Source organism: Oryctolagus cuniculus, chromosome X (assembly GCF_964237555.1).
Source record: "Oryctolagus cuniculus chromosome X, mOryCun1.1, whole genome shotgun sequence".
Classification (NCBI taxonomy): domain Eukaryota; kingdom Metazoa; phylum Chordata; class Mammalia; order Lagomorpha; family Leporidae; genus Oryctolagus; species Oryctolagus cuniculus.
Genome location: NC_091453.1, coordinates 132,109,298 through 132,233,028, shown reverse-complemented (window position 1 = coordinate 132,233,028; position 123,731 = coordinate 132,109,298). Strand labels below are relative to the sequence as shown.

The following is a 123,731-nucleotide window of genomic DNA, read 5'->3' as shown; positions in this document are numbered from 1 at the left end:
GCACTGCAGGCGGCAGCTTTACTTGCTGCGCCACAGTGCCAGCCCCAATTGTTGTTCATTTAAAACAGTAAATTTGAGGGCAATTTGGGGCCGGCGTGTGTTAAGCTGCCACCTGCGGTGCTGGCATCCCATAGGAGTGCCTTTGTGAGTCCCAGCTGTGCTGCTTCCACTCCAGCTTCCTGCTAAGGTTCCAGGAGATCGGCCCAGGAGTTTGAGCTGCACTGGGCGTGGCGGGCGTGGCCGAGGAATGGGGGTAACACAAGCGGCTCTGGCTGGCCGTTCTCCATGTTACTCGGCACCAAGGCTCTGCCCATATGGGCTCGTCACTGTCTTTCTCCAATGCCAGAGATGCGGGAGCCAGCAGGAAGCAGAAAGTAGAATGGAGCAGCAGCAAAGTAGTTGCTGCGTGGACAGAGTCGCCCTAATGGCCGCGCTGCGGTAGGAGGCTGGCAGTGTGGACCCGAGACCCTGGCCCCGCCTCCACTCTCTTCCTCATTCGCACCGACTCCCCTTCGATGGAGACACCGCAGCTGATGTGCAAGAGAAAGCAAAGCGCAAGCACTCCGCAGACTGGCCACAGGGCTCGGGGCACTGGGCAGGCCTGGGCAGGAGTCCCCAAGGGCAGGGGACTGGGCAGGACCTCTCAGAGGGAGGAGAGGCCGAGAATTTGGGGGCTGACGTCAAAACAACCACACTGAAAGAACAGAAACAGGGCCCACACCCACCTGCCCGCAGAGGGTGGCTGCGCTTGGCTGTGGGCACAGCAGCTGGGCTCGGTGGGCAGCTGGGCCAGGCAGGGGTGCCCACAGGAGAGCTGGGCAGGGCCTCTGGGAGTTCCGCGTGTCCAGCCGGCAGTTCTTGGTTGTTGGGACTCTTGTGACAGAAGCCAGGAGCCCGGAGCTCCTTCTGGGTCTCCCACGTGGGTGCAGGGGCCCAAGGACTTGGGCCATCTTCCACCACTTTCCCAGGCCACAGCAGAGAGCTGGATGGGAAGTGGAGCAGTCGGGACTCGCCCATATAGGATGCCGGCACTGCAGGCGGCAGCTTTACCCACTATGCCACAGCGCTGGCCCTGCAGCGGTATCTTTTTGAATTCAAAGGTGTCACTGGTGGCACAGGCAGCAGCTCCCTCGTGGAGCTATTTCTGCTGGAGCCTTCTGGGGTCCCGGCCTGGCGCCCACTCCTCCAATGCATCCAGCCACTGACTACACACCTGATGCTCCGTGTACACAATGCCTCTCTGCGCATGATTGCTTGGGGAATGTCTGCTTCCTGCCACCAATAGCCAGGCATACATAAGCCCAAACAGAAGGGCAGCCATCGCAAGTGTCAGGCACGGGGGCCAGCAGCACCCTCCCGGGTGGATGCACACAGAAGCCTGGGTGTGAATGCTTGGAACAGCTAGAAACCACCTAGCAGTCTCACTGGGCAGCTCGCTAAACAGCCCACGATGGAGCCGAACAATGGAGTGCTATACTACTCAGCAACAAAAAGGCACACACACAAGGCCATGCACTGCACAACACGCGTGTTGTGTTCAAGAAAACACAGAACGCAGATTAGTGGGGGCCAGGGACCCGGGGCGGGGGGAGGCCGTGGTTGGGTGCAAAGAGGCAGGTGGGGGCTGACACTGTGGCACAGCAGGTTAATTTGTCACTTGTGACACCTGCACCCCGTATTGGTTGGAGTCCTGCCTGCCCCACTTCCCTTTCAGCTCCTCGCCAATGCACCTGGGAAGGCAGCGGGCTCCCTGGTAAATCGCACTTCAGTTCAACTGATTTTTTAAATAGAGCTACGCCTAAGCCATGAACACATGGAAAGAGGCACTTGACATTAACAGGTGGGTGGGTGGGCCGGCCGAAGCCATCTGCCTGCCTAGTGACCCCAAAAGTCCACAGCAAGCATGAGGCAGTGGACAGATTAAAAAATTATTTATCTGAAAGGCAGAGTTATGGGAGTGGGGTAGATAGAGAAAGGGATCTTCCATCTGCTGGTTCACTCCCCAGATAGTTGCAATGGTCAGGGCTGGGCCAGGCCAAAACTAGGAGCCGGGAGCTTCTTCCAGGTCTCCACATGCGTGCCGGGGCCCAGGCACTGGGCCATCTTCTGCTGCTTTCCCAGGCCATAGCAGAGAGCTGGATCGGAAGAGGAGCCGCTGGGACTGGAACCGGCATTGTACGCCTCCGTTTTCTCATCTGTGAACTGGGGACGTGTGTGTGATGGGCTCAGGGAGAGCAAGTGAGGCTTCCTGGCGGGGCTTGCTCGTGGAGTTCCTTGAGCTCTGGGCTGCAGCCTCGTGGTGTGCAATGCAGGGCTCCTGTCTGGAGGGAGCTGCGCTAACACAGGAAACGTGCTCAGAACAACAGCAGCCCCACAGCAGTGCTCACTCACTGATTTACTGTAATGGTAGTAATGAATTCTTTTTCGCATAAACACAGACTGCGCCCATCATTATGCATCGCTCCAGCCGTATGAACGCCATCGCGGTAACCGGCATGAAGTACTAGGCTAGGTCAGCGATTTGCAGAAGTTGGGGATGGGGAAAAGGCTGGGAGCGGAAGGTCGGGGTGAGGGGAGTGGAGCAGCAGCTGGGAAGGAGAGAAGCCCAGGCCGGCTTGGCCGCAGCCTATCAGAGCCTGGATCAGCGCAGGAGGAAGCAGGGCGCAGCTCAGTGCCTTGTGGAAAATACCCCCTCTGCCCAGCTCATGGCCCCTGCCTCTTGACCCAGGTCAAGAACCCTGCCCTACTGGATCCAATGGAACCAAAAGGTGGGCCATGGGCAGTGCCCTGGTGCCCTCTCTCGCCGCCCTCTCCCCGTTCTCAGTCTTGTCTAGTCTAGGTGGGCCACCCCAAGCCTCCCCTGCCAGGGCAATGGGGGCTGGGCAGGAGGTGATCCCACGGGGGGCGGGGACTCCTGCCTTGGGGGTTCTCAGGAGGCCAAGCCCAGGGCCTCAGGAATGCTTCACTGGGCAGAGGCATGCCCATAAAAATACCGTGGCCACCAAGGCTGCAATCTGCCATCTGGACCCTAGGGCTTCCTTGCCCTGAGGCTGCGGCCGGCTCGGCTCGGCTCGGCTCGGCTCGCTATGGAATTCCTGCCCCCTCTGCCTTGCGTCGCCTCGCTCGCCTGCTAGGTCACGGCCGGGAGCCCAGGAGGGGCGCTTCTCTCCGGATGCTTTCCTAGCGGGCTGAGATTGGTGCTGGCGGCAAAGGTCGCGCTGAGGCCAATCGCGAGCACAAAGAAAGGAGACACTGGGCCCGGGGAACCCGGCGGGGATGTGCGGAAAATCTGCGAGCCGGGAGTGGCAGCCGGAGGGGCACCCTTTCCGAAACCCTTTCTCCCCTGGGTTCTGCCTCGCCGCCCGCTGCAAGGATCTGGCCTGAGCGCTTCCGGGCGCGCGCGGGGTGGGGGGGGATTCGGCGGAGGGTCGGGGACTCGGCAGCCCTGCCCAGTGTGTGGACGGACGACGAAAGGCACGGACATCAGGGCGCGGCCCGGAGCGCGTTGCGTACGGGTGCCCAGCGTTGGCCGGTGTCCTCTCTCCACCGCTCAGCTCTGGGTCCCCAGGAGCGCTCCCGCCCCGCGATTCCCGCTCCGCGCCTTCTCGGCGGGGGCTGCCTGGTGGTCCGACCGGGGCGCTCTCGGGCTGGGGTCTCTGGGACTGCGAGTGCGAGTGCGGTGGGACCTGGCAGCAGAGACGGGGAGGCTCCCTTCGAGCTCCAGGAAGGGACCACCGAGGGAGTCCCTAGTCCACGCCGGGGTCGGCGGCCGGGCTCTGCTGGGACGAGGGGCGACCGCGAGGCGGGGCGGGGCCGGTGGCCGGGGAGGTGATCTCACTCCCCTCCCCCTCCCCTCCGCGCACGCCCGCCCCGCCCCGCCCCGCCCCGCTGCCGCCGCCGCCGCCGCCGCCGCAGCAGCAGCAGCATCGGCACCGGCCTCGCAGACGCGCTTGGGCGGCGAGTCCGAGGCCGGCGTGCGCGGAGGCTGGGCGGGCAGCCCGAGTGGCGGCTGCAGCGCAGGTAAGGCGGGCCGGCCTGCCGTGGCGCCGGGGCCGCGGCTGCTACCCCCTGCACCCCCGCCCCAGCCCTGGCCCCGGGCGAGGACAGGAGGGGGCACCGTCCGGCTCTGTCGGTGGTAACGGGCGGCCGGGCTGGAGCCCCACCCATGCCAGCCCACGGCTGTGGGCACCGGGGACGGGAGCGGGGCGGGGGACGAAGGCTGGGTGCCAGAGCCCGGGCAGGTGAGGGGGTATCTGGGCGGCGCCCCAAATGCAGACCTAGGAGGCTCCCGGAAGGAGGTGATCAGGCGGGGTCTATGTGGACAGGTAGGAGCAAAAAGTGGCGTGTCCCCACGGGTGTGTGCGCGCGTGGGAGAAGGAAAGCGACACCGCGACCGAATGCCCCACATCGGCCGTTGTGGGGTGTGGCCCTGGGCGTGGCTGCCCCTCATTCCCAGTCCGGGGCCCTGTTTGCCTGGCGGAGGGAGACTGGGCTAACCTGCCCTTGCACTGGGGGGAGGGGAGGGAACCGGGCAGGGCGCTGCCGACTCCTCCACCCCAAAGTGGGGAGGGCTTTGTTCTCCGCCTCCTTCTTTCCAAATTCCAGCCGGGGCTCCGCGAGGCTCCCCTCAAAGCCTGCTAGGGAGCCAGGGTCTCCTCCCTTGAGGCGCAGGGGCGCCTGGAGCCTTCTCGTAGGGGCTCTGCGACTCATAACGGGTGCAGCGGGAGAGGGCACCCAGTCGTGTGCCTCCCGTGCATGGCTGTAGCATGTGAGCCCGCCAGGTAGGGGTGAGGGGAGGGCCACCGTGCAAAGCAGGATGCTGGGGGCCCTGGCCCTGCCCACGGCGAGTCTTCCTGTCCCTGTCACTTATGGCAGGGGCCTCCATTCCTAGTGCCACCTTCCTATGTCAGATGTTGGGGCTCCTGTTGATGGGCACGTAGCACAGCCCGTTCCCGCTGCCAGGCCTTGGCACCTGCAGTGCCAGCCTATAGCTGTCCTCCCGGGGAGGCAGGCCCAGGGCCATCCGCTTGCCCCAGGTGGATGCCCTACTTCTGCCTGACGCCACCCAGAGGGCAGGGGCTTTTGGACCGGCCCAGTGCCGTCTCTGCTGACTCACGTGGCCATGACGGCGAATGAGCCCAGTGAGACTTTCCCCTACAGGAGCTCCTGCTGAGCCTCCTCTTCCTCGCCCCCTGCTCTGGCCGCTCGCCTCGACGGGCTCCCTGCTGCAGGTGCTGGGACTCGCCCTGCCTGGCCTCTCAGCTGGCGCAGCACCCAGGCAGCGCCTGCACATGTGCGCCCCTAGGCTCCCAGTCCTGCCGGCGCTCTCTGGCAAGGGCTGGGACCGGAACTGAGACCTCCCCAGCTCCCTGGCTTCTGGCCATTTCTCTTTGCTGCATCTCAGTCTCTCTCTCCGTCTTTATTTATGCTTGTGGGTATTTGATCCCAACAGTAATACATCTTGCTGTGGTACACTTGAGACATACAGCGAAGAACAAAAGAAATTAAGAAGCGCCGGTGATCTGACCACCCGGAGGGAAACGCGTTCAGCCTCCCTGGTTTGTTCTAATCCACTCTCTAGAGGCTCCTCCCTCGGTGCCCAGCCCTAAGCCCCCTGCAGAGCCGCAGGAGGGCCCACAGCGCCCCAGGGTGGCGGATCCGGATCCTGCAGCCAGGACCTCAGCAGCCTGTGGGTGGGCTGGCTGGCATTCGCCAGGCAGTTAGCCGGGGCAAACCAGCCACAAATGGGGCCAGCACTGTCCTTGTCTGCATGGGGTGTGGACTCATTTTTTTCTTTTTGGTTATCTGAAGGGGAGAGGAAGGCAGGGAGTGGGCAATGGCCTGGGCCGAGGGCTACTCCAGTGAGCTGTGCCTTCCTGATTGGCCACCCCCTGCTCCGTGCTTTCTGCTATTGGCCCAACAAGCAGGTGCCTTCCATGGCACGTACTTGGCCAAGACTGGCAGGGGAGGGCGGAAGAGGCAGCTCCGTGTGGTGCCATATTGGCCGCTTCCCCAAGCCAATGATTTGGGACAGTCGGGCCCTCGCTTTTTCTGGCTCCCACGTGACGGGCACACTCATTGATTCGCAAGAGCCCTTTCAAGAAAGCCAGTCCCTGGTTGGTGAGGGCAATGCGGCCTTGTGATGGGGCACGGCTTGCAGCACTGGCCAGCCGCAGGAGGGCCTGGGGGGCAGTGTGGAGAGGGCTGCCAGGCTGGGGATCCCAGCCAAGCGTGCGTGGGGGGCCCCACCTCGCAATTCCCACAGCAGGGCAGGCAGGGATTCTGAGTCCCCCTTGTAGGATCCCAGGCCAGCTGTGGATCTCCCTGGGGGATATGTTTCCGCTTTCCACTTCCTCTGATCTGACCCATGCCAGACACCACCCCCCCCCTGCTGCCTTTGCTCCCACCTGTCAGCTGCCACAAGCCGTCACCTTTCCTTCCTGCTCAGTGGGGATTTGCTGCGGGAGTGGAGACGCCCCCTCCTCCCTCTGCTTGCTGCCCCCGCCCCCCAGCCCTCCGATACCCAAAGCTCTCTCTGCTTCCCCTTTTGCCTCTGAGCTCTCTGCCCTCTCCCCTAAAGCCCCTCCCTCTCTTGGGGGCCCTTGATGGCCCTGACCTTGGCACTGAGCCGTGAACCCCAGCACTGGGAGGGGGGAGGGGTGACCTCAGTGGGGCTCCACACTTTTGGTTTGGGCCCAGCCTGCCTTGGGAGCCCTGTGTGACCTGCAGAGCGAATGGTGCACCTGGTGGCAACCAGCGCGGCCCAGCGGCCTCCCGAGATAGCAACAGAGTCTGTGGCTTCCTAAAGGCTTCGGTTGGAGGGGAAGGGAGGAGCCCGTGGAGGGCGGGAGTCTTCTGCGGGGGGGGGGAGGTGCGGGGGGGGAGGGGCTGGATGATGGGCTTTCTAGAAGCTTCCCTTTGTCCAGTGCCCCTCACCCAAGGCCTCGGGAGCTCGCCTTGGCCCTTCTGTATTCTCCCAAGGTTGGAAAGCTACAGAGGGGGTGTCCGGCTAATCGCAGCACTTGGCAGGGGCTTGGGTGGAGCAGGAAGCTGGCAGCTGGTCAGGGGGCACCTCTGAGCCCACGCGTCTCCATCTCCGGAGCGTGAAGGTGGAGTGCCCCAGGAGCCCCGGGAACTCAGCTCTCCCACCTAAAGCACCCAGGCGGGGCCGCGCGAGGAGAGCAGGAACCAGGCTAGAGATTTGCATGGGACGTGGTGCTGCTGGGAGTCTGGGGCTGTGTGTGTGTGTGTGTGTGGTGGTGGGGCTCCTAGGAGCCTTATTTGCGTGTGTGGGGGGGTGATGTATATGGTTGCACGTGTGTGCGTGCGGGAGCAAGTGCGCACACACATCCTCCCGCCCCCACGTGGGTTCCTCACATGCCCCAACAGGGCCTCTGCCGGGAAGGGAAGGGGTGGGGCTGCGGGTGGCGGCTGCCTGGCATGGGGATGGAGCAGTGGCTGCAGTGGAGGGGGTACTGCCTCTGGCCCCCTCCCCAGCCGGCTTCCTTCATGCTTTAGGAATGCCAAGGCCTTGGGGAGGACAGAGGCCCCATTGTCTGCCCCAGGCTTCCTGTGGTCCCTCGTGCCCTTTAACCCTTTGCGAGTGGGGAGCCTGGCCATGTCTGAGCTGTTTCCAGGGCCCCCAACGCTTGAGCCAGGTGTCCTGGGACCAGGCGGTCTGCACGGTACACCGCAAGAGGAGGCTCCTCCTTGGCTGCGGGCTCTGTTGCCTGCCCGGCCCTTCCCCACCTCCTCCTCCACAGGCCTGCCCCCTCCCCTGAAGCCCCTTTCGTGTTACACTCATCTGGCTCGCGGGGGGAGGCACTGTCGCCCACTGCTTTCTCATGCCCCGGGAGGCTGGAGCCTTGGCCCGGCTGGCCTCGGCCTCCCTGCGAGCACAGAGCACAGCAGTGCGCCCTTGTTGTGCCCTCCGAGGACGAGAGAAAGGGGTCAGAGCCGGCCGAGGTTGTGGCTCGCAGGGGAGGGGACCAAGCAGCCCAGCCCGTCCCTGGGCTGAGGCCTCTATGTTGTGGAAGCCCCCAGAGCCCCACGCTGAGGGATGGGGATGGCGCGGATGGTTTGGGGCCAGGCCCCTGCTCCGGGCTGAGTCGCGACGTCGGTCACATCCCACTTCTGTGTGGCCTCCCTCCCAAGGTTGCACTGCCTTCTCCCCACATTTGCCTGCCATCTGCCTAGCAAATAGGCCGCTGGGAACGCAAGCAGGCACAGGTGAGCATTGCCAGAGTGCCTGGGGGTAGGGAGGTCACCCAAGAGGAGCCTTTGGCAGCTTCGGGAGCCTCGACCTTGCTAAAACCTCACCCCTTCTGAGCGCCAGTGCACTTCCCGGAGCCTCGGTTTCCCTGTCTGTAAAATGGGAGTAATGGTAGCACCTCCTCCACGGGACAGTGTTGAGGATTAAACGTTTAGGAGAGTCCCTGTGAATGGACTTAGCGCAGCGGGGCCATTACAGGTGAGCTGCGGTTGCCTTGGAGACCAAAGCCTCAGGTGGGCTGAGCGCATTGGGGAGGGCTGCAGTGGGGAACCCAGAAGCCTCAGCAGCACTCTTAAGACTTCGGGGCCCCCAGGTCCCCCAGGGGCTCCCTGGAGCAGCCCCCTTCACGCAGGAGTATCTAAATAACTCAGCGGGCTCCAGCAAGGCTTTCCCGCACTGCTAGCAGAGAGCTGGGCTCCATCACCATAGAAACCCGCCAGCCTGGGGAGGAGGGTGAGGGAAAGCCTTAAAGGAACACAGTGCAGGGGTGCAGGTGAACCCATGGGCCTGGGGGCCACGCTCAGCCTGCGGCACACCTCCCAGCCCCGCCCCTGCTCTAGCCCGCAGGGTCACGGGCACCCAGAGAGGGCCTGGAGGTCCTTGTCTCTTCTTCAAAAGCCCTCAGGGAGGACCTGGGAGCCGGTGGGCTTGGTGTGCTTCAAGGTTGCAGGTGGCATTGCAGGGGCTCCAGAGGGACCTAGGGTGGGGCTGGGGGAGAGTCTCCGCTGGGGCCTGCAAGGAGCCCCTCCCTCGGTGCCTGACGCTGGTCTCCTGCGCTTGTCCCCCTCGGTTCCTGCTGTGCCCTTTGTCCCTGCCTGCGTCCTGTGTGTGTGTGTGTGTGTGTGAGTTCCCGATGCTAGGTTGGGGGCTGGAGCGACTTGAGAGCAGCCCCACCTTTGTACACAGTCGGCGCACAAACACACCCACACGGACACACGCTCACACGCTCGCTCGAGGTGGTGCCTGTGGCTGCGCACGCACCTCCCCCGCCTCCCCCGCCCCCCCGCCGGGCGGCTGTTACTCACTGCTAGCAGCAATCTTGGAAGGATCCACTGGGAGCCTCTGGCTGCTTCTACCCCTCCCCTCGCTCTCCCCACCGGGTCCCCACCTGCTCCCTGGCATGCCTGGGTATGCCAGCAGTGGGCCATTCATCTTGTCTTACAACCAGCCTCTGGCCCCAGCGCCACAAGTGGGCAGGGTACTTGCCGCTCTGCAGCTGAGGGGCTTTGTCTGCCTGCCTGCCCTTCAGCCCTGCTCCTCCGTGCAGCCTGGACTGCAAGCCTGAGGAGCCCCCTTGGCCGCCCCAGACCCATCTTCCTCCCTTCCCTGCCCCTTGCCTGGCACACCCCCTGGGGACGAGGACGCTGCGGAGGCGCAGGCGCAGGCGCACGCGCGGGGGCCCAGCCCTCGCTTCTCGCCGTGTCTGCCATTTCTCAGCGGTGCTTTCTGCGGCTGTCTCTCACCCTTTGTGCTCCCTTTTCCTCGTCTCTCCGTTTCTCCCCTGCCCCGGTCTCTTTCCATATTTCTCCATTTCCCTAACAGCTCCCATCCTGGGTATCGAGCTGCCTTTGTTTCCTCTCGGCTCCCGGCCCCAGCCGCTCCTGTCCCCTCCTGCCTCTTTTCTCACCCTGTCTGTCACCTTTGGCAGACCTGGCCTTGACTCCATCTGTAGTACACTTCCCCCTCCCCTGCTTCCTTGCTCTTGGTGGTGCTGATGGGGGGTCGGGGGCCTGCTGAGCTGACAACCTTAGCTGCTTGCTCTGTCATTGCCTGAGGGGTGGTGCAAGATCAGAGGCCCAGCAGCAGTGGGAGGGGAGGAGGGGGAGCCCCGCTCAGCTGTCAGGGGCTTCTCAAACCTTCTGGCTCCTTCCTGCCTGTCGCTAAGTGCTCAGGGTGGTGACAAGCTGCATGGCAAATGCCAGGAGGCTGCCGGTGAAGCCAGGGGGAGTTGAGATGCGACAGAGAACGGGGACCGGAGGCTTGGGAATAGTGTGTGTCCGCTGTGGGTGCATGCAGCACCCCGTTCTGGGAACCTAGACTTGGAGGACAAATGGAGGAACCGGCACAGGCACAGCAGGAGCGGTCACTGCTACACACAGCACCCAAGCTCCTCGCGGGAGGAGCAGCCTTCCTCCAGCTTCCCTCCCCTCCTCCTCTCAGGACCAGAGCTCCCAGCTCCCAAGGCTGCTGCTTGATCGCCTGCTCTCTGATCTGAGTCTCCTACTGCTTCCGACAGGCCTTGAAGTCAGGCCACCTGGGGCCCACCCTGATCGTACTGGTTTTGTTGGGGGAGGTGGGGGCTGAAGCAGCCTGGCTCTTTGCAGGTTGGAAACTGGCCATTCGTGCTCCGCTTCCGTTCTCGCTGCCCAGGCCTCAGGCAACCTGCTGCCTTCACTGCTGTCCTTGGGTTAGCCCCTTACATGAAATGATCTGCGGATCCTGGTTGGCCGCTTTCTCCCAGTGTCCAGATGTCAGCATGGCATCGGAGGCCACTGGACCCACTCTTCCAGTGTTCAGCCTGATGCTTAGTCCCCCTTTCACAGGTGCCTGGCTGGGATTTAATAAGGGCATCTGGGGTGGAGCTCTTGCTGGAGCACTCACTCTGCCCCCTCCCTCCCCCTTTTTGAAAAGATTTATTTCTTTATTTAAAAGACAGTGTTACAGAGAGAGAAAACACGAGAGACAGACATATTCTATCTGCTGGTTCACTCTCCAGATGGCCACAACGGCCAGGGCTGAGCCAGGCTGAAGCCAGGAGCTTCTTCTGGGCCTCCCACATGGGTGGCAGCCACCCAGGAACCTGGACTACCTTCTGCTGCTTTCCCAAGTGCATTAGCAGGGAGCTGGATGGGAGGTAGAGCAGCCGGGACTCCAGTCGGCGCCACTGTGGGATTCCGGCATTGCGTGTGGCGGCTTAGCCAGTGCACCACCGTGCCGGCCCCAACACTCTGGCCTTTTCTGCACACTCGCCACTTGCCTCTCTCCCACACCTGTTCCTATTCCTATCTTCTTGGGGGTCTCTTTTCTGCTCATTGTCAGAGGAAACTCCTCTCCAGACCTGCAGGCTTTGGGGTCCTTTAGGCATGGCTGGCCGTGCTTGGGCTCGGAGTGGTCACATGCGTCAGCTGAGCCCTGGAGACTCAGGAAAAACCTGTAAGCTAGGACTGCCGGACACTAGAGAGGCACTAGGAATGCTGCCTTGGGAAATGTCCCAGAGCTTTCTCTGACCTCTGCCCCGACCCCAGCTGGCCTAGAGCATCTGGAAGCAGAGGCCACAGTGGCCTCTAGTATTCCCCAGGGCACTCACTTTTTTTTTTAACTTGAGAGGTACAGTTACAGTCAGAGAGAAGCAGAGAGAGAGAGAGAGAGAGAGAGGTCTTCCATTCGCTAGTTCACTCCCCAGTTGGCCGCAATGGCCGGAGCGGGGCTGATCTGAAGCCAGGAGCCAGGAGCTTCTTCAGGTCTTCCATGTGGGTGCAGGGTTCCAAGGACTTGGGTCTCTTCCACTGCTTTCCCAGGCCACAGCAGAGAGCTGCATCAGAAGTGGAGCAGCCGGGACCAGAACCGGCGCCCATATGGGATGCCAGCACAGCAGGCAGAGGCTTTACCTGCTGCGCCACAGTGCTGGCCCCTCCTGTCAAATCTTGAGGGCAGGCTTCCTTCCCCATTTTTTCTTCCTTCAACTGCACTTCAGAGAAGTGCAGCCATCTTGGGGCCATGTACTCACTTCTCTATCAGCTTTTTAGGTCTGAACAGCACCCAGGGATCACTTGGCTCTAAAGGCCATGGCAATGAGACTATGGGAAGACTTGTCTTCTGCACATGTGTGCATGCATGCCTGTGTGTGCACACGGACATAGAAGACATAGGGATTCTGCACAGCTGGCAGACACACTGCATCACACACACCACATTTCTCCAGATACACACCAATGCACGTCCAGTTGTGAGTGTACCCCACCCCCCAGAGAAGACATCCAAGCGTGTGCATGGCTGCACACATGCCCTGTGCGGCTCCACATCCACACACATTCCCATGGACACCTGCTCACAGGCACATCCAGACACACATGGGAATGGCGCGCATGGAGTGCCCTGCAGTAGGCACAGTGGAGCCGATGGGGGCAACAAGTTGGTGCTGGGGAGACAGCTGGTGGGAAAGAGGCAGACAGAGAGCAGGGAGGTAATGAAAGGCAACCTGGAAGCCCAGCCAGAGCTGTCTCTTCCAGGTTTCTCCCTCCAAGGTGGGGGTGGGGTGGGGGAGGCAGGGCGAGGGAAGCTGGCCAGTGGAGGGCGGATCTGTGGGCGGGGCCAGGAGCTCGGACTCGCCCAGATGTTAGTCACTAACGTCCGTCCCTTTTCTCCTCCCCCACCCTTCCCTTCCTTTCTCCCCTCTCCCAGTGCCTCCACCCGCAGCTCCCGCCCCCAAGCCGCCCACCAGCTCCTTTCCCTCCGGCTAGAGCCTGAGCCAAGCCGGGTGGTCTGTGCCGTGCGGAGCCGCCGGCGCCGCGGGGAAGATGGTCGTGGCGCTGCGGTACGTGTGGCCTCTCCTCCTCTGCAGCCCCTGTTTGTTCATCCAGATCCCGGAGGAATGTGAGTAGCTGAAGGGAGTCTCGGCGCCTCCCTTTGCCGCCGCGCTGGGCCGCTCTTTATCTTCTGCCACCTCACCTTCTCTCCGCTCCACAGCCTCCCCCTCCTTTCTTGGGGCGTAGCGCGGGCAGGAGATACCCAGGAAATTGGATGCTCCTCGAGAAAAGGGCAGGCTGGAGGGCTCGGGGTGTGTCAGCACCGCGGACAGTATCCAGAGCGGAAGCCAGGGGCGTTTTCAGCACCGCGGACAGCGGCGCCAGCAGGGCTCTTGGTCTGGGGCCTCTCCACCTGTCCTTTGCTGGCACCATCCCCGCCCTAGGGGTGTGGTGGGCAGAGAGTGGGCCCGTTCCCAGTCCTCAGCCAGCTTGTGCAGAGATCTGGATTCAGGTGTTGCGTGCATTTCTGACTTGTGTGGTCACATCTTGAGCCCTTCTTAGCTCTGTCTCTGAACAGAGACAAGGAAAAGCACGTGGGTCTAGCCTGGTAACCCTCCGGATCTTTTCACTGGGCAGTTATTTGGTGGGGGTGTGGTGGAGCTGCAGGAGCATGTGTCTGTGGTTCTGAGCTTTGTGGGGGGAGGTCACGGGTAGGTGTGTGGGTTTTAGAGAGTTATTGAGCTTGAGTTTTTGTGTATACTTGTGAGTCTCAAAGACTGTATTAGTATGTGTGAGTGTGTGGCATCATGGTTGATTAAGAGGGGGTATTTGTGAGTCTGACTTTGACTTCCTATACAGGTAAGTGTATGCATCACTACAGCTGTTAGTTACTGATCAGCTTTGTGAAGGTCTGTGGGTTGTGTATTTTTGTGAGTGGGGCTGTGGCCACATGGTAGGTGTTGTTAGTGTGATGGTGTTTTCTGTTGTGTATGAGGGAGAATTGGAAACTCACTGCACTAACGGATCCTGTTGGAACTTGTTGGGACATTTCCAAGGGTATCATGGGGTGGGGAAAGCTGTGCCAGGACAAGAGCTGAAGGATGTGGACTTGGGAGGTGCCTGGTAGTGGGAGGACTCAGTGAGCATTTGAAGGAGGTGTAGGGGTCTGACGGAACCAAGGTTGGCTATGCCCTCTGAAACACATCCGTGGAGGTCTACACAGCCACCCACCACAGGTTCCCATGGATCCTCGTACCCGCTGGTAGACACGGATACCTGTATGCAACCAAGTGCAGAGCTAGCAAAGGTACAAAGATGCTGACTGGCCACACAAACAGAAACACAAGTACACAAGCGAGGGTTTTTAAAAGATTATTTACGTATTTATTTGAAGGTCAGAGTGACACAGGCAGAGGGAGAGAGAGATCTTTCATCCACTGATTCACTCCCCAAATACTCACTGAGGGCATCAGCCAGATCTCCCATGTGGGTGGCAGGAACACAAGTACTTGGGCCATTGTCCATTGACCCCAGACTGGACTCTAGCAGGAAGCTGGATCAGAAGTTTGAGTAGTCAGGACTCTAACCAGGCTCTCTGATGTGGAATGTGGGCAGCCCAAGAGGTGGCTTTACCTGCTGCACCACAATACCCACCCACCCACCCACCCCAAATTAAGCTTTTATTTTTTTAATTTTAAAAAGATATATATATATATATATATATATTTGAAAGGCAGAGTTACAGGGAGAGAGAGAGAGAGAGAGAGAGAGATCTTCCATCTACCAGTTCACTCCCCAAATGGCTGGGCCAGGCTGAAACCAGGAGCCAGGAGCTTCTTCTGGGTCTCTCACATGGGTGCAAGAGCCCAAACACATGGGCTGTCTTCCACTGCTTTCTCAGGCCATTAGCAGGGAGCTGGGTCAGAGCAGCTGGGACTCCAACTGGTTCCCATATGGGATGCCGGTGTTGCAGGTGGCGGCTTAACCCACTGTGCCACAGTGCTGGCTGCCCAGATGAAGTTTTTAGATACAGAAGATGCAGAGGTGGATGTACAACACAACACTCCCCGCTGAAAAGTAAGCGTGCAGAAAGGCCTGCAGCTTGCTCAGGGAAGGTAGAGCCAAGTGCAGACAGACACACGCTGCAGTGCGTACCTCCAGGGCATCCGCAGATTCTTAGTCGTGTACTTGCTTCCCTTCCCTCTCTGCTTTTCAGGGACTGTCCCCTTACCCCAGGCACGAGCCTGCCCTCCTACCAGGTGGGCACACACATGTCTGTGTGTGGCAAGGTTAGGGAGAAATTACAGAAAGATGGTAGTGGGGACAGAGAGAGAACTAGGCCAAAGCCCATGGCCCGGGGCATGGACCCGCACCTGCTGTTGACCCCAATACAACCCAGCAGGCTGCTGGGACTCTCCCTGTTGAAGCCAGCCTTCCCACTCTCCCTCCCTCACCCCTCCAGCCCCCTGTCATTTTCTGCTTCTTCTACCCACTTGATTTTCCCTCTCCTGTCATTCCTGCCTCTCCCCAGCCAGAGCCTCTGCCTTGTCCCCAGGGAGCGCCCACCTCCTGCCTGAGCCCTTACGCTGAGGACCTCTGCAGAGACAAAGCGCCCCTCCCCCTCTGCTGGGCTGAATCCCGGGGCTGGGGCAGGCGCTCTGGCTGGCTGGGAGGAAGGAAGTGCAGAGAGTGCTGTGGGCCATGGAAACTCCGATGCAGCAGGGCCTTGGGGAGGGGCTGGAGCGGGAGGGGCAGCGGCTCTGCAGGCTGGGCCTGGGTAATTGAAAACACTGAGCTGTGCTAATTGGATTAGGAGCTGGGGGGGGTGCTCTGGCTGCTGGCGTCCTGGGTGGGTGGGGTCAGTTCTGCAGGCCACACTGGGCCCTGCCTGGGAGCGGTGAGGTCACTCTTGTTAAAGAAAAGATGTTTTTCCTGCCCTTGCCCACGGCAGCCCAGGGGCAGCTCTCCCCCTGCGTGTCTCTAGGCAGGGGAGCCCTCTGCGGGTCCCAGGCCGGCCCAGGAGGAGTTGCCCAAGCCCAGTTGCCACCACCACAGCCTCCTCTCCTTCCCCTTCGTGCGTGGGCCCTGCCGAGGCTGCCTGTCACTGTTTCTCTCCGTTCTCTCCCTGGCTGCCGGGATGGCTCAGATGAAGGATACCACGGTGAGTCGAGGGAGGAGTGGGTGTGTCTCACAAGGCCAAGGCACAGCTGGGTGCGCGCCAGGCCGGTCCCAGCTCTCCTGGCTCTTGGGTCCTCTGTGCCTCTTGCTCTGGGGCCCGCGTGCCGCCCCACCTGGGTTTCTGTGTGAGCGCACACTGTGGCCCTCTCCTTCTCCCTGTCAGGGATGTGTGCTTCCTGGTTGTCGGGCCTCCGGCCTTTGCTTCGCTTGCGGTCATCTGTCTGTCCCTCTCTCTTCCTACATGGGGGTGTCTGTGTGCCCTTTTCTCCCACGCTGATGCTAACCCCTCTGAGGGCTCCAGACCCTGCTTCCCCGCTCACGCCAGGACGGGGTGGAGGCAGTGATGCCAACACGCCACTCTCCCCGCTGTGTGTCCGCAGTGCTGGAGCCGCCGGTCATCACAGAACAGTCGCCACGACGCCTGGTTGTCTTCCCCACAGACGACATCAGTCTCAAGTGCGAGGCCAGCGGCAGACCCCAAGTGCAGTGAGTGACCGTGCCCCCGCCCTCGGCCTCCGGCTCTTACGACTCCCTGCCCCCCCTAAGTTCTGAGCCCCGAAGCCTGCAGACCTCCCTCAGGGCCGGTGGTCCTTGCCTTCTCGCAGGGCAACCCTTGGGGCCCCTGGCTGCCTTCGGCTGTGCATGCAGCCTGTCCCAGCTGCTGTCCCCGGTGCCAAGGCCCTCTGCCTGCACAGGTTCCGCTGGACGAGGGACGGCATCCACTTCAAGCCCGAGGAAGAACTGGGAGTGACTGTCTACCAGGCGCCTCACTCCGGCTCCTTCACCATCACGGGCAACAACAGCAACTTCCCCCAGAGGTTCCAGGGCATCTATCGCTGTTTCGCCAGCAATAAGCTGGGCACGGCCATGTCCCACGAGATCCAGCTCATGGCCGAGGGTACGGCGCGGCGGTGTGGCTCTGTGCTGCAAGCTACTGTCGCTCGGGTGGCTGTTGAGGGTGCAAAGGGTCTGGGTGGCTGCCAGCCCTCAGCCCAGTGGCCTCTTCCTCTTTGGCTCCAGCCACGTCCCTTTCCTCACTCTGTCTTCTCCCCTCTGTGCTGGTACTCACTTCACGCGCCTGCCTGGTGGTGGCTGCTGGCGAGCTTGGGCTGCCAGACTCGTCTCAGCGCCTGTTTGTCCCTCTTTCTGGCCAGCCCTGTCTGTCCGGGTCACTGCTCTGGCTGGGTCTCTGTCCCTGTTTCCTCCTCCATCACTCCTGGGTCCTCTCTGCCCACGTCTGCAATCTGTCCGGCACCTCTTCCCTCGGCTTTCCCTCTGCAGGCTCCTCCGCCCCTGCGCCCCCTCGGCCCCTCCGCATGCCAGCCCCCCCTCCAGCCCCCTCTCCTGCCTGCTCCTGGGCTCCATCTTTATGTACGCAGTGCTTTCCCTGGGGTCTTCCCTCTGCATTCCGTCCTCCCTGAGCTTTCTGCCTCTTGAACACTCTCCCCTCCCCTCCCAACCCCTCTGGTTACCTTGGGAACCGTTGCCATGGTTTCCGTGTCAGGATGATGGAAGGGTCTGTGACTCCCAGGCTGTCCACAGCTCCCTCCCCCACTGCTGCACCTCAGCCTCCCCCAACCCGTTCTCATCCTTTCTTTGGGGAGAGGCATGGAGGCTTAACCCTTGATGGCCACCTGGCCCCCCGCTCGCCGGCTCCTCCTGCCCTGTCCATCGCGGGCTAGCCCGTCCTGCTGCTCTCCCCTGCCCTGCACTGCCTCTCTGTGCCCCCTAGGGGCCCCCAAGTGGCCAAAGGAGAGGGTGAAACCTGTGGAGGTGGAGGAAGGGGAGTCGGTGGTGCTGCCGTGCAACCCCCCGCCCAGCGCGGAGCCGCTGCGCATCTACTGGATGAATAGCAGTGAGTGCCAGCGAGGGCTGCCACGGGGGCTTGGGGTGGCAGCGGGGGCTGTCCCCGATGGAGCCCCTGACGCCTGCCCCGCCCCGCCCCGCCCCGCCCTGCAGAGATCCTGCACATCAAGCAGGACGAGCGGGTGACCATGGGCCAGAACGGCAACCTCTACTTTGCCAACGTGCTCACCTCGGACAACCACTCGGACTACATCTGCAACGCCCACTTCCCGGGCACGCGGACCATCATTCAGAAGGAGCCCATCGACCTCCGGGTCAAGGCCAGTGAGTCCCAGGGGCTCTGGAAGCCCTCTCCCACCTGTGGCTGTGCCCGTTGACCACACAACCTCGAGGGCCACTTGGCTGCCGTGTCCACCCCGCCCGGGCCCCTTCCCGGGCCAGCAGGGCAGAGCTGAGGCTCTCCCCTTAGAGAAGCGAGCATGAGCCAGGGGCTCAGCAGGGGGTGAGCAGGGTGGGATGCGCAGGGTGGCCAGGCCACCCACACCCTCTCTCCTGGCAGCCAACAGCATGATTGACCGGAAGCCGCGCCTGCTTTCCCCCACCAACTCCAGCAGCCACCTGGTGGCCTTGCAGGGGCAGCCTTTGGTCCTGGAGTGCATCGCCGAGGGCTTGTGAGTCCGGGCGCCTGGGGCAGGGGCAGGCCAGGCCGAGGCCACCCCAGCAGGGCCCCAAGACAAGCGGCCTGTCCTCTCTCCCTCCCTCTTTCCTCCCTCGGGCAGCCCCACGCCCACCATCAAGTGGCTGCGCCCCAGCGGCCCCATGCCGGCTGACCGCGTGACCTACCAAAACCACAATAAGACCCTGCAGCTGCTGAACGTGGGCGAGGAGGACGACGGCGAGTACCGCTGCCTGGCTGAGAACTCGCTGGGCAGCGCCCGGCACGCCTACTACATCACCGTGGAGGGTACGGGGCTGTGGCGTGCACGTCCCCCTGTCTGCCCCAGGCCCCCCACAACGGCCGCTGGTGGAGGGCAGGCCCCACGCTCAGCACGCCTCTGCCTTCTTCTCAGCCGCCCCGTACTGGCTGCACAAGCCCCAGAGCCACCTGTACGGGCCGGGGGAGACCGTCCGCCTCGACTGCCAAGTGCAGGGCAGACCCCAGCCAGAGGTCACCTGGAGAATCAACGGGATCCCTGTGGATGGTGAGCAGTGCTGCGGCTGGGGCAAGGGGTGCCGTGACCCTGGGGCTTTGGGGAAGGAAGAGACATGTGAGGTGGGGCCTCTACACAGCTCAGTCTCTGGCCTGGGCCCATGGAGCGCTCTCCCCCCCAACCCGGCTGCCCCCACAGAGCTGCCCAAGGACCAGAAGTACCGCATCCAGCATGGTGCCCTGATCCTAAGCAACGCACAGCCTAGCGACACCATGGTGACCCAGTGTGAGGCCCGCAACCGGCATGGGCTCCTGCTGGCCAATGCCTACATCTACGTTGTCCGTGAGTGACCCCCTGGGGCTGCCTTTCTCCTTGCTGACACCTTTGCCCCACAGCTACCCGGGGGCGGATGGCAAGGGCAGGGGCTTGGCCGCTAAGGCTTTTGGGAAGAGGCAGGCTATCAGCTGTGCCTGAGGCACGGCCGGTGGGGAAGCCCTGTACACTGGGCTCTCAGGCCGAGCGTGCACTGGTCGGAGCATGGCTGGTTTCTCTCAGCAGGGCGGCCCTGAGGCCAGCCCTGTCTCCCGGCCCTGTTCCTCCCGCAGAGCTGCCGGCCCGCATCCTGACTGGGGACAATCAAACATACATGGCAGTGGAGGGGAGCACTGCCCACCTGCTCTGCAAAGCCTTTGGGGCGCCCGTGCCTACTGTCCAGTGGTGAGCACCCCGTTCCGTGGCCATGCAAGCTGGGGAGAGGAGAGAGCCCAGGCTGGTCGAGGACAGCCGGGCCCCCACCCCCACCTCCAACGCGTGCTCTCTCTCCAGGCTGGATGAGGAAGGCACCACGGTGCTGCAGGACGAGCGCTTCTTTCCCTACGCCAATGGCACTCTGGGTATCCGTGACCTCCAGGCCAATGACACTGGGCGCTACTTCTGCCAGGCTGCCAACGACCAGAACAACGTGACCATCATGGCTAATCTGCAGGTCAAAGGTCAGGCAGGTCCCCGACGGGACTGCTCAGGGTCTCTGCAGGACATCAGAGTGACCCGCTTCCCCTTCCTCGCCCTCAGAAGCAACTCAGATCACACAGGGGCCCCGCAGTGCAATCGAGAAGAAAGGCGCCAGGGTGACGTTCACGTGCCAAGCCTCCTTTGACCCCTCCTTGCAGCCCAGTATCACGTGGCGCGGCGACGGGCGAGACCTCCACGAGCTTGGGGACAGTGACAAGTGAGGCTTGGTGGAAGGGGCCCAGTGGGAAAAGCTGGAGGCCCACACCCCTCGGCCGTGGCCATGAGGAGGCGCTCCCCTGCTTTGAGGGGGGAGGTTCTGCAGAAGGAGGAGGAGACGGAGGGGAGGGGAGCCCCCGGGGCAAGGCAGTGGCGGGTCTGCTGGGCACCAAGGGACACACAGCCCCCTTGCAGGTACTTCCTAGAGGCCGGGCGCCTGGTCATCCACAGCCTGGATTATAGCGACCAGGGGAACTACAGCTGCGTGGCCAGCACTGAGCTGGACGAGGTGGAGAGCAGGGCACAGCTCCTAGTGGTGGGTAAGTTGGAGGCTGGTGCCACGCCTCTAGTGGGGGGCAGTAGGGGTGGCTCTCCAGGGGGCCAAAGAGTGTCCCTGCTTGGCCCCCCAGGGAGCCCTGGGCCCGTGCCTCAGCTGGAGGTGTCAGATCATCACCTGTTGAAGCAGAGCCAGGTGCGCCTGTCTTGGAGCCCCGCGGAAGACCACAACGCCCCCATTGAGAGTAAGAGAGCTGAGTCTTAGGTCCTCCCTCCTAAGGCACTTGGCTGCAGCATCGCCCTCCGCCCTGGGACAAGCACGTGTGTTCCAGGGGCTCAAGGCTCCTCATGGGAGACCCAGACTTCTGCCCCGTCGCCCCTTTCCCTCGCCCTTCTCCCAGAAGCACACAGTGACAGCTCTGTGGCCCATTCGCTTCTTGGCAGAGTATGACATTGAATTTGAGGACAAGGAAATGGCGCCGGAGAAATGGTACAGTCTGGGCAAGGTGCCAGGAAACCAGACGTCTGCCACCCTCAAGCTGTCGCCCTACGTCCACTACACCTTCCGGGTGACCGCCATCAACAAATATGGCCCTGGGGAGCCGAGCCCGGCTTCTGAGACCGTAGTCACACCGGAAGCAGGTGGGATGGGTGGCGCCCGCTCCTGGGCCCCGTGGACGCAGGTGGAGTGGGCGCACGGGGGGCTGTAGTGCCGATGGCTCCACGTATTCCTCTGCAGCCCCAGAGAAGAACCCTGTGGAAGTGAAGGGGGAAGGCAATGAGACCAACAATATGGTCATCACGTGGAAGGTGAGGGGCCCAGGACTCAGCTGTTGGCTGCTGCCCCTTGGCTATGCTAACGAGCAGGGGGCCGGGGGCGGGCGGGCCCCAGAGGCGGGAGCTCTTGGCCAACCACTTCCTGTTCTGCTGCTCCCCTGCAGCCGCTGCGGTGGATGGATTGGAACGCCCCCCAGGTTCAGTACCGCGTGCAGTGGCGCCCTGTGGGGACCCAGGGGCCCTGGCAGGAGCAGATTGTGAGCGACCCCATTCTGGTGGTGTCCAACACGTCCACCTTCGTGCCCTATGAGATCAAAGTGCAGGCCGTCAACAGCCAGGGCAAGGGCCCCGAGCCCCAGGTCGTCACTGGCTACTCAGGCGAGGACTGTGAGTATCGGGGCCCCGCCCATCTCCGGACACTTCAGTGCGTGCACCCTAGGCTGAGGATGTGCCGTCACCTGCACGCATGGCCATATGAAACCCCAGAGACTCCACAGCGGCGCTTTTTGTGACTGGCAGTCCAGGCTCCACGTGCACCTGCTAGCGGCAAAGCCCACCGTCCCTGTGGGGGGCGGACCTGGGACAAACACCCAGTCCTGCTGCCTTCCTTCTCTTGAGTCTGGGGCGATGTTTCCACATGTCAGCTTTGATGAGCGTCAGGGTTTCCTCTGTGTCAGCTCCTCCCAATAAGTGGCCCATACAGAGACCCTGGTACCATGCAAACGCCCTGGCCCTCATCCAACTGCCCTGGCCCCATACAGCAGCCACACCCACCTTCCTGTGTGGGGTGCGGGTGGGAGGGGGGCGCCTGGCTGGCTCAGCGGAGTGGGCTGTGGCTCCCTCCGAGTCCACTGGCTCTTTGCAGACCCACAGGTGGGCCCTGAACTGGAAGACGTCAAGATCCTCAACTCAAGCACCGTGCTGGTCAGTTGGTTGCCTGTGGACCTGGCCCAGGTCAAGGGTCACCTCCGGGGATACAATGTAAGCGTGCAAGGCCTGGGACCCAGGGAGCGGAGCCCCAGGGTGAAGGGATGGGACCGAGGGCACAGCTCTGCCAGCTGGCAGCCACTTTCCTGGGAGCCCCTGGGTTGGGAGGCGAGGGCCCCCTGCTGGATGCTTCTCTCCCGTGAGCGCTCCTGTACACTGTGCAGGTGACATACTGGTGGGTTGGCAGTCAGAGGAAGCACAGCAAGAGGCATGTCCACAAAGGCCACGTCGTGGTACCCGCGAACACCACCAGTGCCATCCTCAGTGGCCTGCAGCCCTACAGCTCCTACCACCTGGAGGTGCAGGCTTTCAATGGGCGGGGACTGGGCCCTGCCAGCGAGTTAACCTTCAGCACCCCGGAGGGAGGTGCGTCTTGCTCCCCGTTCTCCATGCCCCGCCCCTCCTCCCCGGACGCGCGCAGACTACCGCCCGTCTCTGCCCACAGTTCCCAGCCACCCCGAGGCGCTGCACCTGGAGTGCCAGTCGGACACCAGCCTGAAGCTGCACTGGAAGCCCCCGCTGAGCCACAACGGCGTGCTCACGGGCTACATGCTCTCCTATCACCCTTGTGCGTGCCGCACGCCGAGAAGGGCGGCCCGGGGCGGGGCGGGGCGGGGGGGACACAGCTGGCAGCTGAAGCCAGCCGCCCTCCCGTCTATCCTCGCAGTGGGGGACGGGGGCCAGGAGCAGCTGTCCTTTGATCTTCCGGATCCTGACCTTCTCACGCACAACCTGACCAACCTCAGTCCTAACATGCGCTACCGCTTCCAGCTACAGGCCACCACCAGGGAGGGGCCTGGCGAGGCCATCGTGCAGGAGGGAGGCACCATGGTGTCCGGTGAGCTGGGGGAGGGTCGGCCTGCGGCTGAAGGGGCTGCGGAGGTGGGGAGGGGGCAGTGCTTAGGCAGCCTTGCAAGGCCCACACCCGTGCCCCGGGCTCCTGCATCCCCCAGGGACCCAGGACTTCATCAACATCTCGGCCACGGCGGGCGAAAACTACAGCGTGGTCTCCTGGACCCCCAAGGAGGGCCAATGCAACTTTGGCTTCCATATCCGGTTCAAAGCCCTTGGGGGTGAGCAGGAAGGGATCCCGGGGGCGGCACGCGTGCTCTGGGCCCCAAGGGGTCACCCAGCGCTGCCGCTCACCCTGCTGCTGCCCCATCACCTCTGCAGACGGGAAGGTGGGCGCCTACCTCCCATCACAGTACGTGAGCTACAACCAGAGCTCCTACACGCAGTGGAACCTGCAGCCCGACACCCACTACGAGATCCACCTGTTCAAGGAGAAGATGCTGCTGCACCAAATGGCTGTGAAGACCAACGGCACGGGTGAGGCACCCGCCCCCCGCACAGCTGCCACGGCCCAGGCCCCTCCCTCCCCCACCCCCGTGCCAGACAAGGCCCAGCCTCTTCGCTCACCAGAGGCCAGGGCACAAGGCCAGGACTTGGGAGCGCTGTGCCTCCCGGGGGCTGGTGTCTCACTCCAGGCCATCTCCTGCCTCAGGCCGTGTGCGACTGCCTCCTGTTGGCTTTGCCGCCGAGGGCTGGTTTATCGGCTTCATCAGCGCCATCATTCTCTTGTTCCTCATCCTCGTCATCCTCTGCTTCATCAAGCGCAGCAAGGGCGGCAAATACTCAGGTACCCGCCTCCTGATCCCAGCACCCCAGCACGGCTCTGCGGGAGGCGCGCGGGGCTGCGGGAACAGAGGAGCGCCCAGCCACCCCGCTCTTGTCCCCGTGCTCTCCTCAGTGGGCTGGGAACATCAGTCGATGGCGGTTAGGCCGGTGCCACCGCGGCGGGGGTGGGGTTAGCCCTTGAGGGTGCTCGGCACCGAGGGTCCTGGGGTGCGGGAGGGTGGGGTCAGGCCAGGGTGGGAGAGGAAGCTGGCTCCTCCCTGTGCATCTACAGTGAAGGATAAGGAGGACACCCAGGTGGACTCTGAGGCCCGGCCAATGAAAGACGAGACCTTCGGCGAGTACAGGTGAGCCGCAAGCCACAGCAGGTGCACCGGCCCCCGCCCCGGCCCCAGCCTTGCTTTCGTATCTGACTCTCTCCCTCTCTCCTCTCTGTGCTGCGGGTGACGTCAGGTCCCTGGAGAGGTAAGGCAGCCCACGCCCCGCAGTCAGCGTGTGCTTCGGGGTGCCGTTTGCTCCCCAGCTCTGGGGAATGCAACACAGCCAGCTGCTCCAAGCAGAAGGCGCCTCCAGCCAGTTGCTCGGCAGCTGTCCCACTCACAACCCCCCCCCCCCAATCTGCCCCTGCAGCGACAACGAGGAGAAGGCCTTTGGCAGTAGCCAGCCGTCTCTCAATGGCGACATCAAGCCCCTGGGCAGTGATGACAGCCTGGCCGATTATGGAGGCAGCGTGGACGTCCAGTTCAACGAGGATGGCTCCTTCATTGGCCAGTACAGTGGCAAGAAGGAGAAGGAGGCGGCGGGAGGCAACGACAGCTCAGGGGCCACCTCTCCCATCAACCCTGCGGTGACCCTAGAGTAGTGGGGTCCGGCCGGGCAAGCTGAGGAGGGCTCGGTCCAGGGCCAGGTGTGCAGGAGAGCCAGAGGCCAACATGCCCCAGCCCGATGCCTGGGCGGTTCCCTGACCTTTCGGTCGAGGCCCCTCCTCCCTCCTCCCTCCTCCCTCTCTCTCTGTCTCTCTGTCTCTCTCTCTGCCTCCCTCCAGCAGGCCCGGGCAAAGCTTGAGTTGGGGCAGAGGAGAGGAACTCACTGCCTCAAATCCCCTTCTTACCACCTGCGTCCCACTTGATTGCCAAAACCCAGCCACACCCCTTCCTGGCCACATGCTGCTTCGCCCCGCTCACGTCAGGGGCCTTTGGGTGCTGCTTTACCTGTCCGTCTGGGCAGAGGCAGTGGCTTGGGGGAGAGGAAGGAGGGTGGCCCGGGAGCATCTCTGGGCTGCTGTCCTTCTTGCCCCCAGTCAGGGTGGGGGGCGGGCCTGCTGGTGTCTCTTCTGGACCAGGGCTGCCACCTCCTCCCCCTCCCCCAGCCACTCCCTGACCAGCCTGGCTGGGACTGGGGACGGATCTCGGTGTCCCCACCATCTGTTCCCTTTTCTTTGCCATCTCTGCTCCAACCGGGCTGAGAGCTGTTCACGGGTGCGAGGGAGGCCATCTGGAGATCCCAGAGTTTGCAGCCTCCAGTGTCACACACAGGTGCACGCCCCAGCTCCATACACACGCTGCCTTCGGTGCCCACCAGACAACGTCCAAGTGGCCTCCATCTCCGCCGGGCACGGAGCGGGCACACGTCCCCCCGTTGCCTACCGCCCGGTGCCTCCCAGCCGCCAGCCAGCGCACCCCAGGACCCCTCAGCAGCCCTGCCCTCGCCCAGCCCTCCCACCCCGCACCTTGGGAATGTAAATACGCCGTGACTTTGAAAGTGTGTGCCCTTGCCCTTTCCCCATATGCCACTAGTGTGTAGGCAGATGTCTGAGTCTCTAGGTGGTTTCTAGGATTTCTAGCAATTAGCTTTGATGATCCCAGCCCAGGAAAATTTAAAACAGACAAAAAACAAGGAAAGATTGGTTCTCCCAGCTCCGCTGTGCCCCTGCCCACATGCCTTTGCTTGGTCTGTTGATGAGCCGTCTCCAGAAAACAAAAGTCTCTATATATATGTACATAAATATCAGAACTATAATAGGCGAATAAAAAACTGCAAACGCACAGACTCTCACGTCCTTTGCCCTGGCGCTTATCTCTGGGGCCCTGCTCCCGACTCACTCCCTGTCTCCGGCTGCAGCGGCTGGATGCTCCACGCACCCTTCCGGGCCTCACTGTCCACCGCATGGGTGCTGTCCTCCTGAGAGGAAGCCCTGGCTCTCGCCACAGCTGGGTCTCTCATTGCCACAGGGGGTAGGCGTGGGTACCTGCTGCCACCTGCCCGGGAGCACCTGACTTGCCTAAGCCACTAGCAAGCAGGGGCGTCCGTCTCCCTGGCTCTCGGAGGTCTCCACCTTGGCCCCACTACGTCTGGCCTGCTCTTTTCTTTTGCCATTGGATCAGTCCCGCCAGCATCCAGATCGTCCACTCGTAGCACCCGGAGCTCTGCTCCTATTCATAGTGCCCGTGGTCCACACGTGCTCACCTGGAACAGCACCTGCGGGCTCTCCCGCAGCCTTGTCCCAGCACCCTGGCCACCAGGACGCACATGCCATGGTCATGGTGGGGATGAGGGCATCCCAGGCACTGCGCCACACACCTTCTCCTGCCTCCCTGGGTGCTTGCTTTGTTTTTAATTAACACATTTTTTTAAAGATTTATTTATTTATTTGAAAGTCAGAGTTACACAGAGAGAGGAGAGGCAGAGAGAGAGAGGTCTTCCATCCGATGGCTCACTCCCCAGTTGGCCACAATGGCTGGAGCTGCACTGATCCGGAGCCAGGAGCTTCTTTTGGGTCTCCCAGGTGGGTGCAGGGCCCAAGCACTTGGGCCATCTTCTACTGCTTTCCCAGGCCATAGCAGAGAGCTGGATTGGAAGAGGAGCAACCAGAACTAGAACCGGTGCCTATATGGGATGCCGGCGCTTCAGGCCAGGGTGTTAACCCACTGAGCCGCAGTGCCGGTCCCAACACATTTTGTTTTTTAAGAGTGATCTTGGGTTTAAATAAAAATTAAGCTGAAAGTAGAGTTGCCTGGTGCCCCTCCCCCTACTTTTTTTTTAATCTGCTTAATCTGGAGCCACCTCTTTTATTTTTTTTTTAAGATTTATTTATTTATTTGAAAGGCAGAGTTACACACAGAGAGAAGGAGAGGCAGAGAGACAGAGAGAGGCAGAGACAGGTTTTCTATCTTCTGGTTCACTCCCTGAATGGCAGCAACGGCTGGAGCTGAGCTGATCCAAAGCCAGGAGCCAGGAGCTTCCTCCAGGTCTCCCACGTGGGTGCAGGGGCCCAAGGACTTTTCCACTGCTTTCCCAGGCCATAGCAGAGAGCTGGATCGGAAGTGGAGCAGCCAGGACTAGAACCGGTGCCCATATGGGATGCCGGCACTGCAGGCGGTGGCTTTACCCACTCCGCCACAGCGCTGGCCCCTGGAGCCACCTCTTGATCAAACCTGTGCCTGTCTTTGTGTTCTGCCACCTGCACTCACGGCCCACCCGCTCCCGAGGAAGGCGCTTGCTACTTCACCCCGAAGCTGGCAAGGCACGCCTTTGGCAGCAGCTGAATCCAATCTTTGGATTTTCCAACACCTGCAAAGCCAGCTTTGTGGATCCCAGCTGGGAGCACCCGCACCCTCAGCCCCGCCAGGCATCGGATTGCCAGCTCAGAGACGCCAGCCAGCCCCTCCCCTCACAGGTGGGCGGTCCCAGCCCCATGGGGGCCCTGGCTCCATGTCTGAGCTGTGTGAGCCCAGCGCCAGGTACACACTACCTGCCTCAGCGCTGACGGCCCCTTGTCTGAGTTGCTGAGTCGGAGGAGTTCCAGATCTGGCTGTTTGTTCTCCGGCCTGAGGGGCTAACAAAGCCCCCCAAGTCAAAATTGATTCTCTCCCACTTTTGGAGACCACAAGTCCAAGATCAAGGTACTGGCAAGGCCAACAGTGTTGTGAGTCAGTGGGTTAAGCTCCCACCTGGTATACCCGCATCCCTCTGAGTGCAGATTTGAGTCGCAGTGCTCGGCATCTGATCCAGGTCCCTGCTTATGCCCCTGGGAAGGCAGTGGAAGATGGCCCAAGTGCTTGGGCCCCTGCACCCATGTGGGAGACCTGGAGGAAGCTCCTGACCCCTGGCTCCTGGCCCCTGGCCCGGACCTAGGCCAAAGGCAGTAGCGAGAAACTCCATCCAGGTCTCCCACGTGGGTGACAGGGGCCCAAGTACCTGTCCATCTTACACTGTCTCCCATGCTGATCAGCAGGGAGCTGGATTGGAAGCAGAGTCGCACGGACTCTAACCAGGCACTCTGATAGGGGATGCGGGTATATGAGGTGGGAGCTTAATGTGCTGTGCCACACCTCCTGCCCCTCCATCTGCCCATTTATTTGCATTTTTTAATGTTTTCTGTATTTATTTGACAGAGAGCGATAGGGGAAACATCAGTCCTATCTGTCTCGACGGCCAGATCTTAGCTAGTGGCTCCATCCAGGTCTCTCACACCGGTGGCCGGGGCCCCACAACTTGAGCCCTCATGACTACTCCCAGGGTCTGCATTAACTTAGAGTCGCTTTCAGGTGCAGGGACTAGGACTGAATACTTGAACCACAGCTCAGCTGTGGCTCTAAGTCAGTGACACTGCCTTCGAGAAGGAAAGCGTAGCTGCTGTTCTTCCTGAGGCCTTGTCTGTGGCTGTCACGTCGCCCTGGTCTGCTCCGTTGATGACACCGTCCTCGCTGGCTCTGATGGGCGGCAGCCAAAAGCACATTGGAAGCCTCCGAAAGAGGGTGGGAAACACATCTCACGGTAAGTTGGGAGCACCAGACATCAGCGACGTTTCTGGGGTGAGAGACGGTGCTGTGTTAAGGAGGGTGCCGCCCATTGGCTGTGTAACTCACAAGGCCACAGTTTTCAGTGGGGACCAGAGCAAAAGACAGCAGGGGCGGGTTGCAGCACGAGCTGCTCCTCCAACTGGACCTTAGGACCTGCAGCATGGGCATCGCTGTGCACAGCCCTAAGGCTTTGTGGGAAATCCATGCCCTCTTCTTCCAGTCACTCTTCCCCCATGAGAAATAGCTTGGCTGTAGTAGCGGGCCCTGGGGGACCCTGAACCCTTCCGATGGCAGCGACCTGATGACCTGAGCGTCCCAACCCAACAGGCCATGGCACAGCACCTCTGAGCACGAGCCACACGCTCCGCTGGTGTCAGGAAGCAGAGCTGCACGAGCAAGTGCCTCTAGTTCCTTTGACATCAACTGTGCAGCAGGGCCCCTCTCCCTCGGTGCATGGCTGGGTCCTCCCAGAATGCTCAGCGGAGGAGGGTGACTCTTGATGCACAAGGCAAAGGATGCTCCTGCCAGTGGGCATGGCTGTGAGCTGTGGGCTCACTGCCTTGTCCTCTTCTTAAAGATGTATTTATCTGAGGGGCCGGCGTCGAGGTGTAGCAGGCATCCCGTATGAGCACTGGTTTGAGTCCCAGCCGCTCCTCTTGCGATCCAGCTCCCTGGTAACGCGCCTGGAAAAGCAGCGGGAACATGATTTAAATACTCAGGTTCCTGCAGCCACACGGGAGACCCAGATGGAATTCCAGGCTCCTGGCTTCACTTTGGCCCAGCCCTGGGTCTTGTAGCCATTTGAGGAGTGAACCCGTGGATAAAATATCTCTCTCTCTCTCTCCCTCTCTCTCTGCCACTTTGCCCTTAGAATAAATAATTAATTCCTAAACAAAATGAACCAAATAAAATAAAAATCAAGTTTGGGGATAGGCGAATAGCACAGCAATTGAGCGGTCTCCTGTGATGGCTGCTTCCTGTTTCACAGTGCCTGGTTTGAGTCTCGGCTGCTCCACTTCCCATCCAGCTTCCTGCTAATGAACACCCAGGGAGGCGGCAGAAGGCCGACCAAGTGCTTGGGCGCCTGCCACCCACGTGGGAGACCCAGATGGAGTTCCTGGCTGCTGCTGCATCCCTTGATGTTGTGATCATCTGGGGAGTGAACCAGTGGATGAAATTCTCTCTCTCTCTCTCGCCCTCTCTCTGTCACTCTGCTTTTCAAATAAATAAATAATTTTTTTAAAAATTAATCAATTGTGGGCTCCTAAACATTACAGAAAGAAGAAGTGTCGCAAGGGCTGGTTTTGTGGCACAGCAGCTTAAGCTGCACTTGCAATTCCGCCACCCCATAGTGGAGCGCCAGTTTGAATCCTGGCTGCTCTGCTTCTCATCCAGCTCCCTGCTAATGTGCCTGGGAAAGCAGTGGAGGATGGCCCAACTGCTTGAGACCCTGCCACCCATGTGAGAGACCCGGATGGAGTTGTGGCTCCTGGCTTTGGCCTGGCCCAGCCCTGGCAATTGTTTTTATCTGGGGAGGGAACCAGTGGATGGAAGACCTTTCTCTCTCTCTCTCTCTCTCTCTCTCTCTCGGTTGCCCTGCCTTTCAAATAAATAAATAAATACTTAAAAGAAAAAAAAGACAAGTGTTATAGCTTTGTATAATTTCTCCATTAATTATGTTGCTTTAAAATATAGATATTATGTATATATACATATATAGCTAACTAACTTCTTTTCCTTCCCCTATTTTGTAATGCAGCAGTTGGCTTCAGTTTCCTGTTTCGTCCTAGGTCACTGGGGCTGGCTCCCCGCACCCGCCTTGATTCTTTGATTCTGTCCTCTGCTAGGCGCCTTGAGAGCAGCACGAGACGGAGAGTGGCGGGCTGCCGGGCTGGGGGAGGCTCTCGCTCCTCCCTGTTTGCTTTTGCTCGCTCGCTCTTTTCTATTTTTATTTTTTTAAAGATTTATTTATTTATTTGGAAGACAGAATGAGAGAGAGAGATAGAGAGAGAGAGAGAGCTCCTCCATCCTCTGGTCTCAATGGCCGGAGCTGGGCCGATCTGAAGCCAGGGGCCAGGAGCTTCTTCCGGGTCTCCCATGTGGGTGCAGGGGCCCAAGGACCTGGGCCATCTTCCACTGCTTTGCCAGGCCACAGCAGAGAGCTGGACTGGAAGTGGACAGCCGGGTCTCGAACCGGCACCCATATGGGATGCCGGCACTGCAGGCAGCGGCTTTACCCGCTACGCCACAGCACTGGCCCCTATCTCTCTCCTTAAAATATTTACCGATTTGTTTGTCTGAAAGGGAGAGAGAGAGAGAGAGAGAGAGAGAGGTCTTCCTTCCTCTGGTTCACTCCCTAAAGGCCACAATGGCTGGGGTTGGCCAGGCTGCAGTCAGGAGCCAGGAACTGCATCCAGAACGCCAGCACAGGTGGTAGGGATGCAGGAAACTGAGACGTCATCTGCTGCCTCCCAAGCACATCACAGGAAGCGGGGGCCGGCGCTCTGACACAGTGGCTTGAGCTGTGGCTTGCAGTGCTGGCCCCCATGTCAAGCAACGGTCTGAATCAGGCTGCTTCCCTTCCAGTCCAGCTCCCCGCTGATGCTGCTGGGAAAGCGGCAGAGCGTGGCTCGAGCACTTGCGCCCCTGCGCCCGTGTAGGAGACCCAAAGAACTCCTGCCTCCTGGCTGCAGCCTGGCCTTGTTCTGGCCATTGTGACCCTTTGGGGACCCTTCCAGCTGATGGAAGATCTGGTCTCTCTGCCTTTCAAATAAAATAGAAAGAAAGAAAAAAATTAAAATTGCAAAATGTTGCTTGAACTGTACTTCTGAGAAGCATGCAATGTTCTCCGAGGTTACGTCAGCATTGTCCCCTCGCAGAGCTGATGGCAGAGTCACAGGCAAGGGATTGACGCTTGGAGCTCAGGGTTCACCACCGACAGAGACCCCAGAATCAGTGTAAACTGGCCCTGGCCCCGAAGGCACTATACTCACGATTTGGGCTATTTCAATCCCTGGAAACTGGACTAGGGTGATCCAGGATTTCTTTCTTTCTTTCTTTTTTAATTTAACAGGTAGAGTTATAGACAGTGATAGAGAGAGAGACAGAGAGAAAGGTCTTCTTTCCGTTGGTTCACCCCCAAAATGGCCGCCATGGCTGGAACTGCACCCATCCGAAGCCAGGAGCCAGGTGCTTCTTCCTGGTCTCCCAAGCGGGTGCAGGGCCCAAGCACCTGGGCCATCCTCCACTGCCCTCCTGGGACACAGCAGAGAGCTGGACTGGAAGAGGAGCAACCGGGACTAGAACCCGGTGCCCATATAGGATGCCGGCACCACAGGCGGAGGATTAACCAAGTGAGCCATGGTGTCAGCCCCTGATTTCTAGTGCACACCAGCCTTCACTGCGAATGATTTTTCCTTTGCCATACACGATGTCCAGCACACAATAGAAAATAAGCAGGTGATAGGAAGAGAAGAAAGTGTAATAAAAATCAAATTAGAAAAGCAACAGACAAAAAAAAAAAAAAAAGCAGCAGACAGTATGGGCCAGCGCTATGGTGCAGTGGGTTAAACAGCCACTTGTGACACCATTATGCCAGTTTGAATCCTGGCTGCTCCCCTTCTGATCTGGCTCCCTGCTAATGTGCCTGAGAAGGCATCGGAAGATGGCCCAAATCCTTGGGCCTCTGCCATGCATATGGGAGGCCTGGATGAAGCTCCTGGCTCCTGGCTTTGGCTTGGCTAAGCCTTGGCTGCTGCAGCCAGTTGGGGAATGAAACAACAGGTAGAAGATGGTTTTCTCTCTTTGTCTGACTCTGTCACTCTGCCTTTTAAATAAATAAATAATTTTTTAAAGCAACAGGTACAAGGAACAGAGCCACAGGGATTCCAAATAATGGCATGAACAGATACTTTAAAATATATTTAATACATTCAAAGAAACAAAAGGCAAAATTGAGAAATTTAGCAGACAGTTTGAGATTATGAAAAGAAGTCTCATGGGGCAGGGTTGTGGCTGAGCAGGTTAAGCTGCCGCTTGGGGTGCCTGCGGCCCTTATCAGAAAATTCTTTCTTTAAAAAAGATTTACTTATTCATTTGAAAGCCAGAGAGAGAGAGAGAGAGAGAGAGAGAGAAAATTGATTTTCCATTTGCTGGTTAACTCTGCAAATGGCCGCAACAGCCAGGGCTGAGCCAGGCTGAAGCCAGGAGCCAGGAGCCAGGAGCTTCTTCTGGGTTTCCCATACGGGTGGCAGGAGCCCAAGGACTTGGGCCATCTCCCACTGCTTTTCCCAGGCCATTAGTAGGGAGCTGGATGGGAAGTGGGGCAGTCGAACTTGAACTGGTGCCCATATAGGATCCTGGCATCACAGGAGGCAGCCTCACCCACTGTGCCAGAACGCAGGCCCCAGAAAACTCTTTTTATCCCTGGACACACACCTTTCATAATGGGAGTCAGCTTCTCCTAGGAGAGATAGGGGTCCTTCCCCCACTCCCGCAGAGCTAGGCTTTGGTTAATTGGAAATTAATAAACATGAGGATGAACAGGTGCTGGTATATTGGGAATTTCTCCCTTGCCGATCATTGGAATGCCGTAACTACCACCTTGTGAATCCATATGATCGCAACCGGTGGAGCAGCTTCCCCATCAAGGCTGTCACTCCAGCCACCCAGCTAAGCCCAGCTCATCCTGCCGGCCTACACACCAGCCAAGCACTAGCCGTGTTCTGTACGGCATCCGCTGCGGATCCAGTGAAATAAAGACATTTTCAGGGAAGGAAACCTGAGCCAATTGTTTCGTAGCAGGGTTTCCAGGAAAGAAAGCACTAAAGGGGCGGGCATTTGGTGCAGCAGTTATAGGGCACCTACTGCTCACATCCAAGTGCCTGGATTCCAATCTCATCTCCACTCCGCAGCCCAGCTGCCTGCCCGTGTGGGCCCTGCTTCCTGCCACCCATGTGGGACACTGGAATGAAGTCCTGGGCTCCAGTTTTGGGCCTGGCCCAGCCCTGGCTGTTCTAGATGTTTGGGGAGTGAAACAGCACATAGCCAATCTGTCTCTGTGTCTCTCACGCTGTCCCTCTGTCAAATAAAATGAAAATCAATCACACACACACACACACAGAGAGAGAGAGAGAGAGAGAGAGAGAGAGAGAGAGAAAGTACTGAAGGGCATTTGTCTCGCCTGTTTTGTGCTGCTATAACAATACCACAAATTTTGTAATTTCTAAACTACCAATGGGCTGCGATGATTGAGTTCCTCACCCAGTCCTGGCTACTGCCGGCATTTAGGGAGTGACCCAGTGGACAGATGGACAGAGAGCTCTCTCTTTCTTTCTGTTTCTCTGCCTTTCAAAGAAATGAAAAGGAAAGAAAAAAATTTGCTTTGTGAGTCATAGATGGTTTGAGGGGCATCTCGATCTTGCATAGTATGACCAAATTACAGTGTCTTTTTTTTTTCTTTTTTAGATTTATTTATTTGGGGCTGATACTGTGGCAAAGCAGGTTAAGCTGCTGCTTGTGACCCTGGCATCCAATAGGACCGCTGGTTCGAGTCCCGGTTGCTCTGTTTACAATCCAGCTCCCTGCTAATGCACCTGGAAAAGCAGTAGAGGATGGCGCAAGTACTTAGGCCCTGCCACCCATGGAGTTGGAGATGGCGCAAGATGGAGTTCTAGGCTCCTGGCTCTGGCCTGTCCCAGCCCCGGCTGTTGCAGCAATCTGGGGAGTGAACCAGTGGCTGAAAATCTCCCCATCCCATCATATGCCTCATACCTCTCTCTCTCTCTGTTACTAATCCCTCCGGAGTGGCAGAGAGAGAGAGAGAGAGAGAGAGAATCTTTCATGTGCTGGTTGTGACAGCTGAGTCTGGGCCAGGCCTAAAGCCAGGAGCCAGGAATTCCATCTTGGTCTCCCACAGAGAGTACTGGGGCCATTATTTGTTGCCTCTCAGGTGCATTAGCAGGAAGCTGGATCAGAAGCACAGGAGTTGGGATGCACTGTGAGATGGGATTCCAGAGTTGCAAGTGGTGGCTTAACCAACTGCGCCATGATGCCGATCCCCAGTGTGTCTTTATTTTAAGTGTTACTTATTTTTATTTATCTGAAAGGCAAAGCAAGATGGAGGGAGGGAGGGAGGGAGGGAAAATCTTCTGTCCTCTGGTTCACTCTCCAGATGCCCCCACAACAGCCAGAGCCAGGCCAGGCTGAAGCCAGCAGCCAGCAGCCAGGAATTCCATCTAGGTCTCCCACATGGGTGACAGGGGCCCAAATATTTGGCCTGCCACCTCCTGGGGTGTGCATTAGCAGGAAGCTCACTCGGAAGTGGAGGTGGGACTCAAAGCCAGGCACATCCCAAGGCCTGCCCCCAAAGGTTACTGAAAGTTGACTAACTGTGAAGATAGTTTTTTGGAATTGGCTATTGATGAAAGATTGAAGATGAATTTTGAGAACATAGCATCACTCCATTTTAGGTAAAAAGTAAAAATGAATATCCTGAATTTGTGAAATTTACCTTTGAAACTCTTTTAACAACTTGTTGAGAGGCTGGCATTGTGGTACGGTGGGTTAAGCCACCTCTTGGGACACTCACATCCCATATTAGACACGGTGCCTGGTTTGAGTCCTGGCCACCACTTGCTTCTGATGCACCCTGGGAAGCAGCACTGATGGCCCAAGTACCTGAGTCCCTGGCACCCACAGAAGAGGCCCAGATGGAGGGCCTGGCTCCTGCTTTCAGCCTGGCTCAGCCTTTGCTGTTGAGGGCATTTGGAGAGTGAACCAGTAGATGCAAGATGTCTTGCTCTCTGTCTCTCCCTGTCTTTGCCACTCTGCATTCCTTTTTTTTAAAAAAAAAGTTATTTATTTATCTGAAAGCCGGGGGGAGGGGGAAGGGCGGAGAGAAGGAGGATTGGAAGCAAAGGAGCCATGACTTGAACTAGGGCTCCTGTGGGATGCTTGGATCTCAGGAGGCGGCTTAACCCACCACGTCACAGTGCAATGTCAGCTCCTCTGTCTTTCAAATAGATATTTTTTTTTGCAAATAAATTTTTTAAAAGATTTATTTATTTTGAAAGTCAGAGTTACACAGAGAGAGGAGAGGAGACAGAGAGAAAGGTCTTCCATGTGGTGGTTCATTCCCCAAATGGCCACAACGCCTGGAGCTGGGCCAATCCGAAGCCAGGAGCTTCTTCCAGGTCTCCCATGTGGGTGCAGGGGCCCAAGGCCTTGGGCCATCTTCCACTGCTTTCCCAGGCCATAACAGAGAGCTGGATCAGAAGTGGAGCAGCCAAGACTTGAACTGGCACCTATATGGGATGACGGCACTACAGGAGGTGGCTTTACCTGCTACGCCACAGCGCTGGCCCCTGCAAATAATTTTTTTAAAAAATATTTTATTTACTGGCCGGTGCCGCGGCTCACTAGGCTAATCCTCCGCCTTGTGGCGCCGGCACACCAGGTTCTAGTCCCGGTCGGGGCGCCGGATTCTGTCCCGGTTGCCCCTCTTCCAGGCCAGCTCTCTGCTGTGGCCAGGGAGTGCAGTGGAGGATGGCCCAGGTGCTTGGGCCCTGCACCCCATGGGAGCCCAGGAAAAGCACCTGGCTCCTGGCTCCTGCCATCGGATCAGCGCGGTGCGCCGGCCGCAGCGGTCATTGGAGGGTGAACCAATGGCAAAAGGAAGACCTTTCTCTCTGTCTCTCTCTCTCACTGTCCACTCTGCCTGTAAAAAAAAAATTTTTTTTATTTACTGGAGAGGCAGAGTTATAGACAAAGAGAGATAGAGACAGAAAGGTCTTCCATCCACTGGTTCACTCCCCAAATGGCCACAGCTGGGCTGATCCAAAGCCAGGAGCCTCTTCCAGGTCTTTCATGAGGGTGCAGGGACCCAGGCATTTGGACCATCTTCTACTGCTTTTCCAGTTGCATTAGCAGGCTGTTGGATTGGAAGTGGAGCAGCTGGAACTCAAGCCAGCGTCCATATGGGATGGCAGTGTCGCCGGCAACAGCTCTGCCCACTGCACCCTAGTGCCAGCCACTAAGGGATAATTTCTAACCCAACCTACTATACCCTCACACTTTCAAAAGTCAAGAAGCTTGTTCCCCTAATCCTCGCAAATCCCGTGACTGCCGGACCATTGTCTGCCAGGCTTCCATGCATACTTGATGGATCGCCTGCATGGGCTTCCTCTGTTCCTCTATGGGATGACACTCAACTTTCATCGCCTCTTGCTTGGGGCAGAGGATTCGCCAGAGGTTTGGGACCATCGTTCTTTTCTCTGGTCTCACGATTCCATCCGAGAGAGTGACAGTGGTGCCACATGCGTAGCAGACTTTTTCACACTAGGTGGGACAGAGGTCTTTAGACAAATTGCAAGGTTGCTAAAGGCAATATTTAGGAAATATTTAGGGCATCTGTTGTCACCTGTGGGGCTGCTCATTTGGCAAATAAAATAGCTCCCTACCAGCAAAAAAAAACCCACAAAGTGGTCATTTGGTCTCTAGAATCTGAAGAGGTTTGGGACAACTGAAAGTGGCCGCAGCCTCTCCTCGGATTCCAGATTTGGTTTCCCTGCCAAGTTCTCTGTTGTCCCTTCCCATTGCACGTGCCATCACGCTTGCTCGCTGGGGACTGCAGTTGAGCCTGCACAAGCACATGGCTTAGTAGCAATGACTTGAGCTACAATTCTTGACAGTAGACTTAAAATGAATACTTGTGTATGGGGACTCTTTCAAAGAGTTCATTGAAATCCATATTCTAAAAAACTTGGGCATGCATTTCCATTGTTAATGTTTAATTTATTTCAAAGGCATAGTGACTGAGCCACAAAGAGAAAGAGATCTTTCAGCCAGTGAGTGGTCCATTCCCCAAATGCCTGCAACAGCCCTGGCCACAGCTAGGAGCCCAGAACGCTGTCGGGATGTCCCATGTGAGTGGCATAGACCTGAGTACTTAACCCATGAGCTGTTGCTTCCCAGGATACAGGAGCAGGAAGCTGGATTTGAATAGGAGGAGCCAAAACTCCCACCAGGCCCTGCGATAGGAGAGGCAGGCATCCCAGGTGGTAGCTTAACCTGCTGCCCAAACACACCTGTCACAAATTTCAACATTTTTTGAACTAAAATAAATTTACCTTTTTTAAAAAAAATATTTATTTGATAAGCAGAGTGACAGAGAAAGGGAAAAAGGGGCATATAGAGAGATCTTGGCTGTCTCCCCAAATGGCTACAATGGCCTAGACTGGATCAGGCCAAAGCCAGGAGCCAGGAACGGCATCTGAGTGTCCCATCCGGATGGAAGGAGCCCGAGTACTTGGATCATCTGCTGCTGCTGTCCCGGCACATCAGCAGGAAGCTGAATCAGAAGCGGAGCAGCTGGGTCTTGAACTGGTGTTCTTATGGGATGGTGGCATCACAGTGGCTTAACCGCAGCACTGCAACACTGGCTCCTGTTAGATTCGTTTTCATTGTCCCAATGTCTGATGACTTTTGAAACCAGGATAGGTCAGTCGGGCTGTGTGGCTTCTCTTGTATTTGCCTCGTGAAGTCCTGTTTACCATTTTTTGAAGGTTTGTCTGGAAGTCTCAGGGAACAGGTAGATTTCTTGAAAGACTTGAAGCAACCTCAGTGCTCTTCTCCCTGGTCTTCCTCATCAGACTTTATTTTTCTTTGCCTATTGAATCTGTTTCGCCGGTTTTGAAACCAAGTTTGAATTCTTGACTCAGAAACTCCGGTTTCTTTGGCAAGTTGTTCTCTGCAACCAATTCCCGGGTAAGGGTTTTCCGTAAATGCCTTGATGAGGGTGTGCAGTTGAGAGGGGCTGTAGTTGATACGACACCGTCTGGGTTCTCTTTGTACAGTAGAGAGATTTTGAACTTGCTCTTGAGGACAGTCTTCTCCATGGCCTTGGCTTGAGTCTGAAGCTTCCTTAAGCTCTGGTCTTTTCTGGAGTGGGTATCGTGCTCTTCGATTCTGGAACCAATGTTGGATTCTTGACTCTTCGATGTTGAAGTCCAAAGCAAGCTTCTGTTTGGTAGCGTAACCAGGGTATGGCTTTTGGTTGAAGACGTTGATGAGGATTTTCAGTTGCTCTTCTGTGAATCTTGTACGACTGCGGGGATTATTCTTTGATAGATTCTGGTTTGAACAGTTGTCTTCGGCCATGTTGGAAGACAATTGCAGACACTGCTGCTGGAGCCCAGCAGGTGAAGGAAGGCAATCCCAGGATCTAAGCACCTGTCTAGGACACCAAAAAAAATTTATTTATTTGACAGGCAGAGTGACAGAGAGAGGGAGAGGGACACATAGAGATCTTCCATCCTCTGGTTGTCTGCCCAGATGGCTACAATGGCCTGGACTGGGTCAGGTCAGACAGGAGCCAGGAACTGCATGTGAGGGAGTGTCCCATGAGAGTGCAGGGGCTCAGGGACTTGGATCATCTGCTGCTGCCTTCCCAGGCACATCAGCAGGAAGCTGGAGCAGAAGGGGAACAGCTGGGCCTTGAACTTGTCCTCATATTAGATGTCAGTGTCACACGCAGCAGCTTAAGCCACTGCACCACAATGCCCACCCCTCTATAAACCTTTTCAAGTACCCTCATGTATTTGGTGTCTGTCATACCACAGGGAAAATTTGGAAAACTATAGGATTTCAGGATTTCCATGGAAACTAAAACATCTCACGTAGAACTTGGTAGTTGATTCATCAAAAGCTATAGCACAGGGGCCGGCGCTGTGGTGTAGTGGGTAAAGCCACCACCTGCAGTGCCGGCATTCCAGATGGGTGCCAGTTCGAGTCCCGGCTGCCCCACCTCTGATCCAACTCCCTGCTATGGCCTGGGAAAGCAGTAGAAGATGGCCCAAATCCTTGGGACCCTACACCCACGTGGGAGACCTGGAAGGGGATCCTGGCTCTGGATCGGCACAGCTCCGGCTGTTGTGGCTAATTGGGGAGTGAACCAGTGGATGGAAGACCCCTCTCTCTCTCTCTGTGTGTGTAACTCTTTCAAATAAATAAATAAATCTTAAAAAAAGAAAAACTATAGCACAGCCTGCTCAGAGGTCAGTAGTAATTCATTACAGAGCTCACACAGAGAAGTCTCTAGAGGCAACAGCTATCTGCAGAGCTGCAAAGCACAAAGGGTTACGCCATCCCTTCTCTGAATCCCTCATGTTCCTTCTGGCTACTCTGCTTTTGATCCAGCTTCCTGCTCAGGTGCACCCTGGCTGACAGCAAATGTGGCGCATGTACCTGGGTCCCTGCCACCTACATGGGAGATCCAGATGGAGCTCCTGGCTCCTGGCTTTGGCCTGTCCCATCCCTGGCTGTTGTGGCCATTTGGGAAGTGAACCAGTAGATGGAAGAGTGTTCTCCCTCTCTCTCTCGGACTGCCAACGTTCAACACTGGAGTTCAGTCTTTACTAGATAATGACTGTGGGGTTGTTTGATCAATTACTTAAGGGCTGAAATTCTCAGGTATATGTGATGCCCTTTATCTGTTTGATGAAAAACTCCAGAAAATTTGGGGGGCCTTGCTATGAAAATTCTTCATCAAAAATTTAAATTGTAAGACTCCAGGGTTAATCTACTGCTTAGGCTTGGTTAGGGAAGACTTTACAAGGGTCTACGAAACAGTAAAACTGATGGACCGAGAATCTCAGCCATTGGAGCTTGGTGCCTGAAAGCAGATAGAATTCCCCTTCCTTCAAGAAATCAGCGCGATCCCTCCTGGGGGCTGCACTCCACCCTCTGCGTTCTTTTCCAAGCTTGACAGCCTGAGAACAGCTGGCTCAGCACCACCCCCTTCATTGTCCCTTACCTGGCTTCCGCGATATAAACTCACCCCGTCGCCACGCTCCTGCCCTCTGCCACAGGTTCTGTCTGTGCACGCTGGCAGTTGACCACCTCTTTTCCTCCTGGAATAAATTCGTTCTGGCTGTGAGTTCGAATCCTGCCTCCTCTCTGTTCTGCCCCGCCCTTCCTTAGAGTTCACCACAGCTCCAGCCTGCAGTGGTGAAGAGGTCACAGATGCTGGTGAAATGAATGTGCCCGCTGCTTAGCAAGGCTGTGATTTAACCTTTCCCCAGCGGTGGGTCCACTGAACGGGTGTTCTCCCCAAGGCGAATATTGCACTGAATTTAAACAGCCACTCTATTGTAATTCTGATCCTTGCTCAGGAAAAGGGGAAACAGCGGAAGTAGGAAGCTAGGCAGTTAGCCTATGCGTGTGTGAGAGGGGCCTGAGGAAGACAAAGCACCTGCAGAAGCCCACCTAGGAAGCAGCCCAGGACTTCACACTTCAGTCCTGCCCGGACCCTGATGACCTTCCAGGTGGTCTCCGCCTGCCTCCAAGGGAAGCTCTCCAGAGCACCCCCCAGCACAGCAGCGCAAGGGTTACCAGGCCTGCGAGCAGGCAGCTGCCCTAGGGAGGCACCTGCCGGAGCCAGGTGGGCTCCCCAGGCTGATAGCACCGAGTAGGAAAACCTGGGAGGAACGTGCTTTGTCCTGGAGGGGAAGGAGACGGCGGGAAGCACTGAAGCCCTTCTCCTTGTGAGAGGGGCCACTCAGCGTCCTGCTGAGCTGCCCGCCTGCCCGAGTGGCCCACCGGCAGGGTCTCTCTGTTCTGATGGATGCCCCGCCCCACCACCACTGCTCTCTCAGATTCAGAACAAGAGGCTTCCTTCTGCCCCCTCCCCTTTCCCTGTGGGCATTTCCATCTTCGTCCTTTTCAAATGTATGTACATCTTTTTAATAGCCAAGAAGAACTCTGTAAGCCATCATCCTGGAAGATGCTGTGTCTGGTCCCCCCAGTTCCTGGGAGGAGGTGGGCTCTGAATTGCAAAACCTCCCAAGTGGACAGGCTGGCACCTGCTTCTACTGGTTTTTTGTTTGTTTTTTTTTTTTTTTTTACATTTATTTTACTTATTTGAAAGGCAGAGAGAGAGAGAGAGAGAGAGAGAGAGAGAATCTTCCATTTGCTGCTTCAGTCCCCAAGTGGCTACAACGCCCAGGGCTGGGTCAGACCGAGTTGGGAAGGAAGTGTTGTGGAGCAGAATTCTAAGCACAGGCTCAAACATGGCACGCAGCATGCTAAGGTTTACTTACAAAGTAAGCGTACACGGGCGCCTGGGGCGTCATTTAGGGAGAGTGAGCTAGGAAAGGGAAAAAGGGAAAACTCATACCCTGCTCTGGTCGTCCCAGGTCCACAAGCTGAGAAAAGTAACCGCTTGCCCCTTCACTGGGCTTTTATTGACTTCAAAAAAGGGGCGTGGTTACATCGTATTCCCCCCCCCCGCCCCCACCGCCCAGGTCCCAGGTGAAGGGAGGTGCATCTTGGGTCATCTGATTGCTGATAGGCTTACATGGTGGGGTAGGTGTGGGCTGTAGCCCATGAACTTAATCTGTCTCCCTGAGTTTTCCCACTTCAGAACGGGGAGCTTCTTCTAGGTCTCCCACATGGGTGCAGGGGCCCGAGCACTTGGGCCATCCTCTGCTGTGTTCCCAGGCGCATTAGCAGGGAGCTGGATGGAGAGTGGATCAGCTGCAACTCGAACCAGCACTCTTAGAGGATGCCAACAACCCACTGAGCCACAACGCCAAAGCCCTCTCGTCTACTTGCAGAGAACTTTCCTGGTTGGGGAGATTTTGCTTTTGACCAGAGCAGTGGGGAGAGGCTAACATTTCACTACATGAAGCTATGTCAGTGGAATACCCACGTGGAGGGAAACCATTTTGTGCAAACCTTGATTCAAGCAGAGCATACAGAAGGAGAAAGTGCACAGATGACCAAGGCGCAGTGGATGCGTTTTCCCAGAGCGGATCAATCCACATCACCCAGAACCCAAATCAAGCAGTGGACCATCAGGGCCAGGCCTCGTGTGCTCTGGACACTGGCAGCCCGTGTCGCAGTGCCTGTTTGAGCCCTGGCGTCACTGCTGGCTCCAGCTTCCTGCTGATGTGCACCCTCGGAGGCAGCAGGCGACGGCTCAAGTGCTGGGGTCCCTGCCACGCACGTGGGACTCCTGGCTTGGGCCTGGCCTAGCCTGAGCTCTTATGGGGGCATTTGGAGAGTGAACCCCTGGATCAGAGACCTCTGTCTGCATCTGTCTCTGTCTCTCTACCTCTCAAATAAAGCAATCAAAGCCAAAATTAAAAAGGAAAAACAAGAAACAAAATATTAGATACCCATTAGGGCTGGCGCTGTGGCAAAGCAGCTTAAAGCTCCGGCCTGCTGTACCAGCATCCCATATGAGTGCCACTTTGAGTCCCGGTTGCTCCACTTCTGATCCAGCTCTCTGCTGTGGCCTGGGAAAGCAGCAGAAGATGGCCCAAGTCCTTGGACCCCTGCGCCTGCCTGGGAGACCCGGAAGAAGCTCCTGGCTCTTGGCTTCGGGTTGGCGCAGCTCTGGCTGTTGTGGCTAATTGAGGGAGTGAATCAGCAGATGGAAGACCTCTCTCTCTCTCTGCCTCTCCTTCTCTCTCTGTGTAACTCTGACTTCCAAATTAAATAAATCTTAAAAAAAAAAAAAAGGAAGCCCTAAGTGGACCTTGAGATAAGAGCCAGCAGCCCTTTCCTGGGGGGGTGGGGGTGGGGGTGGGGGAATCTTCTTTCTGAATTGTATTTATTTATTTATTTAAAAGGTAGAGTTGCAAAGAGGCAGAGAGAGAGAGAGAGAGAGAGAGAGAGAGAGGTCTTCCATCTGCTGGGTCACTCCCCCAAATGACCGAAACGGCCAGAGCTGAGCTGATCCAAAGCCAGGAGCCAGGAGCTTCTTCCAGGTCTCCCACGTGGGTGCAGGGGCCCAAGAACTTGGGCCATCTTCCACTGCTTTCCCAGGCCATAGCAGAAAGCTGGATTGGAAGAGGAGCACCCGGGTTTCGAACCGGCTCCCATATGGGATGCTGGCACTGCAGGAGGCGGCTTTACCCACTAGGCCACAGTGCTGGCCCCGCACACAAAATCTTGATCAATGGGCATCTTCTGTGTGCTGTGGGCCAGCACTCGGCCTGTGATCAGGCTCAGTCTCCATTGTGTGTTCCCTGGGCTCGGCCGCTCCTCTTTTATATCAAGCTCCCGTCACTTGCACGAGTGGCTGTTTCCAGTGCGCTCCCAATGGAGTTTTTGGTCCACTTCCTCCCGTCATCCCGCGAGTGCTGCAGCTCCTGTGGTTTGCCAGGTGGAGGAGGGCACAGGTCGGAGCTGAGAGACGCCAGCGTGGGCCCCTTGCCACCTGGCTGCACCACTGCTGAAGCTGAGTTGGGGGGAACCCAGGGCGTTGCTTCTGTGTGAAGTGCGGAAGAGTGGACGTGCTGCTTCTCTCGTTCCCACGGCAGGCTGCTCTCGGAAGCAGCGTCCCTTGTCTGTGCCCGGGAGTCCCTGTGGGAGTCCCACAGCCCTGTGCCTGTCCCACATCTATGCTCATGTGATCCGGTGACGCTCCTTAAATCTGCTGAGTAACGAGTTCTGTGGAATGATTGCTTAACATTGAATTATCCTTGTGTTTCTGCACTAGACCCATCTTTTCAGCTTGTAAATGAGTTCGGGGCTGGCATCGTGGCACAGTGGTTTAAGCTGCTGCCTGCATCGCCAGCATCCCCCCTTGGAGTGCACGTTCGAGTCTTGCTTGCTCGGTTTCTGATCCAGCTCCCTACGCGTGTGCCTGGGAAAGCAGCGAAGATGGCCGAAGTGCTTGGGAAGCCCGGGTGGGGGCCAGGATTAGGCCTGGAGCAGCCTTGGCTGTTGTGGTCATTTGGGAGAGTGAACCAGAGGACACAGGATCTTTCTGTCTCTCTCTGTCGTTCTGCCTTTCAAATAAATACATCTTTTTGAAAAAGTCTCATTGACACACAGTGAATGTTCATGTTATGGGTGTTAGGTTTTAGGGTTCATGGAAGGACAGAAGACTTTACTTTAAGGCAGACAGAGTAGAGGGGGTGTAAAGACAGAGTGGGGGTTGAGCCTGTGCGGACAGAGCAGAGGCTTCCTTGGCTCGGGGCAGCAGGCACAGAGCCTGCGGGGCCTGTGGGGAGCTGCAGGGCGCCACACGGACCTGATAAGGGTGGGGGACATTCCACGAGCCTGCACTGTCTCCTGGGCCTGGTGTTCAGGTCCTGTGTTCTCACAGGTATTAAGAGCTAAAACTGATGCTGGTGCTGTGGCGGAGTGGGTAAAGCCGCTGCCTGCACTGCTGGCATCCAGTAGGGGTGCCGGTTTGAGTCCCGGCTGCTCCACTTCCGATCCTGCTCTGTGCTGATGCACCTGGGAAAGCAGTGGAAGATGGCCCAAGTCCTTGGGCCCCTGCACCCATGTGGGAGACCTGGAAGAGGCTCCTGGCTTCAGGTCAGCACAGCTCCGGCCATTGCAGCCATTTGGGAAGTGAACCAGCAGATGGAAGACCTCTCTCTCTCTCTCTCTCTCTCTCTCTGCCTCTACCTTTCAAATAAACAAATCTTAAAGAAGAAAAGCGCTGTATGTTCTAACATAAGATCAGTATTTAAAAGGCAGCTGAGGAGATTGGTGGGGATGGCAAGATTCTGTGGGATTTGGATTCCAAGCTTTTGTATCTGCTTTAAAACGGCCTGGTGCAGACACCGTGCTGAAGAGGGTGGCTCCGAAAGTTGTTCCGGAGAACCAAGGGGCTTCTAACAGAAGCTCCGACACTGGGATTGCTGGTGACAGGATTCTAGGGACTATGGATTCCAGGGTTTGGATTCTAAGCCTTGTATTTGCTTTAAAAGCCCCTGATGCGGACACACTGTGCTGGACAGGGGAGCTACGGAAGGTGTTCCAGGTTAAGGAGTTGCTGACGAAAGCCCCATCAGCAGGAGTTCCTGGGCAGGCCGTCTCTAAGAAGATCCTCTTGGGATCAGTTGCAGCTTAATGAGAGGGACCTTACCAGGTGCTACTGCGCACGACTACCTCCGTGCAATCAGGACTAAACCTCTGCCTCTCGAGTCTTCACACGTGAACTCAAAGACCCACCTGATTACTCCTGTAAGCCAATCAGAGACCCTAAGTACCTCTTCAAAGCAGAAAGATAAGCAAGGCCTTTGCCTTCCTCACATCGGGACTGCTGCCCCTTAAGGCAGACGTGCTGTATTTGCCTCTCTCGAGTCTCTCTGGGAACTGTTATTAACAATAAAACTCCTAATGGGTTCTTCTATTGTAACTCTATGCTCAACCTAAATGGGTTAGAATCTACTCAAGGGTAGCCTATCACCACCACTATCTGGGAGTCTGAAAGACATGTTCTTTTCACCTTAACAGGTACTCTATTTGCAATTGGTTTGTTCCAGTTTTGCCTTTGCTAATTAACAAACTTACATGTTTCAGAATTCGACTTCTGGGAATAACTGGCTATACAGGGGACACAGCCATGGGCGGTGACGGAGACTGCTCCAGCTCACAAAGCGAATTTGTTAGATAGGATAGAGACTTCCAGACCCAGGACAGGCAGGGCCTGCACTATGCCGCTCATAAGCAGGAAGCAGCTCCAGAAGATGGATGAGTCCACGCCCTTAAACATCCCCTAGGATTAAGCGAATGGAGTCTCTGAGGGGGAATGATGTAAGCAGCACACAGGATAAAATTGACGAGGTTTCTGAGCTGGAAGACCACGCCTTCACCACGCCCCTGTGTGACCTCATGCCCCTACCTGACCACACCTGGGTGCCCACCTGCCAATCAGGCTAATTAACCACAGCCCTTTGGAAGTGGATTAAAAGCCTGGGACGCGGTGTGCCCCGCCCTCTCTCTCCTTTCCTTGGCCTTTCACCAGTGCGTGGCTTGCTGTGGCCCTGCGCCTCCAGGGCGTGTAGCCTCCAAGCCACCTGCCCCGTGCTTCCTGGCCTAGGTGCTCCTCCATGTGGCTGGCTCCTGGTGCTCGGTATGAACCCAGATTTACCTCTCTCTTGTAGACAGGCCCAACTCTCCTATGCATTTCTCTCACTGAATAAAAGCTTAAAGATGTAAAAAAAAAAAAAAAAAAAAAAAGAGAGCTAAAACTATACAATGGCTTTGTTCGTCTCCAGCTTCCGGAATACTGTTTGGTCAGAGGGAGCCTTTACCTCTTTGGCTATACTGCTGGAATACATTTGCTCATTGAATATTTAGAGTTGTTGCATTTGTGTTCCAAACTCGGAGTTCTTCCCCAGGTTTCTTTCTGTACTCTTTTTCGTAGTATTAGGGTTATTGTTGCTTTTGCCAAATGAATTAGAGGATTTCCATATTTTTGTATAGACTAGACTAGTTTAAATGATGTTAGCATTATTTCCTCTTTTTAAAAAGATGTATTTATTTAATTGAAAGGCAGAATTACGGAGATGGAGAGCAGAGGCAGAGAGAGGTGTTCCATCTGCTGGGTCACTCCTCAAATGTCCAGCAATGGCCAGGGCTGGGCCAGGCGGAAGCCAGGAGCCAGGAGCTTCTTCCAGGTCTCCCACATGGGTGCAAGGACTTGGGCCACCTTCTACTGCTTTCCCAGGTACATTAGCAGAGAGCTGGACCGGAAGTGGAGCAGCCGGGTCTAGAACTTTTGTATTGATAATTGCTACTATTTTATAGTTTTATTTTATTTTATTCATCGCAGTTTTTAATCACTATCCTCCAGTTCTTTTCCCCACCGTGGGTCTCTTCTGCTGTTCTTTTTTCTGGTTTTCCTTGAGATTTCATCCATCCTCCTCTTTCCTTTTCTAAGATTTACTTATTTTTTTGAAAAACAGATTTACAGAGAGAGAGAGATCTTTTTTTAAAAGCTTTATTTATTTGAAAGTCAGAGTTGGAGAGAGCGAGAGAGAGAGAGAGAGAGGTCTTCCATCCGCTGGGTCACTCCCCAATTGGCCACAATGGCCGAAGCTGTGCCGATCCGAAGCCAGGAGCCAGGTGCTTCCTCCTGGTCTCCCACGTGGGTGCAGGGGCCCAAGCACTTGGGTCATCCTCCACTGCTTTCCCAGGACACAGCAGAGAGCTGGATCAGAAGTGGAGCAGCCGGGGCTGGAACCGGTGTCCATATGGGATGCCAGCACTTCAGGCAGCTTTACCTGCTGTGCCACAGTGCTGGCCCCGAGAGAGATCTTTCAACTGCTGGTTTACTCCTCAAATGCCTACAATGGCCCGGGCTGGGTCAGGCCAAAAGCAGGAGCCTGGAACTCTCTCTGGGTCTCCCATGTGAGTGGCGGGGACCCAAGCACTTGGGCCACCAGCAGCTGCCTCCCAGGGTGTGCATTAGCAGGGAGCTGGGGTGGAGAGCGGTGCCAGGACTTGAAGCAGGCACTCTGGTGTGGGGTGTGGGCATCTCGACTTCTAAGGCAAATACCCACTTCTCTTTTCAATTTTGTTTTCAAAACTTATGCTGCAGAAAAATTGTAAAAATAGTACAACGATTGGTTTTATCCATGTAACAGTATACTATTTGGAAGTGAAATGTGGGGCCAATGTTGTGGTGTAGCGGGTAAAGCTGCCACCTGCAGTGCCCACATCCCATGTGGGCCCCAGTTCAAATCCCGGCTGCTCCACTTCCGATCCAGCTCTCTGCTATGGCCCGGGAAAGCAGGAAAGATGGCCCAAGAGCTTGGGTCTTTGCACCCGCGTGGAAGACCCAGAAGCAGCTCCTGGCTACAGCCTGGCCCAGCGGATGGAAGATCTCACTCGCTCCCTCTGTGTGTAGCTCTGCTTTTCACGCAAATAAAATAAATCTTTTCAAACAATGGAAAGAAATACCGATGCACGTTACAACATGGATGAACCTCGTGCTAGGTGAAGAAAAGCCGGAAGCAAGAGGCTGCATTTGAGATGTTCTCACTGCTCATGAAAGCTCAGAAGAGCAGAAAGGAGCCCGCGGGGCCCCGGGCTGGAGCAGGGCCGGCACGGCGCACTTCTCTTCCAGGTGGTGGCTGTATGACATTGTAAACCTACTTCCAGCCGTGTAGTGTCTGGACACTTTAAGGTGGCTAATATGGTGGCTTGTATGTTTTTGGTGGGATGGGGTACAGCGTTGTGGCGGCCCTGGCCATTGAGGCCGTTTGGAGAATGAACCAGTGGATGGAAACACGTGCTTGCGTGCGCTCTCTCTCTCTCTCTCTAACTCTGCGTTTCAAATAAAGGAAGAAAAGCACAGCACACCTATCCCTGAGCACCTGCGTGACCTTTATCCAGGCACACCGGTTGCTGCGTGTGGCTGCATTTGCAGGCAGTCACTAGGATATTTTTACCATCTTCTCCATTTGCATGGCTGCTCTCACACGTCTTTCTATTTTGCCTGTCTCATCTGATTATAACCAGAACACATGGCCAGATTTGGAGTTTGTGGAGATTTGTTTGTGGCCAAATACAAAGGAGAAGTGTCCATGCCCACAGCCCAGCTGGGAGTATTCGGCGGAGCCAAGGCTGCTTCTCCCCGAGCCAGAGGGCTGTGCTGGAGCTCCTCAACCGACTCTCACCATTCCCGTCTCGTCTCATCTCCCTGCAGGCCCGGAACCAAGCCTGGACCTCCAAGCAGGGCAAAACTCCTAGGCTGCATTGACCGTTAATTTACTATCTCAACGTGACAATGAACTATGTCAGAATACGGACAATATATATGTACAGCTTAAGGAATAAAAATAAACCGTGCACGCGGATGGAAACAGACATTCCCATGCAATTATTGTTTATGAAACCTGAGGAAAGAAAGCCCCGCAGCCCTGGGAGTGCTGAAATGACAACACAGATGGAAGCGGTAGTTAAAAAAAGAAAAGAAAGATTCTTCCTCCAGTGGAGCATTAGGCCCACGTGGTTTGACAGAAACTCTCCCGACTGTGCAAAGCAGGGCTGCTGCCCAACTCTGTCAGATCTTCATATTAGCCACACAGAGACTGAACACGCAAGGCCAACTGTAGGTCCATTCCAGGCTTGAAAACAAAATAGAAAAATATAGAACATCCTAGCAAACCAGGTCCAAATGTGTATCAGCATCTGTGAATGCCGGTAATGCGAGGGTGGTTACTACTAGAACATCTATGAATGGGCCGGCACTGTGGTGCAGCTGGTTAAAGCCCCAGCCTGCAGTGCCAGCATCCCATGTGGGTGCTGGTTCGAGTTCCAGTTGCTCCACTTGAACATGCTTGATTCCAGAAGCATTTTCTTTAGAATTAGCCCACTCCCAGGGCCTCTGTCCAAGCTTGCTCCTAGAGGTGCCAGCAACACAGTGTGAAAAAAAAAAAATTCCGTCATTATTGCTGATGAAGTGACCAGAAAAAAAAAAAAAGATTTAAAGATAAGTTGGTGGCGCCGGCGCCGCGGCTCACTAGGCTAATCCTCCGCCTAGCGGCGCCAGCACACCGGGTTCTAGTCCCGGTCGGGGCGCCGGATTCTGTCCCGGTTGCCCCTCTTCCAGGCCAGCTCTCTGCTGTGGCCAGGGAGTGCAGTGGAGGATGGCCCAGGTGCTTGGGCCCTGCACCCCATGGGAGACCAGGAAAAGCACCTGGCTCCTGGCTCCTGCCATCGGACCAGCGTGGTGCACCGGCCGCAGCGCGCCGGCCGCGGCGGCCATTGGAGGGTGAACCAACGGCAAAGGAAGACCTTTCTCTCTGTCTCTCTCTCTCACTATCCACTCTGCCTGTCAAAAAAATAAAAAATAAAAATAAATAAAAAAAAATAAGTTGGTGGCAATACCAAGAGAGTTCAGCACAGAGAAGCCAGCAGGGCTAGGGTGGGCGGGGGCTGCATTGTGGCACAGCAGGCTAGGCAGCCCCTTGCGTGCGGCCATCCTCCATCAGATCCTCGGTCTGAGTCCTGGCTATTCTGCTTCTAGTCCAGCTCCCCGCTAATGCACCTGAGACGGCAGCAGAAGATGTTCCAAGTGCTTGGGCCCCCGCCACCGCCGTGGGAGACCCGGGTGGAGTTCTTGGCTCCTGGCTTCAGCCTGGCCCAGTGCTGGCTGTTGCTGTCATATGGGGACTGAGCCAGCAGGTGGAAAATCTCTGTCTCTCCCTCTCTCTCTGTCACTCTACCTTTCAAATAAATGATAAAAACCTTTAAAAAACCAGCCAGATGGTGTGCGTGTGTGTGTGCTGTGGCATAGTGGGTTAAGCCACCTCTTGGGATGCTCACATCACGTGTCAGTGTGCCTGGCTCAAGTCTTTGCTACTCTGCTTTCATATCCAGCTTCCTGCTAATGCACATCCCGGCAGGCAGCAGATGATGGGTCAAGGACTTGGGTGCTTGCTACCCATGTGAGACACCCAAATGGAGCTCCTGCCTCATGCAATTGGCCTGGCTGGCTCTGGCTGTCCCAGGCATTTGGGGAGTGAACCAGCAGATGGAAGATTCTCTCTCTCTCTCTCTCCTTCTCTCTCTGTCTTTCAAATAAATAAGCATAAAAAAGTAGCATTAATCTACTTCCTGGAGCTGGCCCCTTGGCAGCCCCAGGTTGGTGTATTTATTTATTTATTTTTAAAAAGGCCAAGGGGCCAGCACTGTGGCGTAGTGGGTAAGGCCGCCCCCTGCAGTGCCAGCATCCCTTATGGGCTCTGGTTTGAGTCCTGGCTACTCCACTTCCCATCCAGCTCTCTGCTATTGCCTAGGAAAGCAGTAGAAGATGCCCCAAGTCCTTGAGCCCCTGCACCTGCATGGGAGACCTGGAAGAAACTCCTGGCTTCGGATCGGCACAGCTCCAGCCATCGTGGCCAATTTGGGAGTGAACCGGTGGATGGAAGACCCCTCTCTCTCTGCCTCTCCTTCTTTCTCTCTGTGTAACTCTTTCAAATAAATAAATAAATCTTTAAAAAGAAAAAGGCCAATTATGTATATACGACACTCACAAACACATAGGAAATTTTCTTTTGTAAAAAGAGCTCATGTACAATGGTAGCAAAAACTTCAAATTACTCAGAAATAAATAAAATGAAAGAGTCAGAGATTATAACCATGTTTTAAAAAATCTTTTTAGGGACTGGGGTTGTGGTGCAGTGAGCTAAGCTGCCACCTGCAATGCTAACATTGCATATGGGAGTGCGGATTTCTTCACTCCACCTGCTGGTTCACTCCCCCAAGGGCCCCAACAGCCAGGCCTGGGCCAGGCTGAAGCCAGGAGCCTGCAACTCCATTTGGGTCTCCTATGTGCGTGGCAGAGGCTCCAGTATTTGGGCCATTATCTGCTGCATCGTAGGAAGCTGGATCAGAAGCAGAACAGCCGGGACTCAAACCAGTACTCTGATAAGGGATGAGTGCATCCCAAGCAGCGGCTTAACCACTTGTACCACAAAGCCAGTCCCTAGTCATCTGGTCTTTGACCAATGAGCAAAAGCCATTTGATGGGAAAGTCTTTTCAACAAATGGTGCTGGGGCTGGCGTTGTGGTGCAGCAGGTAAAGCCGCTGCCTGCAGTGCCAGCATCCCATATGGGCTCCAGTTTGTGTCCTGGCTGCTCCACTTTCCATCCAGCCCCCTGCTAATACACTTGGAAAAGCAGTAGAAGATGGCCCAAGTCCTTGGGTCCCTGCCGCCCACGTGGAAGACCTGGATGAAGTTCCTGGTTGGCTTCCCCCTGGCCATTGCGGCCATCTGGGGAGTGAGCCAGCGGATGAAAGATCTCTGTCTGTCTCTCTGGAACTCTGCCTTTCAAATAATAAATATTAAAAAGAAGAACACATCACAAAGTTGCCTGTAAAATGCAGGGGGTAACGTAGGTGACCTTGGGTTTGCTGATGGCATCTTTGGATACAACACCACCAGCAGAATCCATAAAAACAGAGTAGCAGACACAGCTTCTGGGAAAGCCAAAGGCAAAGCCTGGGAAACAGGGGTCCTGAGTCGCACATCTGACAGGGTGGGATGTAGAGCAGGGACCATCCACTCAATGGAAGAAAGAGCCAGCCAGTCCAGGGACCATTTGCAGCTGTCTGCAATGGGTGAGGGGAAACTCTTCCGTGGGTGCCATGGTGCCCTGCGCAGGTCCAGGGTTCCTGGGTGGAGACATCGTATGAAACACACACATTTAACAGGAGCGCTCCAGGGACCCTGGAGGACCGTGGGGATGACAGCTCTCACCACGCGTGTCTCGAGAGCATGACATTCCATCCCAGCCTGGCTGTCCTACTGGGACAGTCCCTGCACCATTCTCTTCATGGCAAGTTCAGCTCACAGCAGTGCCCACATCTTCCTTCCCTGCTCTTAGGCCTTTGTATTTGTTAGGATTTTTTTCATCACAAGAAGAAACTGAGCAGGGGCCTTGCTTGGGTTCCGGCAGGTCCCGGCTGCAGTGCCAGCACGGCTCCAAGAGCCAGCCACCCTGCTGGCGCTGGAGGGATCTGTCCATGGTAGGTGAGCTGCTGTGTGCAGTGGCAGGGACTTGGAGCCAGCCCTGGGACATCAAGTGCCTATGCCAGTGGAGCTGTCCATCAGGGCAGAGTGTGGTCAGACCCGCCGGGTCCTGAGGCCAGGCAGGCACAGCAGAAACCCTATGCAAAGGGGTGTTCAAGCCCAGCCCAGCGCCCACTGCCCGACTGGAGCCCTGAGTCACTTCCCTGTCGCACACAGGTCCTGCCCCTGAGCTCATGCCTGCGGACTCCATGCCAGGAAACACAGGTGGCCGCCACATGGCAGCCCCCTCGGGGCAGGGACATCAGTGAGGGGAGCCCCTCTCAGGAGCAGCACGCTCACTTGTCCATTTTGTGCAGGGAGAAATGGCCTGAGATAAGGGCACTGGCACAGTAAGTTTGGCCAGCAAACAGAACAGGCTCGGAGTAGAGGTGCCCAAGTGCCATCACAGAGCATGCTCTGCCAGGGGAGCCCAGCAAGGCCAGGGCGGAGGGAGGCTGTGGTGGAAGGGCTGGAGGCCAGGCTGACCTTGGCACTGCCGGCAGTGACCCATGCTGAACCCTCAATGTGACAGCATTCCTCAAGGAGACAGGCGGGGCCTTTGGTGGCAGGTTGCAATTGGCACAGCAGCCCTGTCTGCAGATCCCTGACCCCTGATCTCTGGGAGCCACGTAGGAAGGAAGGGCTTTAGGGGCGCCTGTCCCAGTCGCGACTGTGCAATGAAGCTCGCAGCAATTTAACCCAGGGACCCTGGGCAGCCGGGCCAGGGACTCCCGGCAAGGCAGTCTCCCAGGCACCTCCTGGGGACCCCTGCTCTCCATCCGCTGCCGCTGCTTTCCAAGCAAAGGCCCTCTCCCTCCAGACTCATTCAAATAGACTGCACAGGTAGTGGGAGAGAAGAGGCAGACAGAGAGATGGCTAAAGCAGGTGCCACCCCCACCCCACCCCCGCACCTGAACGGCGTGGACAGCTCTCTGCACCTCCCCACGCCACGCTTTCCCTCTTTTCTCTAAACAAAGGTGTCCATTTCAGACACAGCGAGGGAATGGCTGAGTTGCGGGAGGCAAGCACTCATTAAGGAGAAGCCAGAGGGAGCAGTAGTGGCGTTCGGGCTGCCACGTCCAAGGCGCTGGCAAGGGCTGAAATCTCGTCCCCCTTCCGAAACCCCAAGGTCTCTTGGGGATCCGGGGGGCAGTTCCTCCCAACAGGACCCCTCTGTCTCAGAGCTGCAGCTTGCAGGCGACAGGTTCAGCGTCAAGTGCAGCCGGAGCGGACGGCAGGGGTCGTGGGGTGCCAGGGGCTCGCCCGGCCGCTCTCATCAAAGGTCCTGCCCTGGGCTTCCCGCGCCAGCTCCCGTGGCTTCTGCAGCCCCCAGCCGCTCCCGCCCCCACCCAGCCCGGCTCCACTCCCCCGCGCGCGTGCGCCCCGTCCCGCACCCCTCCCCCGCCGCCGCCGCCACCGCCGCTGCCGCCGGCGCGCGCGCGCGCGTGCCCGACGTCCCGGGCGGGAGCTGGAGACAGCCGGTGGGCTGCGGGCCAGAGAGCGGGGCGCCGGGAGCGCCGAGAGCGTGGCCGGGCGAGGTGGGAGCGCCGGCGCAGGCCTGGCCGCGGGCGGGGGCCGCCGCCGCGCCGCCGCCCCGCTGTCGGCCCGGCCGGGCCGCGGTGCCAAGCGCAAGGGCCGGGTTCCCAGGTCCAGCGGTCATGGGCGGGAGCCGGAGGCGGCATCGGCAGCGGCAGCGGCGGGCCCCGCGGGCGGGGAGGCGCGCGGCCCACGGCCCCTGAGGGTCCTCGGCGGCCCGGTGCTCCCCCGCGCCTCTTGGGGGTCGTAGCCTGGCAACGCCCGGTGCTCCCGCCCATCCCCCGCTGCCCTTTTTTTCCCCCCTGGCCGGGTGCGAGGGAGCATGCCCGCGCCTGGCCTTGGCCATCGAAGAGTTAAGTCGAGGGGCGTGGAGCTGTCCTCCCCTCGGGGGCGTCCCCCCCTCCCCCGTTAGTCCCCCCCTTCCCCGTCGCACTAGGGTATGGCCCCCGGGCCCGGCCCGGGACCGGAGGTCCCGCGCTCGGGCCAGTGAAAGCGTCTTCCCGTTCCCGCCCTCTTCCTTCCTCGCCGGCCAGCACCATGGGATGTAATATGTGCGTGGTCCAGAAACCGGAGGAGCAGTACAAAGTGATGCTTCAGGTAGGGAGGCTGGGCCGCTGGCGCTGGGGGGCGCGGCCCCGCCGGGACGGGGCAGGCTCCGTGGGTAGGGCGGGCGCAGTCCCGGCGGCCAGCGTGGCTGGGCAGGAGGGCTTGAGGTGGAAAATGCAGGGAACAATCCTCACCCTCAAATTCTGGGTTTGCTGGGTGTTGCCCCTCCGTGGGACCCAACCACAGATAGGGGGAACTCAGTGGAGGTGGGAGAGGGAGGCGCGGCACCCTGACTTGGGCACCCTCAGAAGACTGGGACACGAGCCCCAGGTCCAGATCAGCCCGGGGTGGGAAGTTGGGATCGCACTGGTTGGGGTGTGCTTCGGTCCTGGGCCCCAAGAGCCAGGATGCGCCTTGTGGCCAGCGCCAGAGCGGGATGGAGGTTGCATAGCAACCGGTTCCTTCCCAGCACAAGTCCTCCCCGCTGGACCCAGGGTAGAGGAGGGAGCTGGGAGCCCGCGGAGCTGGGGGCGGCTGAATGTTGGTCCCAGCGGGCCAAGGAGGGGTGGGTGCTCCCTTAGGCGCTCACTGCCAGGATGGCAGACTCCCAGGCCCTTGTGTGTCTTGGGTGAGAGCGTGCCACCAGGGTTGGCGAGGAGGGCAGCCTGTGGGCAACAGTGCCTGGCCAGCCTTCTGTCGGTCCCGCCTTGGGGGGCGTGCACCCAGCGAGTGGTGTGTCGCCGCTGGGGGAGGAGATGCCAAGCCCGGATCCTTGGCCCTGCCACCCAGCCCCACAGCCCTGAGTGGGGCTTCCTTGCCTGTATGTGGCGTGACTACGTGAGTGCGTGCCTGTGCCCCGTCTGTGTGTGTGTGTGGAGGCTCCCCTGGCCCCACACGTGTGTACTTTCTGTGTGCGCTCTGCGAGCTGTCTGGAGAAATGTCCCGGATGGTGTGGACTGAGACCCACTCGTGGCAGGAGGGGGAGGTCAAGGTCAGAGGGAGTCCGGACCCAGGAGCAGACAGGGGCGCAGACAGGTATGCATTTAGTGGTTCTGGCTTCAAGTTCCGAGTTGATGGCTCAGGATGAGGGAACAAGTGCATGGTGGAGTGATTTTGGCTGGAGAAAATGGGGAGGCTTCTAGTCCAATAGGGGCACCCCTGCAGACATCACCTGGGGCAAGGGGGGCAAGGGGGCACAGCAGAAGGAATCGGAGGAAAGGGGGCAGGGAGGGGTATAAATCTCGCCCCAGGCTGGCTGCGTTTCTCATCTCCTCTCCTGCTGCCTGCCCTCTGCAACCCCCCCCCCCCGCCGCCCCGCCGCCGCCGCCGCCGCCGCCGCCCCCGCCCCGCGCCACCCTGTCCGACCCTTGCAGTTTCCCGGATTGACCTGGCTGCAGCCCAGAGGGCCTCGTGCAGAATCTGCCTTGGGTTCAGGGCTGGCTGGTGGGAGGTGGGCTGGGCCGGTTACTTGATGGCGATTCCAGATCCCATTCTTACTGCTTCCTTCTCTGGGTTCCAATGCAGCTGTCTTCTTTGAAATATTACAAAATTTCTTGCAAAATTTATCAGCGAGACAGAGAACAAGCTGCCCTCGGCTGGTTCACTCTGCAGAGGCCTGCAATGGCCAGTGCTGGGCCAGGTCGCACCTGGGAGCTGAGTGCAGGTCTCTCACGTGGGCGGCAGGGACCTAACTGCTTGAGCCATCCCTGCTGCCTCCCAGGAGCCAGAACATTGATGTGGGACACGAGCATCTTCACCAGGCTAAACACCTGCTGGAATGCGGCGGTCTTGACTTCCTTGGGGAAGCGTTGGCATGCTGCTTCATTTTTGGCTGACTTTCAGGGACCCGTGGAAAGGAAAGAGCACCCGTGGCTGGGACAGGATGCTGGCAACTCCCACGGCAGTTGGGGCGGGGTGGGGGGGCTGGGGCTGCCTTTGGGAAGGTTCCATGTCGGAAGAGGGCCTGAAGTGCACCTGGGTGGGAGAGTCCCCTCTACTTACTGAAAACACAACCCCAAATGGCAGACAGAATGGAGTTTTATTTATTGGTTTATTTTTAACGATTTATTTATTTATTTGAAGTGCAGAGAGAGACAAAGAGATCTTCCATCCACTGCTTCACTCCCCAAATGGCTGCCATAGCCACGGCTGGGCCAGGTCACAGTCAGGAACCAAGAACTCCATCCGGGTCTCCCATGTGGGTGCAGGGGCTCAAGCAATTGAGCGATCCACCACTTTCCCAGGCACATTAGCAGCTAGCTAGATCAGAAGCAGAGCAGCTGGGACTCCAATATGGTGTGTAGGCATTGCAAGCAGTGGCTTAACCTGCTGTGCCACAGCACCTGCCCTGGCTGCAGTTTTAAAAGCAGAGCTATGGGGCCAATGCTGTGGCATAGCGGGTAAAGCCAACGCCTGCAGTGCCGGCATCCTATATGGACGCTGGTTCAAGTCCCAGCTGCTCCATTTCCGATCCAGCTCTCTGCTGTGGCCTGGGAAAGCAGTGGAAGATGGCTCAAGTGCTTGGGCCCCTCACCCACATGGGAGACCCAGAAGAAGCTCCTGGCTCCTGGCTTCAGATGGGTGCAGCTCCAGCCATTGCAGCCAATTGGGGAGTGAACCAGCGGATGGAAGACCTCTCTCTCTCTCTCTCTCTCTCTCTCTGCGTGTAACTCTGACTTTCAAATAAATAAATAAATTTTTTTAAAAAAAGTGGAGCTGTCCTTTAAAATTAAGGGGGGCAGGCAGATGGAGAGCAGTGGAAACCTTTAGACAGCCCAGGCCACCAAGGAGAGAGCTTCCTTCCCATAGCTGCAGCCGCTCTGCTCTTCGCGGCGGAGAGGCCACTTTCGCTGCTGAAGCCCGGTCAGCTTCCTGGACGATTTGCCCAGCTCCGAGCACCGCCCCCCTTCCCCGGGCTCTCCTCCTTGTCTCCCTGAGGGAGCTCATCCACAGGCACAGGAAAAGGTGGTGCAGTCCACGGGACGGACTTGTAGCAGAGCCAGAGAGGCCTGGACCCTTGCCCACCGCCAGGTCAGCAGCCCTCAAACCTCTAGCCTTAAGCTGCAGAGCCTTTCCCCTGCAAGTGCTGCTTGGGCCTGGCGTTTGGCGCAGCACGGCCCTTGTCATTGCCTCGGCTCACATACCAGCTCCAGCCTCCTGGGAGGCAACACAGGCTGGCTCAGGGGTTGGGTTGAGTTCCACGGTTCCTGGGGCTCCTGGCTTGGTGGAGCCCCAGCTGTTGCAGGCATTTGGCGAATGATCCAGCAGGTGTCTGTCTGTCTGTGTCTCTTTCTCTGCCAATAAAATAATCAGTGGCTACTTTCTTGAGTTATATTTACCATAGCATACAGTTTACCCTTTCCAAGTGTACACACTGGTCTTTTTTTTTTTTTTTGTATATCACAAAATTATGGGACTGTCACCACTAGTTCCAGAACATTTCGTCACCTTAGAAAGAAACTCTGATGTGCCTGGGAGAAGCAGCCAGAGATCAGGTGCCAGGGCCCCTGACACCCATATAGGCGACTTGGATGGAGCCTGGCTGGTGCAGCCATCTGGGGAGTGAATGAGCAGATAGAAGCTCTCTTTCTCTCTCTGCCTCTCCCTCTCTTTCTGCCACTGTGCCTTTCAAATGAATGAATGAATGAATGAATGAATGAAATCTTTTTTAAAAAATTCTGGAATCCTTAGGAATAAGCTTCCCAAGCTTCCCAGCCCCACAAGAGCCTGGCAACAGCCAAGCCACTTGCTGTCTCTTGCGATTTGCCTATGCTGGATATTCCCTCTAAAGGAAATCACACAACACAGGACCCTGTGAGTCTGGCGTCTTTTCGCACCATGTTGTCAAGTTTCACGCCATCTGCAGCATGTCTCAGTGCTACATGATCCTTGCGGATGGTAGTCATTGTATGGGGTACCGCGTACTATTTTCTCATGAGCTGACGGGCGTTTGGATCGTTTCCACCTGTTGGCTGTTGGGAATAGTGCTGCTGAGCTCCCACTTTCCATTCTCCCCAGCACGGTATGAGGATTCCAACTTCTCCACGTCCTTGCCGGCACTTGTTCTTTGCTGGCTGTTTCTGAAGCCAGGAGCCAGGAACTCCATCTGGGTCCCCCACGGGGCTGCAGGGGCCCAAGGACTTGGGCCATCCTCCACTGCTTTCCCAGGCCACAGCAGAGAGCTGGATCGGAAGTGGAGCAGCCGGGACTTGAACTGGCGCCCATGTGGGATGCCGGCACTGCTTAACCCGCTACTCCAGAGCGCCGGCCCTAGCACAGTGGTTTAAGCCTCCACCTGCAATGCCAGGAAGCTGGCTCTGAGGTGGAGCAGCCCAGGCTTGAAGTGGTGCTGATGTGGGATGTGGTGTCACAAGCACCAGCTTAACCCACTGGGACACAACTCTGCCCCCGCCCTCCCCCCACCCCCCACCTCCTCCCGCCGAAGTGACCTTTGAATTCTGCAAGTGTGAGGCCTGTGACTTTGTACATTTTTCTTTTCAAGATTGTTTTGCGTATGCTGGGTTCGTTGAGCTTCCATATGAGTTTTAGGATCAATTTGTTAATTTCTGGAAAGTAAGGTGGGATTTTGATAGAAATTGCATTGATTGGGTGACTTTCCAGTTGTTCAGGTCTTCTCAAACTTCTTCCAACAATATCTGGTACTTCTGTTACATTTATTCCGTAGTTTAATTCTTATGATGCTATTGTAAATGGAATTATTTTTGTTAACTTCATTTTTGGTTTTCTGATTGCCACTGTATAGAGAGATAATTCATGCTGTATCCTCACTTATTAACTCTGATAATGGTCTTTTAGTGGTTTCCTCAGAATTTTCTGTATTGTAGGATCATGGCATTGGTGAATAGAGCCTTTTTCATCTTAATTTTGAATGTGGATGTGTTTTTTAAAAAAATATTTAATTTGGGACCAGCACTGTGGTGTAGAGGGTAAACCGCCTGCAGTGCTGGCATCCCATATGGGTGCCGGTTCAAGTCCTGACTGCTCCACTTCCAATACAGCTTTCTGTCATGGCTTTGAAAAGCAGTGGAGGCTGGTCCAAGTCCCTGGGCCTCTGCACCCGAATGGGAGACCTGGAGGAAGCTCCTGGCTCCTGGCTTTGGATCGGCACAGCTCCCGCCATTGTGACCAGCAGATGGAAGACCTCTCTCTCTGCCTCTCCTTCTCTCTGCCTCTCCTTCTCTCTGTGTAACTTTCAAATAAATAAATAAATCTTTTAAATATTTATTTTATTTATATGAAAGGCATATTGACAGAGAGGAAGAGATCTTCCATCTACTGATTCACTCCTCAAATGGTTGCAATCACCAGAGCTGGGCTGGTTTGGAGCCAGGAGCTTCTTCCGGGTCTCCCACATGGGTGCAGGGGCCCAAGCACCTGGCCATCCTCTGCTGCTTCCCCAGGCACATTAGCAGGGAGCTGGATGGCAAACCGAGCAGCTGGGACTCGAACCGGTGCCACAATGGTAACCCTCCCCCAACCTGGATGCTTTGTATTTCTTCTTTTACCAATGTGCTCAGTGCCTGCAGCACAGTGCGAGAGCGGGCATCCTTGCCTTGTTTCTGATGTGAGGGAGGCAAGCGCGTTCCTCACCCCGAAATCGGAAGTGAGCCTGCGTTTTTCCTAGAGCGTCGTGAGGTGGAGTGTTCCTGTCTTCAAGCCTTGTTGGATTTTGTCAAATGCCTTTTTGGCGGCTATTGAGGCCATCACCTGGTTCTGCTCCTCTAGCTCGCTGATCCGGCCTACCGCAGGCACTGGGAAGCCTGTCAGACCTTCAGCCCCATTTCGCACTTCCAGTCCTGGTCTCCTGGCTCACTTAATAGGCGAGGGGTTACAGTAGCAGGTCGGCTAGGAAAACAAGGGCCGGTAAGCTGCTGCCTGCGACTCCGGCATCCCGTATGGATGCCGTTGAGTCCTGTCTGCTGCACTTCTGGTCCAGCTCACCGCTAATGCACTGGGAAGGCAGTGGAGGGTGGCCCAAGTCCTTGGGCCCCTGCACCCGCGTGGGAGACCTGGAGGAAGCTCCTGGCTCCTGATGCCCCCTCCTCTTTGTCAGACCAGTCTACACTGGCTGTCCTCCCTGACACTCTTGCTTGGGTGGGCTGCACTCCTCGTGGGGCCGCTGGGACCCGAGGAGCAGGCCAGTGGGGAGGACACCTCTCCCGCCCTCTGGGCAGTCTCCCAGGGGTTGTTTCCTTAGCATCTACTTGCGGAGGCCCCACTGTGCAGCCCTGTCGCAAGTGCTGGGGGCGGCAGGGGGACACCCAGACCCCGCTCCCAGGGGTTGGGGGTTTCGGTGTGTGACACACCCTGCTCCACCTGCCCTGCCAGCACTTAGTGCAGTGCGTGGCACCAGAGGCCGGGAGAAATGCATGCTGTGGTGGAAACAAATGCGGGGGGGGCTGAATTCGGACAGCTGCAGGCCACCGCAAGGCCACTTTGGGAAAAGAGCTACGCAACCACACATGCATGCCCCAAAGGGGAAAGTCCGCTGCTGCAAGCGCTCAGCCGCACGCCAGCGGAGGCAGTGGAGCGCTGTGGTGATGTCAAGGGAGGCAGCTGGCTCCAGCCCTCACTCGCTGCTGTTGGGCCAGGGCAAGTCACTGAAAGTGTTGCTGGCTTAGGGCCTCAGTTTCCTTCCCTGTTAAATGGGAACGAATGGGGTGACTGGGACAAAATCCGCAGACTGTACATGCCCGGCAGCACTGTCCGCACTGCGACCCCTGGGGAGGGCAGTATTGCTACTGCGTGGCTGTGCAGTGGGTCGCTGTGGGTGGAAAGTGGCCGGAGGGGGCCAGCACTGTGGTGTAGTGAGTAAAGTCGTCCCTGCAGTGCAGCCCCCCCCCCCCGTATGGGCGCCGGTTCTAGTCCCGGCTGCTCCTCTTCCGATCCAGCTCTCTGCTGTAGCCTGGGAAAGCAGTGGAGGATGGCCCAAGTCCTTGGGCCCCTGCACCCATGTGGGAGATCCGGAAGAAGCTCCTGGCTCCTGGCTTCAGATCAGCACAGCTCCGGCCGTTGTGGCCTCCTGGGGAGTGAACCAGCAGATGGAAGACCTCTCTCTCTCTCTCTCTCTCTCTCTGTCTGTCTGTACCTCTCTGTAACTCTGTCTTTCAAATAAATAAAATAAATCTTAAAAAAAAAAAAAAAAGCAAGTGGGCAGAGCAGCCTTCCGCGTGCTCATGTGACAGCGCCCAGGGAGAGCGCAATGTTCAGTGTGTGTTCGGAAGCAGCAGCACAGGTGAAGAGCCCTCGAGTAGCGAAGCGGAAGGTGTGAGCTGGGAGCTGCACAGGTAGGCTAGTGCACTCCTGGCGGACGGGCTGCGCCGCCCCTCTCCCCCTGCGTTCTGCCTGGCCGTGCTGCAACAGGCGCTGCCTCAGCGCTTGGCTGCCTTTTGCTCTGATCAGTGGGCCAGGGAGGGCTCTCGGGTCCTGCGTGTCCGCTGCCCTGCAGAGCAAGGGCCTCACATAGGCACTTGGGCTCCATCAAAGCACTATCAGCTGCACATTTAAACCCTGGGACACAGTTCTGGGTTAAAGGGGCGTGAAGCGCTAACAGCGGGTCTCCTAGCTGAGTGCCTGCTTGTCTTGATGCACAGCTCCGGCGCTGACTCCATCCTCCTGCTAATGCACACCCTGTCAAGAGACCGGAATGGACTCCCTCGCTTTAGCCTTAGCCACAGCCAAGACAGGCACCTGTGAGCCAGCAGATGAGCGCTCTCCGACCCCTCCCCCACCCCGTGCCCTGCCCCCACCACTCCGCTGACTTTTTATTTCTTAAAATCCCGAGGTGTCAGTGTTGCGGTTTCGGGGAGGATGGGCATAAATGCTTCTTCAAGTACGGGTGTGTGCCGAGAGGGAACAGTCGGAGCTGGGAACCTTCTTTCCCAGCCTCAGCTTTTCTCATCTGCGGAGTGGGTTTCGGGACCCACCCCCAGCACCTGCCCCTAGAGTCACCAATGAGAGGGAAAGGGACCTTCTTCCTGGTCACACAGGAAGTCGCAGGCCTGGGCTCTTTGCTCGGCTTCCTCTCCCCGCTTCCCGCCTTCCCCAGGACTCGGGGTGCAGTGAGGGCTTCCAGTCGCGCCACGCGCAGTTGTACGCGTCCGCGGTGCGCGGGATGCGGGATGTGTGGGGAGATCCCTGGAACAAGTGCTGGGGAGGCGGGGAAGGCAGGCCTTGGGGCCCCCGAGGCGGTAGCGGCAGCGGCTGGAGGCGGGTGGGACCAGCTCCCTGCTCCTGCCGGCCCCGCACCGCTGCCGCCGCGCGTTCTTTGTCTTCGGTTCCGGGCTCCGGGGGGCGGGGCGAGCGCCACTGGAGCCCCGCCTTCCGCCGCCAAACCCTCTGGCTCTCTCGGGCCTTGGAAAATTTTTCTCATGCTCCCGATGCCTCTAGAGGGGACAATGCACTCCCGCATCCCCAAGCTACATCTCGAACTGCCCTCAGCCTAGGGTCTGCAAAAGTTCCCGAAGGCATTATGTTTTATTTCTTTCTTTTTTTGTATTTTTATTTATTTATTTTCATTTCTTTGAAAGGTATAGACATGATAGAAACAGGGACAAGGGAGCAGCCAGGGCTGGGCCAGGTTGAAGTCAGGGGCTTGGAACTCAGTCTTGGTTTCCTGTATGGGTAGCAGGGACCCAAGGACTTGCCATCACTGCAGCCTCCCAGGATGTACGTTAGCAGGGAGCTGGATGAGAATCAGTGGCGTGAGCACGCCGAGGCACAGGACACAGGCATCTCAAGCAGCTGCTTAACCCCTGTGCCAAACACCTGCCCCATCTCATCATTTCTTTTATTTCTTTTATTTGGAAGTCAGAGTTACACAGAGTGAGAAGGAGAGGCAGAGAGAGAGAGAGAGGTCTTCCATCTGCTGGTTCACTCCCCAATTGGCTGCAACGGCCGGAGCTGTGCCTATCCGAAGCCAGGAGCCAGGAGCTTATTCTGGGTCTCTCACGTGGTGCAGGGGCCCAAGCACTTGGGCCATCTTCTACTGCTTTCCCAGGCCACAGCAGAGAGCTGGATTGGAAGTGGAGCAGCCGGGACTCCAACTGGCGCCCATATGGGATGCCAGCACTGCAGGAGGCGGCTTTACCTGCTATGCCACAGCGCAGACCTCCTCATCAATTCTTTTCTTTTTCTTTCTTCTTCTTTTTTTTTTCTTTTTGACAGGCAGAGTTAGACACTGAGAGAGACAGAGACAGAGAGAAAGGTCTTCCTTTCCGTTGGTTCACCCCCCAAATGGCCGCCACAGCTGGCACACTGTGCTGATCTGAAGCCAGGAGCCAGGTGCTTCTCCTGGTCTCCCATGGGGTGCAGGGCCCAAGCACTTGGGCCATCCTCCACTGCCTTCCCGGGCCACAGCAGAGAACTGGACTGGAAGAGGAGCAACCAGGACAGAATCCGGCGCCCCGACCGGGACTAGAACCCGGTGTGCCAGCGCTGCAGGCAGAAGATTAGCCTAGTGAGCCGCGGTGCCGGCCCCTCATCATTTCTTAAATGAGGGACAGTTCCTAGCTGAATTCCACGACTACGGGGGACATGATCAAGCTGCTTTGGTGGCTTGGGTTGGGGACAGGGTATAGCTAGAGAGTGCAGGCTGGAGTGACACACACCCGCGGGCTGTCTCCATCCTGCCCCCAGGGGCCTTCCTCCCCAAGCCCTCGTCTCTTCTGGAGGGACACCTGAGTGGCTGGGCACTGGGCAGCAGTTGTTATTGCGGTAAAACATCCAGAGCATGAGACTTCCCCGTGGCTGACATCTAGTCCATTCACTGTCTACAGCAACAGGGACGCTCACCCCAGGAAGCAGGCACCACCCCGTGCCGCCAGCCCCTGGCATCCATTAGTCTGCTCTGTCTCTGTGGGTTTGTCTAGTGTGGGCATTTCTTATAAATGAATCTTACAATCTGTGGCCCCGTTTTCAGTCTCTTCAAGGTGCAGCATGTATCTTTAAAAAACGTTTTCTATTTATTTTCATTTTATTTCCAAGGCAGAGAGACAGACAGACAGATGGAGACGGGTCTGCCATCCGCTGGTTCACTAACCAGCAGCCCAGAACTGCATCCCAGTATTCCATGTCAATGGCAGGGACTCAAGTACTTCAGTTACCATCCGCTGCTTCCCAGGGTGAGCATTGGCAGGCAGCTGGATTGGAAGTATGAGCTAGAACTGGAACCCAGACCACTGTGGTGTGGGGTGCAGGCATCCCAAGGGGTGACTGAAGCGCTGCGCCACGTGCCTGTCCCGGGACCTCATGTCCCCCTGTGTGCGGACATTTGGGCCGCTCCCAGGTCTTGGCTGTTATGCGTAGCGCTGCTGCGAACATTTGTGTACAAGTCGCTGAGTGTCTCCTCTCAGATCTTTGGGGACTGCTGAGTCACACACAACAGCTCTGTGTTTAACCTCTTGAGGAGCTGCCAGACTTGTGCGGCAGCTGCCCCAGTTTTCAGTCCCGCCACCAACGTGAGAGGGTGCCGCTGCCTCCACATCCTCCCCGCCACTGCGTGGGTTCGTCTGCAGGACTGCAGCCAGCTCTGGGTGTACTGTAGTGTCTCAGTGTGATTTTGATGGGCACTTCCTTGGCGATTTGTGATGCTCAGCACCTCCTTTTTCCTGTGCTTATTGGGTGTCAGGGTTGAGGCCTCCCTGGCCTTGGTCCCCAGCCCAGTAGCAGCTCTAAAACAAACGGACTGACCACACCCCGCCGGCTGCACTGCCGTCCCCAGGGTTAGGAGTCGTGTTCGTCTCTCTTCATCAAGGCTTTCTAGGTGCCCAGTCATCCCACCCCGGGGCATCACCCGGGCCGCTCCCTGCTCACTTACTGCAGCCCAGCGTAACTTAGGCACAGGATGCAATCTGAAATGGCCTCATTATAAAAGCTATGCTCATGGCAGGAAATGCTATAAAGAAAAATAGAGAAGATGAAGTCATTACAAATACTGTTGTTTTTAAAGATTTATATTTTTATTTATTTGAAACGCAGAGTTACAGAGACAGGAGGGAGGGAGGGAGGGAGGGAGGGAGAGAGAGAGAGAGAGAATCTTCAATGCACTGATGCACTCCCCAAGTGGCTGCAATGGCTGGGGCTGGGCCAGACTTAAGCCAGGAGCCAGGAGCTTCTTCCAGGTGTCCCACATGGGTGCAGGGGCCCCAAGGACCTGGACCATCTTTCGCTGCTTTCCCAGGTGCATTAGCAGGGAGCTGCAATGGAAGTGGAGCAGCCAGGTCTTGAACCTGCGCCCAGAAGGGATGAAAGCGTCATGGATGGAGGCTTAATCTGCTACCCCATAACGCTGGCCCCACCTACAAATACTATTGTCCACTGATGAATTTCTTGCCATCTTTAATAAAGTAATGTGTCCGATTCATACAGCCATACGATATGCATGTGCATATGTAATGTGTGCGTCAGTGAGAAAGCCTTTCAAGAACCCCAGAGCCCATCGTGCCCGGAGCCAGTGCATCTGCAGACAGGGGAGGCGCGTGTGAGCTCCCGCACCCTCCCTGCCTGCAGCAGGTCCTCTCCCACGTGTACTTCACATTTGATCATGACACTGTTCCTAGGATCCAAACATGCTTTCAAGAACAATGTAGCCAGAGTTTAAAAATCTTTGGAGAGTAGAAAAAGCCCTCTGAGCTTTCCACTCTCCGCGTGCATCTTGCCCAGCCTCTCCTCATGCATGGATGTGTTTTATAGGAGAGTTCTCATGGCTCACCTGTTGCTCCATCTCTTTGAGAAACAGGCTGGGTTTTGGAAGGCTGCAGGAGAGGGCAGTGGTGCAGGTCCATTAGTTATACACTGCAGTAAAGGTCATCACAATGGGTCATACGATGGGACGTGAAATACTGTGGAATATCATGCAGCCATAAAGGCGGATGTGGTGGCGTGAGTGTTTGGTCTGTCTGTTATGATGCCCATCACTCATCTTGGAGCACCAGGGTCTGAGCCCCGGCTCCTGAGTCCACCTTCCTGCCAGTGCGCACTCTGGGAGGCAGTGGTGATGGCTCAAGTACTTGGGCCTCTGTCAACCGCTGGGGAGGCCCGGCCTGGCCCCAGGGAATAAACCAGTGGATGGGACCTCTGCCTCTGTCACTCCTTTCCCTCTAGCTCTGTGCCTCTCAAAGAAATTAATGAGCCATCCCGGTAAGCATTATGGTCAGGGCAGAAGTGGTCCCAAGAGGCTGTGTGTTCTATGAAACGCCTTGAATAGCCAAGTTCACAGAGATGGAAATTAGATCAGTGGGTGTCAGGGGCTGGGGCCGTGGAGGATGCGGACTGATTGCTTTACGGGTATAGGGTCACCTTTGGAGTGTTGGAAATGTTCCAGGATCAGATGGTAGGGATGGTTGCCTAGCACTGGGAATGCACTAGATACCTCTGAATTCTAACACTTTAAAATGGTTAGTATATAAAATGTTCAGTATATTTACCACAATAATAAGAAGTTTTTTTTTTTTTTTAAAGCTGCTTTGGACATCCTTCTAGTTAAGTGATTGTTATGATTTTGGGCTAAATGACTTCGAGCAAATTCCCTGGGGTCAGAATCAGATGAAGAGGGGATCTAGAAAGGAGACCCGGGGCAGAGAGGCAGGACTTTCAGGTATGGGAAGTGTTGGAGGATCAAGTGGATTCCTTCTGGATTGTTCCGAGAGGTACGTTGCGCTTGATGAAGGAGACTTTTTTTTAATAGCGAGTGTTTTCTGACAACGGGCTTGCTTCGCAAATCCCAGTTTCCCCAGTACCAGAGGCAAGGCGGATTCCTTGCGGACTGTTCCAAAGGAGGTAGGTTTGCACTTGATGAAGGAGACCTCTTTGAAGCTGTTTTCCGACGACAGGGTCCAGGCCTCAAGTCTGCCCGTACAACCTTGGCGCTGGGGGCCCCTCCGTGGTCTTCTCCATCGCTGCCCTGAGCACTTTGACCTTGTGCTGGTCCTCTTGGCCAAGGTGTTGGATGAGTTGTCTTGCCGGCTCCCTCGTGGCTGTTACAATGCAGCCGCACGTGAAGCTGCGGAAGCTCTTGTGTGTGCCCCCCTCCTGGCTCCCCCTCATGCTTGCTGTGGCTTCCACGGTGGCTCCTGACAGTGACTCAGGCTCAGCCAGGGAACTCTGGCCAGGAGCGGGCGTGACTGCTGGTGTGGGTGTCTGTGCGCCTGTGTCTTCATCGTTTGCCTTTGTCACAGAACCTGCTCCTGGGACAAAGTGCAGGGCCCACAGTTAGCTGCGGGGGCGGGGCCTGTGCGAGGGTGGTGACAGTGAGACAGTCGGGGGCTCCTTCTCGCTTGTAGATGTGTCAGGAGGAAGGGCAGGATGTGACGGATCAGATCAGCTCCCATGCCAGATTGACAGAGAAAGATATGGAGAGCACAGGTGGAGAGAGATGGAGGGGCAGGCAAGGACACAAGCCGTGTGCAAAACAGTGCACTCTAGGGACGGTGGGCACAGTGGTGGCGGAATGAGCTTAGCGAGGAGGCCCTCCACTGCCAGCCCACACCCAGCCCTCCCACAGTGAGGGGGCTTCTCCCAGCCAGCTGAGACACTGTGGTTCGGAAGGCCTCCTTGCGGCTGCCCTCTGCGACTCCCCTTAGGCAACCAGCAGCCCCAGCCTGTGCTTCCTTGGCTTGGCGCAGCACGTGGGAAAGTACGGGACACCGCCGGGACGTTGCGTGTGCACTGCCATCGAGCCTCGCTGTAAGAACGTATTGAAGGGGGCTTTGACGCCACCCGTGTACACCCATCTGCAGCCTTTGCTCAGGTTGCTACCGAGTCGGCAGGAGCTTTCCATGGTAGGGATCTTCTCCGAGCCTGTCTTCCCCCTCTGAGTTGGAGTGTCCAGAAGTTGTGCATGTTTCCCATTATTGCTTGCCCTGTTGTGGTCATTAAGAATTTCTTGTCTGTTGCAATGCGATAAAGATGGTTCTGTTTGCAGAATGAACCAGTAGGTAGGCAGGGTGAAGGTCAGGGACATTAGCAAGTTTCAGAGCAGGGCGGGGCTCTGGCAGGACGGCAACAGAAGGAGGTAGCTCGCTCTGGCAGGACGGCAACAGAAAGAGGTAGCTCCTCGTCATATGCCTGGCCCTGGCCTCCACCTAGAGAACTGCCTCTCCGGGTGACAACCCAGCAGGCTGTCACAGGCCATCACTCTGATGCTCCCTGATCTGAGGTGCAGAGACTGTGCATGCGCCCATCCCCCTCCTGCCGTCCCAGGCCCTGCCAGCGCGCTCTTCCCCGTGTCTGCGCCCAGTTTCCATAGCAACGCTGCTGCTGGGTAACGATCGCAGGGAGAGACATTCCTGTGGTTCTCAGTGTCAGTGGAGCATCCCACGGTGCGGGTTGCCCTGCTCTGGGAATTGCGGGAGGTGCGATTCGCCCAGAGACACCTTGAGGTGAAGGTTGTGAAATGCAAAGCCCCATGCGGAACACCTGCCGCTGTCCATGGTGTAAATGCTCCCGCCAGAGCCACCGAATGACGTCACTGAGCGCGTGGTTGGGCAGAGGTGCACCTCCATAATCCTTCAGCTTGCAGACACACTGGATGGCAGTGACCCCGAGAACACATCGCAGACAGCAGGGGTAGTAAAATCACCAGCCAGGGATGAGGTTCGGGTGCAGGCTGCCTTTGTTCTGAATATCATCCGTTTGGTTAGACGTTTCTACGATTAAAGTGTTGACGGTGGCTGTTTCGCAGATGTCCCGGCATGTGCTGGCTCCAGGGACCCCGACGGGGCTTCCAGGCCATCCTTCTGTCCCTTTGTCTCTGCCTCTCCACTGCCCTTGCACCACTCTCACAGTGAGCACCTTAGTGGCCGGCAAGTTGTGCTTCCTTTGTACTGTTTGATGTTCTCTAAGAAATGTTCTCTAATTATGCACAAGATGAAAATCTGCCGGGAGGCCAGTGCGATGTGGGGCTCTGGGAAGTCTGGAGCTGCCGCGGGGCGTCCCATCTCTGTGCACAGGGCTGGATTGTTGTGTTGAGGCCATGACCAGATTGTGTAGTCCGACTTGGCATCGCTGAGAGAAATCCGGGGGAGGGAGGTGACGCCATGACAGAGGGTCCTTGTAACCTTCCAAACATTGGGACAACTCATTAAGGCAGTGAAAGAGCTGTCATGTGGCACAGCCATCACTGCCCACGGCCTCCTGTACCCCGCCCTGGGTGGGAGCGTGGGGGCAGCTTCACTCCCACTTCAAAGAAGCCTCCTCTCTCTTCTCTTGGCCCTTCCCTTCCTTTGCCCCCTGCATGCCGGGTGTCACCTACGTAGGGAGGGCACAGAAGCCTGTGCTGTGGGGCTTTGTCATCCACTCCCCAATGCAGGCTGCAAGCCACAGGCCATGAATCCGCGGCACATTTGCTAGGTCTGTCTTGGCCATTAGTCATTCTTCACCACTCCTCCAACGAGGACCTGCAGTCAACGCAGGCCAGGTGCTACACAAACTGGTGACAGGCTGGCGCCAGCCTTGTGCCCAGGGTACCTTGAGGTCACTGTTGGCTCCATCCACCTGGGGCCATCTGGAGATGGGGACTTTCCCTCTCCTGCCTCCAGCCCCCCACCATCCTGCTCTTTGTGCGAAGCTGCTCAGTGCATCTCGCCCAAGGTGGTTGGGGTCAGGATGCAGTGGGGACCCACTTGAGATGCGCAAGAAATGGGGATGGCCTGAGAGAGGGGCTCAGGCACAGTGTCTGTCCTCGAGCCTGCGACTGAGTTGTGGTGAAGGCAGAGTCAAGGGTGGCTGCTGCCGAACGAGGGGCTGAAGGCTGTTCCCCAGGCGGGGGCAGAGCCTCCAGCCCAGGGCGCAGACTCCGGGTCCCCCCGGCCCTCTGTGAGAAGCGGGGGTTTCCCTGGGCATGAGCGCCCCCAAGGTAGCCAGGGTCAGGGGCGGCCAGCAAACTGGCTGAGCAGAACTTCGGCTTGGACCCTCAGAGGGGAGGAGCTGCCCTCGCGGGTTCTCACAGGGCGTGTCTCTGCTGCAGGTAAACGGGAAGGAGCTCTCCAAGCTGTCTCAGGAGCAAACCCTGGAGGCCCTGCGTTCCTCCAAGGAGCCCCTGGTGATCCAGGTGCTGAGACGCAGCCCCCGCCTGCGGGGGGACAGCTCCTGCCATGACCTGCAGCTGGTGGACAGTGGCACTCAGACCGACATCACCTTCGAGCATATCATGGCGCTGGGCAAGCTGCGCCCGCCCACTCCGCCCTTGGGCATCCTGGAGCCGTACGTCCTCTCTGAGCTGTGAGTCGTCCTCAGAAGGGCCCTGCGCCGGGCCTCCGGAGAGCCGTCCCCACGTCCTTAGCCTCTGGAGCTGACCGGGGCACCCAAAGCCTCAGTTGCGTGCAGGCTTCCGGCGTCAGTCTGGGCACTAGATCTGCCCCCACGGCCAGCGGGGGCACCGGCCTGTCCAGGAAGCTCGCTGCCACCAATGCAGCTTCTTCGGCCAGCTGGCTGGCTGCGGGTCAGGCCCCGGCTCCTCCTCCATCCTCTGTCCTGTGCCGCACCATCGTCTTCTGCCTCACAAGCATCACTCTTTGCGTCTCCGTGCATTCCTTGTCTGTCCCATTCCTCCACCTGCTCTGAGCTCCCTCCATCTCTTCGGCTTCTCTCTCGGGCCCACTCGGACGATCGGCCGAGCACTGGCTCATTGTGCCCAACCGTAGGGAGGGCGGGCCTGGCTCCCCCTCTCTGGTGAGCCCAGCCAGCCCCTGGAGGTGGAGTGGGTCCCCTCTGCTCTGCACAGGTCCCCAGGGCCTGGGTGACTCTCAGGGGCATTGCATGAGTGAGGCCAGTGCTGGGTAGGGGAGTCTGATGTGGGGGCTGGGGTGAGGAGAGCAGGCCCACAGGGGTCCTTGGAGTGGACCCTGTGCACATGCCCGTCCCGTTGGAGAAGTGCTTTCTGGAGAAAGTAGCTGGGCCACGTGGCCTGGAGTGTGCACCAAGGCCGAGCACAGTGGGACCGGCCAGACAGGGAGCTGGGACGAGGGCACGGGAGGAGCGTATGGCTGGCTGATCCCGCTTCTCCTGGGCAGTCCCCCCATCAGCCATGAGTATTATGACCCGGCGGAGTTCATGGAGGGCGGCGCGCAGGAGGCAGACCGTATGGACGAGCTGGAGTACGAGGTGAGCTGGCCCAGGATGGCCGTTGGCAGCCTCGCGTAGGCCGGGCTCCTGCTGCCCCAGGTGGCTGGGCCTCGTGGCCCTTCCCGGTGTGTGCGTGACTGAGCCAGGGCGGGTATGGGTGAGGCTGCGGTTCGTCTGTGTCGCTGAGTCCGTGTCCCACGCATGTCTGTGTCCTGCGCGTCTTGAGTGTGTCTTGGGCATCTCCTGGTGGGGGAGACCGTCGCACGCACGCGCCACTTGGGATGGTAAGACAGTGAGTCGAGGGGGAGGCGAGGCACCAGTGGGGCGGCCACTGCCGTGGGCCTCCCTGCTCATGGTGTTCCTGGGGCTTTCTGCCTCTGCTTGCTCCCTGGGGCTCCTTGTGGCAGGAGGTGGAACTGTACAAAAGCAGCCACCGAGACAAGCTGGGCCTCATGGTGTGCTACCGCACGGACGACGAGGACGACCTGGGCATCTACGTGGGAGAGGTACGGAGCAGTGCCTGGGCGTGGTCGGGCACAGGGAGCACCCCCGCACACACTGCCCTAAGCCCATGACCTCTCCACGTGGCCCACGTGTGGCTTGGAGGCCACCCACAGACCGCAGAGGCCAGGAACGGGGGGACTTCAGCTTCAGCGTGTATTCAACTGCCACATCCCCCTCCTCCTTGGCTCTCCTCGTCTTTGGCAGGTGCACGGCCAAGAGGAAGGATGGGCCTAGCTCTAGCCTAGTAAAGCTAAGCTGCCTGGCCTGGCAGGCCTGGGGGTTCGCTGTGGGGGCAAGCACGCGGCCACCTGCACTTGCCCAGCTCCGATAAAGACCAGGCCTCCGGGCAAAAGGAGCTTGTGCGTGAGCAGGCTGCTTTGGGGGCCCCAGGGTGAGGCTGTCCCTCACACCGCCAGGATGCTTGTGTCCTGCAGGTAAATCCCAACAGCATCGCAGCCAAAGACGGCCGGATCCGCGAGGGAGACCGCATCATCCAGGTGAGTGCTGCAGGCGGCCAGCGGCCCACATCCCTACTGCTCTCCCATCACGAGCTTTGCCTCATGCCACGCAGTCGGCCAGACCTCGACCCCGGGCTGAGCCTCGGCTCAGCTGCCCCAAGTGGCCCCCAGGTGCACGGCCTCTGCTCCTCTCCCGCGGCCGCAGCTGTCCCGGAGAACACACGTGCTCTGTGCGGTAGCCTGGCTCAGCGTGCTCAGGGCCTGCCCGAGCAGCAGCCCTGGCGTGCTTGCTGACCATCGCTGGCCTGCTGCAGATTAACGGTGTGGACGTCCAGAACCGAGAGGAGGCGGTAGCCATCCTGAGCCAGGAGGAAAACACCAACATCTCACTGCTCGTGGCCCGGCCCGAGAGCCAGGTATTTGGCCTTCTGTCTGGGGAGCTGCCAGTGTCCGTGGACAGGGACCACCCGACACTAGGGGGCCAGGCTTAGGGCTTAGGAAGGGGGACCACGGGCTTGTCTGGGAGCGCCCTGGAAGCAGTGGGCTCACCATGGCAGCCTTGTGCTTGCAGCTGGCAAAGCGATGGAAAGACAGTGACCGGGACGACTTCCTGGATGACTTTGGCTCTGAGAATGAGGGGGACCTCCGCGCTCGGAAGCTGAAATCCCCTCCCGCCCAGCAGGTGAGGCGGGTGCGGCAGCATGAGGGAGGGGCTCAGTGTGTGCAGGATGGGGGGGGGGCGTCTCCTTGCCAGCCTTAGCCTCGGCCCTGGCTGGAACAACAGCCGAGACCTGAAACCCCTTGGGGTCCTCCTGCAGCCACCGCAGCCCGGAAATGAAGAGGAGAAGGGGGCGCCCGATGGAGGCCCAGGCCTGAGCAACAGCCAGGAGCTGGACAGCGGGGTGGGCCGGACTGACGAGAGCACCCGCAACGAAGAGAGCTCGGAGCACGACCTGCTGGGGGATGAGCCCCCGAGCAGCACCAATACCCCTGGCAGTCTGCGCAAGTTTGGCCTGCAAGGGGACATGCTGCAGAGCCGGGACTTCCATTTCAGCATGGACTCGCTGCTGGCCGAGGGGGCGGGGCTGGCCGGGGGTGACGTGCCGGGCCTCACCGACGAGGAGTACGAGCGCTACCGGGAGCTGCTGGAGATCAAGTGCCACTTGGAGAACGGCAACCCGCTGGGCCTCCTCTTCCCCCGCGCCTCGGGCGGCAACAGCGCCCTGGACGTCAACCGCAACGAGAGCCTGGGCCACGAGATGGCCATGCTGGAGGAGGAGCTCCGGCACCTGGAGTTCAAGTGCCGCAACATCCTGCGCGCGCAGAAGATGCAGCAGCTCCGGGAGCGCTGCATGAAGGCCTGGCTGCTGGAGGAGGAGAGCCTCTACGACCTGGCGGCCTGCGAGCCCAAGAAGCGCGAGCTGCCCGACATCTCCGAGCTGCCCGAGAAGTCGGACAAGGACAGCACCAGCGCCTACAACACCGGCGAGAGCTGCCGCAGCACGCCGCTGCTCGCCGAGCCCCTGCCCGAGAGCCCGCTGCGCCGGGCCACGGCCGGCAACTCCAACTTGAACCGGACTCCTCCCGGCCCGCCCGGCCCCGCCCCCACAAAGGCGGCTCCTCCGCAGGGGAGCCCCGCCAAGTTCCGCTCGCTTTCCCGGGATGCCGAGGCGGGCCGCAGACAGCACGCAGACGAGCGGGTCCGCCGGAACCCCAAGATGGGCGTGACCCTGGAGCGCGTGGGCCCCGAAGGCAGCCCTTACCTCTCGCGCCGCCATCGTGGCCAGGGCCAGGAGAGCGAGCAGTATCACAGCTGTGTGCAGCTGGCGCCAACGCGCGGCCTGGAGGAGCTGGGCCACAGCTCCTTGGGTTTGGCAGGTGGCCCTCGGGTGGGTGGGGTGGCGGCTGCAGCCCCCGAAGCGCCCCGCATGGAGTGGAAGGTGAAGGTGCGCAGCGACGGCACGCGCTACGTAGCCAAGCGGCCGGTGCGGGACCGGCTGCTGAAGGCCCGCGCCCTGAAGATTCGGGAGGAGCGCAGTGGCATGACAACTGACGACGACGCGGTGAGCGAGATGAAGATGGGCCGCTACTGGAGCAAGGAGGAGCGCAAGCAGCACCTGATCCGTGCCCGTGAGCAGCGGAAGCGGCGCGAGTTCATGATGCAGAGCCGCCTGGAGTGCCTGAGGGAGCAGAGCGGCGACGGCAAGACCGAGCTCAACATCATCGCCTTGAGCCACCGCAAGACCATGAAGAAGCGCAACAAGAAGATCCTGGACAACTGGATCACCATCCAGGAGATGCTGGCCCACGGCGCACGCTCGGCCGACGGCAAGCGGGTCTACAACCCTCTGCTCTCCGTCACCACTGTCTGAGCCGCCCGGCCTGGCCCAGGAGCCTCCTGTGGCCTGGCCCTTCCTCCCCCTTAGAATGTAGTGTGTGTGTGTGTGTGCGCGCGTGCGTGCGCAACACACGCCTGCCTGTCTTTGCCTGTGCACAGGACTTAACAGATGGAAGCCCACAAGGAGAAAGGCACCTGTCTTTCTTCCTCTGCCTCCTTCTCCCCAAGCAAAGCACTGGAGGCACACCCTTCAGCTGTGGGTGTGGGTCGTGTGTGGGCGCGCACACCACACACACCCATGCACACAGTAGCTCTTGCTGCATGGCTGCTTGGAGACAGGGAAGTGGACAGCAAGGAAGCCAGCACCGCCACTGAGCGCAGCTTTGCCCCCTGCTGGAAGCCGCAGTTACTTGTAGACAAAGGCAACCCCGATTTTTGTGGTTTTTCTCCCTTTCTGTGCTTGCCAATAGTTGTTTTTCTGTTGTGTGGACCCGCCCTGGGGGTTGGCAGCTCCCTCAGGTGGTCGGACAAAGGTGGAACCCTGAGTGTTGGCTGGGAAGAAGGTGGGGGGAGGAGGAGAGGGAGGGCTGGGGTGGGAGGGGAGGGGAGGGGAAGGTGGGAGGAGGGGGAGCAGCTGTCCTGGTGGCCTCCACTCTTGCCGTGCAGGGATGAGGCTCACCCCTGGAGGCCACCTCCTCCAGTGAGCGACATAGAGTGAAGCTGCAGGGACACGGGGGGCAGCGCATACCCTAGAAGAAACCACTGCGCCCGCGGCTCTGCCCAGCACCCTCTGGAGGGGGCCTTGCTTTTGAGTGGCCTGAGGAGGTGCTTGGCTGTCCAGGGCATCTAGAAGCCAAGCCCCATGAATGACACAAGACCTCAAGCTGTGTGGCCTGGAGAGGTGGCACTCACCTGAGTGACAGGAGGGTGGGCCGGCTGGGAGGGAGATGGCCCCAACCCCCTCAGGTTGTACAAGTGTGCGCCCCTTCTGCCTGTGGGGTGCCCCTCAGGCTTAAAGAACCTGACTGGAGGCAGACAGGCTGGCCCAGCCCTGCCTCCACCTGCATCTTGAGAATAAAGCAAGCTGCCTTTTTACTCCGTGGAGTCCTGGCCTCTGTTTGCTTTTTTGGGGGGAAGGGGGCAGGGCTGGGGTCAACTGCAGGCCTCCTGTGCACACTCTGGGAGAAGCTGCATCAGTGTCCCTTGTCACTTCTGGGTGTGACCCAGCCATAGGGTGGTGCCCAGGTGCCCAGGCAGGATGGGAGAGGCAGGCTCTCCGTGGACACAACTGGCAAGTGGATGGAGCCTGAGGAAGGAGGTTAGAAGCTGCGCTCCCCATGTGGGCGCACCGCTGCGCCTTGCTAGGTAGCGCTGGGCTGCTGCACGTTAGTTAGAGCACCCCTCCCCCAGCCAGAGACCTATGGGTTCCAGCGCCCAACAACATGTCGAGATGGGCGGGAATGAAAACTGCAGGACTCCGAGGAGGCTGGGTCTCAAGGGCGGTGAGGCCCGTCACAAACCTCCCATGGGAGGAAGACAAGGGAAAAGGCTTGGCCTGTAGGTGAGGCCAGGCCACAGGAATGATGGCTCCCCCGACCCCCCACACCAGGGCCTCTCCAGCTGAGGGGACACTCAGGGCCCATAGAGATCCCAGCGCACTGCTGCAGAGAACTGGCTGGAGCTGGTCACAGGCCAACCGTTCCCTGGCCTTTCTGCAGCCGCTGGGGGCACCCCGCTCTTCCTCCCATGACATGTGGGCCAGAGGGAGGGCACTGTGTCACTTACCTGGCTCAGACAGAGGTGGCACCAGGACTGGCAGCACTCAGCTACTGAGGCCTGGGAACGGTTTCCCACTCAGGCCCCGCTGCCACTGTGCCTGCTACCCCCCCCCCCACACGCAGGCCTCCTGCCTCGCGGATACTGACAGTGCGCCCTGCTGGGGCTCACTGCACTATACAATGAGCCCACCGCGTGGCACAGGATTCAACCGCTGGTCTCCTGGGTGAGGACACAGCTCTTCCTGGGGCCTGCCCATTCCTTTGGGTGGGAATCCAGGTTCCTCTCCAGTGCGGAGACAGCCCTCAGCAGGCAAAGCTGGGTCGAAAGTGATCCTCGCTGCACTGCACGCTGGCGCAGCCCGGGCAGGGGAGGGCCTCGGCACCGAGGCACCCGTCCTCCCAGGTCCGGGGCCTTCGCCTTTCCGAGTGCATGCCGGGGGATGGCGGCTGCACCAATGCCCCGACGCCCTGGAGTAGGCACTGCTCCCTCACACTGCAAAGGGCTCAGTGGAGATGTGCACCGGCCTCTTTGGCCCCAGGGCCTTCACTGCCACCCCCGCCCCAGCTGTTGTGCCCGGAAAGCGGGCTGGGAGAGGCTGGGAGAGCACAGTCAATGTGCAGAGAGCAAAGGGTTCCTCAGAGGTGCAGTGGTGTTCGCCCGGGGAGGAACACGGAGCGGGCAGCTTCAGAAGGGCTGCCCCGAGACAGCTGTGTGCTGCACACTGCAGCTGCAGCTGCGGGCCCCGCCTGCATCAGCAAGCAAAGCTTGGAAAGCTTTGTGGGGCCCCTAACACAGGCACAGCATGAAGATGGGGCTGGCCGTGCCACCGCGTGTGACCCACGGTGCTGGCTGCTGGGTGTGGGGGTGTGGGGCAGAGCAGCCCCTTCACGGCTCTCGCGCCCAGGCTCGGCCAGAAAGGCTAAGGGTCCCACCCTAGCCCAGCGCCGGAAGGCTGGCAGCCCAGGGACAGGGCGAGGGCAGCAGTGGATGTGTGCTAGGAAGGACGGGCCAATCCTCGGGCCCCCAGCCCCAGGCCCTGCCAGCGAGCAGGACAGGGACTCGGAGAAGGTGGCCACTGGGCAAGCGGGAAGCAGGCAGGAAGGCTTCACTGGGCGAGGGAGCGCGTCCTTCGCCACTCTGCCTCTGCTGTCCAGGCAGACGAGGAGCTGGCCCCCAGATCGCACCGTGTGGGAAAAGCAGAGCGACACAAGGCAGCAGCCCTGGGTCCTGGACGCGCCGCTCGTAGCGCCCAGTGACTGTTTATTCACTAAGGAAGGAGGGCTGAGGGGCCTGCCACTCTCAGGCCTGGATGTGGGTCTTTGCGCTGAAGGCCAGGTAGTAGATCACTAAGCCAATGCCTGCGGCCAGCACCTCCGTGGAGACCCAGGGTCCGTTCCAAGTGCCCTACAAGAAAGATCAAAGCCAGCTCAGCTTCCCTCGGGGGCACAGACTCACTGGCCAATCACGGCCCAGCAGGCAGAGAGCACAGAACCTTCCCTCACCCCACACCCCCAAGCGAGGAGCCAGGCCACTCACCCGATGGTCCACACTGACTGTGAACAGGGGCGGGATGATGGAAATGTCCTCATTATTTCTCTGCGCCTGCAAAGGAGGGCAGGGGCTGGGGTCAGAGGTGGCCAACGGGGTGACGAGGGGAGGAGAGGAAGGGACGAGGGGCAGGTGGCACAGGCGTGCAGGAGCACGGGACGGGGCTGTCGCTGTGCCCTGCACCGGTGAGCCCCCGCCCAGTGCCAGCCGGGGCGGACAGCAGGGTGAGCAGGGCAGGGGCAGCTGCAGGACGACAGGTCCCGAGCAGTCCTCACCTTCCTCAGGAGGCTGTAAGACTCCTCGTCAAAGAACCTGACCTCGTAGGTGCCCGCGTGAGCGCTCTTGTGGTCCAGGCTCCAGGACACCTGGGCGGGTGGGCAGGGTGCACGTGAGGGGGCCGTGACACAGCGACACTCAGTGGGCCCCCGAGAGCACGCAGATCTGCCGTCGCTTACCTGGTACCGCCCCACGTCCTGACCCCGGGTGACAGGGAACTGTTTTCCACTGACATCAGCGTAAAGAGCCATGTTCTAGGTGAGAAGACAAAGGGGAGTCACCTCCTCTCTCTGGCCAGGAGCACCATGCAACCACCGAAGAGGTGAGGCTGGCACAACCGGAGCCACGCTGGGAGAGCAACACCCACCGCCTGCTGGCACTGTCTCTCTGGGTCTGTGTCCTCTGGGAGCGAGTCTGTTCCCGGAACCCGCGAGGGGGTGCTGGCGCCAGGGAGACCCCCACCATTGCCCAAGGAGGGCTGCCCTTCAGAAAGGGCCTACTCCCCGCTTGGGGCTTTTAGGAACGCGGGCCTGTGCAATCCCGAACTTGCGGCACACCCAGACTCTCTCTCTCTGGCAAGCGGCATCCAGAGCAGAAGGGCGAGGCTGGGCGTGAGCCTCGCTCTCTCCCGCAGCGCAGACCCAGAGCAGAGCAGGCCCGTAGGAAAGGGGCCTTGCTGTGCCCTGCCCCCTCCTGCTCCCCAGGAACTGAGTTCCAAGAGGAGCACCCCTGGCCACGCCCACCTCTTGCCCCTCCGTCCTCCTGGCGGAAGCCGCACTGCCCCACCTGGACCCTGTTCTTGCACGTGAGGGAGATCTCCACGATGAAGACGGTCTCGGTGGAAATCACGGCGTCAGAAGTGGTGTAGTAAGAAGGGGTGATCTGGGGCTCCACGCACGCCTCTGCTGCAGGGAGGAGGCAAGGCCGGCGTGGGCGTGCTGGAGCCAGGGCACAAGGGCCCTCCTGCCCCTGCCACGGGAGGTGTGCGACACACAGCCGGGGGTCAGGCACGAGTGCGATGGCAAGGGGGGGGGGAAGGCTGGGGGAACAGGGAGGGCTTTGCAGTGAGGACTCATGCCAGCGGAAGGGGGGCGAATGTGTGCAGGGGGCTCGCTTCAGTGCTGGCACCCACGACAGGGAGCCCCGGGGTCCAGGCCAGGATCAGTCCAGAGGACGGGAAGGGCATCTGCCTCCAGCAGCCCTGAGGACCCGTGGGAAAGGACGATGCCACCGAGGTGGCGGACAGGAGGCAGAGAGATGGCTCAAGTGCGCTAAGCCGGACAGCGCTTTGGCTCCGGGCAGGAGGAACATGCCGGGGCGTGGGGTGGAGGGGGTGTGTGTTGGGGGGGTGCGGGGGCAGTGAGTTGGGGGCCAGTCTTCTCTGCCTGCCGCTCCATTGGGCCTTTCCCTATGGAGCCCCCGAGGGGTTCACGGCCAGCTATGTCTCTTGCCAGACATCCCTGGTACAGGGCAGGGAACTGCGGGGTGAGAGAGGTGCGGGCAGTCGGGAGGGCCGGGCTGGCACCAGCGTGAATGTGCAACAACTCCCTTTTAGCCACACTCCAGGCTGACTCCAGGCTGTCCTCGACCCTGCCCCGGGGCTCGGAAGCACTCAAGGCCCCTGCTGCCCGTTTCAGCCCCACACTCCGGCTCTCTGGCCTGCTGGGGAAGCCTGGCCCGCTCCGCACTGCCGGAGGTGGATCCTGCCCGACCCCCCTCTGAAGCCAGGCGACGGCTGCGACGTGTGTCACCTTCCCTGCTGGAGCTGACAGCCGGGGCCCACAGTGTAGGCTTTGCGGCTCTTTATCACGAGCGGATGACGGAAGGATTTGACTGTTTCTCCCCGCAGCCTGGCTGCTTGGCAAACGTGCGTGTGGTCCACTGGTGGCTGCGCCGCGACGCCGGCTACCTCTCGGGGAAAGGCCCGGTCTGCAACAGCGAGCCCCGGGAAGGGCCTGCCCTCGCTTCGCCCGCACCCTTCCTCCCCCCAGCACCACCTGCCGTGGGACAGAGGCTCGCCAGAAATAAACTCCGGCCAGGCCGCTACCTGAGCAGCAGGACAGGCCGGAGAGCAGGAGCAGCGCCAGGGCGCCGAGAGATGCCATCGCCGCCATCGCCTCTTCTCTGCCGACGCGAAAAAGAGCGAGCTCGCCTGAACACGAGGGGCAGACGAGGAAGCGCGACGCGTAAGCGGCCGCGATAGCCAATCATGCTCCGGCGGGCCGGGCCAGGCTTCGTGACGTCGCTAGGGGCACTGACGTGTCCCCTCCCCGAGCCAGGGGCCCAGCTTGTCGCGCCCCCCCTAAGATGGCGGCAGCGGCAGCGGCAGCGCGGCCGGGAGCCGCGACGCTCCAGGCACCGGAAGGGGGCGTGGCCACCGGAGCGGCTGCGCGCATGCGCAGCGCCGGGCGCACGTCTGCCGTGGGGATTTCGCCCAGCGCCGAACTCTCGCGATAGCGATGTCATAACTGTTGGAATCTGCCGCGGCTCTCATTTTCCAACATGGCGCTGAAGTTGACGACGACTGCAGGTGCCGTCGCGAGGGCGGTGTTCAAGCCAGCCGTCCTCAGCCGTCCTTGGGAGGTGAGGGGGAGCAGGCCACGGCGCAGCAGCAGCGTCCGCTACGCGGGGCCTCGCACACCCTTACGGCCGGGCCGGGTTAGAGGCTCCTAAAACGGTCTGATGTTCCATTGGATGCGGGCCCCGCTAAGAGGCAGGGAGAGGGCCAGGGTTGATTGGCCGCTTCTGCTGTCTCTGTGCGTCGGGGGAGAGGGCGGGAGGTGTTTGGAGTGTGGGTGTGAGTATGCGGCTGTGGAATGGCCGAGATTGGCTCGGTCCGTCTCTCCCAGGGGTGTGTATCTGTTGGGCTGCGGCGGCTCCCTAGTGTCTGTGAGAGTCCTCCCGAGACATTCAGGAGTATCCCGGCTCGTCCCGTACTCACTTGCTACTCAGGTTACCTTCTAGTGCGCTTCGCCACCTGTCCCGATGGGGTGGAGAATCAGACGTTCCCAGTAACCCCCATCCCCGTGCCCCACCCCCCACTCTCTGTCGGCCCCGGACGCCCTCCGGAACCGCCTGGCGGGGGCGGGGATGGAGGTGGGGGCTTCTATCCCTCGGTGGTGCTTTTGAGGGCTTGGTTGTTTAGTGTGGCTTCCTGTCCCCAGAGCTCGTGCTCTGTAGCGGCGAGCCAGCCCTGGCCCTGGGAGATGAGAGAGATGACCTGCAGGCCTTGCTCTCCCACTGCCCCGCTACGTGGCCGCCTCTTTCTGTCCACTGAGGGGAAGAAACTTCATGTTGTCAACTTTGACCTTCAGGAAGTCTGTGACTTTGCTGACAGTCCCCGGAGACAGCGCTCTCGGCTGTGCACCTCCCCGCCCCTCCCCCGTGCCCTGAGGCTTTGTGAGAGTCTGTTTAAAAGCTGACTTCCCCCTGCTCCCTGAGGGAGTGACAGCAGCACAGACAGTCTTTCCAGAGGTCTTTCTCTTTTTTAAGACTTAACTCGTTTATTGGAAACTCAGAGCTGCAGAGAGAGGGAGAGAGGTCTTCCACCTGCTGGCTCGCTCTCAGATGGCCAGAGCTGGCCAAGTGCAAGCTAGGGGCTTCTTCCGAGTCTGCCTCCTGGCTGCAGAGGCCCAAGGACTCGGGCCATCCTGCGCCGCTTTCCCAGGCTCCTGCAGTCTGCAAAAGGCATTTCTCTCCCTCCTGAGCTGCGTGTGTGTGTGTGCCTTTGTTGGGGAAACAGCGGGGTGCACTGGCAGTGCTTTGCCTTGAGACAGGCTGCCCTGGTCTGGGAGCCCTAGACAAAGCTGCACGCCTTGGGTCCGGCGGAGTGAGACCTCCTGGGAAGGCGTGCAGCCATGCAGCCACCCCTGGAACCAGATGCGCGGAAATGTGCTAGAGGGAGACGCCTCGGTCCCAGAGTGGCTGCGGCTGCAGCTGCTCCGGGCTTTCTCCCGGGGACCCGGGGTGATCTGGAGGGCAGCGCACGGTGCATTTGGACTGAGGTCCTCCTGGTCTCCATCTTTTTCTTCGTTTTCCAGTTTTTAAAAAGGTGTATTTATTTGAAAGAGATAGAGAGAGACTCTTCCACCTGCTGGTTCACTCCCCAAATGGCCAGAACAGCCAGGGTTGGGCCAGGACAGAGCCAGGAGCCAGGAGCTCCAGCGAAGTGGCAGGGGCCCGAGTACTGGAGTAGCTGACACTGGAATCGCACTGCAGTATGGGACGCCAGCCGTGTAAGCAGCAGCTTAGCCTGCTGTGCCGTGACACCAGCCCCTCTTGCTTTTCTGATGTGCTTGTTTACTCTGGGCCACACGCTGTGCTGAGTTTTGTTTTGTTTTGTTTTTAGGTTTATTTATTTATTTGAAAGAGTTCCACAAAGAGAGAGATCATTCATTTACTGGTTCACTCCCCAGATGGCCGCAATGGCCAGGCCTGGGCCAGGCTAAGCCAGGAGCCGGGAGCTTCTTCCAGGTCTCCCCCATGGGTGCAGGGGCCCAAGGACTTGCGCCATCCTCCGCCGCTTCCCCAGGCGCATGAGCAGGGAGCTGGATGGGAAGTGGAGCATCTGCGTCTCGAACCAGTGCCCATATGAGGTGCCGGTGTCGCAAGCGGTGGCTTTACCCACTGCACCACCGTGCCAGCCCGCAGTGCTGGGTCTTGAGATGACAGTAGGGAACAGACAGACGTGGCCGCTGCTCTCAGGGTCCTGAGGGTTGGGGAGGGAGCAGTGCAGTGGATAACCTAGGGAGATGTCCGTTGCTGTTGGCGGAAGGAAGGAGGTAGGGCTTGGGGAGCCAGCTTTGCCGCCTCAGGGCATCGCGAAAGGCTTCTGCGAGCTTTATTGAGAGCCTGCAGAGAAGATGAACCCAGATAATTGACACGAGTGTCAGAAAGTGGAAGAATCCTGCGTGTGCCCGCACCTGCGGATCTGGGCGCCACGCAGATCCGTCGAGGAGACTTTGAGGCTCTGGTCCTAGTGGGCAGCTCTTTCTGGGCCCTGGCTTGTGACTGCCAGCTGAGTGGACCCAGACAGGTGATGTTAGCCTGCCTGCGCCTCCTGCGTTCTGCGTAGTGGGCCAGGCACAGGGCATCCCCAAGTAAAGAGCAGGACCTTGGCCCTGCCGCCGTCTCCTCGGTTGTGTTGCTAGGCGGCGTGCAGCAGGCACTGGAGACACGAGCCTCTCACTCCATGACAGTGGGTCATTTCAGAGCATCTGGCCTGTTTGGCCCTAGCTTTTGCACTGAGCTTTCACGGAGCTGGGGACATGTGCCATCTATCTAGGCCACGAATCATAGAGGCGGCTGCAGTCTGTCACCGTGGTGTGACGAGGGGAGATGACAAAGGCGCCCGAACGTCGCGGCTCTGGAGTGCGGTTTCTCTATTGCGCTGTGGTTGCTTTCCTCTTTTTGCTTGTTATGCTGTGCATTGCTGTGCAGTGATTGGCCAGAAAAAAAAAAATCAGAAGCCAGAAAGCAGCAGAGGCTGCCCACAGGTTTGGTCCTGAGCTGGTCCAGGAGCTGCAGGCCGCAGAGAGGTTGAGGGTTGAGGTGACTTCTGGTGCTTCAGCCACGCTGTGGAGGCGCGTCGGGCCGTGCATGGTGCATGCTGCTGTCTGCGCGCTGTGCTGCGCCGCTGGGGGCCTGTCTGGGCGCCGTGGCGAGTCTCTGCTCCCGACCAACTGCTTGGCTAGCCCTTGCCAACCCGACTGGGGGCCGACCCCAAACACTGGCATTTGGGTTCTCTTTGCCAGGTTCTAAGTACCCATGAGGCCCCCTGGAGGAGCATCTCCTCAGTAAGTACCGCCCATGTACATGCACGCGTGCCCTCGAGGATGTGTGTACGGGTGAGGCTGCCTCTGTGCGTGTGCACACACTGCATGTGTTAGTGTGCACGCTGTGTGTACGTGTGGCCCTGGTGGCCTGCCCTCGGAGCCACAGCCTCCAGAGGTCACCTACCTACCCACCCTTTGCCTTGCCCTGAATTGTGCTGGACATAGCCCTAGGGAACAGGCCCAGTCCGTGGTCACAGCCTTGTTCCTCCATCCTTGGCTGATCTGAGTCTTCTTCCTTTCTGTTGCCCACTAGCAACAAACAATTGTGAGTATTCTTCTTCTCTGCCTGTGAGATTTGGGGGGTCTTAGTGGCTTTGGGGTTCAGCCAGGTCCAGTCGGGCCCGGGGCTGCTGCTGACGAGGCAGGCAGCCCCAGGATGAGCAGTCTTGGCTGGGCTGGGGGTGTCCCAAGCTGGCACCTGATGATTGGCCAGCCTGCAGAGTCGGCACTGGTGGGGAGACGGGAACTGGCTCGGGCCCCTGCGTGCTGAGCCGGGACCATGTGGCCCTACTCAAAGTCCCCCCGGCCCTCTCCTTGCAGCCTCCATCTGCGAAATATGGCGGGCGGCACACAGTGACTATGATCCCCGGGGACGGCATCGGGCCGGAGCTCATGCTGCACGTCAAGTCTGTGTTCAGGTATGAAGCCCCTGGGCCTACCTCCCCTTGCCTTCTCCCCAGCCGGGGGGGGGGGGGGCGGTGCTGAGCGCCCTGTGCCGACATGGGCAGTGAGCCCAGAAGCCCACCCCGTGCTAGGGGCACCCGGCACAGCAGAGTGCACGGCGGGCTTCAGCCAGCGTCTCCTCCCTTGTGGGCGCTGTCCTGAGCCTGCTCTGTCCCAGGCATGCGTGCGTGCCAGTGGACTTTGAAGAGGTGCACGTGAGTTCCAACGCTGACGAGGAAGACATCCGCAACGCCATCATGGCCATCCGTCGGAACCGCGTGGCCTTGAAAGGTGGGCTTGGGGCGAGGCTCGGGCACGACTCGTTCTCGTGGGGCGCCACAGCTGATGGCAGGGCTTCTCTGGCTGGGTGGGGGCCAGGTGGTTGGAAGCTCCCCCGAGCCTGTTCACGCAGCGATGCTGAGTTCCCGGTGGCAGTGGGCCGTGCCCCTGCCGCTGCCCCGCCTTCCCTCCTGAGGCAGCCCTGTCTGCGGGGGTCAGCCGTGACCTGAAGGCTCTCTTCAACCCCGTGACACAGAGCCGAACGTGCCCCTCCCGAGTTTCCCTCACTTGGGTGCAGGTTGTTCAATGGTTTCCATCATGCACTCTGCACCCTCAGCCCACCTGCCCTGTGAGAAGAGCATGTGAACAAAGCCGAAGCGGGGTGGAGCCCTGGGCCCTGGCACTCAGGTGGACACCGTCGGGCAGGGTGCGGAGGGGTGGACAGCCCTGGTGGGCTGCTGAGAGAGGCCTCTCCGCTTGGCACCCTGTCCCTGCCTTCTGCCAGTGGCTGCTGCCTGCCTGCCCGCCCCGGCTTCTGGTTCCCTTCCTCCGGGTACCCTGGGCCACTGGGCAGAGCTTGGCCGAGCAGTGGCCTTTTGCAGGCAGCCCCTGCCTACCCCTGAACTTGGGCTTGAGTGGCTTCTCGATGTGGGGCCTGGCAAGAGCTGCAAGGTGACCTTGCTGGCGCCACCCTGGCCGGCCAGCCTGTTAATAAAAGAAGTGGTCACTTCCTGTGAAGCCAGGTCTGCAGCCAGCTGTCAGCCCTTACTCGTTCGCTTATTCATTCATCCAGTAAGGCCTTATTGAGCGCCTGCTGTGTGCCAGGTGCTCTTCCAGGTCCTTGCAACCCCTGAGCCTCTCCGTCTCGCATTTGTCCCATAGGCAACATTGAAACCAACCACAACCTGCCACCATCTCACAAATCCCGAAACAACATCCTTCGGTAAGGCTCAGATGCTCAGGTGGCTGCTCCGTGGGGCCGGGGTGAGGGCTGCCGGCAGAGGGGCGCGGCCCTGGCCGGCTGCCAGGGAGCTCGCCGTGCCCCGTTCTGTGTCCCCCAGCACCAGCCTGGACCTCTACGCCAACGTCATCCACTGCAAGAGCCTGCCAGGAGTGGTAACACGGCACAAGGACATAGACATCCTCATCGTCCGGGAGAACACGGAGGGCGAGTACAGTAGCCTGGAGCACGAGGTGGGCAGGGCCTGGGTGACCCTGGCAGGTCAGGGGCTGGGAATGAGCCTGGCCAGCTTCCTTCAGGAGCTACGAAGAAGTGGGGCCTGCGCTCAAGGGAGAAGCCAGGAGTACTCGGACTCGGGTGCTTCGCGCCGTGCCCCACAGAGAGGCGCCCCGAGGGCGGGCTGCGACAGGTCACGAGTCTCTTGTCCGCTGTTCTGTTCTCAGAGTGTGGCAGGAGTGGTGGAGAGCCTGAAGATCATCACCAAGGCCAAGTCCCTGCGCATTGCTGAATATGCCTTCAAGCTGGCCCAGGAGAGTGGGCGCAAGAAAGTGACAGCCGTGCACAAGGCCAACATCATGTACGTGCCCCCACCCTCTGCTCCGGCACTTGGTGTCCGGGACCTGGCCACACCCAGGGCTGTCCTCGCATCCCCTCTTGGGCCTGCGCTCTGAGAGGAGGTGGGGCAGGATCATGCCAGGGTTTCGGATGAGGGGCAGATTGGCAGTTAGAGCTGAGCCTCCCAGGGCCCTCAGCACACCCTGTTGCAATGGGCCAAGCCCATGTCCTGTGTCCTCCTCTTCCAGGAAGCTGGGCGATGGGCTCTTCCTGCAGTGCTGCAGGGAGGTGGCGGCCGGCTACCCCCAGATCGCTTTTGAGAGCATGATTGTGGACAACACCACGATGCAGGTAGGAAGCTCCCCCAGCCGTGCACACGTGCACACACACACCCCTACGCCCCTGCCCTGGCTCGGGGGCCTCTCGCCCTGGACGCCCAGGCTTCCGGCACCTGTGCTTCTGAGTCTGCTCTTCAGCCCCTTTTCTGCCCTGCAGCTGGTGTCCCGGCCCCAGCAGTTCGACGTCATGGTGATGCCCAATCTCTACGGCAACATCGTCAACAACGTGTGTGCAGGGCTGGTCGGGGGCCCAGGCCTCGTGGCTGGGGCCAACTATGGCCATGTGTATGCAGTGTTTGAGACGGTGAGTGTGCCAGCGACTCTTTCCAAGGCCACGGTCCCCTGTTCGCCAAGGTGTGCAGCCTTCAGCACTAATTGCAGCGCATGCTCGGTGCCCCGCAAGGAACCCCAGCGCCAGCAGCACTTTGCCCTTGCTCCTGCCCAGGCCCTGCACCTGCTCGCCTGCCTTCGGTGTCTGAGGATGCGCCTCTCCGGGCCACAGCGCGTGAGTGGGCCCCTGCCCTGTGTGCGTGTGTCCCCACCCAGCTTCCTCTGCCTTACCCTCTCCAGGCTACCAGGAACACAGGCAAGAGTATCGCCAATAAGAACATTGCCAACCCCACAGCCACGCTGCTGGCCAGCTGCATGATGCTGGACCACCTCAAGTAAGTGGCTCCCGATGCCCGGCCGGAGGTGCCTGGCAGCCGCCTAGGCCCCGCGGGCTGAAGGCGGCCTCTCTGCCCTAGGCTCCACACCTACGCCGCCTCCATCCGCAAGGCTGTCTTGGCATCCATGCACAACGACAACGTGAGGCTCCCTTGCCCCTCCCCCCATCGGTAGCGGGTGTTGAGCTGGTGTACCTCGGCCTTAGCGCCAGGCCGCCCGCAGGGTCCATAGCCTGCCCGTGCCCCGCAGATGCACACCCCGGACATCGGGGGCCAGGGCACCACCTCGGAAGCCATCCAGGACATCATCCGCAACATCCGCATCATCAACGGCCGGGCTGTGGAGGCCTAGGCTGTCCCGGGACCGGCACGGCGCACTCCTCAGACCCGCCACGCCCCCGGCACCCCTAGCGGCGCCGTGGGCAGATCCCAGAATAAACCAGTTTCTTGTCCGCAGACCTCGGCGGCGGCGTGTGTCCCTACCCAAGGTGCTGGTCTTTCAGTGCACGCTTTATTAAGAAACACACGTACTTTCCCTCTCGGAGCACGCTCCAGGAGGCTCACGGGCAGGACAGACTCTGCAAGAGCAGCCTGGCCGCAGCAGCCCCCGTCCTGCCATCAGCGCCGGGGGTGGGGTGGGGGGTGGGACTTGTCCCGCTTTCGCTCAAGGCACTGAGAGCTGGGGGGGGGGGGGGGGCGCAGCAGGCCTGGCCCAAGCTGCCCCAAGCCACAGCGGGGCCTAGGGATTGAGCCAGGGGTGCTGGAGGCAGTCGGCAGCGCTGGCCCGCTTTTCAGGGATGTACTCCATCATGGGCAGCAGGAAGGCGCTGAACTGCGTGGCCTGCTCCAGGGGCCACTCGTACTTCTCCATGAGGACCTCGTAGAGGCCCCAGTGCTTGAGGTTGTGGATGTGCCGCAGCTCCCCTGGGGGCGGCAGGCTTTAGGCTCCACGCCCGCTTCCGGAGGCTCCGTCGCCGCCCCTCCTGCCCGCCCCCCCGGCTCCCACCTCTGCGGTTGAAGAACTCCCGGGAGTAGCGGCCTGAGAGCGCGAAGGCTGGAGGGATGTCTCCCAGAAGCTCCACGATGTGAGCGATGTGGTCTGCGGGCCCAGAGGAGGTTGGCCGCTGCCGGAGGAGGCCCCCAGGTCCCCCAGGCCCCCAGGCCCCCAGGCCGAGCCCCGGGCCGGCCTCTGCCTACCCTCATCACGACTGTAGTCCTCTCCAGAGTGAGGCTCGAATAGGTAGTCTCCGGTGGCCAGCTCGAAGGCCTGCGGAGCGGGAGGAGGGGAGGCAGCTGGCAGGTGGGCGGCCGCCGGCTGGAGGCGCCTGGGCGTGCCCACACTTACCATGCACGCCGTGCTCCAGATGTCCGCTGGGGGCCCGTACTCCGCCCCGATCAGTACCTCCACGGCCCGGTACTGCCGAGTCTGGATGTCCTCAGTAAAGTGCTTGTGCTGGAGGCAAGGGGAGCCCTAGGGACAGGCGCCAGGGCCCAGGCTGGCGTGCCCCCACCCGCTCCCGCCTCTGGGCAGTGGGGCTTGCTCTGAGCCTCGGGATCCCCCACGACCCTCGAGGGACTGGCTGGTGAGCCGAGGCCGAGGCTGACCCCTGCCCGGTAGCCCCCTGTCCCTTGCCCTGGGCCCAGTGCTGGCTGGGGCTGCGGCAGGCAGTGGAGCTGAGGCCTGGCGCGGGCCACTGCTGAGCGAGCCCCTGGCTGGCCAGTGCCTGCAGCAGGCTCCCTGGGAGCTACCCCGTGCCTCCCCCCTCAGCCCAGAGCTCTGCTCTCCAGGGTGCTCTTGTACCACCCAGCAGGCGTTGCCCAGGTCTGCGATCTTGATCTTGATCTTGTCTGCATTTTGGGGCTCCAGGGGGTTCACCAGAAGATTCGAGGCACCAAATGGTGCTGGGGAGGGAAGAGAAAGGAGGGAGACTGAGCTGGGCCAGCCCCTCCTGGCCCTCGGTGCCCCCTGCAGCCTCCATCCACTTACTGCTGGGCGACAGGAGGCCGCCGGTCTCGCGCTGATTGGACGAGCCCGAGAGGATGGAGCAGGAGGCCGCAGAGAACAGGGAGCCCGAGAAGCCGGAGGTCTGCGAGCCAGCACTGAGGCTGCGGCCACCCCCTGGGGCCGGGGAGGAGGAAGCTGGCGAGGGGCCGGCCCCAGCACCCCCAGCGTGGCAGCCAGAAGATGAGGTGGAGCCGCTGCCCGCCTCGAGCCTCAAGCCAGAGTCTGGGGAGGCGGGCAGGGGTGGCTCGTGAGCAGACGGCGCGGTCAGCGCATGCGCTCAGGCGCAGCGCCCCGTCCAGCCCCTCACCCTCGGCCGCCGCCTCCATGGCCTCCAGCCTCTGCAGGTCCCGCAAGCGCTCCTCCAGCAGCCGCTTCTGCTGCTTCCGTTTGCGCCTCATCTTCTTCCTCTTGTTTTTGGACAGCTTCCCAGTCTGCTGCCAGAGCCAGGGTCACCCAGGGCCCCGTCACCCACCTGCGGTCTGCTTGCCTGGGGTGCTGTCCCTGCCCAGGGCTCCCGTGGCTGCCAGAATGCGACGCCCACCCTGACCAGCCACTTACTCCCTGCAGCTCTGGGTTGGAGATGACCTCTGACCCACCCTGTGTGCCGCCATCATGGGGCCCCAAGCTGCTCCCACCAGGGAGGTCCCGGAGGTGAGGGGTGCAGCCAGTGTGCCCAAGGAGGGGGAGAGGAGCAAGGAAAAGGGGGATGCCCCCAACTTACCAAGACTTCCTGGGGGGCAGTGCTGACTGGCGGTGCAGGTGTAGGGGAGGAAAGGAATGGAGACTCTGGCAGGCGCACAGCCCAGAAGCCCCCGCCCAGCCCTAGCCGCGTCCTCCTCGGTACCTGTGGAGCGGGACGGGGGCGGGGCCCCTGACTGCTGCCACTCGGTGGCCTCGGCGGCCAGGCGCCTGATGTAGGCGTCCCCCACGCACAGCAGGATGTTCTCAGGCTTGATGTCCGTGTGGATGATCTTGCACTTGGTGTGGAGGTAGTCCAGGCCATGCAGCACCTAGGGGGAGCCGCCGCTGAGCTCCCGGGGCCTGCGCAGGCGGGGCGGACAGCCCGCGGGCAGTACCCACCTGCCTCACGATGCTCTTTACGCAGGGCACGGGCAGACCCTGGTAGTTGGACTTGATGATCCACTTGAGGAGCTGGTGGCCCAGCACCTCCAGCACCATGCACACATCTGGGCCTGGAGTAAAGGGTGGCCAGCGGGCACACGGCTGGGCACAGGCGCACCCGCCCTCCGCTGGCGCTGAGCAGCGAGGCTCAGGAGGCAGCAGGACTTGCCCGGGGGCCGGGAGGCACCGCCATCCTGCTGCCGTTTATAGCATCCCTGTCACTCAGAGGTGTGCCAGTTGGGATGGCACATTTTGTGTTCACCCTGGAGGTGGCACTGGGGGAGCAGACCTACTCCCGGTGTTCCTTTATGCCCAGAGGCCCTGTGGCCGTCCCCAGAAAGCAGGGGGGGGGGGCTGCCACAGAGGCGGCCCCTGCTATTTAGAGGAAACTCAACAACGTCTACGTCTACAGGTAATGCCAACCCGGTTCCCCACTCGGCCCCTCACACACCTAAACGCCAAGTCGTCGAAGGGCTGAGGCTGCTTCAGAGACCCGTGTCGCTGCATGGGGATGTCCCCATTGCAGACCAGCACAGAGGCCCTGGGAGCTGGGAGACCTATGAGCTGGCCCCTTCGCTACCGCGCTTCTCTACATCATAAAGGATACGGACTCCATTAACCCCGGAGATCCTGAAATCATCAATGAGCTGGACAATGGTCTCTCTTTTGGGGTCACTGGGGTCACTGTCCCGGACCTGGAACAAAAGCCAAGAGGCCACATATGGCTGCAACCTGCCTCTCACTAGCTGCTCCCCTCAGCGTCCTCTGGGCCCCCGCTGGAAGAAAAGCCGCCTGCCCCTCCCGTCCCTCTGCCTAGTCCAGCAGAGCCAGCTGGAGCCTGCCCTGGTGGGAGCCCCGCCCCGCCCCGCCGAGCCCCAGCAGGCCCTGCACCCACATGGGCAATTCCCGGGGAGCAGGGAGCGGTAGGGGAGGTGCCTCACACATTTCAGGAGCTTGATCTCATCCACAGCTGTCTCTGTGTAATGCCCCGCGCTCTTGACTACTTTCAGGGCCACGAAGCGCTTGCGCCTGTAACACGGAGACCACTCATCGTGGTGGCCTTGAGCGAGCCCAGGGGCAGGAGCCTAGCCAGTGCTGGGCCCCGGGGCAGACAGGGCGCACACTCACTGGATGTCCCAGCAGAGCCACACGGTGGAGAAGTGGCCCCAGCCCAGCTTGCGAACCACGTGGTATCGCCCATTGAACAGGTCACCAATCTTCACAGGGTAGTAGCCACCTGTCAAAGGAGTCCGTGGATGACAGTGGGGGCACCTCCCGCCCTGGTGGCCATCTGGCTCACGCGGGCCCGGGCTCCGGCACCCTCCTCCTCCCCGGGGCCACCCTGAGCTCCTGCAGTGGCTGTGCGCCCGCGAGCGCGAGGCCAGGCCTCACCCTTGCAGTAATCCTTGGGGTCTTCCTGTTCTTCGTCGTCGGAGCCCAGGAGCCCCTGCAGCATCCGAGGCGCTGGCGCGGCCGGGGCCAGTTCAGAGCCCGAGGACTCGGGCCCGCAGGAGGCCTGCGAGCTGCGGGGAGGGTGGGCGGGCAGTGAGTGTGTGGAGCACCAGGGGCCCCCGGATGCCCGGGCTGAGCCCTACCTGCTGCTGCTGCTACCACTTTCGCCGCCGCCGCCGCCGCTGCCGCTGCCGCCCACGCTGGCGCTCATCCCGGCCTCGCGGCCCGCGACTCCGGCGCCCCGGGCGGCTGCTCCGGTGGGGCCCGGCCGCGGCCCGCGCATTTATAACCTCGGCCGCTGATCTCACCCGCCTTTATAAATAGCCTCCCAGCTGCTCCGCTGTGGGCAAGGTATGCGGCGCGGGGAGGGGGCGGCGCACGACGGTGGCCCGGAGAGCCCGGCCCAGCCCCGGGGGCCAGAGGGAGCCACCGCACGGGGTCGCCAGTGACTCAGTCCCTAGGCGGTCCTCACAGCTCCCAGACAGGCCGAGGGGGACCAACTACACCGGGATGAAGCCACTAGGACCGCAAGCTAAGCCCCGCAGCCAGGGCTGACCGCGGGGACCACCTAGGAAAGGCTGAGATCGCTGCGCTCCAGGGCAGAGCAAATTCTCAGAGCTCCCAATTGGTCCCTGGAGGCGACCCCTCCCGTTCCCATGGGAACCCCACCCCCCCCCCCATTCCCGGCCTAGTTCCTGCTTTTCTTGTGGCTCATCAACCCCTCAGGAGGAACGCAGTACTCTCCTGGGACTGGTGCCGCTGGGGACCCCTGGCCAGGTGGGACATGTACAAATGTGGGAAGTCTCCCATGTAGGGTTCTGCCCCTCCTCCACGATCCGCCAACTGCCCACCCTGCACCAGCTCCCCGTGAGGAGCAGACGCGGCCCCCATGACCTTGGGGTAGCCTCCTGAGAGACCAGGAGCGTTGGGTGCCCAGACAGGACGGGTTCAAGGCTCGCCAACACCGGCCCCGCTGCAGCGTGGTTGGGAGCCGGAGGCCAGCTGGGGTCTACTGGGGAGTCAGGAGGAAGCCGAGGGGGCTTGGCAGTAACAGCGGTTATGTGAAGAGATGGCAGGCAGAGAATCGGTGGGGTGGGGGTGGGGGTGCAGCTTTCCTGATGGGACGCACGGGCTGGGGTTGGGCTGTTCCGCAGAGACACGAATATTTTATTTCCAGATGTGACTCTCCAGCAAGCAAATAAATACCACGGGGAAGGGGCAGGGAGGGATCAGTATAAATTAGCAACAAGCCAGCTGCAAAGGTGTGCACTCGCGTGGCGGCCGGGGAGGGGGAGGGGGCTGCTAGGGAGCTGTTGGGCCCCCTGCAGCCCCTAGCTGTGGCAGCCCCTGCGCAGCTGCTGGCTCGGTCAGGGGCCATAAGGCACGATGGTGGCAGATCCTGCTTGCTGCTGTGGAAGCTGCGGGGCCTGGCCCCCCGGTGCTGGTGCTCACAGGTCAGTCACTTTGTTCTCTACCAGGGCAGCGACCTGCTGCAGGCGGCAGGCCAGCTGCATCTTCTGGCCCACGGGGTCCTCCTCCAGGGCGCTGATGATCTGCCCGGCGGGGGTGGGGGGAGAGGAGAGGAGGGGACTCCCCTGACGCCCCGCACTGCTGGTATCACAGCGGCGGCCCAGGGATCCAGCAAGGGAATCCAGATCAAAGCCTGGCCCCTTTGCCCCCACCTGGGCCCTCCGTCCTCCTGCCAGGATCAGGCGCTGGCAGCAAAGTGCCCCGGGCCCTGCCCCCTCCCTCGGGAGAGCCGTGGGCCTCACCTGGTCGTAATACCTGTGGATGTGCAGATAGAGTTCCTGCAGGGCTTCCAGACAGTGCGGAGCTGAGGTGTACTTCTGGGGGGAGGGGAGAGGAGGGGGCGGTAGTGAGACCCCAGCCTGGGCTGCAGGCGCTGCGCCTCCTCCCTCCACTCTGCCAGCTCTTGGGCCCCACATGTGCAGGGTGCAGCCTCACCGCAGAGAGCTCCGCCAGAGCCGAGTTCATGTCCTGGCAGCCGGCGGCAGAGCTCTGGCGAATGTCCGCATAGTATCTGCAGGAACAGCAGAGTTCGGGCCAGGGCAGCCCCCATCCCTGCCCGGCCCTGCGGGCTCCCGCACCTACTTCTCCACCATCTGCTTGTAGCGAGGGATCTCCCGGGCGTAGAGCAGTTTGTTCACCGGGGAATCCTGCTCCGGGTGGAGGAGGTGCCAGGCGTGAGTTGGGAGGCGGAGGAGCCCGCAATGTGCCCGCCTCCTGCCCGCCCCAGCTGCTGCACAGCGCCCCCTGGCGGGGGCTCCTCTGCTCTCACCCGGCCCACTTTGTGCTCCGAGATGGTGCAGGAGTCCATGAAGGTCTGGGCAATGACGGCGAGGATGGCGTCGACGTTGTCGGACACCCTCACATCAAAGACAAGCTGTGGGTTCTTCAAGGTGTTCACCCAGAACCGCAGCAGCAGGCTGGGGACAGAGGCTGGGCCTGGGCAAGAGTCCTCCCCCTCCTCCGGCACCGCGGCCCTCCCCTCCCACCCGAGCTGGGAAACCCGGGCAGCCACGCCCTGGCGGGGGCCCCCAGCCCCCATTTCTACAGCATCTGCCCTGGGCCTCAGCTGCCCGGGTGAGTCCGTGCTGGGGGTGGGTGTGCGGCAAAGCCTGGGGCTCCGTGGCCCGCCGGCGCGGTGCTGTGGGCAGCGGGGAAGGCACCTGTTAGTCTTCCAAATGTGCAGGGTCTCCGGGTCTTCAATGCCGTGCTTCTCTGCCAGCTCGTCCAGGAAGTCAAACAGGTACTTGACGGCGATGGGCACGGGCCGGTTCACGCTGAGGATGGCCTGGAATGCGTCGTCCACGAACTTCTGCAGCGTGCCCTGCGTGGCGGCGGGCCAGGGCCAATGCGGGGGAGGGCCTCTCCAGAACCACGCCCATTCCCCCGCCCCAACCCCGCCCCCCGCTCCGCTGGCCACACCCACCTTCATGGAGAGCAGGCGAGTGAGGTAGATCTCCGGGATGGTCTTGGCCCGCGCCCGCTCACGCTCCCGCAGGCTGTTGCGCCGCACCTTGGCCTCTTCCGGCTCCTCCGTGGCCTTCACCAGATGCCAGAGGCGTATCCCGCCCTCCTCACCATCCTCCGGCATGGGGAGATCTGAGAACACGGGAGCCCGCTCGGTGTGGAGCCCTGCCTCCCCGCCCGCTCCTGCGCACTCTGTGCAAGGGAGGCATGTGGGAGAGCGCGGTGGCCCGGGGACTCGCCGGGCCCAGCAGCCCGTGGCTGGTGTGCTGGCCCCAGTCCCGCAGCACGCAGCGCCTGCTTGCGCTACAGGGGCAGGTGGGCGAGTCCAGGCCAGAGGACTCACTCTCTCCCGAGGGGCAGCTCTGGGCCAGGTTCTGGGAGACAGTGCCGCCGTTATGTAGCTGAGGGATGAGCCCCACCGTTGCTCCATCTGGGACCTGGCGGGGAACAGGGGCGTAGAGTCGGGACCCCTTCGCGGGCCGATCCCCGAGGCAGGGCCTGCCCCCTGCTCCCGTCCCCACTGCACCCCCGCCCTGCCTGTGCGCCCCACCTTGTAGTGCTGCAGGGTGTTGAGCCTCTTCCAGTGGTTGTGCGTCACGGAGGTCAAGTCCTCGTCGGACAGGGTTAGGTGACCAGCCAGGCCCGAGCGCCACTCTGAAGGAGGCCAGGAGGAACTGAGCGGCTGCACGTAGCAGAGGGGCCGGGCACGGGTCCCTGGCAGGGCTGGCCCTCTCACCGAGGTCCAGGGCATGCACGGAGGGCCGCTGCGAGAAGGGGGTGCCCTTGTAGACTTGATCCAGCACCTTCTCCTTGACCTGGGTGATGGTGTCCGTGTCGAGCACCCGGGCCGGCACGCGCTGCACCTCGCTGCTCCCCACGGCCCCGCCAGCCCCAGGGCCCAGCAGCACCATGAGCGTCAGGGGCCGGAAGTCCACATCCTCCCGTAGCAGGCGGCTGTCATTCAGGGTCCGCTTGGCCTTGCCTGTCACGGCATCTACGGGCCCCTTGTCCACCTGGTACTGGATGGCCCGCAGGAGCATGTACAGTGGCTCACCAGCCACCTCCTACAACCAGAAAGACGGGCCCGTGTCAACTCCAGGGGCCACCATGCCGGGTGAGGCCCAGCATGGGTAGGGAGGGGGCAGCTAGCAGCGCAGAGCAAGGGTGGGCGACAGACAGGAGGCTTGTGCAGGGGACATGGCTCGAAGTCCCGCCCTCTCCAACCCCTCTCTGGCTGAGGCCCCTGGGGGACTTTGGGCACAGGCCACAGAGGACATGGGCAGCCAGCAGTGCCCGTCCGGCGGCAGGGGAGGAGGGTGCCCTGCAGGGTTGGGGGCTGCCTGGACCTGGGCCCTCACCCGCAAGAAGGCATGGAGACAGATGGACAGCCAGTTGGTGAGCAGTTTCTCCACCATGGTCTCCGTCCTGTGGAGAGCAAGCCCCGGGTCCCATCCTCGTTGCCTCCTGGGGACTCCTGGCCCCACACGCCCTGGGGCAGAGCCCGCCCAGGCCATGCACGCAAAGGGCAGGCCAACCTGCGCAGCATGAGCTTGGGGTTCTTGTGCACGTAATGGGCTGCCAGGTCACCAAGGAGAGTTTTCATGATGTCGGTTAGGTACTCCAGCTTGCCGTGCAGGGCCAGGGACAGCAGCGAAGCCACGTGGCAGCGATCCCTCTGCGAGAAGCCCGGCTGCTCCTCCAGCGTGTGGATGAGCTAGGCAGGGAGCCAGGGCTCAGGTCCGGAAGCCACACCCCCCACCTTAGCGATGGCCCTCTGGCCCAGCCCCCCACGTCTGCCTGGAGCCCCTGCCCGCACGCGGCCCTCACTGTGAGCAGGAAGAGTTTGCTGTTGAGCAGGTTGGAGAGCTGCGTGAGGCCCTGGCGCACGGTGGCGCGGCGGCCCTCTTCCCCGGGCCGCTCGAGCTCCGGCTGCAGCGGGCAGCCGCCGTGGCCCGGGAAGAAGGCGCGCTCAGCATACGTGTGGTAGTCCAGGAAGGGGATCCCACTGGCCTCCAGGTCGCTGCTGAGGTCGGTCATCTCGGTCATCAGGTCTGCGGGCCGGGAGCCACCGGGTGTGGGCCGGGGCCGGGGCCGGGGCCGGGGCCCTCTGCCCAGCCCCCGCCCGTGCCCACGCGCACCTGTGAACTCCTTCCGGCACTGGTCGCCCACGCCCGTCTCCAGGCTCTCCAGTTGCACCAGCACCTTCTGGTAGTCGCGCAGGGCCTGCTTGCTCTTGTGCCTGCAGCGGCGGGCCGGGCGTCAGTCACAGGCCGCAGCCAGCATGCCCCTTGCTCCCCCACCCCACCCCCCCACCCCGTGAGGGGAGGAAGTGTGCGCAGACGTGTGCGTGTCTGTGTGCAAGGCGCCGCGGGCCCTCACCTGTACATGAGGGTGAGGAGGAGCACGGCGGCGGTGAGTGCGGCAGCACCCATGCCCAGGCCCACCTGGGCCTCCACGGGGAAGGCAGCCAGCGTGGGCTCCGCCTCGTACTGGACGTGGCCGAGGGCCAGCCGCACGTTACCCATCTGCACCTGGGGGAGGGGGCGGGCAGAGCGTGTGAGCGCGGGCCTGCAGCGCCCGGGCCGGCCGCCAGGGGCGCAGACTCACCACGAACTGCGGCAGCGCGCCCGAGCCGTTGGCCGGCTGCGGGGCGCGTGGAGGCGGCTCGCAGTACAGGTGGGTGAGCGTGAGCGTCTTCACGCGGCACTCGCCGTCGCCGATGAGCACGCGCACCTCCTCCTTGCTGATGCCCAGGTTGAGGCCCTCGCCCTGGAACAAACAGCGAGAGCCTGAGCTGGGCCAGCCCCCACACAGCCAGCCCCAGCGCGCGCCCTGGCGGCGGCGCTCACCTCCACGTCCAGGACGTGGCCTGGTTTGAGGCGGTAGGGGCGGGCTGGCCCCTCCCGGCTGAGGGGGGCCAGGCGGGGGTTGGGCTGGTACAGGAAGCCCTGGCCCCCGCTGGCGCTGGCGAAGTCCACTTGCACGTTGTCTAGGGCGAAGAAGACCCGCTGGGGGCGCGCCCCGTCGGGCACCGCTGGGCTCCGGCACAGGAGGAGGCTGGACGAGTTGACAGCGCAGATGGTGGAGCACTGTGGGAGGCCAGGGCCGGGCATGCGGGCGGGTGCGCCGGGCACGGCGACCCGCCCCACTCCCTCACTGGGTACAGCCGGGGGGGGGGGCTCACCTGCAGCAAGCCCCCCTCAAGCTGAATACAAGCCTGGGGGTCAGCAGCAGGAGCCCTGCAGCTCCTCCTCGGGTCCGGGGCCTGGGGCGGGGCCCCCAAAGCCTGCACCTCCGCCTCACCCTCCAGCCACACGGACAGCAGGGGCCGCCACACAACGTCCAGGCCCGTGCCCCTGACTCGGATCAGCCGCCCACCGCTGTGCCAGGAAGACAGGATGGACAGACAGTGGGCAGCGCAGCCCTGCCCCAGCTGCACCCCCTCCCTCTGGCTCAGTGCACAGCCCACCCCCAACAGGGTGACCCCACTTCTCACCCCCGGAAGCTGACGCTGGGCTCTGCTGCCACCAGCTGCGGGTTGGCAGTGTAGTGGAAGCGGCTGCTGGGCAGTGTGCGCCGGGCGTGGCCGAAGACCACGAGGACCACGGCTTCTCCCGGGGCAGCCTGGGGCATGGTGCGGCACACGATGGCGTCGGGACACACCGGCTCCCGGCTGCAGGGGCGGGGAGGCTCTCAGCTTGGGCCCCGGCCCGGCGGCCTTCACTCGATGAGGAGCACAGGAACCACTTCTCTCAGAATCTCACTGGGGGCCTTAGGGAGCCTTGACCGCACCGTTTAGAAGGGGCGCTGGGCAGTTAGGCCTGGGCCACGAGGCGAGCAGCCCCCGTGCCCAGCCGACAGGTGGGGCTGGGTACTCACATGGGACACGGTTGGCCTCCCACAAAGGCACTGATGTTGCCCCCCGTCTGCAGGTGCTGGCCATGGATGGTGAGCTGGGTGCCCCCTGCCTGGGGCCCCCACCGAGGGCTCAGGCTCAGCAGCACAGGGTCCTGGGGAAGGGGGCACAGTGCAGTAGGCGTGGCAGCCTGGCTGTGGCTTTCCCACTTTGAGCTTTGAGGGGCAGGCTGCTTCTCTAGGAACCGCAGCTGCCACCGCCTCTGTCCCCCAGAGCAGGCTTTGGTGGCTGTGCCACACAGAGCCCCTGTCTCCTGCTGCTCCCATCTCCAAAACGGCCCCACCCTAGCCCAGGGCTCAGGCCCCAGCCTGCATGCCCCTCCCTCTCCCAGTCCCTGCTGCCTGCCTCCCACGCTGGCCTGTGGCGGTGTCCTCAGCATCTCGCCTCCGAACCCTGCACGCCCACGACTCCTGGACACGCTCTGGGACGCAGGCTCACGTCGTCCCCTCGGTGCCTGCCCTCCCACTGTCCCCTCCAAGGTGGGCACTGACCTGGTAGGTGAAGTGTTGGCTCGAGATGCCTGGCCGCCGACTCTTGATGGCCACTTGCACTGGCCCCGTGGTGCCATTGGGGGCGGGAGATGTCACACACACGATCCTGAGGGTCGAGGCCCAGTGGCTGCTCAGGGCCTCGGGCAGCTGTGGGCTGCCTGCCAGCCGCTGCCCAGGCCCCGCTGCCTCCAGCCCTCCCTGGCTCGTTTTCCTGTAGGCTCTGACCCAGGGCCTCGCCTTTCTTGGCCACAAGCCTCCCGTCTCTCTGGGTGGCCGCTTTCTGAGGGCTTCCCCACCTCGAGGGTGGGGGGAGACACCCTGCCTGCTCCTGCCCCGCCCCCGCCCCACCCTGCCCCCTCTTCGGGCGCCTCACCGGGCAGAGGTGCGGTAGAGAGAGGGGTCGGGGCTGCACGGCCGACCCGCCACACTCACGGCATCCCGCACGTCATCGAAGGCCCGGCCCAGGTTGGAGCCCAGGATGGTGAGGGCCAAGCCGCCCTCCGGGGGGCCGGTCAGTGGCTGGATCTGCAGTGGGGAACGTGCCTGAGAAGCTAGGACGGCAGGGCGAGGAGCGGGCAGCATGGCGAACGAGGGCCCGCCGGGAACCGTGGGCAGCCCTGGAGCTGGGGTGCTCACCGCATCGATGCTGGGTGTCGGGCACAGCCCTTGCACAGCTCCCGGCGGGCACAGCGGCCCATAGCGGCAGGCGGGCTGGCCGGCCCCACACCATACACAGCCCAGGCTCCCATTGGCTGCCTGGCAGTGGCTGCAGTCCGGGTGCCCCACAGCGCAGTCGTACAGGGTCACTAGGGAAGGGCAGGCGGGGCACTGAGACGCTGCCCCTGCGCCGTGCACCCCGCCCCTGCACCCCAGCAGCCTTGCTGTCCCGGGGCTCACCATGCACAGCGCCGGCATTGTCCAGCCGCTGCGCCTCGCCACGTGTGACGTAGATGGGCACTGGGAGCTCCCGCTGGGACAGGGACGGGTGGAACTGAGGGCAGAGGGCAGGGTCAGGCACGGCCCCAACTCTGGCCTTCTCCGGTACCCGCTGCCGGCGCTCAAGAATGGGGGTGATTGTTCCCAGGGCTTGGCACAGAGCAGGCTCTCATGCACGACAGTGGTGAAAGCCGAGGCCGGGGGCGGGGGGGAGGAGGGCGAGAGGGTTTCGGCGGAGTGGGGCATCAGAGGCCTGGCGAGGCTGGGGGAGGAGTGGTCCATGCGCACCTGCTGGGCCTGGCAGTGGATGAGGCCTGAGTCCTCGTCCGCCTCCTCCAGGGAGGCTGGCAGCCTCCGCACTTCGCCGGGGAGCTCCAGCCAGCAGTAGTAGGAAGCGGGCAGGCCCTACGGGGGAATGCGGTCAGGACCTCGGGCGCCGCTGTCCCCGCTGCCCTGTCCCCTTGCCCACATGGAGCTCACTTGGAAATGCTGAAGGTTGTGCACACGCAGGGCCACGCGGCTCTCCCAGCCCACAGGCACCAGCTGGGAGCCTGCCAGGCCCTCAACCTGGGGGCAAGCCCCTGGGCCACGCGCCTGCATGTCCACCTGGGGGAGTCAAGAGCCCTTTGTTAGCCCCACAGGCCACAGGCGGCCGGCCCGCACGGCGGCGGCAGCGGCGGCGGGGCGGGGGGCAGAAAGGCCGGCTCCGCCTCTGTCCCGCAGCCTCTGCTGTGCGCAGCGGGCTCACGCACCTCCTGCGCACTGTACACAGTCTTCTCGCCCTCTGGGCAGTGCTCCCCGTACACGCAGAGGCTGCTCTGGGGGCACCAGTGGCACCGCCAGAGGCTGCCCACACAGGCGCGGCACCTGCAGGGGCACGGGGCTGTTCAGGTTGGGCGCTGGCTGGGGTTGCCACCCCTACCCAGCAGGAGCCAGGCTGGAGAACTCACGGGGCAGCCGCCTCCAAGGCCCGGACCGCACTGCAGTCGTAGAAGGAGAAGTTGGTGGCAGCAACAGCCACATCTTCAAACATCAGGGCCAGGGCCAAGGTGACGTGGTCTGCGAGCAGAAGTGGCAGTGGAGCAGCGCGTGGGGCTTCTGCCCCTTCCCCCTCTGGCCTTGGGCCCGCCCAGAGGCCCCCTCACCTGTGCCTGGAGGGTTAGGTGGCAGCTGGTCTTGGGGAGGGCTGACACAGGCCACGTGGGGCCCTTCCACGTGAGCCAAGCTGTCGTAGTCCCCAAAGGCACAATGGAAGTATTCATCGGCAGCCAGGGTGGGCAGCCGGGGGACAGACAAGGTGACCTGGGACGCACGGGAGGGGAACAGAGGGGTGGGCCCAGACCACAGTGGGGTGGTGGCTGGGTGGGACAAGCAGGGCAGCGGCTCGAGGCAGCTGAGGGAGGAGAAGGAGCAGAGGAGGCAGCCAGGGGCGACCCCTGCGGGCAGCAGCCGTGCTTCCGGGAAGGCCCAGTGGCGGTGGGCACCTTACCTGCCGCTGCTCCTGGCGGGGGTGGTGGGCCGGCAACAGGCTCTGGATGTGGAGGCAGGAGCTGTCCTCCTCATAGCTCCACAGCCACTGGTTTGGCTGTGCTGCCCGAGTGCACTGGCCCTTCCGGGTGCACCTGCCAGGTTACCATGTGGGAGATTGGGAGGATGGCCTGGCTGGGTGCAGTGTGCTGAGGGAGGACCGGGCTGAGGACACAGATCTGGCCCTTGACTGTGAGAGGGAGAGGCTGTGGTGGGACCTGCAGATCTGATTTAGGATTGCTGCACAGGCCAGGGGACTCTGGCAGCTGTGCGGGGTGGGGGCAGAGGTGACAGAGGCCGGGGGTGGGGAGGCTGCGGGAATGAGACATGACCAGGCGGGGCAGTGTTGAGAAGAGGGGCCAACCAGATTCATGGCTTCGTGGCAAAGGGCAGGATGCGGGCCTCAGTCTGCGCCTCGGTGACCAAGGCTGGCCTCCCGGCACACATCCTCTTGGCAAGCGCTACCTGTTGGCTCAGGCCGGGATGTGAGCCCCACACTCACCTGCCCTGGAGGACACACCAGCCGCACAGCGGGTCCCGGGCCTGCAGGCAGCTCGTGCAGTCTGCGAACTGGGGGCAGGTTGCTATGGGAACCTGGTCCACCTGGACAGGCAGGCAGGGAGGGAGGGAGGGAGACGGGGGTTAGAGAGCTGCAGGCTGTGTGGCCCTCCCTGACCCAAGAGCAGCTCTCACCTGCTGGGCGGTGAGGACGTAGACGTGGCTGCCACTACTGTCCACCAGCAGGTCTGCACTGATGGCCGAGCCTGGAGGCCCCACCTGCTGCGAGTGGTACACCTGGCCTTGGGAGCCATTGATGAAGACCTGCTCGGGGGGACAAGGACAAGGCTGCTCCAGGACTCCCACCAGGCAACTACAACATGGGGAGGGGTGGAGACAGAAGCACTGTAGACGAGGTGCTCAGACAGCTGGGGCCGCTCTGCCAACAGTCACCAGGACCCCACGGAGACGCTTCTGGGGCCAGTTTGGCTGTGAGCGCCAGGCACTGCCTGCCCTGCCCCCACACCACCTTGAGCTCCCAAAGGCCGGGGAAAGGTGGGGCCGCCTCAGGAGGCTCCTGCATAGTCATCCCAAGCCACCCACGCGGGAAGTGGCCAACAGTCACGTGGCTAGGCTGTCGGAGCCATGAGCAGGGTGCAGGCTCGGGAGGAGGGCAGCACAGCCACCCCCCTTCAGTGGGGGCCTCACCTTGTGTAGCTGGCCTTGGGTGTCACCCAGGAAGGCTATGGTGTGCCCATCCGCCTGGAGGGCAGCTACAGCACTGATGGGCTGCCCGAGCCGCAGGACAGGCCGGGCCTCCAGGGGCTGGCGGCCAGCGATGGGGCTGGGCGTGTGCTCATCACCACAGGGGTACGACTCTGGGGAGTCCTAGAAGGGCAGGGAGCGGCGGGTCAGGCGAGGAGGGGCCGGCCAGGCCTCGTGGCACGTGGGGTGGGGGCAGGCACCAGCGCAGGCCACTCACGGGAGGCAGGGTGACACAGCGCGACGTGACACCGTACTCCACAGTGGCTTCCTCCGCCCCGCTGGGGCCCCGGCCACCTGCCGTGTAGCAGAGGCGCCGGGCCTGCTCCATGCGTCTGTGCAGCTCCACCAGGGGAAAGGCACACAGGGCCGTCTGGGCCCCTCGGGCGCCCGCGGCGAACGCCCCTAGTAAGGTGCCAGGCGCGAGGAAGGCGGCCTGCACGAGGCCCTGATCCTGGCAGGAGAGGGGCACTTCGACATAGGAGTAGAGATTGGCGTCCCCCAGGCAGACCCTGGCCACGTAGGAGCGGTACTCGGCCTGGGCGCGGGCGCCGCGTCGGCGGAACACGAAGTAGGCCCAGTGGGCATCAGCAAAGGCCCCCACGTAGCTGTTGTTGTAGTCGGAGAAGTCACCCACCACGAGGCGGCCCAGGCCCTCGCTCGAGAAGGGCTGAGGCCCGGCCAGCTGGCGCACGGCCAGGGGCGGCACCCCTGCCGACAGCTTCCCCGCCAGGCCTCTGGCCACGAGCAGCAGGTCGCGGCCCGGCAAGGGTACCACCAGGCCCACCGTGGCCACTCCGGGGGCGTTGGCAGCCACAAACTGCCCGTCCCCGGGGTCCTCAGCCTGGTACAGCACCTTGGTCACGTCCCCAAGGTGCCGCTTCTCGCACACGCCCTGCCTCACCTGCCCGCAGGCCAGCAGCTCCTGGGCCCGGCTGCTCACCACCAGCAGCTGGTTGGCGTTGTCAGTGAGCTGGGCCTGCGGGCACTCGGCTGGGTCCCGGAACGGCAGGCAGTCGGGACTGTCAGCGACGGGCCCGGTGACAGCCACCGCCTCGAGCTGCAGCTCAGGGCTCAGCTGGAAGAGGTGGTTCACGGCGCCCACGTAGAGTGTACCGCGGCCCGGGGCCAGCGCCAGGTGGTTGAAGGTGGTGTTGGGGGCCGAGAAGCGGTGAGCTCCAGTCAAAGGCAGTGGCTCTGGGGACAGCAGCAGCAGTAGAAGCAGCAGCAGCAGGAGGCCAAGGCCAAACGGAGGCCAGGGAGCCATCACAGGCGCCTAGGAGAGAGCCAGGCAGCCTGGGGCCCATTGGGAGGGAGCCACCGGCTCCCAGGGGGCACAATGACACTCCCCAAAGGCACGAGTCTGGGCAATGGGCCAGGACAGAGGGGGCCGAAAGCAGGGCTGAGACAGGGGCAGGCGGGTGGACAGGGGGGCCAGGGACTCCCGGGGAGAGAGAGGGAGGGGGTGGGGAGGCTGAGAGACAGAGGGGGAGAGAGAGAGAGAGGCAGAGGTAGAGGCGGTACTGAGGAAGGACAAAGAGAGTGGGGGAGGGCGCACCCCGTGCTGCGAGCCGAGCCGGGGAGGAAGGGATTCTTTCATCTCAACTTGACAGGCGTCTGGATTGTGGGAGAGAGGGCAGATCCTGCAAAGCCACGCATGCAGGAACGCAGGCACCGTGAGTGACAGAGGGCCCGGGCTGCAGAGCTGAGCCACCGTGGCGTGAGGAGGCAGGGATGCAATGAAGCCGGGACGCCCAGCCCCGGCGTGGGAGTAGGATGTGGGGCGGCACAGAGTGGGGGAACCATGTCCTCACAGACGAGCCGGGAGGCCCATGCAGTAAGTGGGGACACGCACAACACGAGGGCCAGGCAGAGAAAACCCGCCCCGGACAGCTGCAAGAGGGAGCGTGGGGGGAAACTGAGGCAGCTGGGAGCTGCTGGCTGAGACACTGGCGCACGGGTCCGGAGGTGGCAGGGAATGGGGGTGGTCAGGGCAGGGGTGGGGGAGACCTGGGGAGGGTGCTGCGCGGAGGTCAGAGCGTGCGGTGGGGAGTGAGGGGGAGGGGATCCAGCCTCTCCTGCTGCGGCCACCACCTCACTGCGGGCAGAGCCCCTGGAAAGGGGACAGTAGCCTGAGGCCCAGATCCTAAGCTGAGCCAGTGTGCACACGCCTGGCCGTGTGGGCATGTGCCACCCAGGCCCAGGGCAGCGCCCCAAGCCCCTTATCTCGGGAGCACAGACAGGAAGTTGGTGGCAGTGTCTGCTGGGGCCCTTCCCTCCTAGGGACATCTTTGGGGGACACGGGACCCAGGCACTTACCGGCAGGAAGGGCTCCAGCAGAGGGCTAGCCCAGGGCGGGTGGCCTGCTCCAGCTCCTCAGCTCAGCTGCCCGAGGGCAGTGGGGACAGGCGCAAGATGGCTGTGGGGGGCATTGTCCTGAGTGGGAGGGAGACAGTCAAGGCTCAGCCCCATTCATGCCGGCCCTGGGGGAGGAAGAGGACTGGGCGGGGGGGGGGGAGGGCAAGGGCCTGCCGACCGGGCTCCACCACAGCTGGCAGCTTTGTCACTAGTGGCCGGGCCAAAGCAGCCCTGCCTCCACCCCAACAATGTCCCCTCTGTCCGGAGGCCCAGACCAGGGACCCACTATCTGGTGCTCTTACCCCCACTCGGCTGCTCCGCACGGGGGCTCCCTGCCACACCACGCCCCCAGGAGACACCCCCTAGGATCTAGGGACAAAGGGACAGGGTTTCCTGCTGTCAGCCCTCCCCATCTGGCCTCATCACGCTGTGCCCGCCGTGGGCGCCCCTCCCCCCAGCCCCCTGGGTCCCTGTGAAGGGCACAGGGGTAGGCCTCAGAGTCCCCGGGACAGGGCCAGTCTCAGCCTTGGTAGCCTTGGTGCCTGGTCGCCGTGCCAGCCCTGGCCCTCAATGCCAGCCTTTGTCTGGCTGAGGGCAGAGGAGGTGCTGACAAAGGCAGTTCGTCCAGAAGACCTTCGCCCCCGCCCCCCGCCCGCTGGAAGACTGGCCAAGGAGCACAGAGCCCTGAGCCGTGCCAGGTGCAGTGTGGTGGTAGCGGGCGGTACCAGTGAAGGATGCTGCACAAGGGGCGTGGAGGACACTCAGTCACCCGGACCCCAACCCGTGGCTGGGTCTGCCCCCGCTGCCAACCCCCACCACCCATGTTGCCGGTAGGGAATGGAGAGCCACAGGGCCCGTGGTACAGGCACAGGTGTGGTTGGGTTGGGGTCTCCGCCTCCCCCACAGTGCATGGCAGCAGGCTCCAGGGTGAGGGGCAGGGCGGGCTGCTGCCACCTGGCTGGGCCAGTTGGGTGGCTGTGGGGGTGGGGAGCCAGGCCGGCAGCCTCCCTGCTCTGCACCCTACCCAGGGCTGGCACTGGCTCCTATTTGGGGTCGGAAGCCCCTGTTCCCAACCTCCTGGTGCCAGGGCCACCCCCTGGTGGGAGGTCACCAGTGTGGGGAGGTGAGGGCTTAGCGCCTGGGTGGCTCCTGTGCGCCCTCGCCTGAGCCCAGCTGCTCCTCAGTGCGAGCACGCCCCGCCGCGGCACCCCTCGCCCTGGCGGTCGCAGCGCCCCGTGCCCGCGCCAGCCCCGGCTCCTGCCTACCTGGGCGGGCTGCCGGCGGGGACCAAGCAGCAGCTGGCAGCGCCAAGACTGCGTCGCCGAGCAGCCCCAGCCTCCCTCCCCACAATGCAGTCGCGTCTAGCCCGTCTCATCCCCGCGGGGCCGGCCGGGCGGTCCAGCCCCTCCCAGCCCGCCCCTTTGCCCGACACTGCAGGGCAGGGCGCTGCTTCCCTCTGCTGGCCGAGGCAGGCATGGCAGAGGACTGACCGCAGGCGAGGGTGGCGGTGCCCCGCCCTCCATATGTGGGCATTCTGTAAGCTTCCACGAAGTGCCTACTAGGTGCTGTCACTAGAGTAACCCGGAAACAGCGTGGTGTGAGTGTTAGCACATTTACTCCTCCCAGCAAGCCTGGCTCACAGGTTGGGAAACTGGAGCACAAGTGTGTCAGAGGCAAGACTACTTGTTGCGGCCAGTGCTGTGGTGCAGTGAGCTAAGCCTCTGCTCGCGGTGCTGGAATCCCTCCCATATGGGCGCCAGTTCAACTCCTGGCTGCTGCTCTTCCAATCCAGCTCTCTGCTATGGCCTGGGAAAGCAGTAGAAGATGGCCCAAGTGCTTGCGCCCCTGCGCCTGTGTGGGAGACCTGGAAGAAGCTCCTGGCTCCTGGCTTTGGATCGGCACAGCTCCAGCCGTTGCAGCCATCGGGGCAGTGAACCAGCAGATGGAAGACCTCTCTCTCTCTCTCTCTCTCTCTAACTCTACCTCTCAAATAAATAAGTCAAATATTTTTTAAAAATTAGAAATAATTTATATACCGCAAGTTCCAGCCATTTAAAAGTGCACAATTCATTTTTTTAAAAGACCATGTGTTAACCACAGGACAGGCCCCCATACTAGACCATCAGGGTAGGTAGCCTCGAAGCATGAAACTTGGCATATGGGTGCCCAGGTCTGCAGTCACAGAGGGGGTTGCATGGTGGGGAGGAGGCAAAGGCAGGAAAAGCCAGGAGACCGTGCAGGTGGGGAGTGGAGGACAGTAAGGCAGAGGTGCCGATGAGGCCGCTGGGCTGTTGAGGCCAGAAGCTGTGTTTGTGCACTGGAGGTGGCACAGGTCACTAACAGGACTTGAAGGGGTCTGGGGATGAGGCCGAGGCAGAGGGACCCACAGGCTGAAGGCCCAGCAGATGTTTAGTTCCTTCGAACACCACAGAATAAAAAAGTTGCCCAGATGTAGGTGTGTCTTTTTTTTAAGAGATTGATTTATTTATTTGAAAGTCAGAGTTAGAGAGGCTGGGGGGGGGTGGGGTGGGGGACACTTCCATCCAATGGATCATTCTCCAAGTGACTGCAATGGCCAGGCTGAAGCCAGGGACCTGAAGCTTCATCTGGGTCTCCCACATGGGTGCAGGGGCCCAAGGTCTTGGGTCATCCTGTGCTGCTTTCCCAGGTGCATTAGCAGGGAGCTGGACTGGAAGTGGAGCAGCAGGGACTTAAAGTGGCATTCATATGGGATGCCGACACCACAGGCAGGGGCTTAGTCCACTATGCCACAGCACTGGCCCCTTCAAGTTTTATCTATTTATTTGAAAGACAGAGAGGAGGGGAGACACACACACACACACACACACACAGAGAGAGAGAGAGAGAGAGAGAGAGAGATCTTCCATCCACTGGTTCACTCCTCAAATACCCCCAGCAGTCAAATCTAGGCCAAGCCGAAGCCAGACACTCCCTCTGGATCTCCTGCATGGGTGGCAGGGTCTCAAGTACTTGAGCTGTTGCCTCTAAGGGTCTGCCTTAGCATCTGGCACTCCGATACGGGATGCAGCTGTGCTAAGCAGCGGCTTAACCGGCTGTGCCACCACAGCTGCCCCTCCCCCTTCCCCAGGCCTATTGTCTGAGGTCGTTTGTCCATGGAGCGCGGTCCATGAGAGGGGTTTGAACCCGAGGACCCAGGCCAGCACCACACGGATCGTTCCCTTGGTCAGTGCTGTGTCTTCATCAGTGTCCCTACTGAGAGCTGGGGAGGGGAGGTGGCCTTGACTGGCCTGATGCTGTCTCTCTGCCACGAGCGAGGTGTCCTTGATGCTGGAGGAGGACTTGCTGGGTCAAAGAGGACTTGGGCCATCTTCGACTGCTTTCCCAGGCCTTTAGCAGGGAGCTGGATCGGACTTGAACCGGCGTCCATATGGGATGCTGGTGCTGCAGGCGGTGGCTTAACACGCCGCGCCACAGCACCGGCCTCAGCATGAAGCTTCTGCATCTCCATAGCTTCACGAACGTGTGCCTGGCACACCTGGGACTTTTTTCCATTACACAGGGTGTGAAGTGGTATCTTACTGGATTTCAAATTGGCATTGCCCGCGTACTAGTAATATTGGGTCTCTCTTTCTTCCTCTGGGAAATGCCTGTGCATGGCTCTGCTGAGCTTCCTGTGTAGCTTGTCTTTTCCTTTTTATAGCTCTTCTCTGTGTATTCCTCGTAGCAATCCTTCTCCTCCACCTGTGGCTTGTTAGATTGCTCATGGTGTCATCTGATGAACAGTAGGTCTTGATTTTATTTTTTTAAATGTTATTTTATTTACTTGCAAAGGCAGTGTTATGGAGAGGGGAGAGAGAGAAAGAGAATCCTCCATGGGCTGGTTCCCTTGTGCCGCTCTTCCCAGGCACATCAGCAGGGAGCTGGATTAGAAGCGGAGCAGCTGGGACTCGAAGCAGTGCCCATCTGAGATGTCAGCAGCATGTATGCAATGCCTTTACCCACTACGCCACAAGGCTGGCCCAGATCTTAATTTTAACATAGCAGCATTTATCAGTGTGTCTTGTTTAAGAAATCCTCTCCTGGGGCCAGCTCTGTGGAGTAGTGGGTAAAGCTGCCACCTGCAGTGCCGGCATCCCATATAGGAGCCGGTTCAAGTCCAGGCTGCTCCACTTCTGATCTAGCTCTCTTCTTTGGCCTGGGAAAGCAGTAGAAGATGGCCCAAGTCCTCTACACCTGTGTGGGAGACCTGAAGGAAGCTCCTGGCCTCAGATTGGCACAACTCTGGCCATTTCGGCCATCTGGGGAATGAACCAGCGGATGGAAGACCTCTCCCCCTTTCTCTGCCTCTGCTTCTCTGTAACTCTGCCTTTCAAATAAATAAATAAATCTTTAAAAATTAATACAAAGTAATAAAAAGCTCTTTAGAAATCCTCTTGAACTTGTACATAGTGTGAGGTAGGGGTGTTTATTGCCCAGCTCCATGCTTTAGCCTGGTATCGGTCTTGGTACTTGGGGGTCACTTGGCTTCTTTCTCCCTCTCCTCCTCCTTGCTCCCTGCCTCCTCCTCTTCTTCCAAAATGATCTTGCCTGTTTTGGTTCCTTCAGTTCTCTTGTCGAGTTGCACGGGACGCTCTGTTGGGACTTGAGAGGCATTGTGGGCAGATTTTGTTGAACCCTGGGTCACTCCGGAGAAGTCATCGCTGAAACCGAAGGAATGCACTGTCTCTCGGGATCCCGCTCCTCAGAGCCTTTCACTGATTTTTTCTATAAAGGACTCGCATATCATTTGTTCAACTTTCTGCCAGGAACTTGCTTTTTTATGCGAGTGTAAACGCTCTCTTCTATTTCATTTCTTTTTGGAGAATGTGTTGCTGGTGTATAGAGAAACAGAGGCTTGTTTAGGATACGGATTTTCTACCAAGTAGCTTTATCTACTCTCATATTAACTGCAAGAATTGCCTTTGGAGTGTCCTTGTGGATTCGCTTTGGTTTTCTGCTTATACAATTGTATCATCTGCAAGTAGCAATCATTTTGTTTCTTCTCTTGCAGTCCTTTTAACCTTTTCTTTTTTCTTAAAAAGACATTTCCATTTATCTATTTCCCTCTTAAAATAATATTTTGTAGGCCGGCGCCGCGGCTCACTAGGCTAATCCTCTGCCTGTGGTGCCGGCACCCCGGTTTCTAGTCCCGGTTGGGGCACTGGTTCTGTCCCGGTTGCCCCTCTTCCAGGCCAGCTCTCTGCTGTGGCCTGGGAGTGCAGTGGAGGATGGCCCAAGTGCTTGGGCCCTGCACCCCATGGGAGACCAGGAAGAAGCATCTGGCTCCTGGCTTCGGGTTGGTGTAGCACGCCGGCCGCAACGCGCCAGCCATAGTGGCCACTTGGGGGATGAATCAACGGAAAAAGGAAGACCTTTCTCTCTGTCTCTCTCACTGTCTAACTCTGCCTGTCAAAAAAATAATATTGTGTATATTATTTATTTGAAATACCGTGTTACAGAGAGACAGGGACAGAGGGAGAAAGAGATCTTCCATCCTCTGCTTCACTCCTCAAATGGCTGCAACAGATGGAGTTGGGCCAGGCCGAAGCCAGGAGCCCTGAATTGCATCCAGGTCTCCCACATGGGTACAGGAGCCCCAGCACGTGGGCCATCTTCTGCTGCTCCTTCAGGCATATTAACAAGGAGCTGGATAGGATGGGAAGCTGGCATTGCAGGTGGGGGCTTAAACCACCGCAGGGGCCGGCGCTGTGGCATAGCCGGTAAAGCCACCGCCTGCAGTGCCTGCATCCCATATGGGCGCCAGTTCGAATCTCAGCTGCTCCACTTCCGATCCAGCTCTCTGCCATGGCCTGGGAAAGCAGTAGAAGATGGTCCAAGTCCTTGGGCCCCTGCACCCACATGGGAGACCCGGAAGAAGCTCCTGGCTTCAGATTGGCACAGCTCTGGCTGTTGCAGCCATTTGGGGAGTGAACCAGTGGATGGAAGACCTCTCTCTCTCTCTCTCTCTCTGCCTCTGCCTCTGCCTCTCTCTCTGTAACTCTGTCTTTCAAATAAATAAATAAATAAATCATTTTTTAAAAAAGGAAGTCATGAAGCATGTGATTAAAAAAAAAAAAAAAACCACTGTGCTACAATGCCGGCCTCCTAAATTATTATTTTCCCTCCTTCTTCTTCCTCCTCCTCTCCTTCTTCTTCTTTGTTATTTTTTTCTCTTTTTCCCTCTATTTCTTCTTGAGTGAGATTTTTTTTTGAAAATATTTTATTTATTTATTTGAGAGGCAGAATTACAAAGAGAGAGAACTAGAGACAGAGATCTTCCATCCGCTGGTTCACTCCCCAAATGGCCACAATGGCCAGAGCTGTGCCAATCTCGAGCCAGGAGCCAGGAGCTTCTTCCAGGTCTCCCACATACATGCAGAGACCCAAGGCCTTGGGCCATCTTCCACTGCTTCCCCAGGACATAGCAGGGAGCTGGATGGGAAGAGGAACAGCCAGGACTTGAACTGGCGCCCATATGGGATGCCGGCACTGCAGGTGGTCGCTTTACCCAGTATGCCAGTGCGCGGGCCCGAGTGAGATGTCTTTGTTGTGGTAGTTTCAGTGCGCAGTTGAGTGGTGTGAGTCATGTTCACGTTGTTGTCAAGCAGAGTCCCACAGCTTCGCACCCTGCAGATACGAAACTGTCCCCATTAAACAGCTCCCCTTCCCCTCCCAGCCCTTGGAAACCATCAGTCTACTTTCCTTTTTTAAAGTTGTATGAGTTTGTTTATTTGAGATGCAAAAAACAGAGTCAGAGGACAGAGCTCCCACGTGCTGCTTCACTCCCCAGAGGGCTGCAACAGCTGGAGCTGGGCCATGCCCACGGTGGGAGCGGGGAGCCCAATCCAGGACCCTTGTGGGGCTGGTAGGGACCCAGCCACTTGGGCCACCACTGCTGCCTCCCAGGGTCCACATTAGCCAAAAGCTGGACCCGGGAGTGGGGCCAGGCCTGGAATCCAGGCACTTTGCTAGGGGATGCGAGCGTCCCAGCGGGCAGCTTAAGCACTGCTGGGCCATCTGTGTCTGGCTTATGTCACTGAGCGTAATGTCCTCAAGCTTAACACCCCAGGATTTCCTGCCCTTTGATGGCTAATTAATAGTCCATTTAGTTTGTCCCTTGGACGTTTGAGTGCTCTGTGCCTCTTGCACTGTGAGCGCTGCTACTGTGAGCATGCTTTCGCTACTTGGGGTACACGCCCACGCGCGGGATTGCTGGGCCACACGCTAGTCCTCTCTTTCTTTCTCTCTTTCTTTCTCTCTTTCTTTCTCTCTTTCTTTCTCTCTTTCTTTCTCTCTTTCTTTCTCTCTTTCTTTCTCTCTTTCTTTCTGGCAGAGTGGACAGTGAGAGAGAGAGACAGAGAGAAAGGTCTTCCTTTGCCGTTGGTTCACCCTCCAATGGCCGCCGCGGCCGGCGCGCTGCGGCCGGCGCACCGCGGCCGGCGCACCGCGCTGATCCGATGGCAGGAGCCAGGAGCCAGGTGCTTTTCCTGGTCTCCCATGGGGTGCAGGGCCCAAGCACCTGGGCCATCCTCCACTGCACTCCCTGGCCACAGCAGAGGGCTGGCCTGGAAGAGGGGCAACCGGGACAGAATCCGGCGCCCCGACAGGGACTAGAACCCGGTGTGCCGGCGCCGCTAGGCGGAGGATTAGCCTAGTGAGCCGCGGCGCCGGCCGCTAGTCCTGTTTCTAGTTTCTTGAAGCCCCTGCATTCTGTCTTCCACAGCAGTCGCACCACTTTCCACTCCCACCAGCAGTGCACCAGCGTTCCAGTTCTTCCGCCCCCTCGTCCCAGTTTGAAGCCTTGGCACCCCTGGCAAACATCTGACCATAGTGCCTGGCGTTGTGGTGCAGCAAGTCAAGGCACTGCTTGCAAAGCCAGCACCTCCTATCGGAGCACTGGTTAGAGTCCCAGCTAAAGGCAATGGAAGATGCCCCAAGGACCTGGGCCCCTGCACCCATGTGGGAGACCCAGATGAAGCTCCTGGCTCCTGGCTCCTGAACCAGATCTTCCTGTTACAGTCATCTGGGGAGTGAACCAGTGGATGAAGATCTGTCTGTGTGACTTTCAAATAAATAAAGAAATCCTTTTTAAAAAAATCTGGCTATATATTCAAGAGTTTATTTTTCTACTCCCTATTCTATTGTTAAAAGATTTATTTATTTACTTGAAAGGCAAAGTGACAGAGAGATAGAGAGGCAGAGGATGCTTCACTCCCCAAATGCCCACAGCACCCAGGGCTAGGCCAGGCTGAAGTCAGGAGCCTGGAACTCCATCGGGGTCTCCCATGTGGACGGCAGGGGCCCAGGGTGTGCCTTCAGAGGAAGCCGAATGGCAAGTGCAGTCAGGACTCAGTCCCAAGCACTCCAATACACGAGGCAGGTATCCAAAGCTATGGCTTAACCCAATGCACTGCCCCTTACCTTTTTAAATTTTTTAAAAAGATTTATTTTTATTTATTTGAAAGACAGAGTTAGAGAGAGAGAGAGAGAGAGAGGTCTTCCATCTGCTGGTTCACCCCGCAGATGGCTGCAAGGGCCGGAGCTGTGCCCAAAGCTAGGAGCCAGGAGCTTCTTCCAGGTCTCCTATGTGGGTGCAGGGGCCCAAAGACTTGGGCCATCTTCTACTGCTTTTTCAGGCCATAGCAGAGAGCTGGATTGGAAGAACAGCAGCCAGGACTAGAACCGGCGCCCATATGGGATGCTGGCGCTTTAGGCCAGGGCATTAACCTGCTGCGCCATAGCGCCGATCCCACTCTTTTAATTTTTAAAAAATAATTTTTATTTATTTGCGTCAGAGTGACAGACAGAGGGAGAGACACAGAGAAAGAGATCTTCCATCTGCTGGCTCCTCCCAAGTGCCCATAAACAGCTAAGGCTAGGCCAGGCTGAAGCCAGGAGCCAAGATCTCCATCCTGTGGCCAGGGCTTGGCCAGATGGAAGCCAGGAGCCAGGAGCTTCATCTGGGTTTCCCACAGCATGTGGGCCATCTTCCGCTGCTTTGCCAGGTGCATTAGCAGGCAGGTGGATCAGAAGTGGAGCAGCCGGGACTCGAACCAGTGCTGCAGACGATGGCTTAACCCGCTGTGCCCCAGCGCAGGCCCCCTTAGTGTGGTTTTGAAGTCACCTGGTGTGTGGGCATCTGCCAGTTATCGCATTTCTACACAGCTTCTAAGTGGAGGGTTTTCCCGCTGACAATTTATTTTTCTCAGCTTCGCCAATTAGTCCTTTTTTTGTCTCCCGCGTCAAGGTTGCAGATAGGGGAGGCAAAGAAGCAGGCAGACTACCAGAGTTTTGGAATTTGCTTTTCTCAGATCCCCCGGTTAAACCGTCACTGTCTCCCACCTCCCATCTCTATGATCTTTGTATTTCTGTGGCATGCATTGTAAGGTCTCCTCTTTCATTTCTGGATTGGTCTGAGTTCTCTCTCTCCACGTAAAGATTTATCTTCTCAAAAAACCAACTCTTAGGGGCTGCTGTTCTTCCGCAGCAGGTTAAAGACACCGGCACTGGGGTCAGCGCTTGGCATAGCAGTTTAAGCTGCCATGTGCAGTGTGGCATCCCATATGGGCGTCAGTTCGAGTCCCAGCTGCTCCACTTCCGATCCAGCTCTCTGCTATGGCCTGGGAAAGCAGGAGAAGATGGCTCAAGTCCTGGGGCCCCTGCACCCATGAGGGAGACATGGAAGGAGCTCCTGGCTCCTGGCTTCAGATCAGCACAGCTCCGTCTGTTGTGGCCAACTGGGGAGTGAACCAGCGGATGGAACACCTCTCTCTCTCTGCCTCTGCCTCTCAGATAAATAAATACATGTTTAAAAAAAAAGAAAGAAAGACACCAGCATCCTGTACGAGTGTCGGTTTGAGTCGGCTGCTTCACTTCCAGTCCGGTTCCCTGCTAATGGGCCTGGGAAAGCAGCAGGTGGCCCAGTCCCTTGGGCCTCTGCTACCCATGTGGGACCTAAGTGGAGTTCCAGGCTCCTGGCTTTGACCTGGCATAGCCTCAGCTATTGCAGCCATTTGGGGGAGTGAACCAGTGGATAAAGATTCTCTCTCTCTCTCTCTCTCTCTCTCTCTCTCTCTCTTTTTCTCTGTCACTCTGCCTTTCAAATAAACAAAATAAACCTTTTTAAAAAGCAACTCTTGGTTTCATTAATATTTTCTATCGTTTTCCATTCTGTATTTGGTTGATTTTTGTCATGATCTGTTGCTTGGTTCCTTCTGCCGACTTTGCCTTTGGGCTTAGCTTTGTTCTTTGGCTGGCTGCTTCTACCCTCTCAGAACTGCTTTTGCTGCATTCCAGGAGTTTTGCTGTGTTGTGCTTCCGTTTTCATTTGTGTCAAGACATTTCTGGGTCTCTCTTTTTAGTTTCTTCTCTGACCCACTGGTTGTTCGGACAGGTGGGTATTACCAATTTTCCTTCTGTTCTTGGTTTCTCCTTTCACACCGTTGTGCTCAGGAGAGATGATTGATTGCTATGATTTCCATCATCCTGACTTAGCTGACTTGCTTGGCGATGTGTCCTGGAGAATGTTCTGCGAATGTCTGCTGGGGCCGTTATGCAAGTCATGGAGGGAACTCCTCACTTTATATAAATGGAATCATACCAGACATATTTGCTGTGGCAGCCTTCCAAGTTGATGCACACACTAGTTGTTTTTTTTTTTTTAACAACAAAAATTTCTCTTTGCAAATGTCTGTTGATTTATTTTCTAACCCAGATCACTTATTGGCTTGTCTTGCTTCAGCTTGTCTTGTTATCATAACGGGAGACACACGTCAGAAATAGCCCCATCGGGTGATTTCCTTTTTCAGAGTTGCTAGGCGGCCTAAATGTGGCACCTTTATTTAGTGGGCCATTAAGCCCGTAACTATCAAGCAAGTGAGAAATGTGGCATCACAAAAATTAAACTAGAAAGAAGGAAGGGGCAAGGAGGTGTCGGATTCTTTGAATTGCGTCTAGGAGCTACATGGGACTTGATATCTTTATAGTAATAATAAAATTTAAAAATAGACAAAAACATTGTCTTTACTCATATATGCACACAACTACTGTGGGTGAACTGAAAATATTGTCTTTCTAGAACATTATTTGAGGACAATGCCTTTTCAGAGACATTGGTACTCAAACTTGCTTTATAACAGAATGACAGATCAATCTTTAATTTATTTTTTAAAGATTTATTCATTCCTTTATTTATTTGAGAGATAGAGTAATGGTGGAGGGGAGAGAGAGAGAGAGATCTCTTCTATCCACTGGTTCATTCCCCAAGGTGAAGCCACGAGCCAAGAACCCTATCTAGGTCGTAGCAGGCACATTATCAGGGAACCGGATTGGAAGTGGAGGAGCTGGGACTTGAACTGGTACCCATATGGGATGCTGGTGTCCCAGGCAGTGACTTAACCCACTGCACCATAACCCCTGCCCTATAACCTTTTTAATTTATCTCTTTTTAAAATGATTTTTAAAAAAATTTTTAAAAAGATGTACTTTTTTTATTTGAGAGGTAGAATTACAGAGAGAGGGAAAAGCAGAGAGAAAGGTCTTGCTTCCCCTGGTGCACTCCCCAAATGGCCAAACAGCTGGAGCTGGGCCAATCCAAGAAGCCAGGAACCTGGAGCTACTTTTGGGTCTCCCAGACAGGTGCAGGGGCCCAAGCATTTGGGTCATCTTCACTGCTTTCTCAGGCCATCAGCAGAGAGCTGGATCGGAAGAGGAACAGTCAGGACTGGAACCAGCGCCTGTATGGGATGCCGGTGCCACAGGCGGAGGCTTAGCCCACCATACTACAGCGCCGGCCAAAGAACAATTTATTTTATTTGAAAGGCAGACTGACAGAGACAGAGAGGAGAGACTGAGAGAGTGATTTTCCATCCACTGGCTTACTCTCCAAATGTCTGCAACAGACAGGGCTAAGCCAGGTGGAAGCTAGGAGCCAGGAACTCCATCCAGATCTCCCACGTGGGTGGCAGGGACTCAAGTACATGGTCATCGTCTGCTGCTTTCCCAGGCGCATTAGCAGGGAGTGGGATTGGAAGAGGAGCAGCCGGGATTAGAACCAGTGTTCCCATCTGGGATGCCGTTGTCAAAGGCAGCAACCTAATCTGCTACTCCACAATACAGGCCCCTGTATCTTTCTTCAAAAGCTGATTTCCATTCATTGCTGATTTCCATTCATCTGTTTGAAAAGATACTGGCAGATTTGGTAGCCTAAAGCTGATGTCTTTTTAAAATTTTTTACGTATTTTGGGGCCGGTGCCATGGCACGGTAGGTTGATCCTCCACCTGCGGCTCCAGCATCCCATATGGATGCCAGTTCGAGTCCCGGCTGCTCCTCTTCCGATCCAGCTCTCTGCTTGGCCTGGGAATGCAGTGGAAGATGGCCCAAGTCCTTGCGCCCTTGCATGCACGTGGGAGACCAGGAGGAAGCTCCTGGCTCCTGGCTTCAGATCAGCCCAGCTCCAGCCGTTGTGGCCATTTGGGGGGTGAACCAATGGACGGAAGACCTTTCTCTCTGTCTCTCTCTCACACAGTAACTCTACCTCTCAAGTAAATAAATAAAATATTAAAATTTTTTTACATATTTATTTGAGAGACATAGAGACAGAGTTTTCTTTCTTTCTTTTTTTTTTTTTTTTGACAGGCAGAGTGGACAGTGAGAGAGAGAGAGACAGAGAGAAAGGTCTTCCCTTGCCGTTGGTTCACCCTCCAATGGCCGCCGCAGCCAGCGCACTGCAGCCAGCGCACCGCGCTGATCCGATGGCAGGAGCCAGGTGCTTCTCCTGGTCTCCCATGGGGTGCAGGGCCCAAGGACTTGGGCCATCCTCCACTGCACTCCTGGGCCACAGCAGAGAGCTGGCCTGGAAGAGGGGCAACCGGGACAGAATCTGGTGCCCTGACCGGGACTAGAACCCAGTGTGCCGGCGCCGCAAGGTGGAGGATTAGCCTAGTGAGCCACGGCGCCGGCCGAGACAGAGTTTTCATCCACTGGTTCACTGCCCAAATGCCTGCACTTGTGGGGAGATGCCACAGCCAGGAGCTGGGAACTCAATCCTGGTCTCCCATGTGGTTGAAACACAACTGCTTGAGCTGTCAGTGCCGCCTTCCGGGGTCTGCATTAGCAGGGAGCTGGAGTCAGGAGCCGGAGTCAGGAGCCGGAGCCGAACACCAAACCTTGGCACTCTGGTGTGGGAAGGGGGCATCTTAACTACTAGGGAAATGCCTGCCCCTGAAGCTGATGTGGTTAAAAGCACATGACAACAAGAAGATTCCAGAGCGATTGGGAAGAAGCCACGGGGAGTCCCAATGGCATCGCCAGAAGTCCCGTCTCGCCATTCCTAAAGACAGTGGCCGAACGCGTTAGAACACGTGTTGTGTTGGGGCCCCCGTGGAAGGGGTGGACATACTCAGGGCGCTGCTTGGGTAGTTCCCGCACACCCTGAGGCTCTTTGGTGACAACGCGCAGGCCCTCACACGGAAGACCATCATGTACCCGGGAATGTTCGTCCATGGTGAGGCCCCACCGCGAAGATGGCTATCAAGGACACAGTGACCACAGCCCTGCAAAGACCACAGCACCTGCGTCATTGACCTTAAAGTCAACAACTGCTCTTCTGGAGCGTGAGTGATCACACTTTCCACACAATAGCCTTGGCAATGGCTGCATCTCAGCCGGCATCTGTGCACTGCCTCAACCGAGTTAACAGCTTCCAGATCCCTCCCACCTGTTAGCAGGGGGTGCAGCTCTTTCAACAGCAGCCCGGTCCATCACAACCACTCTTCCTTACGTTTTATTTTATTTTATTTTATTTTATTTTATTTTATTTTATTTTTTTAACATTTATTTATTAGAAAGGCAGAGCTACAGAGAGGCAGAGGCACAGAGAGGCAGGTCTTCCATCCACTGGCTCACTCCCCAGATGGCTGCAATGGCTGGAGCTGCACCCATCCAAAGCCAGGAGGCAGGAGCTTCTTCCAGGTCTCCCATGCAGGTGCAGGGGCCCAAGGACTTGGGCCATCTTCTCCTGCTTTCCCAGGCCACAGCAGAGAGCTGGATCGGAAGAGGAGCAGCTGGGTCTAGAACTGGTGCCCATATGGGATGCCGGCATGGCAGGCGGTGGCTTTACCCGCTACGCCACAGCGCCGGACCCCTTATGTTTTATTGAGAAATAAGACGTGGGCATCTTTAAAGGCACAGTGTGGTGTGAGGGTGCAATGATCATCTCAAGATCTTAGGTATCTGTCACCTCACTCATTTGTCATTTTGTTGTGAAGAGAACATTTAGAATCCTCTCTTCCAGGGATCTTGAACTACGTGATATAGTGTTGTTAACGATACTCAAACAGCGACCAAGATGTGCAGGGCACAGGCTGGTGTTGGGGTGCAGCGAGTTCAGCTGCCACTTGCGACGCCAGCATCCTGTATCGGAATGCTGCTTCAAGTCCTGGCGGCTCTAGTTTCCTGCTAATACTATCTGGGAAGGCAGCAGAAGATGGCCCAAGTACTTGGGTCTCTGCCACACACGTGGGAAACCTGGATGGAGCTCCAGTCTCCTGGGTTAGGCCTAGCCCAGCCCTGGTCGTTGAGGCCATTTGGGAAATAAACCAGCAGACGGAAGATCTCTTTGTCTCTCTGTCTCTCTATCCTCTCCCACCCCCCATCACTCCACCTTTCAAATAAATAAATAAATTCATATTTAAGAACGGGGCCCGGCAGGGGGGAGAGGCTGTGTTGTGGCATAGCCGGTAAAGCCGCCACCTGTGATGCCGGCATCCCATATGGGCGCCAGTTTGAGTCTCAGCTGCTTCACTTGTGGTCCCGGCTGCTCCATTTCCGATCCAACTCCCTGCTAACAGCCTGGGAAAGCAGTGGAAGATGTCCCAAGTATTTGGGCCCCTGCCACCCAGATAGAAGACCTGGAAGAAGCTCCTGGTTTTGGCCTGGCCCAGCCCTGGCTGCTGTGGCCATTTGAGATGGAAGATCTCTCTCTCTACTTGTGCCTCTCCCTCTCTGTAACTGCCTTTCACACAAATAAATAAATCTTTTCTTTTCTTGAAAAAACAAATGGTGTACAGAGGCTGGGGCTGGTGTTGGGGCGCTGGTTAAGCTGCCGGTTCAAGTCTTGGCTGCTCTATTTCCAATCTAGTTTCCTGTTAATGTGCTTGGGCAGGTACCAGAAGATGGTCCAAGTACTTGGGCCCCTGTCAGCCACGTGGGAGACCCAGATGGAGTTGCAGGCTCCTGGCTTCAGCCTGGCCCAGCCCTAGCGGTTGCAGCCATCTGTCTTTCTGTCTGTGTCCTCTCTCTTCCTGCCCCCTGCCCCTGCCCCTGCCCCGCCCCGTGACTGTTCTCAGCCCTGGTAACACTGTGGCCCACACTCTGTCCATCCGTCAAGGCTGGTCGCCCTGGGAGAGCCCCAGCTCACACAGGCCCCCAGGCTGCTCCCTCCTGGGGAGGTTTTGCCTTCAGGCTCCGTGGCAGCAGCTGGGTTGCAACCTCCCCGGGAAGCGCCCGGGGGAACGTGCTGGGAGCCAGCCCCCCCACAAGGCCTCTGAGGAAACTGCTGCCTCCAAGTCGTTTTACTATCACCACTTTTAAGTGCTTATTTATTTATTTTCATCTATCTGAAAGGCAGAGAGAGAGAGGGAGAGCGAGAGCGAGAGCTCTTTCACCTGCTGGTTCACTCCCCAAATGGCCACAATGGCAGGGGTTGGGCCACTTTGAAGCCAGGAACCGGGAGCTTCATCTGGGTCTCCTGTGTGGGTACAGGGGTGCAGAGACTTGAGCTGTCGTCTGCTGCTTTCCAAGGCACACAAGCAGGGAGCTGGCTCAGAAATGGAGCAGCCGGGACTCAACAATGCTGGTGTCCCCAGCGGGCCTTAACCTGCTGCACTCATCCCTGGTGCCTCCAATTCTCTGCTGCTGGCTGCCCCCCCCCAAGTATCCAAAAATGTGTTTTGAACTGCAGAATTGATACACTTTTAAAAAAACTATTTTATTTATTTATTTGAGAGAGAGAGTTACAGAGAGATGCAGAGACACAGAGAAAGGTCTTCCATCTGCTGGTTCACTCCCCAGATGGCCACAACAGCCAGAGCTGTGCTGATCTGAAGCCAGGAGCTTCTTCCAGGTCTCCCACGTGGGTGCAGGGACCCAAGGACTTGGGCCATCTTCTACTGCTGTCCCAGGCCATGGCAGAGAGCTGGATTGGAAGTGGAGCAGCCGGGACTCGAACTGGCACCCATATGGGATGCCAGCACTGCAGGTGGAGGATTAACCCACTGTGCCACAGCGCCGGCCCCTAGAATTGATACACTTTTTGCTAGTGTATAACTGAGGCCACCAACACAATTTTGGCAAGTGATTATTACATATAAAGGTAAAATTGGTTGGTTTGTATCTCTTTTCCTGAGACATGGAGGTGGGTGTGTGAACTTGATTCACGGAGATAGTGTGTTCCAGTCCCTGGAGTTGGTGCTAGGGTACAAAATGACCTCTTTGAGACTGGCTTCATATACGTTGGCGGGAAGCGTGTGTGTCCTGGTGCAAAGAGCGCTGGGAAGAGGCAGGCCCGTGTGTGAGCGTGTGCAAAAGCCCTAAGTGATGTCATTCTTTCATTCCGTTAATGGTCATTGAGGATCTGGTGGCAGACAATGAAGGATGTGGTGAGGGCGAACCCCATAGCTCTGCTGGGGGGACCAGAAGGGAAGTCAGTGAGTTGAGTTTCTGGTCTGTGAGCTTGAGGGTTCATCAGAAGAAACAAGCCATCAGAGTTCGTCACCATCAAAACTGAATGGCAGGGGCTGGCGTTGTGGCTCAGTGGGTTAGCTTGCCACCTGCAACTCTGTCATCCCATAGGGGCGCCAGTTCGCGTCCCGGCTTCTCCACTTCCCATCCAGTTCCCTGCTGTGGCCTGGGAAAGCAGCAGAAGATGGCTCAAGTCCTTGGGCCCCTGCACCCACGTGGGAGACCCAGAACTCCTGGCTCCTGGCTTCAGACCCACCCAGCTCCAGCCATTGGAGCCATTCGGGGAGTGAACCAGCGGATGGAAGACCTCTCTCTCTCTCTCTCTCTAACTCTGCTTTGCAAATAAATAAATAAATCTTAAAAAAAAAACACTGAAATGCAAAGAGCACTCACTGAGCATCTGTTTCGTACAACAGTGGAAAGCGAGAACAGTCTTCCTTTAAGTGTAGCCCGTGCGGGAGGAGAGGCACCAGTGTTCTCACACTTCCGTGGATTGGGAGCTCAGGTAGGGGCTGAGGCTGCTTCTGGATGCGGCTCAGAGGTCTTGGTCCCTCCCTGCATGGGCCTCTCAGGCCGTGACTGCCACCTTCCCCCTTCCGGAACTGGAATGAGACAAGGATGTCTGCAGTCACTCCTTCTTT

At 59.2% G+C, this 123,731-nt stretch overlaps 7 protein-coding genes and 1 long non-coding RNA gene across 21 annotated transcripts; 4 read left to right on the top strand and 4 right to left on the bottom strand.

The window, feature by feature from the left end:
• The first annotated feature begins 3,864 nt into the window (after nt 1-3,864).
• L1CAM (L1 cell adhesion molecule) lies at nt 3,865-25,819 on the top strand. Of its 4 annotated transcripts, XM_051837447.2 has the most exons (29): nt 3,886-4,020; nt 5,453-5,558; nt 12,674-12,865; nt 15,884-15,898; nt 16,296-16,401; nt 16,611-16,813; nt 17,648-17,770; nt 17,875-18,045; nt 18,281-18,392; nt 18,501-18,685; nt 18,792-18,923; nt 19,071-19,214; nt 19,478-19,589; nt 19,698-19,864; nt 19,944-20,100; nt 20,295-20,419; nt 20,510-20,620; nt 20,820-21,017; nt 21,115-21,185; nt 21,317-21,539; nt 22,018-22,133; nt 22,304-22,505; nt 22,585-22,707; nt 22,807-22,977; nt 23,093-23,212; nt 23,313-23,468; nt 23,644-23,778; nt 24,049-24,121; nt 24,405-25,819. In XM_051837447.2, the coding sequence occupies exons 3-29, from the start codon at nt 12,790-12,792 to the stop codon at nt 24,634-24,636; spliced, it is 3,759 nt and encodes a 1,252-aa protein (XP_051693407.2). In that variant the 5' UTR covers nt 3,886-4,020; nt 5,453-5,558; nt 12,674-12,789; the 3' UTR covers nt 24,637-25,819.
• A 12,375-nt stretch (nt 25,820-38,194) lies between these two features.
• LOC100355249 (double homeobox protein A) lies at nt 38,195-38,797 on the bottom strand. Its single transcript, XM_017338566.3, has one exon. The coding sequence runs from the start codon at nt 38,732-38,734 to the stop codon at nt 38,195-38,197; it is 540 nt and encodes a 179-aa protein (XP_017194055.2). The 5' UTR covers nt 38,735-38,797.
• Nucleotides 38,798-54,354: 15,557 nt separating this feature from the next.
• PDZD4 (PDZ domain containing 4) lies at nt 54,355-76,473 on the top strand. 4 transcript variants are annotated; one of them, XM_051837474.2, is made up of 8 exons: nt 54,355-55,038; nt 70,973-71,208; nt 72,018-72,108; nt 72,477-72,575; nt 73,008-73,070; nt 73,346-73,447; nt 73,603-73,713; nt 73,850-76,473. In XM_051837474.2, exons 1-8 carry the CDS (start codon nt 54,979-54,981, stop codon nt 75,401-75,403), a joined length of 2,316 nt encoding a protein of 771 aa, XP_051693434.1. In that variant the 5' UTR covers nt 54,355-54,978; the 3' UTR covers nt 75,404-76,473. The 4 variants fall into 4 exon arrangements, with proteins under 4 accessions (XP_051693434.1, XP_008248539.2, XP_069922939.1 ...); XM_008250317.4 differs by having other exon boundaries at nt 70,973-71,226; XM_070066838.1 differs by lacking the exon at nt 70,973-71,208 and having other exon boundaries at nt 54,356-55,038.
• A 1,974-nt stretch (nt 76,474-78,447) lies between these two features.
• Nucleotides 78,448-81,086, bottom strand: SSR4 (signal sequence receptor subunit 4). The gene is made up of 6 exons (NM_001171364.1): nt 81,020-81,086; nt 79,759-79,877; nt 79,152-79,226; nt 78,972-79,061; nt 78,685-78,750; nt 78,448-78,552 (listed from the first exon to the last, which is right to left on the bottom strand). The coding sequence occupies exons 1-6, from the start codon at nt 81,084-81,086 to the stop codon at nt 78,448-78,450; spliced, it is 522 nt and encodes a 173-aa protein (NP_001164835.1).
• Nucleotides 81,087-81,380: 294 nt separating this feature from the next.
• Nucleotides 81,381-88,723, top strand: IDH3G (isocitrate dehydrogenase (NAD(+)) 3 non-catalytic subunit gamma). Of its 5 annotated transcripts, none has more exons than XR_007916073.2 (13): nt 81,415-81,555; nt 84,726-84,767; nt 85,060-85,071; nt 85,347-85,444; nt 85,648-85,760; nt 86,631-86,691; nt 86,810-86,942; nt 87,153-87,286; nt 87,513-87,615; nt 87,760-87,906; nt 88,048-88,267; nt 88,349-88,409; nt 88,518-88,723. XR_007916073.2 is itself a non-coding variant. In XM_008250274.4 (13 exons), the coding sequence occupies exons 1-13, from the start codon at nt 81,475-81,477 to the stop codon at nt 88,617-88,619; spliced, it is 1,182 nt and encodes a 393-aa protein (XP_008248496.1). In that variant the 5' UTR covers nt 81,415-81,474; the 3' UTR covers nt 88,620-88,723. The 5 variants fall into 5 exon arrangements, 4 of the variants coding, with proteins under 4 accessions (XP_017194045.1, XP_008248496.1, XP_008248497.1 ...); XM_008250274.4 differs by having other exon boundaries at nt 88,173-88,267; XM_008250275.4 differs by lacking the exon at nt 85,060-85,071 and having other exon boundaries at nt 88,173-88,267.
• A 36-nt stretch (nt 88,724-88,759) lies between these two features.
• On the bottom strand, nt 88,760-93,490 carry SRPK3 (SRSF protein kinase 3). Of its 2 annotated transcripts, none has more exons than XM_051837476.2 (15): nt 92,990-93,490; nt 92,787-92,917; nt 92,523-92,631; nt 92,336-92,423; nt 92,002-92,089; nt 91,353-91,459; nt 91,117-91,282; nt 90,994-91,019; nt 90,580-90,706; nt 90,255-90,494; nt 90,069-90,169; nt 89,613-89,720; nt 89,465-89,534; nt 89,274-89,366; nt 88,760-89,191 (listed from the first exon to the last, which is right to left on the bottom strand). In XM_051837476.2, exons 1-15 carry the CDS (start codon nt 93,127-93,129, stop codon nt 89,007-89,009), a joined length of 1,779 nt encoding a protein of 592 aa, XP_051693436.1. In that variant the 5' UTR covers nt 93,130-93,490; the 3' UTR covers nt 88,760-89,006. The 2 variants fall into 2 exon arrangements, with proteins under 2 accessions (XP_051693436.1, XP_051693437.1); XM_051837477.2 differs by having other exon boundaries at nt 90,580-90,703; nt 92,990-93,489.
• On the top strand, nt 90,701-92,667 carry LOC138847611 (uncharacterized). Its single transcript, XR_011385495.1, has 2 exons — nt 90,701-90,923; nt 91,807-92,667. It is a non-coding gene; the product is annotated as an uncharacterized lncRNA (long non-coding RNA).
• A 494-nt stretch (nt 93,491-93,984) lies between the features above and the next one.
• PLXNB3 (plexin B3) lies at nt 93,985-107,732 on the bottom strand. 3 transcript variants are annotated; one of them, XM_051837472.2, is made up of 37 exons: nt 107,594-107,712; nt 106,631-106,697; nt 106,290-106,406; nt 104,191-105,246; nt 103,917-104,096; nt 103,404-103,532; nt 103,213-103,313; nt 102,673-102,805; nt 102,329-102,485; nt 102,134-102,242; nt 101,936-102,050; nt 101,664-101,789; nt 101,472-101,588; nt 101,145-101,238; nt 100,884-101,053; nt 100,621-100,772; nt 100,248-100,353; nt 99,720-99,850; nt 99,337-99,513; nt 99,025-99,220; nt 98,690-98,929; nt 98,448-98,609; nt 98,220-98,371; nt 97,979-98,079; nt 97,668-97,891; nt 97,376-97,554; nt 97,199-97,265; nt 96,577-96,904; nt 96,391-96,494; nt 96,184-96,277; nt 95,800-95,972; nt 95,537-95,697; nt 95,146-95,293; nt 94,959-95,023; nt 94,812-94,887; nt 94,619-94,693; nt 93,985-94,399 (listed from the first exon to the last, which is right to left on the bottom strand). In XM_051837472.2, the coding sequence occupies exons 4-37, from the start codon at nt 105,235-105,237 to the stop codon at nt 94,295-94,297; spliced, it is 5,694 nt and encodes a 1,897-aa protein (XP_051693432.1). In that variant the 5' UTR covers nt 105,238-105,246; nt 106,290-106,406; nt 106,631-106,697; nt 107,594-107,712; the 3' UTR covers nt 93,985-94,294. The 3 variants fall into 3 exon arrangements, with proteins under 3 accessions (XP_051693432.1, XP_017194059.2, XP_051693433.1); XM_017338570.3 differs by lacking the exon at nt 106,631-106,697 and having other exon boundaries at nt 107,594-107,732; XM_051837473.2 differs by lacking the exon at nt 106,631-106,697 and having other exon boundaries at nt 95,537-95,661; nt 107,594-107,732.
• Nucleotides 107,733-123,731: the final 15,999 nt, after the last annotated feature.

What these genes read in the sequence shown, in the direction of transcription:
- L1CAM (XM_008250278.4), top strand. Translation starts at nt 12,790, where the DNA reads ATGGTCGTGGCGCTGCGGTACGTGTGGCCTCTCCTCCTCTGCAGCCCC. An exon ending in CTACTACATCACCGTGGAGG is followed by an intron (nt 18,686 to 18,791) that starts GTACGGGGCTGT and finishes CCTTCTTCTCAG; the next exon opens with CCGCCCCGTACTGGCTGCAC. An exon ending in GTCACCTCCGGGGATACAAT is followed by an intron (nt 22,134 to 22,303) that starts GTAAGCGTGCAA and finishes TACACTGTGCAG; the next exon opens with GTGACATACTGGTGGGTTGG.
- LOC100355249 (XM_017338566.3), bottom strand. Translation starts at nt 38,734, where the DNA reads ATGGCCGAAGACAACTGTTCAAACCAGAATCTATCAAAGAATAATCCC.
- PDZD4 (XM_008250317.4), top strand. Translation starts at nt 54,979, where the DNA reads ATGGGATGTAATATGTGCGTGGTCCAGAAACCGGAGGAGCAGTACAAA. An exon ending in CCGTACGTCCTCTCTGAGCT is followed by an intron (nt 71,227 to 72,017) that starts GTGAGTCGTCCT and finishes TCTCCTGGGCAG; the next exon opens with TCCCCCCATCAGCCATGAGT. An exon ending in TGGGCATCTACGTGGGAGAG is followed by an intron (nt 72,576 to 73,007) that starts GTACGGAGCAGT and finishes TGTGTCCTGCAG; the next exon opens with GTAAATCCCAACAGCATCGC.
- SSR4 (NM_001171364.1), bottom strand. Translation starts at nt 81,086, where the DNA reads ATGGCGGCGATGGCATCTCTCGGCGCCCTGGCGCTGCTCCTGCTCTCC. An exon ending in CGGCCTGTCCTGCTGCTCAG is followed by an intron (nt 79,878 to 81,019) that starts GTAGCGGCCTGG and finishes TCCTCCCTGCAG; the next exon opens with CAGAGGCGTGCGTGGAGCCC. An exon ending in CAGTCAGTGTGGACCATCGG is followed by an intron (nt 78,553 to 78,684) that starts GTGAGTGGCCTG and finishes TCTTTCTTGTAG; the next exon opens with GGCACTTGGAACGGACCCTG.
- IDH3G (NM_001171363.1), top strand. Translation starts at nt 81,475, where the DNA reads ATGGCGCTGAAGTTGACGACGACTGCAGGTGCCGTCGCGAGGGCGGTG. An exon ending in CACGTCAAGTCTGTGTTCAG is followed by an intron (nt 85,445 to 85,647) that starts GTATGAAGCCCC and finishes GCTCTGTCCCAG; the next exon opens with GCATGCGTGCGTGCCAGTGG. An exon ending in TGTATGCAGTGTTTGAGACG is followed by an intron (nt 87,907 to 88,172) that starts GTGAGTGTGCCA and finishes TACCCTCTCCAG; the next exon opens with GCTACCAGGAACACAGGCAA.
- SRPK3 (XM_051837476.2), bottom strand. Translation starts at nt 93,129, where the DNA reads ATGCGCGGGCCGCGGCCGGGCCCCACCGGAGCAGCCGCCCGGGGCGCC. An exon ending in TGGCTCTGCTGGGACATCCA is followed by an intron (nt 92,424 to 92,522) that starts GTGAGTGTGCGC and finishes TCCGTGTTACAG; the next exon opens with GCGCAAGCGCTTCGTGGCCC. An exon ending in TGGGCAACGCCTGCTGGGTG is followed by an intron (nt 89,721 to 90,068) that starts GTACAAGAGCAC and finishes CCTTGCCTCCAG; the next exon opens with CACAAGCACTTTACTGAGGA.
- PLXNB3 (XM_017338570.3), bottom strand. Translation starts at nt 105,237, where the DNA reads ATGGCTCCCTGGCCTCCGTTTGGCCTTGGCCTCCTGCTGCTGCTGCTT. An exon ending in ACCTAACCCTCCAGGCACAG is followed by an intron (nt 102,243 to 102,328) that starts GTGAGGGGGCCT and finishes TTCTGCTCGCAG; the next exon opens with ACCACGTCACCTTGGCCCTG. An exon ending in TTGAGGGGGGCTTGCTGCAG is followed by an intron (nt 98,930 to 99,024) that starts GTGAGCCCCCCC and finishes GGCCTCCCACAG; the next exon opens with TGCTCCACCATCTGCGCTGT.